The sequence below is a fragment of the Amborella trichopoda genome, chromosome 9 (assembly GCF_054954075.1).
Source record: "Amborella trichopoda isolate Santa Cruz 75 chromosome 9, AtrichopodaSantaCruz75HAP2 v2.0, whole genome shotgun sequence".
Taxonomy (NCBI): Eukaryota; Viridiplantae; Streptophyta; class Magnoliopsida; order Amborellales; family Amborellaceae; genus Amborella; species Amborella trichopoda.
The window spans coordinates 30,630,560-30,774,738 of record NC_142344.1 but is presented as its reverse complement, the minus strand read 5'-3'; the positions used below and the strand labels follow the sequence as shown (position 1 = coordinate 30,774,738).

The 144,179-nt window shown below is 43.0% G+C and overlaps 1 long non-coding RNA gene across 2 annotated transcripts; it reads right to left on the bottom strand.

The window, feature by feature from the left end:
* Positions 1–74,187: 74,187 nt before the first annotated feature.
* LOC110006760 (uncharacterized) lies at positions 74,188–128,312 on the bottom strand. Of its 2 annotated transcripts, XR_002280026.2 has the most exons (3): positions 127,869–128,250; positions 116,614–116,718; positions 74,188–74,422 (listed from the first exon to the last, which is right to left on the bottom strand). It is a non-coding gene; the product is annotated as an uncharacterized LOC110006760 (long non-coding RNA). The 2 variants fall into 2 exon arrangements; XR_016041804.1 differs by lacking the exon at positions 74,188–74,422 and having other exon boundaries at positions 116,415–116,718; positions 127,869–128,312.
* Positions 128,313–144,179: the final 15,867 nt, after the last annotated feature.

Below are 144,179 nucleotides of genomic sequence, written 5' to 3'. Positions count from 1 at the left end.
ATCGACCTCAACTGCAAAGACCCATGACCCTGACATCTTCGCCCCCGATAGAGCTCCATGGTAGATCATAGTTTCTGCATCTTTCCCAAATTGAGGAACAACAGGATCCTTCGTAAACATGGACTACATCTCAGGCTGCAGGAGTTCAATTTGGAGTTTACAGGGCATTTGAGAGTCAATGATTATAGGGCGAGAAGTGTCCTCGTACGAATCACATGGTCTTTACATGGGTACTGCAGCTTTTACGACGCGCTGGATGGTACTTCATAAACTTGTACCATGGGGCAAGCTTCATGAGAGTAGAAGTTTTGCTCTCTTGATTCTCTCAGTCTCTGCTCAAAGTCGGGCTCAATGGGCCACTGGGGTTTCTTTGATATTGACTTTTTGTGCTTCTTTGAAGAAAGTGGCTCTACTTTAGCTTTAGCTGCCAAGGCATCAACAACAGTTAAGAATCCGGCTGCCTAGGCCAGAGTCTTTTTCAACTGCTTTCGTTGCATCCTGCATATGTTTATTCCTTCGAATTCTCTGTCAAGATCCTCGATGTCCGGACATTTCAAGGTCATACCTGCAGGAGATAGAGAAAAGGAAGGGTGAGAAGTAGTAGAAGAAGAAGGATAAATGTAATAATTCTAGAATTTTTTTTTAAAAAAGTAAAAAGTAAAAAATAAAAAATAAAAAATAAAAATAAAAAGGAAGGAAAGAAACTCTTAATAAGTGATGGTCTATATGAGCATGATGGTCCTTACTGACCATCACTATTTTCAAAATCTTTTGGTTAAGTTTCTTTTGTTTGCTCCTGCCTTGCCACATCAAGTGGACGTGGGCTTTAAGCATATAAGGGGTATAGTAACGGTTACACCTCGTTTATGAGGTGTCACTTAATAAAATATTATAATAAGGTGTCGTAAGAGTTTAAATACGAGAGGCGAGGACTCCCACCCTAGAAAACTTCTGAAATCTTTCCCTTTCTGGTCGAAACACAGTGAGCTCCTCTCCCTAGCCGAATTTTTATCGGAAGCTCCCTCTCAAATATTTTAAGTAAGTGACATCGTCTTCCTGAAAAATAGTCTATTTTTAATAAATAGTGATATTTCCGTCCGGGATCTTTATTTTATCAGTTTTATGTGTAAGTGACCTCATTGTCTCGAAAAATAATCCATTCTTTTTAAAAATAAAATGAAATAATTATTTTTGCTTATTATCATGAATTTTAGGTGCGATAAATTTTATGCGCACACGACCTCATTATCTTGAAAAGTAATCTTTTTAATAAAAATTGTGATATTTTATCTATGTTAGAAATTTTAAATGCTGTAAATTCTTAGAAAAATAAATTTATTTATTTTTCTTGGCTATTGTTAGAAAATTTTAGATACTATCAAATTATTAGAAATAAATGTGATATTTCTGCTTTTAGTAAAATTGTGATATTTCTTTCTACTGTTTTGAATATTTAGACATTGTAAAATTCATGTGCAAATGACTGCCTTATTATTGACATTTTTGCAATTGATTATAGTATTGTTGTGAAATGTTTATTTGTGGATTGATATCCCATAAATTGTGATAATTCCGTATTCTTGAATTTCTATAAGAGTTTTTCTATACATATTAAATTGGAAATTATGCTAGAATGCCTTTACAAACTGCTACCTTTCTAAATTTGAGCCCAAAATATTTGATTGGTTATTTTTGAAATGTTATAGAGAGTGATTGTTATTAATGGTTTAAGTGAAATTCATATTAATGATTTCAGTGATATGTTGAGTACAAGATATTGCTGCTTTCGAATGTTTAAAGAGATTTAGAAATAATTTAAGTATGCAAGTGGACTCATTCGGTTCACCGGTGAGGTATAAGTGGACTTATCTGGGATACCGGTAGGGATTAAGTGGACTCATCCGGTACGTCGGTGAGGTATAAGTGGACTTGCAGGGATTAAGTGGACCTATCTGGGACGCCGATAGGGATTAAGTGGACCCATCGGGACGCTGATGGGGTATATAGGTGACCTACTTGGGACGCCAGTAGGGTATTTTGTGAAATCCTTTGAATTATGCACTACCGTTAAAGTGTTATATGCATTTCAATTATTCGGATTATACTTAATTATGCATTTATTGAAAGTGAAACTGTTGATGCATTTCTGTTAATATATCTCCTTTTGGAAAATATTGATATCTTTCAACCATGATTATTTTTAGGATTATGATGATCACTTACTGAGTAGCCAAACTCATCAAACTATGGTAAACATTTTTCAGGATAACTGCGGCTTCATTTTGAGTACTCGTCAAGGGCAACTTTGGAAGATATTGCAGTTGTGTCTAAGCTTTTTTTTTGTTACTTTGTAAGAATTCGTCAGTGTAAATTTGTCCTATCAAGAGATGTATATATGTTTTGACTGTCACATCTCAGGAATATCAGTATTGTAAATTCTTGGGGTGTAACAATAAGGGTCAAAAGGTGGGGGACTTTTAAGGTCGTTCCACTCATTAGATCGATCTGTTCATCTTTTTACATCATCAACAGAGTTCGATGTGAGCAGAGGGTCTTTTAGGTCTTTCCCTTGCTTAGACCGTTGGGGTGTTTGTTTACCGTCGTCACCCTCATTGAACATATGCCCCTCATTGAACATATGCAAGGGGTCTTTTAGGTCTTTCCCTTGCTTAGACTGTTGGGGAGTGCTTTTAACGTTGTCACCCTCAATGGAAAAGCTCTGAAGAGAAGATGACACGGGGACGTCTTCTTGATGGGAAGGAAGGAGGATCATGTCAGGGATAAAGTCTAGCAAAGTCGACAATGGGGAAGGGGCCTAAGAAATTCCTGCTCAATTGGAGGTTGAGCAGCCTTGTTTCTCCGAGGAGCAACTCCTAGTGCTCTTCTTCTGGTTTTATGAGGTGTTGTTTGATTTGTCTCACTAGGCTTGTGAACAGCCCTAGCTTGGCAGACTGCTTCTTGTCTTAAGGACTTGAGTCTGCTTCACCCATGGTGGACTATCCATGGCTGGGAAGTCAAGGGTTCAGCAGAGTGTGAATCATTATTAGGAAGGTCTTATGTTGGGAGATCCTCTTGCACCAGTGGAGCAGTGGATTTGAGATCATTTACTGGGACGTTGTAAAACGCTTGACATTCCCGTATGTTCTTTGCGAATATATCATGAAAACTGGTACGTTCTCACAAGTGGTGGCCCCATATCTAATGGTACGGGCTCCAATAGTCCTTAGGCCCCTGAGCTAGGCATCTAGGCTGCCTTCCCTATTTCGATGTGATTAGACCTTCCTGAAGCATTGTAACAAAGAAGGCGTGACAGATACCAGGGGCTTCATCTTCCTCTTGGACGGTTACTGCATGGGAGGCTTCTGCTACCTCGAATGCATTCATTAAGTCCTCAAGCTTTATCTGACCCTTCTGAATCAGGGCCTCAATGATATTGTTTAGCGTGAAGCAGTCATCTATGGGGTGATTGATCCTTCCTTTTGCCTGAGTATCGAGCCCAGCTAGTTCAGAGAACTTAGCTTCTGGAAGCTCGATCATATTATGTTCCAATATTAACCGGAACAGTGCAGGACCAGTTCCTATGCCCGGTAAAGTAATCATCCCGATTAAGATTCACTGGTGAGGGTACTCGGTTGTACGACTGTTCGTTGCTTAGCTGTATGAGGAGCCGTCCTTACTATGGTTTACCTCTTTGAAGAGGTCCAAAGTTTGGGAGGGAGCCTTCTTCGGATCAGTGACTGCGATGGCTGCACTGATCACTCTTTTTTGCTGACTGCCTCAGTTCTTAGTCTGAGAGCTGCCATTACCCCGGTTGTTCCCAAAGCTTGTAGACGGTTGTCGTGACCCGCCGTGGTGGTGTGATAGACTTTCTATGCGGACTGATTTAGAAATCAGCTCTGACATGGAAGTTGGATTAGAGGTCTTGACGTGTATAGAAATTTCAGGTTGCATGATCCACACACAAGTTTGGACTGCTTCCTTCTGAGGCATGGGATTCGGATGGCGAGCAGCTAAATTTCTCTATCTTGATATGAACTGGTCCACAGGATCATCGGGGTCTTGAGTCAGGGTGAGAAGCTCGATGGTTTGAACCTCTCTCTCGACCTCATAGAAGCTCTAGTGGAACAACTTCTCCATTTCCTCCCAAGTATGCACTGAGTTCGGGGGACGTTGAGCATACCACTGAAAGGCTAAGCCATCAAGGGTTTCAACAAATTGATGGAGAAGGAGTATCCTATCAGCCGTTGTTTCTCAACATTTTTTTTGAAAGTGGGCGATATGCTGATTTGGGGACGTGGTTCCGTTGAATAGGGGAAACTTCCATTTCTTTTAATCTGAGAGAAACAGGACCTAGTCAATGTAGGAAGGGTATGGCCTTTCATAAGGCGTTGCACCCTGTATCCCCGAAATTTGCTTGTTCTTTAAGCTAATGGTCACCATAGCATCTATGTCTACCTGTTAGATGGGGTGGGGGACAAAGTTGTCTGGTGAGGCAGAAGGAAGGGTCAGCCTTGGAGGTGCACCAGCTGAGTGGTGGGAATTGACCTCATGGTAAGCTGATTGTTGTGCAGCATCTATACGATCAATCTTCTCCATCATTGCACGCACCATATCTTCAAACTTGTTCATGCGATCTTCCTGTGTGTCAGGTTCGTCTATAACCATCATACTGACTGTTTCTCCAAGGAGGTCAGCCTTAGTTGTAGTTGAGGACTTGCGAACTTGACTGGTCGCACTCGGTAGATCGGCTAGAATGGGGCCAGCATGACCTGCCTGAACTCGAATTTTGTATACCAATTGCGTGAGGATCGGTTCTCGACGGTCTTCGGACCGTGGCTACTGAGGGCCTGGGTCGTCTTCTACAACGTTAACCACAATGCAGGGCTCATGGAGCTCTTCTTCAGGCTTCGACATCTGAAGATGGTAGAAGGGGTTCAGGCGATAAGAGTCATTAGAGCTGGTTACCCCGACTACCTTGGTCACTAGCTTGGTGAGAATTCGCAGACCACTATTGCGTTTAGTTTTGATGGACCTCGCGCCAAAACTATGATCGGGCCTATGGTTGGTTAGCTCTTCTTACACAAGAGAGAGTTGTCTCCATCAGGTGTGGCAAAGGATGAGGGTCAGGGACTGGAGTCATCTTGGGCCGGGGATGATGAAGGACTTGATCTACTGTAAGGTCTTTGGCCCGAGCTCTCTTGTGGGCTGCAGAGAAGCGACTGAAGTGACGAGGCTGGTTCAGGATGGTGCTCTTGGGGAAGTTCTTCAAGTACCATGGATGAAGGTGCTTGCTCAAAGAAGAAGGGGCAGGCTAGAGCAGAGTTGACCCATGAGAACATCTGTGTTGATGGCAAGGGGCTGTCTAAAATGGCAGCGCATGTGCACCCTTGAAGACGGATCACGGGTGACCTAGGGGTCAACCAGGGCTCGAGCAAGTGGTCTGGCCTTAGGAGGCCGAGAACCGTGAGCAAGTGTTTGCAAGAGAACAGGTGGAGGCCTACCCCTTACAGGGTATGCTTGTGTGTGCTGAGTAGGAGAATGAAAAGATCGTCTCCTGTGCAGTAGGGTTGGTGCATTGATGGCGTTCCCCCGAGCAGTGGGATGCATATGAGTAGCGTTTGTAGAACCTGGCCTTGGGAGGTCTGATCCTGGCCGCTAACTCAAGGTGATGAAAGGGTTGCCCTGAGGTATGATTCGAGTGGGTAGCCCACGAGCATTATGGTATGTGCGAGGGGTGGAGGCCGTAAGGTCTCTGCATCGATGTGTTGAGCTTCTAGGGATAGAGACTTGTGGTGGTGCAGGAAAGTGGTGGGTAGCCTTGCGGTGACCCACCAGAGCAACGAGAACTTGTTTGCCTTTTGTAAAGAGGGACTGGGCAGCCTTTCGGCTTACCTCAGCAATACAACCTACAAGTAGCTTGCCGGTGGCAGGGTAGATGCCGTGCGCGACAACAAATGTGTTGCCGCTGCAAGGCGCCTTGGTGGAAGTTCCACCAGAGCGAGGAGATGGGGAGTTAGGTCCCTCCTCACGCCAATCCAGGTTAAGACCTAGAAGCTAGACCTAGGATCTTTGCTCAAAAAAAGGGTTGGGAACGAAGTTAGAGGAACTTTTTCCCTGGGGTGAATCCCTGATCCGGATGAATGGGTTATAGAACCCAGCAGCCATAAGTGCAGACAGAGAAAATAAAAAGTGAAACTTAGTCAAACAAGTACGATCCAATTAAGGGGGAGTAAGTCCCCAGTGGAGTCACCAAGCTGGTTTGATGTCCCAACTTACCCTCCAGATCAGGATGATAGGGCGGCATGTGTCTAGGGTTTTAAGGAGATCTGGGACTTTGAGATCGCTCTCTCGGGGACCTTGTTCGAGAACAAGGGCAGGTATAACAAACGGATGAGAGAGGAATTTAAGGTGGGCTCGAGAAGTACTCGGGCTGGCTCATGTGGGCGCTCTCTTAGATCACGAAGAAAGCCCCCCAGTAGTAAAACTGGTTCGAAATAGCCTCCCTTGGCTTGTATTTTCCTATTTCTTCAATCACACACATATGAAAAACGTTACAAGACAGGTGGGTCAAGGGACTACACCTTGCCTTCAGGTGAATGTACACAATCGTGCACATTCAAAGGATGAGAAGACTGGGAAAATGAAGATTGGGGTTAGAAGAATTCGATCGAGTGGTGAGACTGACACAATGACCTGACTAGTAGGTAATTGACCTGTCGTGGTAGTAAAAGAGGCATGGTAGCTCAGACCGGCTCATCAAATTTACTATTAGACGACGGTACCAATACCAACAGCTAGACACAATGACTTGTCTGTCGTGACAATAAAGCGGGCACAGTAACTATGACCGGCACAACAACAATACAGTTAAACGACGTGACTATCATTGAAGGCCAATCTCAGCCATTCTTGAACAAAGGAGAGAGTAAAAGAAAGAAGAGAGATCAGAGAGAGAAAGAAAAGAAGAGTGAGATGAGGAGAGAGAAAAGAAGACGATAAAAGAGAAGAAGAACCAGAGTAGGATAGAAAATCATGAGAGAATAAGGAGAGAGAAGGGAAGGAAAGGAGGAGGAGGACACCTATGGAAATGAGAGGAGAGAGAAAACTTAGATGTGAAATAAAGAAAGAGGAGAGAGAAAGCATGCAGGCGGCAAGGGGCTTGTGTTAGCTGTGTCATAAGAAAGAGGAGAGGGAAAGCTCAGTCGGCGATGGCTTCCGCCGGCTGTGAAATAAGAAAAGAAAGAGGGAGAAAACCAATCGGCGATAGGCTTGTGCCGGCTATGACAAAGGAGAAGAAAATGAGAGGACCCATCCAGCACTAGGCTTGCACTAATTGTGACAGATCAAAAGAGAAGAGAAGAAAGAGAGAGAAACCCGACCGGTATTAGGCTTGCGCCAATTGTGAAAGAAGAGAAGAAAGAGAGAAAAAACCCAGTCGGCGCTAGGCTTGCGCCGATTGTGACAGAAGAGAAGAAAGAGAGAGAAAACCCAGCCGATGATAGGCTTGCGTCGGCTGTGCTGAAGGAGAAGAAAAAGAGAGGAACCCAACAGGTGTTAGGCTTTGCCGGTTGTGACAGAACATAAGAAAAGAAAAGAGAGAAAGAAACCCGACCGGTGCTAGGCTTGCCTCGGTTAGGCGAAGGCCTGGCTCATTGTTCATGTCTTAAGAGCAGGAAGGCATCACACCAGGCGATAGGTCCATCCTGCGTGAATGGAGAAAGAGAAGTAGGGAATGAGGGACATGATAAACTAGAGGAGGAAGAGAAAGAAAGAGATAAAGAATAAAATAAGAGAGAGAAAGAAAGATAGAGATTAAAAAGATGAGAGAGAGAAAGATAGAGATGAGAAAGAGGAGAGAGAAAGAGGGGAGGAGAGAGAAAAGTAGAGAGGAGAGAGAAAAGAGGGAAAAGAGGGAAAAGAGGGAAAAGAGGAGGAGAGACAGAATAGGAGGAGAGATAAAATTACCTTGTCGAAGGGTACTGACCCTTTTCTTCTCTCTCCTCTCTCTCTCCGTGACACACCCACGTACTCAAGCAATAAGCGAAATTTGCATGTTTGCAAAGAATTGAGCCCAACATAAGTGGATGCCCAAAAACTACCTAAAATTGAATATAATTACAATCAAATTGAATAAAAATAAATTCTAAAAATGGGTCCAAAATGACTGTTTTCCCTCTGCCTGACAATGTGTGGTGTTTCAAAACAGTCCCTGTTGCTGCCCGAGAACTTTTGTGATCTTCCATGACAAATCTGAGGTTGTTGTGATGTTGTTTAATCAAAATATAACTGTTTTCTTGTAGGGATCGTCATGGCGATCAATTTGATAGCAATTTTGAGCCATGAATCATGTTTTTGAGCCATGATCATGTGACTTGAATTTGGGATGAAACCTGAAAACTTTAAATCAATTATGTTCTCGTTCCATAATGTTTTTCTTCCACTTTTTTATTGAATCACATTGAGCATGCCGTCACGATCACGTTGCAACAAACACGGCTTAATTTCGTGTCCAGATGAAGATTTTGTCGTCTTGAGTTTTTTGCAAGACCCTTGAAATTCGGCAGCTGGAATTTACAATAGATTTGATGCCTCTGTGTGAAATCCAACTGTTGACCATATGCGAGGTTCAGACCAGAGATAGCCTCAAACCTTACGCCCATAATGCAATTGTTTTCGTGTCGATCGTGTAGAGAGGGTCATGATTTGGCCGCTTGAGTGAGGCATGCTGCTGTTGAAGTTTCTGTAATTTTCTTCACGCATCAGCAACTTCTTTCTAGTTTTCCTCCCTGCTCAGGCACCGTCACGGGGTGTACTACTTATCGAAACCCTTGTCTTGATGAGGCAAATATGCACACAAAATTTGAGCGTGATCTGACTTAGAACGAGTGAGATATAGGCCCCGAAAGTCACTGTCTGTGACTATAAAAACATCCACCTTTAATTGTGTTTTGGTGTAGGGTGGACACGTAGGAATAGTGTGCTGCCTACCCCTTTTCGATATTTTGCCCATAACTTTATCCTGGAGTGCCCTATTAAGCTAAAACTTGACCCACATGGGTTTTTTATTGTGCCGGATCTAATGGTGGTGGCCCTATGCTATTTGACTCATTGAAAATAGTTCAGGGTCCATTTCAGAGTAGAGGCCAATTTTTCCAAAATTGTTTCTTTGTGTTCACTGCCTTAGACATATCTAATGTTGTCAAAATTTCCACTGTTTTGTAAGCTTTATTAACCTGCTTTCTCTTTATTTCGCATCAGGCACCAAGGTGCTAAAAAATGCGTTCGAACAGGGGGTCTTTAGTTATTTTTGTAGTGTTTTTATGACCTTGTGGGAGTAGTGTTCTTCCTCATGAAACTTGTCTTGCTTTCTAGGCGAGTTTTTTTTTTTTCGGGTCCTTTTTATAAATGGACTCAGGCTGTCGGAATCTTGCTTGATGTTTGTATTTTTTGACCCTAGTATTGTCACACAAGAACTTTTTTTCTTTGAATGTGGGCAGGCACCTCCTGGTGAGGCGAGTATTGCACCAACCTATTTACTAGTCCAAGCGTCCTTTGCGGATTTTTGTCAAACTTGGGAAGCGGCGCCGTAGAGACGGATTTCACCAACTTTTTTATTTGGGGCTCTTTTACCCATGACCTCACCGTCATGTCTACCCTTTTCATCTGTTTTTTCTCACGGTACCCTTTTGGGAGTTCACCGTGCCCAGGTTTTATTTTCACACAATTCTTTTACTCATGGTTTTGTGACCATGCTCGTCCATCATTTTTACAAACGGAATTCCCTTATCTAGGTATACACCATGGCCGTTATTTTTGTTAAGGCGTGTTTAAGGTCATGCCTTCGGGACATGTGTGAAGCCTTTTAACGTCATACAGTTAGGACGTGCACTATAGTTTAGGGTCATATAGCTAGACCATGGTGGTGATGCATGAGAGTCTGTGGAGGCCATGGAGTGAGTATGGTGGTGGTTTTGACTCACTTTGTAAAGATAACAGGAGGCTACTTAGGAAAGATTGATGATGTATGAATGGTGAGTGAAAAATGATGACCCACTAGCTGATGGCGATTATGGATGGTGGAATAGTTCGCCATTTTGTGAGCATGAGTGAAACTCACTGGGGAAAGATGGATAGTGATAAGATGAATGGATTTACTGGGGAAGCAATAAAGGTGGAGCACTCACACGAGCAGGTCGGTTTGAGAAGGAGTGCGTGAAGATGCACGTAAAGGGCGTGTGCGCATATGAGGGGGCATCTTTAAGGTCATGCCTTCTAGACCTGTGCAAAGCAGTTTAACGTCATTCAACCAGGACATGCTCTATGGTTTAAGGTCATATAGCTTGGATCATGGGTATGCAATTTGAAGTCCTACAGCTAGGACCATGCACTTTAAGGTCGTGCAATTAGACCTCCATTACAGTTTAAGGAAAAATAGATTGGACCATGGATATAAAGTTTAAAGTCTTGCAGCTAGGACCATGCAATTTACGGTCGTGCAACTAGACCGCTGCTACAGTTTGTGGTCGTATAGTTCAGACCATTGTGTGGGTCACCATGTGGAAGAAGCTTCATGGAGGATGGGTCTATGGATGATAATCTGAAAGGCTATACACAAGCAGAGAGCTTTTGATGACGATGGTGGCCCAATGAGGAATGGCAAGCGGAAGCGAACTTCACTGGGGATTAGAAAGGCGAGTGTGACTCCATGGGGATAATGAGTAATGGTATGCATGTACCTCTGCTAAGATTGATGGGCCAGAGCACAGCTGCAACCCCGTTGGGGATTGAAAAGATAAGCATGACCCTAACCCCCTGGGGATCGTAGGTCACAATAGGCTGTGACTCCTACTGGGGATGTTGGTGTGAAAGAGACCCATTGGGGCTGAAAGGTGTAAGCACGACTCCACGGGAATAATGGGCTGCAATATGGATGTGACTCTTATTGGGGATGAGGGACAGTGGCCTGTATGCAGCTCCACTGGAAATTACAATAGGGAGCAGAGTGGTAAGCACAGTGGGGATAGTGACGTCCATTTCTAGCTTAAAGTCATGTGAATGGACTATGTGCATAATAGTTTTATGTTCTTGTGACTCAGACCATTGCCATGCAATTTTAAGTCCTGTTGCTAGGATCATGCAGTTTAAGGTCATGCAACTAGACCTCCGCTATAGTTTAAGGTCATATAGTTTGGACTCTGGAGTTTAGGGTCGTGCATCTAGACCATGGCTGTGCAGTTTATGGTCGTGCGGCACGGACCAGGGCTGTGCAGTTTAACGTCACGCAGCACAGATCATGGCTGTGTAGTCTAAGGTCATGCAGCACAGACCATTGTGTGGTAAGGAAACATGTCTCCATGGGGTGAAGAGCCATCACAGAAGATTGGACTTCTTAAGGAGGCAGAACGATAGTCCAGATGGGAGTGCCATAGCATGCACACATCACTACGTCTTGGATGGCGTTCGCAACATTAGTCTGTTGATGAAGTGCACATGGCGCTAGGTCCTTGGAGCACGTGACGACAGTTCCTCAATGGAGAGCATGGCAACAGTTCCTTGATAAGGTGCACGGTGCTAGTCTCTTGATGGAGCGCACGTCGTTAAGCCCTTGCGAAGCATGCGGTGTTAGTCTCTAGATGGAGCGCAAGACGTTAATCCCTTGTGAAGCGTGTGGTGCTTGCCCCTTTAACGGAGAACGTGACGATAAAGCATGGCATCAGCAACGAGCTCAAGATTCATAGGAACCATTGGGCTCGCATTCGGGTCTCAAGCTTGACCCTCCCCGACCTGGACTTATCATCATCTTGAGCGCAGGATTGGGTTGTCATTTTGAACATGTAAGGGGCATTTCGAGATATTGCTGAGTATAAAATGGGGAAAAAACACCATTTCACTATTTTATCAAAATATAAAAAGGTGAAAAGAGTTTTTAGAGAGAGAGAGAGAGTCGGGGCTTCCACCAAGGGACTTCCAATAAGAGTTTCCCAACCAATATTCGCAGCATTCCGGCCTTCAGGATTGTGCTTGCGAGGTTGATCAGGTCGTGGGGCTTCGCAACGTGCTCGAGAGTGTTTTCAGAGGGTGCCAAGGACTTCTGAGAAGGAAACAGGGGCTACTCAAAGTTTTGCCGAGGCTTTTCTAGTAAAACTGCAAGAGTCGCAGTGGTGCTCCTGCCAAAGTTCTAGTGCTTTCTGGTAGTTCTACGGCTACTGGAGGGCCTTTGTCAATCCTCTGGTTACCAAGAGAGAAGATGGACGAGCAGCGGTTGGCTCACCGAAAACTCAGTGAAATTCTGGTGAGTTGTGATGCTGCAAAAGTGCGAAGAAGGGAGAAGGTAAATTCGCAAGGTCATAGGGGAGCTTTCGTGGGAACTCCAGTTGTATTCCACTAGCTCTGGTTGTGAGTAGAAGGCGCGTAAGGGTTTTCTGGTGAACATGGGTGAGTTCTCGGTGAGAAGAGGAAATTCTGGTAAGAGCCCAAGGCGTCATAGGGGTGAAACTGTCGAGGAGACGAAGGGTTGTGAAAAGGTGGACCAACACAGAGGGGTGACGGTTGGGGAAACGAAAGAGGCACGAGGGTTAATGCCCCCTGAGAATTGGGGACAGTGGGAACCGGAGCACGATTAGGGCCTGCACGACATTAAGTCGCATGCATTGGTTCCTTCGCGTGATGTTCAGTTGCTCGCGGCCACAACCATGCTCGGTAGCATGTCGATCGTGTCAATGGTCGTGCATAGTGTTGGTCTACTCAAGGTGATGGTAGAATGCGAGATTGAGTTGCAGATGGCGATGGTTGCGCACGGCGTTGGTTATGTGCGGCGATGACCAACGACGATGTCTTGTGGGGGGCCAAGAGTGATGGAAAAGAGAAAGCCCGGTCACTGTGGTCTGTTGTAAGCCAAGTCCTCTAACATAACAGTGAAGTCCATGTTGTTTTGGAGGAAGGGAATCCATCATGGGCCAGTTCCTTGCCAGAGAAGTCTGCTTTGTATGTCAGAAGAATTGAAGCTGACTAAGAAATGGTTGGCCTCTTCCTTTTGCCTGTAACCATCCTCTTTGAGAATCCTACAAATGAATTGAAGCAGACCTGCAAGTGGTTTTGCTTCTTCTTCATGATGAGGGTGTTTCTTTTTGGCCTGTAACTGTTCTCTTATCCTCAAATGCAAGAGCTTTGTAACTTCCTTAATAGCAGGCTTTTGATTGTAACTTGTAACTTTTTCTAATGCAATAAAAGAAATGAACTTCCATCGTGACGACTTAGTGATCCTTTTCTCCATTTTTTTCTTTTTCCTGCATGCACCGCATTTTAGGGATATGTCAGGTATAATGCTTTTTTAAATACCGGCCATTGATAGGGTGCATCGCCTCTTCTCCACCAAAGTTTGCTAGTATATAAGCCCCGTTTAGTGTGACCTTCTTGATTATGAATGGACCTTCCCACTTAGGTTCGAACTTTCCTTTGCGATGCCCATGCATGACAATGAGGAATGTTAAGATTAGATCCCCATGAGCGAATGAGCAAACCTCAAAGGCTCTCTTCATTCTTCCTTGATTGAGATCGAGGTTCTGCAGGGCCTTTAGTATTTTTTTGTCAAGGGCATCAAACTCTGGGTAATAGAACTTGACCCTCTCATCTTCAGTCAATCCCTGATGTATAGTGACACAGAGTGAGGGTATTTGAATCTCAAGGGGGAAAACTGCCTCACCTCCATAGACCAGGGAATAAGGAGTAGAGTTTGTAGTATTTTAAATGGTGGTGCGATAGGCCCACAGAGCGTTAGGAAGCTTCTCATGCCAATTCTTCCTTTACGTCAAAACTGACATCCAGAGCGCTCCGCATGGTTTTGTTGAACACCTCAGCTAAACCATTAGCTCAAGGGTATTACATGGTTGAGTATTTCCACTCGAAAATGAACTGCTTGACTAAGCAATCAACATGATGACGTCTTGATTAACGATCAGAATCAGTGATTATTCGGTCTGGAACCCCGAACCGGTATGTGATGTGGTGACGCATGAAGTTGGCCATAGTGGTCCCTGGAACCTCCTTGAGACAGACCACTTCAGCCCATTTGGAAAAGTAATCTGTCACTGATAGAATGAAGGCATGACCAAAGATGGAAGGAGGGTCAATGGGTCCCACAATATCCATACCCCACTGGGAAAAGGGCCATGATGTCACTGTATGATGGAGAGGATTCGGGGGTACATGAATGAGGCTTGAGGGAATTTGACATATTGGCATCTTTAATCATAGTTTTGGGCGTCAGCCACCATTGAAGGCCAATAATAGCCAAGTCTGCGTATGCGCTCATAGAGCTTAGGGCCGGACTGATGTAGCCCTCATATACCTAAATACACTTCTTCAAGTACTTTGCTTGCTTCTTGTGTCTCGACGCATCTGAGGAGAATTCTTTCAAATGATTGGCGAAAAAGAACATCTCCATCGAGAAGGGTGCACTTGGTAGACATGATTCGTATGCCATTGTGTTCTGCCTGATCCTTAGGTAGCCTTCCATGCTTTATGAAGTTCATGATAGGCTCCCTCCAGCCTTCCACTTGTTCAACCTCTGCAAACATCGGGTCAAAGAATTCAGGCTCTTGCTTCTCGTTCCTGGGTTCTTTACCTCCAGTTATTTCCTGCTCTGCCTTAATGACATCCTTAGCTGCAAGGAGTGCTCTGAATGGATAAGACGGGCATTCAGGGAAGATATCTCTCTCATCATATGCATCAACTTTAGTCCTCAAGTTGAAATGTCTCCATTATGTTACCCTGACAGGCGTGGGCCTTGATGAAGACAATTGAATGGTGGCCCCAAGCTTTGAGAGTGCATTGGCATGCGAATTTAGCCTTCTAGGGATATGACTCAAGGAGAAATCATCTAACTGGGCCATATAATATTTGGCCATGTCATGATAAGCCTTCAGAGTATCCCTCCTTATGTCATATATTCCCAAAAGCCATCGGATGACCAGCTCAGAGTTGCCGAAGATGTTTAGCTGCTCCAGGTCTAGCTCCTGGGCTATCTCCAATCCGATTATGAGGGCTTGATATTCAGCCTCATTATGACAAAATGCATGTGCAAGTGAGAAGGATAGATGGATCGTTCCACCGTTGGGAGTTAGGAACACGACTTCGGCACCCCCTTTATCAATAATAAATGCCCACTTGGTCAAGCATCTTGGTAGGCATGGCCGGGTCATAAGGAACTTGACCAAGTTCGTCTTCGAGATTAGCTTGACCTCGTGAGTGAGTAAGTAATGGCAAAGCTTTTGTACTATAAAGATCAAGGCTAGGCACATCTTTTCGATGGGAGGATAATTCTTCTCGGCTCCCTGCATCCTATTGATGAGATAATAGAGCGCTGTTTCTTTCCCCCCATCATTGTTCTACACTAGGAGTGCCCCAAGTGACTCATCAAGAGCAGTCACGTATAGGATGAGAGGCATTCCTAACATTGGTGCAGAGAGCACTGGGGGATTCAACAGGTATAGCTTGATGTCATCGAGTGCATCTTGGCACGAATCATCCCATATAAAGGGAGTATCCTTCTTCAGGATGTGTGAAAAGGGCCTATACCATCTTCAAAGGTTTGAGATGAACCTTCGAATGTAGGCCAGCTATCCTTGGAGAGACCGTAGCTCATGGAGGGTTGTAGGTGGTGGTAAGTCCTAAATTGCCTTAATTTTAATCGGCTTGATCTCAAGCGCACGGTACCTCATGATGAACCTTAAGAATTTCCTGAGCGTACGCCAAAAGCGCATTTTAAGGGATTCATCTTGAGATGGTGGCACCGCAACTGTTCAAATACCTTTTTATGGTCTTGCATGTGGGCGTCTTTTGATTCAAATTTCACCACCACATCATCCACATAGCACTCGACCTCCTTGTGGATCACATCCTTGAAGATGGTCGTCAGGGCTCGCTGGTACGTGGCACCGGCGTTCTTTAACCCGAAAGCATTACAGTGTAGCAAAAGATACCTTTTGGGGACAAGAATGCAGTGGCCTCTTCATCTTCTGGTGCCATCTTGATTTGATTATAACCAGAATACCCATCCATAAAGGAGAAGATTTGGCAGTGAGCTGTGGAGTCAACTAGCATCTCGGTGAATGAAAGAGGGAAGTCATCTTTGGGGTAGGCAGTGTTCAGGTTGCGAAAGTCAATACAGACCCTAATTTGGCCATTTTTCTTCTTGATTGGGACAACATGTGCCGGCCATCTCAAGTATTTGACTTCACGTATGAATCCAGCTTACCTAAGCTTGTTCACTTCAGCATCGATCTGCATCGCGAGGTCGAGTCCAAACCTTGTTGATTTATGTTTTACGAATTTGACGGTTGGATCAATACCAAGACAATAGACAATGATTTGAGGGTCCAAACCGAGCGTCTCATGATAATTCCAAGCGAAGACGTCCCGATTTGCAAGGAGGAGGGAAATATACCTTTCTTTCTCTTCTGAGGACATTTTTGCTGAGATGAAAGTTGGTCTTAGGTCGGCCTCGTCTCCTATGTTTATCTCTTCAAGCTCATCGGTCATGGCCTGACCACTTTCTTCCCATTCGTCCGAAGGTTCTTACAACTATTCGTTAAGGGACTCACAAGGCTTTTCATTAACCTCGAGCGTACATACCCATGATCCTGACATTTCGGCTTCTAGGAGGGTCGTAGTATGGGAGATGATTTTCGACCTCTGACAGGATCGAGAAATGAAAGGGTTTGTCCCGAACGGGGAGTCCATGACCTCGTGACTAGGGTCATTCGGTACTTGCCGCGAGCTGGGTGACTCCTCATGAACTTGATCATGTGACAGGCCTCTTGAAAATAGGAGCTTGGAGATTGCTCGGCCTTGGCTTGGGCTACAAGGGCATCGATGACTGTCAAGAACCCTGCCGCTTGGGCTAGTGTCTTTCTTAGGCTCTTGCTATGACCTACTGAGGTTGGTGCCTCCGAAATCTCTGTTTAGAGTGTCGATGTTTGGGCACTGTCAATCTACACACGTGGAAGAAATAGAAGAGGAGGGAGGTGAAGAAGAGTTAGAATGTTCTGGGTAGCTTTTTACGTCATCGTCAAGATTGGACATGTGAGAGGATATTTTAAGTCTTGCCCCAGCTTTGACCATTGTGCTTTTAGTGTCATCACCCATATTGGACGAATCTCGAGTCGTTGATGGCTCTGGGATGTTAGCTTGTTTGCAGGAAGGGATGAGGTGAGTTGCACCTGGAAGGAAGTCCTGTAAGGTCGGTAGTGGAGGAAGGGACTAGAGAAATTCTTCCTCGACTGGTGGCTGAGGAATACGATTCCTTCAGCGAGCTGACCTGGGTGCTCGTCTCTTTCTGGATCTCCCGGGGGTGCTTGGACAATCCTATCGGGCAGATGAGGAGCCCTAGCTTGGTGCACTGCCTCACGCTTCAGGGACTTGAGCCTGCTGCATTCATGGTAGACTTCTTAGTGCTGTGAAGTCGAGGGTTTTGAAAGGTCCAAGGTATCATTGTAAGGGACCTGCTCTAGAACCTGTGTGATCTTCCATGGATGATCCGAGGTTGCTTTGGTGCCTGTTTCATCGAAAGATGATTGTCTTCTTGTAGGGCTTGGCATGGTGATCAAATTGATACCAACTTCGAGCTACGGATCGTGTTTTTAAGCCACACTCATGCAACTTGAATTTTTTATGGATCTCGTATTCTTCGAATCGATAGTGTGCTCATTCCTTGATGTTTCCCTGTGATTTCTTTGCTAGATCACACTGAGAATGCCGTCATGATCACGTGCCTTCGTGTCGGGATGAGGATTTTGCAACTTTGGAATTTTGGTCATAATCTGGAATTCTGGCACTGAAATTTACAGTCACTTCACCGACTTCGTGTACAAAATCCAACCGTTCATCGAATACGTGGTTCGGGCCAGTGATAACCATGGACCTTACGCACACGATGGAAGGAATTGGTTTCACATTGACTTGGTTCGCGAGCGGTATGATTTGGCCACTCGAGCGAGGCGTGACGCTGCTAATTTTCCTGTAACTTTCTCACGGATCATCAACTTCTCTCTAACGTTACTTCGCACCCGGGCGTCGTCACAGGGCGTGCCACATATCAAAACGTTCGTCATGATGAGACGAACATGCTCACAAAATTTAAGCATGATCTAACGTGATACGGGTGATATATGAGCGTTGAAAGTCACCATTAATGACTGTCCCTTTAATGGAGCTTAGTTGTAGTGTGGCCGCACGGGAATAGTGTGCGGCTCCATTTGTTTTGGTATTTTTTCTATAACTTCTTATTGGGATGTTTGTTTACGCTGAAATTGGACCCCTGGGGGTTTTCACCAGTGTCGGATCTAATGAAGGTGGTCCCACAACAAATTGTGACACCAAAAATATAATTATAGTTATAGGGTCTGTTTCAGGGTGCTAGAGGTTGAATTTACAGAAATTGTTTCTTGATCTGCACTGCCTTAGACAAGTCAGCTTGCGAAGAAACTTAGCAAGTGGCATTTTGAAGTGTTTATGAAGATCTTGACCAGTTCTGGGGTCATTATGAGATTGTCAAAATTTCCACTATATATTAGGCTTTATTGATCGGCTTCTCCCCTTTCTTCTACATCGGGGACCCATGATGATGAAAAATATCTTCCAACACATGGTAACTAGATCAGCACAACATAAATACTACTCGATGAAAGAATAATCATCGGTCGGCCTGCCATAATGGCTAGCCTATCGTGGCAGTAATGTGGGCATGGTAACTAAGACTGGCTCAACGACAATACTGCTAGATGACGAGACTACCATGATAATGTTTGTCTCAGCCTCTCTTAGTCAAACGAGAGAAAGAGAAGGAAGAAGAGAGAGGAAGAGAGACGTGCACAGTACTATCGATGTCCTGCATGTGAGAAGAAGACGAGATGACCAATGTGAGAGAAAAGAAGAAGAGGGAGAGGAAGGAAAGAAGGAAGAGAATGAAAGAGAGAGAGAGAGAGAAGAGAGCGTGGGATCATGGATGGCGATGAAAGAGAAGATAGGAAAGAACATGGACGATGATGAGCTTCCGCCGTCCATGACAGGAGGGTAAGAAGAGAGAGAAGACATGGGTGACGATGAGCTTCCGCCGTCCACGACAGGAGGGTAAGAAGAGAGAGCAGACATGAGCGGTGATGAGCTTCCGCAGTCCGTAACACATATTTAAAAAGAGAGAGAAAACATGGGTGGCAATGAGCTTTTATCATCCATGATAGGGGACTGAGAGAAGAGAGAGAAGATATCGACGATGATGAAGCAAGAAGACATCCTACCAGGTGATAGACTCTGACATGCAAGAATATAGAGGAAGGAGAGGGAACAGAGAGAGTAGGAAAGATAAGAAAGAGAAAAGAAAGACAAAGAAAAAGAAGGAAAGTGGATAAAGAAGATCAGAGACAAAATAGGAAAAAAAGATATAGATGAGAGGAGAGAGACGGAGAGAGAGATGAAGAGAGAGAAAAAGAGAGATGAAAGGTGGAGAGAGAATGAGAGAGACGAGAGGAGCAGAGAGAAAGAGAGATGAGAGGAGGAGAGAGAAAATTACCTTCGTCAAAAGAATACCACACCTTTTTATTCTCTCTCCTCTATCTCTCCAAGACGTGCCCACAATTTGAATGTGAAAACTCCCAAATTTTATTGATGAGTATTAAAAAATCAAGGGTCTTTTAACAATTGTGTTTAAAATGTACTTATAAAATTGGGCCCAGACATGGGTGAATGCCCAAAAACTACCAAAATTGATGATAATTACAATTTAATTGAATTAAAAGAAATTCTAAAATTGGGTGCAAAATGATTGTTTTGCCCCAGCCAAACAATTTATGGAATTCAAAAACAGTCCCTGCTGCTGCCCTAGAACTTGCGTGATTTTTTGTGGGTGATCCGGGGTTGCTTTGATGCCCATTTGTTTGAGAGATGATTGTTTTCTTGTTGATACCAACTTTGAATCATAGATTGAGTTTTTGGGCAACGATCATGCGACTTGAAATTTAGATGAATCTTGAAGAGTTCAAATCGATAGTGTGCTTGTTCCTTGATTTTTTTCATGATAGCATTACTGGATCACACTAAGCATGCTGTTATGATCGTGTTGCAACAAATACAGCTCGATTTTGTGCCCGGACGAAGATTTTGTAAATTTAGAGTTTTGATAGAAATCTGAAATTTCGGTGCCAAAATTTTCAATCACTTTGTTGGTTTTGCGTGTGAAATCTGACCATTCATCATATACAGGGTGCTGACCAGAGATAGCCCTAGACCTTACGCACACGATGGAACTAATCTCATGTTAATTTGATCTGCGAGTGTCGTGATTTGTCTACTCGAGAGAGGCATGTCGCTACTGATTTTCCTGCAACTTTATTCACGGATAAGCAACTTCTCTCTACCTTTTATCTATGCTCGGCCATCATCACAAGGTTTGCCACATATTGAAATTCTCGTCTTGACGAGATGAACATGCTCACAAAATTTGAGTATGATTCGACTAGAGACGAATGAGATATGGCCCCCGAAAGTCACTGCCCAAGACTATACAAATAGTCACCTTTAATGGTGATTTGGTGCAAGGAGGGCGCACGGGAATAGTGTGTGGCCTGCCCCTTCTCGATATTTTACCCATAATTTTGTCCTAGAGTGCCCGATTAAGCCGAAACTTGACCCATAAGGACTTTCGACCATGCCAGATCCAATGGCGGTGATCCCATAGCAATTTGACAATCTGAAAATAGAGTGCTAGTTACGGGGTCCGTTTCAGAGTGCTAGCGGCTGATTTTTCCAAATTGTTTATTTGTCTGCACTGCCTTAAGCATGTCAGATTGTGATAAAATTTGACAAGTGGCCTTTTGAAGTCCAAGAATATTTTCACCCATACTAGGATAGTTTTGAGACTATCGAGAATTTCACTGTGTATTAGGCTTTATTGAACTGCTTTCTCTTTATTCCGCATCAGAGACCAAGGTGCTGAAAAATGTCCTCAAATAGTCTCATTGTCTCTCTTTCTTAATATTTCCTTTCTATCTCTCTTCCTTCCTTATCTCTCTTTCCTAATCTTCTCTCCTGTCTTTCCTAATCTCTTCTTTCTCTATCTCTCTACTTTCTTTCTCTCTCTTCTTTCTTAATCCCTCTCTTGCTTTCTTCATGTTTCTCTCTACTCTCTCCCCACTCTCTTCCTTCTTTCCTTTTCTTCACTCTCCCATATTCTTTTTCTCTCTATTATTTTTTTTCTCTCTCCTCCCTTGTCATGCGTGGTAGTACCCATCGTCGAGCATGACATTCTCCTTCTCTTATGATCTCTTGGAATGAACACAGCGAGTGGTGGGTCAAGCCTCTTTGCCGCATATGACATTTATTCTCTTATCCTCTGACAAAGCCACAGAGCTCGACCGTATCCTAAGTGGAGGGGCGGGTCATGTTTGAGTCTCTTCTAACATGCATGGCGATGCCTATAGCTGAGTGTGTCCATTGTTTTCTCTCTCCTGTCTCTTTCTCCTCTATCATGGGCGGTGGAACCCATTGCCATCCATGTTCTCTCTTACTCTCTCTTTTGTCATGGACGGTGGAACCTATCACCGTCCATGTTTCTTCTCCCCTTCCCTCTTTCTCTCTCCTACCATGAATGGTGAAGCCCATTACCCTCCATGTTTCTTCTCTCCTTCCCCTTTTCTATCCTTTGTCATGGATGGCAGAACCCCATCGTCGTCCATGTCTCTTTTCTCTTATTTTTCATCTCTCTTTCTTTCTTCTCTTTCTTCTCCTTCCTTCTCTCTTCACTGTTCCTTCTTCTCTTCCTCTTCTCTCTATTATGCTTTCCTCTTCCCTTCTTCTTCTCCCTTCTCTCTCTTCTTCCTTCTCTTTTCTCTCTCTTATTTCTTCTCTCTTCTTTATTTTTTCTCTGCTCTTCTTTCTCTCTTCTGTCCTCTCTCTTCTTTTCTCTCTTTCCTCTTCCTTACTCTTATGTTTTCTTCTTCTCTTTCTCTCTCTTTTTTCTTTATTCTTATTTCATTATTTTCTCCTTCTCTCTCTTCTTCTCTCATTTGACCAAGGGATAGGCTACGTCTAGCTCTGTCATGGCGATCTTGTCATTGACCAGTTTAGCCATTGTGCTGATCAGAGTTACCAAGCCCGTCTTGCTTCCACGTTGGATTAGTCATTGTACCAGGCCGGTCGGTATTGATTCTGTCATCGAGTAGTTAAGCCGTCATGCCAATCTATGTCACCATGTCCGTCTTACTACCACGCCAAGTCAGTCACCATACTGGTCTAACCACTGTGTCAGTCTAGCCACTTGGTCAAATTTTTCTTTCTTCTCTTCTCGTTCCTCTATTTTATTTCTTCCTTCTCTTTTTATCTCTCCAATATTCATCTCATTATTCTTCCCTTTGTTCTTTTGAATCTGCACGCATGTGTGCATTCATCCAAAGACAAGGTGGGGTCCCTTGACCCACTTGTCTTGTAAATTAACTATGTGTGTGTGATTGCATAAATAAGAGAGTACATGTTAAGGGAGGTAATTTCAAACCAGTCATAGGACTGAGGGGCTTTCCGTTGTAATCTAAGAGGGTGCTCGTGTGGGTTAGCCCGAGTGAGTCACAGATCCAAGTGACGTGCATCCTGCCTCATATCAAATTCCTCTCTCACCTGTTGGTTACCAACCCTTGTTTCTTAACAAGGTTTCTGAGAGAGCGGTCTTAAATCCCAGGTTTTCCTTGAAACCCACGACACGTGCCACTAGATCATCTAGATCTAGGGGTGAGATCAAGGCATCTAACTGGTTAGGTGCCTCGATCTCTCCCTTCGGATCTGGATGATCAGGCGGCACGCGTCTCGGGTTTCAGGGAGACTTTAGACTTTTGAGATCGCTCTCTTGGGAATCTCGTTTGAAAAAAATGGTAGGTATTACCAATCGATGAGAATCTCACGGGGGTGCCCTCTTGGATCACGAAGAAAGCCCCCCAGTAATAAAATTGGTTTATAATCACCTCCCTTGGCTTGTATTCTCCTGTTTGCTGCAGACCGCACCTTGCCCCTTTCGTGAACGTACACAAGCATGCACATTAAAAAGAAGAAGAGAAGAATGAGAGAAGAAAGATGGGGGAGTGAAGAATTTGACCAGGTGGGGAGATCAACACAGTGACTAAGCTGAGTAATTAGCCTAACGTTGTAATAAAACAGGCTCAATAACTCAGACCAACTCAACAAGATTAATACTAGGCATCAATACCGATACTGACTAGCTATACATGATAGTTAGTCTGTTGTGGCAATAAAGCGAGCACAATAAGTCTGGAACAACAACATTACAGCTAGACGACAAGACTACCATGATAGGCTAATCTCAACCCCTATTTAATAAAACAAAAGAATAATAGAAATAACACATATCATAAAGAAAAAACATAAGAAGAGTAAGAGAAGAGAGGAAGAGAAAAGAAAGAAGGAGTGAAAAGAGATAGAAAGAAAAAAAAGAATATGAGGGAAGCGAGAAAAACACAGACGGAGCTGAGAGTTACAAACTGTGCTAGACAAAGAAGAGAGAGAAGATGCAGTCGACGCTAGGCTTCACCGACTGTGTTGGACAGAGAAGAGATCAACGATGCAGTCGACACTAAGCTTCACCGACTGCGTTCAATGTGAAGAGAGAGAGGGTGTAGTTGGCATTAGGCTTCATTGACTGTGTTAAATGAAGGGCAGAAAGAGAGATAAGATGAGAAGAAAAGAGGGAGATAAAGATGAGAAGAAGAGAGAGAAAGAGAGATAAGGATGAGAGGAAGAGAGAGAAAGAGAGATAGGGATGAGAAGAAGAGAGAGAAAGAGAGATATGGATTAGAAGAAGAGAGAGAAAGAGAGATAAAGATGAGAAGAAGACATAGAGGGATAGGGATGAGAAGAAGAGAGAGAAGGGGAGATAGAGATGAGGAGAAAGAAAGAGAGGAGGAGAGATAGAGATGAGGAGAGAGAAAGAGAGGAGGAGAGAAAACGAGGGGAGTAGAGAGGGGAGAGAGAGATGAGGAGAGAGGAAGAGGAAGAGGAGAGGAGAGAGGAAGAGGGGATGATAGAGAGGGGAGGAGAGAGAAATTTACCTTATCGAAGGGTACCGGCCTTTTTTTTCTCTCTCTTCTCTCTCTTCATGACACACCCATGAGTTCAAGAGGAAATTGAAATTTTATTGATCGTTGTGTGAACCAAAGGTCCTTTACAATTTGGCTTTGCATGCTTATATAGAATTGGGCTAAAACATGGGTGTACGCTCAAAATTACATAAAATTAAGCATAATTACAATTTAATTAAATTAAAAGAAATTTTAAAAATGTGTGCATAAGAAAAGTTTTGCCCCTGCCTAACAATGTTTGGAATTTCATAACAGTCCCTACTGTTGCACTAGAACTTGCGTGATGTTTCATGACTGATCCAGGGTCGTTCTGATGCCCGTTTGATCATAAGATGATTATTTTCTTGTGGGGCTTATGTGGCGATCGATTTGATACCAACTTTGAGCCATGAATCATGTTTTTAAGCCATGATCATGAAACTTGCATTTTAGATGAATCTTGAAAACTTTGGATCGATTGTGCTCGTTCCTTGATGTTTCTTCGTGATTTATTTGTTGAATCACACTGAGCATGCCGTCACGATCACGTTGCAATAAACGCAACTCGATTTCGTGTCTGGACAAAGATTTGGTCGTCTTGAGTTTTTGCCGAAATCTTAAAATTCGGCTGTCGAAATTTAGAGTATCTTTGATACGTCCGTGTGTGAAATCCAACCTTTCATCATACGCGAGGCTCAGATAGAGACGACCATGGACCTTATGCACATAATGCAATTGGTTTCGTGCCGATCAGGTATGTGAGCGTCGTGATTTGGCTGCCAGAGTAGGTCGTGCTGCTGTTGAATTTTCTGGAATTTCTTCACGCATCCAAAATTTCTCTCTAATTTTTCTCTCTGCTCGAGCATCGTCTCGGGGTCTACCACATATCAAATCACTCATCTTGATAAGAGGAACACGCACACCAACTTTGAGTGTGATCCGAGTCAGATCAAGTGAGATATGGGCCCCAAAAGTGACTGCCGTGACTATAAAAACGATCACTTTTAATGGTGTTTTGATGCAGGGTGGCCACATGGGAATAGTGTGCGGCGTACCACTTTTCGGTATTTTACCCCTAACTTTGTCTTGGAGTGCCCAATTAAGCTGAAAATTGACCCATAGCAGTTTTCGAGCATGCCGGGTTCAATGGCGGTGGTTCGATAGTTGTTTGACTCACCCAAAATATAGTTTCAGTTACAATGTCCATTTTAGGGTGCTAGAGGCCAATTTTTCCGAAATTGTTTCTTTGTGTTCACTGCCTTAGACATATCTTGACCAATTCTGGGGCAATTATGAGACTGTTGAAATTTTCACTTATTTTGTAGGCTTTATTGACCTGATTCATTCTTGATTCTGCATCAAGGACCAAGGTGATGAAAAATGCGTTCAAACAGCTTGCCCCATCGAATTTTTTGCTTCAAGACAAGCGAGAAGGACAACATTCAAAAATTTTCCTTCGGCATTATTACTCTTTTCTTCCTAGCCATAGGACCACGTGAACGTCGAGGAGATTCACGCCATGGTGCAACTAGGATGCTCAGACACATGGATGCATTGTTCACGGGTCTGTCCGTGGAGACTTTAGGGGTAGAAGAGACTTTTGTGAGGGATCTTATCAAAGTCACCCTAGTGTGGATTGTTTATGATTCTGAAGCTGAGGATTTTTTACAGACCCCGTCAGTCAAAATCAGGCCTGTTTGGCAATTGAGTGTCATGATGAAGGGCATTGTTGCCATTTGGTATGGGTTTCTTTTTCTTGGATACATGACAAAAGAGCCTTTGATCGGCGTTCGTCTGCGTCGTGCATCAGTTATCCTTGGCAGGTAGGGTACCTCAGTTTATCGAGATAACCAGCTTTGGGTATAACCACCGGTACCCACTGCTTTGCAGCTATAACAATCATCTGATTGCCGCTCCAAAGTCATGGCTGGCTTAGCCTTCTTAAGGCATCTTTGGTTCGTCGGAACAACTTTCTTGTTTGTTTGTTCTGCTGGAGAGCTTTTGGTTAACGCTCGTCTACGTCGTGCACCAGTTGTCCTTGACGGGTAGGGTACCTCAGTTTATTGAGATAACTAGCTTTGGGTATAACCACCCCTACGTACTGCTTTGTAGCTATGACAATCATCTGATTGCCACTCTAAAGTCAGGGTTGACTTAGCCTTCTCGAGGTGTCTCAGACATCTTTGAGTGTATTTATAACCTCTTGGGAATGATGCTCTTCTTTGTGAGACTTGTCTTGCTTTCTTGACGAATCTACTGTCTTTCGAGTACTTTTTACAACTGGACTCCAACTGTCGGAATCTTTTCCTTGAAGCTTGTATTTTTGGAGCCCTGGTATTGTGACATTAGGGATTTTTCTTTTTGAGTGGGGGCTGATGCCACCTATTGAGGTGAATGCTGCATCAACTTATTTATTGATCCAAGATTCCTTTACGGATTTTCACTTGAACTTCGAAAGCTGTGCCGCAGAGATGGTTTTCACCAACTTCCCTTTATTCGGGGCTCTTTTACCTATGAACTTTAGGCCATGTTCACCCTTACTTTTCATTTTTGTTCACCCTTACTTTTCATTTTTACTCATGATGCCCGTTCGGGTGTTCACTGTGTCCCGTTTTTTTATTCACGAAACTCTTTTACTCATGGTTTCATGATCATGCCCGCCCATCATTTTTACTCTTGGCGTTTCCTTGTTCAGGTATATATAATGCACATTATTTTTGTGAAGGCGTGTTAAAGGTCATTCCTTTAAGACTTGTGAGAAGCCTTTTAAAGTCATGCGATCAGAACGTGCACTATAGTTTAAGGTCATACTGCTGGATCGTGATAGAAATGGATGACAGTCTATGGAGGCCATGGAGTGAGTATGGTAGTGGTTTTAGCTCACTTTTGAGGAGATGGCATGAGGCTACCTATGAAATTTGGATGACATATGAAAGGAATGTGAAAAGTGGTGACCCACTAACTTACGACGAGTATAGGTAGCGGGATGGTGCACCATTTTATGAGCATGGCTGAGAATCACTGGGGAATGATGTAGGATGATGAAAGGAATGGACTCACTGAGGAGGTAGTGATGGTGGTGCATGCACACGAACGGGTCAGTTAGGGAAGATGTGCTTGAAGATGCATGTAAAAGTTGTGTGCACGTATGTGAGGGCTGGTTTTAAGATCATACCTCCAGGACCCATGCAAAGAAGTTTATCCTCATACAGCCAGGACATGTACTGTGGTTTAGGGTCATACAACTAGACTATGGTTATGCAATTTAGAGTCATGCAACTAGGACCATGCAGTTTAAGGTCGTACAACTAGACCTCCACTACAGTTTAAGGAAATATAGTTTGGACCATGGTTATGCAGTTTAGAGTCATGCAACTACGACCTTGTAGTTTAAGGTCTTGCAACTAGACCTCCACTACAGTTTAAGGTCATATAGTTTGGACCGTGGTTATGCAGTTTAGAGTCATAGAACTTAGGACCATGCAGTTTAAGGTCATGCAACTAGACCTTCGCTACAGTTTAAGGTCATATAGTTCAGACCATGCAGTTTTGGGTCGGGCATCTAGACCATCGCTACAGTTTATGGTCACATAGTTTGGACCATGCAGTTTAGGGTCGTGCATCGAGACCACCGCTACAGTTTAAGGTCATACAGTTTGGACCATGCAGTTTAGGTTCTGCATCTAGACTATCATTACAGTTAAGGTCATATAGTTTGGACCATTCCGTTTAGGGTCGTGCATCTAGACCACCGCTACAGTTTAAGGTCCTATAGTTTGGATCATACAGTTTAGGGTCGTGTATCTAGACCACTGCTATAACTTAAGGTCATATAGTTTGGATCATGGCTTGGGTCGCCATGTAGGTGAAACTTTATGGGGAATAGGTCTGTGGGTAGCAGTCTTACTCAATGGGGATAAGATAGGTAAGACTATTGAGGGGTCCAGATAGGAAAGTTGACCTTATTGGGGAGGAGGTGACAAATGTGGGCCTTTTGTATCCTTGAGGGCATAATAACTAAGTGTAAAGAAGACCACTAGGGAATATAGCAGTAAAAATTACCCTAACTCCACTGGGGATAATAATATGTGTATGACTCTCTTACTAGGATTGAGAAGTCATGACCTGACTTTAACTGAGTTGGGATCCACGTTGCCGGGGATAATAGGTTAGAGTAAGGGTGCAACTTCCATGAGGATAATAATGATAGGACATACATGGCTTCAGCCTGGAGTAGGTGACAATAGGCTGTTTAAAATACAGTCGGCGCCAGGTGCAGCAACCATTATTTCTTGAGCACTCAGCCGATGCTAAGTCTTCGAAAACACAACTGGTGCTGAAGACGGCAAACACCGCTTCTTAACCAGTCAGCTAGCACTAGATTGTTTAAAACGCAGCCGACACTGAGGATGGCCCATGCCACTGCTTGAACACAACGGCATCGAGTTGCTAGACACACAACCGGCGTTGTGCTATTCTTAAACACAGTCGGCGTTGTGGTTGGTGAAACACAGTCCACGCTAGGTAACTTCGACCGTGTAGTTGGTGTTAGGTATGGATTGATATTTGAGCGATGACCCGAGCCCGACCTTGTCCAGCCCGCTTGTTGGAATTTTATAGGTGGCGATGGGAGTTGCCTCGAGCCTCCAGTCAAAGCCCAAACCGGCCCATCGTCGTTTGGCTTTCCAGGACACGACTGAAATTCCCAATTTGTGAGGGTGTTTGAGGGTAGTGTCGGCTATATAAGGGGGTAAAACCTCATTTTCCTTCACTTTTTCACCGAAGGTACAAACTTAAAATTTTTAACGGTGAGCAGAGGGTGCCTAGTAGAAGGTTTGACAAGAAGTGGGATTCCGACAAGGGTTCAAGTTTATGGCAGGAGATCAAGTGTTCTGACAAGCCACGGAGAAGTTTTTTCCCATGATTGGTGGAGTTGCAAGAGTTTTTTGGTTTTGCACAGGGGGTTTTTCGGGAAGGAGGAGAACTCTGGCCATGGTCTTCAAGGGTAGAAGTGGCGGGAAGTATAGCAGTGGGCATTTTCCTAAGTTTTGGGAAGTTTTCCGGTGATTTAAGTGGTTTCCCAATGTTGTTGGCAATGTTATAAAGGGTTCCCGGCACCGGCAAAGAGTTTCCGGTGAGAAACGGAAGGGCGCAGGGAGGTGGACCATTGCTGAGGTGTGGACCGTCGCAGGGAAGGTGAACGATTGTAGGGATTTTCCGTCAGGCATCGCAGAAGGACGTGGAAATAGTTGTCATTTGCTCTTGTGATGTGGCGGCGGTTGTCAGGCGGCGTAGTAGGGTTCGAGGTGTCACACGTAGAATCCGTAGCATGTGTGAGAGAACTGAACACAGTTGGCGCTAGACGGCAGACACAATCGACGCTAGGCATTGGGAAACGCAACCAGTGCTAAGGTGTGAATGAACAACCGACGCTAATGGTTAGCGGACACAACTAACGCTAAGGGGTTAGCAGACACAGCTAGCACTAAGGGTCAGCGAATGCAGCCGGTGCTAAGGCTTAATGAACACGGCCGGCGTTAAGGGTTAGCGAACACAGCCAGAGCTAATCCAGTGCCTTAAAATTTTTTTATTTGGGAGTAAACCTCTAAGCCATTTATAATGGCTGGTTCTTCTTACCGAGTTCTTGACGTAGGGTAGCTCCCAAGGGATGGAGAGGTCAGTACCGATGATTTTATAGATGAGGATCTATCAAGGGGTGAGCCCATTTGGCTAATAAGGCCAGCATGTGAACCAGAGTGGCCTCTCAGTGTCACTTTTATTATTGACCTTGTTTTGAAGTCCACGAGGGTAACGACCGCAATGTCAGTACTAAGGAAGGGGTGGATATCCTTCATTGTATGCACAAAAACATAGCTTCCAGGGAGAACTTGCCTACCCTAAAAGGCAAAGGGGTTACAAATGTGGTCAGCAAAAAGCCTCCGAATCAGGGGGAGCACCAATACTTGAAGGGATACTCTTCCTGGACCGCCAAGGTGTTGTTGTCGCATAGAAGCACTCTTGAACGTGCTTCTCTATTAGCAGTTGTCCAGTCTTCCGACAGCTACTATGATCGGTGCTCCAATATTGTGAAGGTATTACTAGAGACATGGAGCCATGTTAGCAATACCTGGCTTATTGAGCATGGGGAAGCAGGAATCTCTTTGAGAGATCGTCATTTTCTTGGGGCCTTCCAATAATCGGGGCTATGTAGGACGAGTTTGTGCCTTAGATGCGGAATAAAAGAGAAGCCGATCAATAAAGCCCTGATTTGCCGTGGAATTCCTGACAGTCTCGTAGTAAGCCTAGAATGGGTGAAAAATTTTCTAAGCATTTTAAAAGGCCACCTGTCAAGTTTCGTTGCAATTAGACATGTCTAAGGTAATGCAGAAAAGGAACTAGTTTTGGAAAATTCGGTCTTCAACACCCTAAAATGGATCTTATAACTGGAACCCAATTTTTGTGGCATCAGCAGGCTATGGGACCATCATCATTAGATCTGGCAAGGTCAAAAACCCCTAGGGGTAAAGTTTCAACTTAAACAGATGTTTCAAGATAAAGTTATAGGTAAAAGACTGAAAAAAGAGAGGCCACACGCTATTCCCGTGCGCCCTCCAGCACCAGTCTCCATTAAAGGAGATAGGATTTCACAGTTACGACCAGCAACTTTCGAGAGTCATATCTCCCTCGTTACCAGTCAGATCATGCTCAAATTTTACTAGCGCGTTCGTCTCGTCAAGATGACCATTTTGATATGTGGCACATCCAGTGACGATGTCCGAGCAGGGAGAAAAGCTAGAGAGAAGATGACGATTCATGATCGAGGTTGATAGCACAACCCACTCGAGCGGCCATATCACAGGGCTCGTGTACCCGATCAACATGAGAGCAGTTGCATTGCGAGCGTAAGGTCTAGGCCTATGTCTAGTTAGAGCCCCACGCGTGATGAATGAATAGATTTCATGCATGAAGGCATTAAAGTTGCTACAGATTTCCAACTGCCGAAATCCAAGTTCTGGTTAAAATCCCAAGATGGTAAAATCTTTGTTCAGGCACGAAATCGTGCTGCGTTTGTTGTAACGCGATCATGATGTCATGAGCAGTACAATTCAGTGATGAAACCAAGGAAAACACGATCCGTGGTTCGAAGTTGGTATCAAATCGATCGCCATGCTGAGCCCAACGAGAAAATAATTATATTTTTGCCAAACGAGCACTGGAGCAACCCAGAATCGGTCGAGGAAAATCGCACACATTCCATGAGTGTAATAGGGATTGTTTTGGAATTTCATGTATTGTGGGATAGGGGCAAAACTGTCATTTTGTACCCATTTTTAGATATTTTTTTAATTCAAAGAAATTGTATTTTTCATCAATTAGGGTAGATTTTTGATATCCACCCATATTTTGGGCCCAACCCTATAAATACATGTTAAACCCCACTGTAATGGACCTTCAATTAGATGAATAAAAATTGAGAGTTAAGCTTTGAGATTGAGGGCAACATCTAGAACAGAGAGAGGAGAGAGAAGAAAATTTCGATGCCCCTCGATGAAGGTAGCTTTCTCTCTTCTCCTATTTCTCTCTTTTCTTTCTCCTCTTCTTTATTTCTCTCTCTTCTTTTTCTTTCTTTCTCTCTCTTCTTCTTCTTCTCCCTTTGACTCTTCTCTCTCGACATGCACATCAATGAGCATGGTCGTGCACGTCTCAGTCTTTTTTTTCTACGTCTCTCTCTTCTCTATTTCTTATTTGTCTCTCTCTTCTCTACCTCAAACATGCACAACAGTAAGCATCATTGTGCATGTCTTTCCTTCTCTCTTTCTCTCTCATTTTCTTATTCTCTCTATCTTTCTCCTCTCTACCTCAAGAATGCATGGTAGTAAGCATCGCCGTGCATGTCTCTCTTCCCTTTCTTTCTTCTTTTCTCTTTGCTCTCTTTCCTCTCTCATCCCTTGTCTTTCCTAATCCTTTCTCTCTCTTTCTTAATCTTCTCTTTCTTTAGCTCTCTCTACTTTCCCTACTTTCCTCTCTCTCTTTCCTGATTCGTCTATTTCTTTTCCTTCTCTTTCTATTCTTTCCTTTCTCTCTCTTCCCCAGTCATGACCTACGGTGCCTATTGCCGAGCATGACATTCTCTTCCTCTTAGAACACCCATAGTGAGCCGAGCCTTAACCTGACTGGCAGGTCGGGCCTCTGTTTGAGTTCTATCTCCCCATGTTGTGTATGGTGATGCTCATCACCACGCACAATATTCATTTCCCTATTCTCTGATAAGGACATTGAACTAGGACCTTTCCTAAATGGCGAGCTGGGTCGTGTCTGAGGCCTTTTTGACACGCACAACGATGTCTATCACCACGTGTGTCTTTTCTTTTCTCTCTCTTATCATGAACTGCTAAGCCAATCTCCATCCATGTTCTCTCTTACCCTTTCTCTCCTGTCATGGACGGCAGAACCGTATCGTCGTCCATGTTCTCTCACACTCTGTCATGGACAGTGGGACCCCATCACTGTCCATGTTCTCTCTTACTATCGCTCTCCTCTTATGGATGATGGAACCTATCGTCGTCTATGTTCCTTCTCTCCTTTCCCATTTCTCACTCCCCTATCATGGATAGTGGAACCTCATCGTCGTTAATGCTTCTTTTTCCTTCTCTCTCCTCTGTCATGGATGGCAGAACCTCATTGTTGTCTGTGCTCCTTTATCCTTTCTCTCTCCTATGACATGGACAACAGAACCCCATCGTCGTCCATTCTTTTATCTCTTTCCTCTCTCCTCTATTATGGACAGCAGAACCTCGTCGCCATCCATGTTTCTTATTCTTCATCTCTCTGTTTTCTCTTTTCTGTCTCCACTTTCTCTTCTCTCTTCTCTCTTCTCTCTCTTCTTTCTTCTCTCTTCTCTTTCTTCTTTTTTCTATCTTCTCACTCTCTCTTCTTTTTTGTCTCTTCTTTCTTCTCTCTTCTCTCTCTTCTTTCTTCTCTCTTCTCTATCTTCTTTCTTCTCTTTTCTCTCTTCTTTCTTCTCTCTCTTCTTCTTTCTCTCTTCTCTTTCTTTTCTCCTCTCTCTCACTCTTCTTTTCCTCTTCTTTTCTTCTCTGCCTCTTCTTCTCTCCTCTCCTCTCGTTTCCTCTTCCCCCTTCTCTTCTCTCTCTCCATTCTTCTCTTCTTCTTCCTCTTTTTTCTTCTCTTCTCTTCTCCTTTTCTCTTATCTCTCTTCTCTCCTTTTCATCTCTCTTCTTCTTTCATTTCTTCTCTTCTCTTATCTTATTCTTCTTCTCTATTTCTCTCTCTTCTTCTCTCTTCTCCTCTCTTTTATTCTTCTTCTCTCTCCTCTTCTCTTCTTCTTCTCTCTTCTTTTGTCTCTCTTCTCTTTTCTCTCTTTCTTTCTCTGCACTTCTTCTTTTTCCTCTCTCACTATCTTTCTCTTACTCTTTCATCTCTTCTCTTTTCTCCCTCTCTTTTTTCTTTCTCTTATTTCTTCTTCCTATCTCGTTTGACTAAGGGACATGTTAGGTATAGCACTATCATGGTAGTCTCGTCATTGAGTAGTATTGCCGTCATGCCGGTCTGAGTTACCGTGCCCGTCTTGCTGCCACGTTGGACTCGCCATTGTGCTAGGTTGGTTGGGGTTAGTTTTGTCATCGAGTAGTATTGTCGTCGTGTCGGTCTGAGTTATTGTGCCTATCTTGCTACCCCGCCAGGTCAATCACCGTACTGGTCTAGCCATTGTGTCAGCTAACACTCTCAGCCTGCACCCCGTCATCGACAAGCCACTTACCGGTCGTATTGCCTAGGTATGCTGAAAGGCTACCCAGTCCCTAGCTGCAAAAGGCAAGAAAATTGTTGTTGCTTCTGTGGATCCCCACAAGGCTACCACCAACATTCCTCCATCACCTCGGGTCTCTAGATTTAGAGACTCAACACATCGGGGAGGAGACCCTAAGGCCTCCACCACTCGCAAAAATAGTAAGGCTTGTGGGTCATTCACTAGAGCCACACCTTGGGGCAACCCTCGTACAACCTCAAGTCAATGTCGAGGATCAGGTCTTCTCGGGCCAAGTCCTGTACACATCATGCATGCGCATCCCACCACTTCGGACAATGCCGTTGCTGCGCTAACCTGAGAACATGGGAGCTGATCCCTTCGTCCTCCCTCTCAGCACACACTTGCTCACCCTGTAAGGGACAGGCTCCCACCTGATCCCTTACAGACACCCGCTGATAGTTCTCGGCCTCCAAAGGGCAGACCCACTTGTTTGAGCCCGGGCTGACCCCAAAGTCACCTGTGATCCTTCTTCAAGGGGCACATAAGCGCCGCCTTCACGGATCGCTCCTCTCTCCCGACCCAGGCGCCATCATCCTACCCCCGCTTACCCCTTCTCTTTCGGGCAAGCACCTCAGGCCCTAGTATTCAAAGGTCTTCCACAAGAGTACCCTCTTGAGCCAGCCCCATCAGCTCAATCATGCCTCTGGAGCCCATAAACGAGCTCGGGGCAAACACCCGATGCGAGAACAAGTCCTTCGTCCTCCCCCGCCCAGGTTGACCCCAGTTCCTGGTCCACACCCACTGCTTCATCCGATGGAGAAGGCTCTTTCTTGCGTCAGAAAAGCTGGCCAGCCGCAGTACCGATTGCAGTTCTGGCGTGATGTCCAACAAACCCTTAAACCCAAGAGCGACAGGGGTCTGCAAACCCTAACCAAGGAGGCAACCAGAACTGAAGGGGCAGCCCCTCTTGATAACCTTCTCCATTAGAATCCCTTCTACCCTCTTCAGATGACAGAGCTCAAAGAAGAGGTGCGAGAATCCTGCATAGTTGTCGGCGTCGTAAAAGATGACCCAACCACACAGCAACCACCTCGGTCCATACTGCATGACCCTAAGCTGCTCAGCCTCGATCCATACTGCCTAACCATAAACGCTCTACCTCGGTCCATATTTCTGGACTCAAAACTGCTCGGCCTCGGTCCGTATTGCATGACCCTAAAACCGCTCAGCCTCGATTCCTACTGCATGACTCTAAACTGCTCAGCCACGGTCCATAATTCATCACCCTAAACTGCTAGGCCTCGGTCCATACAGCAAGACTCTAAACTGTTTAGCCACGGTCCAAACTGCATGACCATATACTGCTCAGCCTCGGTGCATACTGCATGACCCAAAACTGCTCAGCCTCGGTATGTACTGCATGTCCCTAAACTGCTCAGCCTCGTTCAATATTGCATGATGCTAAATTGCTCAGCCTTGAACTTTACTGGATGAAGCTAAACTTCTTAGCCACAGTTTGTACTACTTGACTTTAAACTGCTCAGCCTCGGTTTGTACTGCATGACCCTAAACTGCTTAACCTCGGTCCATACTGCATGACACTAAACTTCTCAGCCTCGCTCCATACTACATGACCCAAACTACTAAGCCTCGACACACATTGCATGACCCTAAGCTGCTTATCCACGGTCCATACTGCATGACCCTAAACTGCTTAACATTGTTCCAGACTGTAAGACTCTAACAGCTCAGCCACAGTCTATATTGCATGACCCTCAACTGCTAAGCCTCCATCCATATTGCATGACGTTAAACTACTATGCCTCGTTCCATACAATACGACTCGAAACTGCTCCGCCACGATCCATATATTGAGACCTTAAACAGCTTGACCATTGTCCATACTGCAAGACTCTAAACTGCACAGCCACGACCCCTACCGCATGACACTAAACTGCTCGGCCACCATACATACTGCATGACCCAAAACTACTCAGCCTCGACTCATACTACAAGACCCGAAATTGTTAAGCCTCGATCCCTACTGCATGACCTAAACTGCTCTGCCTTGTTCCATACTATATGACCCTAAACTGCTCAACCTCTATCCATACTACATGACCCTAAACTTTTCAGCCTCGGTCCATAATATATAACCCAAAACTGCTGAGCCTCGGTCCATATTTCATGATCCTGAACTGCTCCTAAACCTCTTAGCCACGGTCCATACTGCATGAACCTAGACAGCTCAGTCTCGGTCCACACTGCATGAACCTAAACTACTCAGCCTCAGTCTGTACTGCATGACCCTAAGCTGCTCCGCCGAGGTCCATACTGCATGGCCCTAAACTGCTCAGTCTCGATCCATATATCATGACCGCAAATTGCTCAGCCTCGGTCCATACTGAACAACCCTAAACCGCTCAGCCTCGATCCATACTGCATGACCCTAAACTGGTCAGCCTCCGTCCGTTATGCATGACTCTAAACTACTCGGCCACGGTCCATACTGCATTACCAAAAACTTCTCAGCGTCGGTCAATACTGCATGACCTTAAAATTCTCATCCTCGGTTTATAATGCATGACACTAAACAGCTCAGCCTCTACCCATACTGCATGACCCTCAACGCTCTGCCTCGATACATACTGCATGGCCTTAAACTTCTCAGCCATGATTTATACTACATGACCCAAAACCGCTCTACTTCGGTCCTTACTGCATGACCCTAAACTGATCAGCCTCGGTCCTTACTGCATGACCCTATCATGCTTAGTCTCGGTTTCTACTGCATGACCCTAAACCGCTCAACCTCGGTCCATACTGTATGACCCTAAACTGCTCAGCCTCGTTCCTTACTGTAAGACCTTAAACTGCTCCGCCACGGTCCTTACTGCGTGATTCTAAACTTTTTCAGCCTCGGTCTATACTGCATGAGCCTTAATTGCTAAGCCTCGGTCCATATTGCATGACACTAAACTGCCCAGCCAAAGTGCATAATGCGAGACCCTAAACTGCTCAGCCTTTGTCCATATTGCATGACTCAAAACTAGTTAGCTTGGGTCCGTAATGCGTGACCACAAACTGCTCAGCCACGGTTCATACTGCATGACCTTAAGCTGCTCAGTCTCGATCCATAGCTCATGACCTTACACTGCTTAACCTTGGTCCATTCGGCATATCCCTAAACTATTAAACCTCGGTCCATACTGCATAACCCTAAACTTCTCAGCCTCGATCCAAACTGCATGACGTTAAACTGCTCAGCCACGGTACATACTGTATGACCAAAAACTTCTCAGCCTCGGTCCATATTGCACGATCCTAAACTGCTCAGCCTCGTTCCATAAGGCATGACCCTAAACCGCTCAACCACGGTCCATACTGCATGACCCTAGACAGCTCAACCTCGGTCTATACTGCATGACCCTAAACTACTCAGCCTCGGTCCATACTGCATGACCCAAAGCTGCTCAGCCGAGCTCCATACTGCATGACCCTAAACTGCTTAGCATGGGTCCTTATTTTAGGACCCTAAACTGCTCAGCTTCTGTGCAGACAACATGACCCTAAAACGGCTCAGCTTCGATCCATATTGCATGACCCTAAACAACTCAGCCTCGGTCCGTATTCCATGACTCTAAACTGCTCAGCCACAGTCCATACTGCATGACCACAAATTGCTCAGCCTCTGTCAATACTGCATGACCCTAAACCTCTCAGCTTTAGTTTACACTGCATGACACTAAACAGCTCAGCCTCGGTCCATACTGCATGACCCGAAACTGCTCATCCTCGATCCATACAGCATGACCCGAAACTACTCAGCCTCGGTCCATACTGCAAGACCTTAAACTGCTTAGCCTAGGTCCATACTGCATGATGCTAAACTGCTCCGCCACGGTCCATACTGCGTTATCCTAAACTATTCAGCCTCGGTCTACCGTAAACTGCCCAGCCAAGGTGCATAATGTAAGACCCTAAACTGCTCAGCCTCGATCCATATTGCATGACCCTAAACTGCTTAGCCTGGGTCCATAATGCATGACCACAAACTACTCAGCCACGGTCCATACTGCATGACCTTAAGCTCCTCAGTTTCGGTTCATAGTGCATGACCCTAAACTACTCAGCCTCGGTTTATAGTGCATGACCCTAAACTGCTCAGCCTTGGTCCATACTGCATGACCTTAAACTGCTTAACCTCTGTCCTTTTAGCATATCGCTAAACTATTCAACCTTGGTCCATACGGCCTAACCCTAAACTTTTCTGCCTCGGTCCATACTGAAGGACGCTAAACTACTCAGCCTCGGTACATACTGCATGAGCCGAAACCCCTCAGCCTCGGTTTATATTGCATAATTCTGGACTGCTCAGCCTTGTTCCATAATTCATGACCCCATACAGCTCAGCCACGATCCATACTGCATGACCCTAGACTACTCAGCCTCGGTCCATACTACATGACCCTAAACCACTCTGCCTCGGTCCATACTACATGACCCAAAGCTGCTCAGCCGAGGTCTATACTACATGACCCTAAACTGCTCAGCATCGATCCATATTTTAGGACCCTAAACTGCTCAGCTTTGGTCATGACTGCATGACCCTAAAACCGCTCAGCCTAGATCCATACTGCACGACCCTAAACTGTTTAGTCTCGATCCGTATTCCATAACTTTAAACTGCTCAGCCACGGTCCATACTACATGACTAGAAACTGCTCAGCCTCGGTATATACTGCATGACCTAAAAATTCTCAGCCTCGATTTATACTGCATCCATACTGCATGACCCGAAACTGCTCAGCTCAGTCCATACTGCATGACCGAAAATTGCTCAACCTCGGTCCATATTGCAAGACCTTAAACTGCTTAGTCTCGGCCAATACTGCATGATGCTAAACTGCTCAGGTTTGGTCCATACTACATGACTAAAAATTGCTAAGCCTCGGTCCATATTGCATGACCCAAAACTACTCAGCCTCCGTGTATACTGCATGCCCCTAAACTACTTAGCCTCGGTCCAAAGTGCGTGACCCTAAACTGCTTAGCAATGATCCATACTGCATGACCCTAGATTTCTCAGCCTCGATCCATACTGTATGACCCTAAACTACTCAGCCTCAGTCCATATTTCATGACCCTAAGCTGTTCAACCTCGATCCATACTGCATGACCATAAACGCTCTGCCTCGGTCCATTCTTCATGACCCAAAATTGCTCAGCCTCGATCCATACTGTATGACTCTAAAACCACTCAGCCTCGATCCATAGTGCATGACCCTAAGCAACTCAGACTCGGTCCATAATGCATGACTCTAAACTACTCAGCCACGGACCATACTGCACGGCCATAAATTGCTCATCCTTGATCCATGCTGCATGACCCTAAACAGCTCTGCCTCTGTTTATATTGCCTGACCTTAAACCTCTCAACCTCAGTCCATACTGCATGACCCTAAACTGCTCAGCCTCGATCCTTAGTGCAAGGCCTTAAACTGCTCTGCCACGGTCGATACTACGTGATCCTAAACTGTTCAGCCTCGGTCTATACTGTGTGACCCTAAATTGCTAAGCCTCGATCGATATTGCATGACCTTAAACTACCTAGCCAAGGTGCGTACTGCAAGACCCTAAATTGCTCAGCCTCAGTCCATATTGCATGACACTAAACTGCTTAGCCTGAGTTTGTAATGCATGACCACAAACTGCTCAGCCACGTTCCATACTGCATGACCTTAGGCTGCTCCATCTCAATCCGCACTGCGGGACCCTAAACTGCTCACCTTCAATTTATACTGCGTGACCCTAAACTGTGAAGCCTCGGTCCAAACTGCATGACCTTAAACAACTTAACGTTGGTCCATTCGACATATCCCTAAACTATTCAACCTCGGTCCATACTGCGTGGCCCTAAACTGCTGAGCCTCGGTCCATACTGCATGACTCTAAACTGCTCAGCCACGGTCCATAATTCATGGCCTTAAACTGCCTGACCATGGTCAATACAGCAAGGGTCTAAACTGCTCAATCACGGTCCACATCACATGACCTTATACTGCTTAGCCTCGGTGCATACTGCATGACCCAAAATTGTTCAGCCTCGGTATGAACTGCATGCCCCTAAACTGCTCACCCTGGTTCAATATCGCATGACGCTAAATTGCTCAGTCTCGATCTGTACGGGATGAACCTAAACTGCTCAGCCACAGTTCATACTACATGACTTTAACTTACTCAGCCTCGGTCTGTACTGCATGACCCTGAACTGCTTAGCCTTGGTCCATACTGCATGACACTAAACTTCTCAACCTCGGCCATTGTCCATACTGCAAGACTCTAAACTGCACAACCACGGCCCCTATCGCATGACCCTAAACTGCTCAGTCTCGGTCAATATTTCAAGACCCGAAATAGTTAAGCCTCGGTCCCTACTGCATAACCCTAAACTGCTCTACCTTGTTCTATACTGTATGACCCTAAACTGCTCATCCTCAGTCCATACTGCATGACCGTAAACTTCTCAACCTAGGTCCATACTGCGTGGCCCAAAACTGCTCAGCCTCGGTCCATATTGCATGATCCTAAACTGTCCACCAGATTCCATAATGCATGACCCTTGACCTCTCTGCCACGGTCCATACTGCATGACCCTAGACAACTCAGCCTCGATCCATACTTCACGAACCTAAACGACTCAGCCTCGATCCGTACTGCATGACCCTAAGCTACTCCGCTGAGGCCCACACTGCATGGCCCTAAACTGCTCAGTCTTGGTCCCTATATCATGACCCTAAACCACTCTGCCCCTGTCCATACTGCATGACCTGAAATCCGCTCAGCCTCGATCCATACTTCATGACCCTAAACTGCTCAGCCTCTGTCCATTATGCATGACTCTAAACTACTCAGCCACAGTCCATACTGCATTATCATAAACTGCTCAGCGTCGGTCAATACTGCATGACCCTAAAATTCTCTGCCTCGGATTATAATGCATGACACTAAACAGCTCAGCCTCGGCCCATACTGCATGACCCCAAACTGCTCAGCCTCGGTACAAATTGCATGACCCTAAACTGCTCAGGCTCAGTCCATAGTGCATGACCCTATTTGCTCAGCCTAAGTCCCTACTGCATGGCACTAAACTGCTCCGCCTCGGTCCATACTGCACGATCCAAAATTGCTTAGCCTCAGTACCTATTGCATGACCCTAAACTGCACAGCCTCAGTCCATAGTGCATGACCCTAACTGCTCAGCAACGGTCCATAATGCATGAACTTAGACTGCTCAGCCTCGGTCCATATTGCATGACCTAAAACTACTCAGCCACGGTCCATACTGCATGACCTTAAGTTGCTCAGCCTCGGTCCATACTGCATGACCCCAAATGCTCAGCCTCGGTCCATATTTCGTGACCCTAAACGCCGCAACCATGGTCCATATTGTATGACCCTAAACCCGCTCAGCCTCGATCCATATTGCATGACCCCAAATTTCTTAGACTTGGTCTGTAATGCATGACTCTAAACTGCTCAACTAAGGTCCATACTGCACGACCATTAACTGCTCAGCCTCGGTCCATACTGCATGGCCCTAAACTGCTCAGCCTCGATTTATACTACATCACCCAAACCCGCTCAACCTCGGTCCATACTGTATGACCCTAAACTGCTCAGCCTCAATCCTTACTACAAGACCTTAAACTACTCTGTCACGGTCCATATTACATGATCCTTAGCTGTTCAACCTCGGTCCATACTGCATGACCCTAAATTTATAAGCCACGTTCCATATTGCATGACCCTAAACTGCCAAAACAAGGTGCGTACTGCAAGTCCCTAAACTCATCTGCCTCTGTCCATATTGCATGACGCTTAACTTCTTAGCCAGGGACAGTAATACATGACCCTAAACTGCTCAGCCACGGTCCATACTGCATGACCTTAACTTCTAAGTCTCGGTCCATACTGCATGACCCTAAATAGCATAGCCTCGGTTTATACTGCCTGACCCAAAACTACTCAGCCTCAGTCCATAGTGCATACCCTAAACTGCTCAGCTTCGGTCCATACGGTTTGTCCCTAAACTGCTCAACCTTGGTCTATATTGCATGACACTAAACTGCTAAGCGTCGGTCCATACAACATGACTCAAAACTGCTCAGCCACGTTCCATAATTCATGACCCAAAACTGCTCGCCCTTGGTCCATACAACAAGACTTTAAACTACTCAGCCACGGTCCACATTGCATGACCTATACTGCTCAGCCCCGGTACATACTGCATCATCGAAAACTGCTCAGCCTCGGTCCGTGATGCATGACTCTAAACATCTCAGCTTAGTTCAATATTGCATGGCGCTAAATTTCTCAGCCTCAGTCTGTACTGCATGAACCTAAACTGCTCAGCCACAGTTCATTCTACATGAATTTAAACTGCTCAGCCTTGATCCATACCGCATGACCCTAAAATGTTGAGCCTCAGTTTATACTGCCTGACCCTAAACTGCTCAACCTCGATCCACACTGCGTGACCCCAAACAGCTCAGCCTCAGTCCATACTGTATAGCCTTAAACTGCTCAGCCACAGTCCATACTGAGAGACCATAAACTACTCAGCCACGATCCATACAATAAGACCCTAAACTACTCAGCCTCGGACCATACTAATGACCCTACACTGCTCAGCCTCTGTCCATACCGCATTACCTGAAACTGCTAAGCCTCGGTCCATATTGCATGACCCTAAACCACTAAGTCAAGGAGCGTACTGCATGACCTTAAACTGCTCAGCCTCGGTCCATATTGCATGACCCTAAACATCTCAACCTCAGTCTATACTTTATGAAACTAACTGCTCAGCCACGGTCCATACTGCATGACCTAAATAGCTCATCGTTGATCCATACTGCATTACTCTAAACTGCTCAGCCATGGTCCATACTGTAAGACCCTAAACTGCTTAGCCATGATCTATACTGCATGATCCTAAACTGCTCAGCCTTGGTCCATACTACATGACCCAAAACTGCTAAACCTCGGTCCATACTGCATGACTCAAAATGACTCTACCACGATCCATAATTCACGACCCTAAACTGCAGTACTTCCAAACTGCAATACTCTAAACTGCTCAGCCATGGTCCACACTGCATGACCCTAAACTACTCAGCCTCGATACATTCTGCATGACCCTAAACTGTTCAGCCTTGGTCCATACTATATGAACATAAACGGCTCAGCCTCGGTCCATATTGCAAGACCCTCAATTTCTCAGCCTCGGTCTATACTGCATGACCTTAAACAGCTCAGCCAGAATCCATACTGCATGACCTTAAACTTCTCATCCTCAGCACATATTGCTTGACCCTAAGCTGTTCAGCGTCAGTTAATACTTCATGACCATAAACTGCTTAGCTTCTGTCCATTCTGCGTGATCCTAAACTGGTCAACCTCGGTCCATACCTCGTGACCTTAAATTGCACCTCCTCGGTCCATATTGCATGACCTTAAACTACTCAGCCACAGTCTATGCCGCAACACCCTAAACTACTCGGCCACTGTCCATACTGCAAGAGCCTAAACTGCTCAGCCTCAGTCCATACTGTCTGACCCAAAATTTCTCAGTTTCCGTCCATACTACATGAACCTAAACTACAAAGCCTATGTCCAAACTGAATGACCCTAAATGTCTAAACCTCGGTCCGTACTACATGACCCTAAACTGCTCAGCCTCGATCCATCCTGCATGATCCTATACTGGTCAGCTTCGGTACGTACGACATGACCCTAAAGTACTCGGCCATTATCCATATTGCAAGACTCTAAACTACTCAGCCATGGTCCCAACCGCATGACACTAAACTGCTATGCCTCTGTACATACTGCCTGACCCTAAACTGTTCAGCCTTGGTCCATATTGTAAGACCCTAAACTGCTCAACCACGGTCTATACTGTGTGACTCTAAAGTGCTAAGCCTTGATCCATACTGCAAGACCCTAAACTACTAAACCTCAATCCATACTGCATGACTCAAAACTGCTCTGCCACGGTTCATATGTCACGGCCCTAAACTGTACGGCCATGGTCCATACTGCAATACTCTGAACTGCTCAGCCTCAGTACATTCTACATGTTAGGGCCACCATCTTCCTCTAAAAGCCCTTGCCCGTGTATAGCCTTAAATATTTTTATCCCCAGGGAGTCATGTCACTACCCACAGACCTATCCCTCATACAGCTTTACCTTCATTGCGACCCACTTACTGGCCCATATTCCATGACATTAAACTGTACCGCCATGGTCCGCATTGCATGACCTTAAACTGCACAGCCATGGTCCACACTTCATGACCTTAAAATGCAAAGTCATGGTCTGTACTACATGATCTTAAACTGCACAGCACAGCCATGGTCCACACTGCATGACCATAAACTGTACAGCCATGGTCCGCACTGCATGACCTTAAACTGCACAGCCAGGGTCCACGCTGCATGACTTTAAACTGCACAGCCATGGTCCAAACTATATGACCTTCAACTATAGTGGAGGTCTAGTTGCATGACCTTAAACTGCATGGTTTTGGGTGCATGACTTCAAAATGGATAACCACGGTCCAAGCTATGTGACCTTAAACCATAGGGCACGTCCTGACTGCATGATGTTAAACTGCTTCGCTCAGGTTCAAGAGGCATGACCTTAAACATGCCCCCACATTTTTACGTGCAACTTCACGCACGTCTTCCCTTACCATCGTGTGCGCACACCACCTTTATTGCCTCCTCAGTGAGCTCACATACGTGCACACCCCCTTTACATGCATCTTCATGCACATTTTCCCTAATCGACCCATTCATGTGCGCACACCATCTTCATTACTTCCCCAGTGAGCGCACGTACATGCACAGGCCCTTTACATGCATCTTCATGCACACCTTCCCTAACTGACCTGTTCATGTGCGCACACCATCAATCATTCCCCAGTGAATCTTACCAATGCTCACAAAATGGTGAACCATTTCACAATCCATATTGGCCGTCAACTATTGGGTCACCACTTCTTACTCACCTTTCACACATCATCCATCCTTTACAGGCCACCTCATGTCATCTTCCTGCAGTGAGTCTAAACCATCGCCATACTCATTTCATGGCCTCCACAGACTGTCATTCATCACAACTATGGTCTTGATGCATGACCCAAAACTATAGTGCACATCCTGGCCACATGATAATAATAGGCTTTGCACAAGTCTCGAAGGCATGACCCTAAACACACCGTCATAGAAAAAATGGGCATGGTGTACATCTGAACAAGGAAACGCCATGAGTAAAAATGACAGCCAGGCATGGTAACAAAACCATGAGTAAAAGAGTTCCGTGGAAAACAAAACCAAGACACAGTGAAAACCCCAAAGGGCATCGTGAGCAACAACAGATGAACACGGTGGACATGACCACGAGGTCATGGGTAAAAGAGCCCCAAAAATAACAGAAGTTGGTGACGGCATGCTCAATGTGATCCAATGATGAAATCATCAAAAAACATCGAGGAACGAGCATACTATCGATCCAAAGTTTCAAGATTCAACAAAAATTCTAGTCACATTAACGTGCACTAAAAACACGATCCATGGCATAAAGTTGGTATCAAATCGATCGCCATGTCGAGCCCTACAAGAAAACAATCATTTTTCGAACAACCGCGCATTAGAACTAACCCGGATCATCCATACAAGATCACTCAAGTTCTAGGGCAACACAAGGACTGTTCTAAAATTTCAAAAATTGTTAGGAAGGGGAAAATCTGTCATTTTCCCCTACTTCTTAATTTATTTTAATTCAATTTAATCTTAATTTTCTGCAATTAGAGTTACTTTTGATCATCCACCCTTGTTTATATATATACCACGTACCATCATTGTACGCAGAGGTCAATACACACACACACACAGAATACATAAAGAGAGTTTTTACTTAATAAAGATTCTCTTTCTTCTCATTGTTGTGTCACGTTTGGAGAGAGAGAGTAAGGTGAGAGAAACTTTTGGACCGGTACCCTTAAGCTTGAGGTAAATCTTCTCTCTCTTATTCATCTTTTCTTCTCTCTCTTCCTCTCTTTTTTCTTCCTCTTCTCCATCTGAGATGCCCTCAGAGGTCATGCATGACAGTGGCAGTGTCGTGCATGCCTCTCCTATGGTTTCACAGGTCGCGCATGGCCATGACAACACCATGCACGAGCCTCCTTCTCCTTCTGTTTGTCTATTTTCATCTCCCAGTGAGGCTTGCAGATGGCACAGCTCATCGTTATCCGCATACACGTCCTCGACTCCTAAGTGAAGAGCGCAGACTACAAAACTCATTACCGCCGATAGGGGTCTTCCCTAGTCGCGTGCTTATCACAGACGGCGATGCCTATTGCCGCCCGCGAGAGGTTTTGGTAATGTCTATCGCCGCCCAGGAGCTTTCTTTGCGTGTGCGGAGCCTATTGTCTTCTGCAAACCTCCTTCATGCGTTTAGTGCTCATCGTCATTCCCCTTACATCCCATGCCTACCTCGGTGCACCTCATGAGAACTATTGTCACGTGCTTCACAAAAGGCTATCGTTGCGCGCTTCACTAGTGGCTATTGCCACTTGTGCAGGGGTGTGCTACCTTCAATGTCTGACGTTGTCCATAGTTCTCTGCTTCCCCTCACGCCGCAAGCTATAGTGTCTAGCTTCTTTTGAGGGCTGTGACATTGCTCCTCCACGGTAGTGGGTGGCGACGCCTAGTGTCGTCAGGACCCTATCTCTCTACCATCTCGTGCCTTCTGTTCATTCTCTCCTCTTCTCACTTGATGAACCTAGCCTAGCACCACCATAACGGCCACGGTCTTGAGTAGTCTTATCGTCGTGCTGGTCTTGAGTACCATGCTCATCTTGCAACCACTCCGAGTCGGTCACTGTCTGGCTATCAAGCTAGTCTCATCCCTTCATCAAGTTTTCTTCTCTTTTTAGCCTTTGTCCGAAGCTTCCACTCCTTCATCCTAACCTCTCACATTCTTAGGCACACGAATGTGCATTTTCCTAAGATATGGGTGGGTCTCTTCAACCTACTTGTCTTGCAAATTAACCACATAAGTGTTGTACAGAAAAACAAGGAAATTACAGGTCAAGGGAGGTGATTCTAAATCAGCTAAAGCTGCTGGGGGGCGCTCTGACGTGATCTAAGAGGGCGCCCACGAGAGCCAACTTGAGTAAGTCTCGAACCCACTTAAATTCCTCTCACATCAGTTGGTATACCTGGCCTTGCTCTTGAGCAAGGTTCTGAGAGAGGGATCTCAAATCCCGAGTTCACAGAAACCCGAGATATGTGCCACCGGATTATCAAGATCTAGAGGACAAGATCGAGGCACTTAACCAAACATATGTAGCTATGATTCACTAACCACCTTTAGATAAGACCCTCTCTCCAATTTTAGTCAATATGCTCTCCTCTTCTTTAATCTTGGCAAGCTTGTCCTTATCCAGTATTAATGACTTCTCTATTTGCCCCTGTATGACAATTCTAGCCTGTATGCTCAAAATTTGGTGGTGTCATTGATAGGGGTGGCAATGGGTTCAGTCGGTGTCCGGCCTGACCCAAAGTCACCAGAGTATATAATTTTTAATTCTTTTTATACAAATTTTATGATTATGAAATTTTGAATGTACCATATTCTCATTAGGGCACACTTACAAAAAATATTAAAAATAATTTTTTGTTAAAATAATGACCAAAATACCCCTTGAATATTTTACTGGTACTTTGGTCATTTTATGTTATTCAGAATATTTGTTTTACTTTTTTATTTTTTATAACTGCGAGTTTAATAGAGGATTGGACGCCCAAAATTTAGTGTCAAAATAATTATATAAAAAAACATAAAATAAAATAGTGTAGAGACATAACATTATGATTGGAGCAATCGTAGCCCTCCATTCATTATGGATGGTTGAATAAGGGGAAGTATATAAGTTTTATGTTATGGGAGAAGTATAGGAGACCTGCCCAAATTGTCTACCTATGCCCTTTATTTACTAAGAATGGTTTCTGTACTTCCCCTACAATGTAGAAGATATATGCTTCCCCTACCATCCAACCAGCCAATTTTGATCAAGAGAGACACTCACCGTTTGATCTAAGATCCAACGCCTCAGACTATTTTTTTTTTAATTTTTTTTACACAAATTGTATTTGGTACGTGCTATGTTATCAATGGGGCACAACTAAAATAAATATTAAAAATAGTTTTTTGATAAAATATATTGATCAAAATACTCTTTGAAGAGAGGATTTGATGCCCAAAATTTGGTATCAAAATATTTTATAAGCTCAAATTTGGACAGGAGCTAGATCTCGATGACACGCTTGTTTTGACATATGACACATGTCATGGCGTGGCTCAAAACAAGAGAATTTCTAGAGAGCAGATGCGTTCCAAACATGAAAATTCAGATTTTAAAATGAAGAACATTCAATTCTTTGAGAGGCAATAGCTCAAGATCCTGATGCCGGATCGTCACAAGTATGGGTCCATTATGATCATGCTTCGGAGTGCTACAATTTGATAAAATTTTTATGAATGATCCGAGGCCGGATGACACCAAATTTTGAGTCGAAGAAGGCATACTTTTCTGGTCGTCAGAATCCCATTTTTTGGCAACTACCCAAAATTGGAACGTGCTCAAACTGAGACCAAAATTGATGAAATTTTACACAAAACGATTGTGATAGTATCCTCTTCAATTTGTGATCAAAATTAAGACTTGAAACTTCATAGATAGTGCCGGATTGGAGGTTAAAGAATCACAAGTTTATGGAATTTGGCCAGATTTTGGGTTCAAAACGTGTTCAATAGTTCAAGGATTGATTCTACAATGTTTGATCACTCTAATTACCACCGTAAGCATCTAGAAAAGCTCTCGAGGCCTAGCAATGGAAAGGGGCCCCTCATGGAGGGATGGTTTTGCCATTTGTTGAAATTGAAGGGTGTTTTTGTCATTTAGTCAAAACTGAGATTAATATTTTAATTCATAAAATGTGTATTTTTTGAAAATTTTGGTTGTCTTTTAACATTTCACCCTTGTTTTGTGGTTGCTCTATGTAAGGAGCTCAAGTCCGTTGTAATAACTCTCTTGGGGACACTTGATCACTCTTGAAAGTGTTGGAAATTAATGTGAAAAGCTTAAGAATTTTAAGGCTTAAGCTTGTTCTTTTGTTTTGCTTTAAAATTCAAGACTCAGGATGGGAAGAGAGAGAAACATTACCTAGAGAGAGAAAATACCCCTAAGAACCCTTTACTCCTAAGAACCTCGAAGTCCCAACTCCCTCAGCCCTCAAGCCCAAGCCCGCACCTAGGGCGGGCCCAGCTTCCCTTCTTCTCTCTTTCTCTCATCTCCCTCTCTCCTCTCTAGCTCAAGCACAGACCCACAACTCAGGCGGGTCCGCCACTCTCTCTCTTTTCCCCCTCTTGCTCTCTCACTCTCTCTCCCACCCTATCTACCCCTCTCTCTCTCTACACTACTCTATCTGGCCCTCTCTCTCGTCACATACCCTATATGTCTATCTCTCTCTCACCCCCTATCCAACCGGCTCTCTCTTTACACAACCTATCTGTCCCTCTCTCTCACACTCATCCGATCTACCCCTCTCTCTACGATTTCCTATCCACCCCACTCTCTCTCACACACCCTATTCGCCCTCTCTCTCACACTCACTCTATCCACCCCAGTCTCATTCTCTCATCCGCCCCTCACTCATTCCCTCATCTGCCCCTCTCTCTTTCATTCTCTCATCTGTTTCTCTTGTCCACTCAAGGCCGGACCCGCACCTTAGGTAGGTCCATTCCATTCTCTCTCCACTCTCTCACCTAAGGCAGCCCGACCTTCGTCCCTCTCTCTTTCTCTTATCTCTCTCACTCCACTCTCACTCAAGCATGGACCCGCACCTCAGGCAGGTCTGCCCCTCTTTTTCTGTTTCCCCTCTCACTCTCTCACCCTAACCACCCTTCTCTCTTCTACACTACTGTAAGGTCCAGGACGTTACGGTCATTGATCCTGTTTGCAACTTGAATCCTTTCCTAGTAATGCTTCTCTCAGATTTCTTTTTCGATTTTCTCAATAACCTTTGTCTGATGTTTTGACTGGTACCGTGTTTTTCTAGGGATCACGAGATTTTCAACGGTATCTACCTTAAGAAAGTCATGATCTGTACTTCGAATATTTTTTTATGCGCATCCCAATGCATAGTGAACAAATCCCAATAAAAACACCCCCATCCCAATGCACTTGATTACATCATGCATGCCCCCCACATAATGATTACACACATGCACTTTCTCTCATTATGCGTAATCACTTGAGTTCCATGTGGCATATGCATGCTCTACCTCGCTCATTATTTGCTCATGTGTTCCTTTCCTCTCCTCATGCATAATTACTTGAATGCCATGTGGCACATGAATGCTTCCACCCCCATCAATGTGTTCTTATACATACCTTCTCTCTCCTCATGGATGATCACTTGAGTGCTATGTGCCACATGTATGCTTCCATCTCCCATGCTTATGTATACCCACCATCCACTCATAAATTAGGTTTAACTCTCTCTCCTCACCCCTCCACTCCCTCACTTACCCCACTTTCCCCGTTGTCATTCGTCTTCTCCCTTAGCCCATTAACCACATAAGTCTTAAACCTTTGAAGTATGAACCCAATCCACTTGAAGCTTGACAATCGAAGTGGAGCTTGTAGAACATTTCATCTTGGGGATTTCGATTAGAGCAATGTAAGTAGATTTCATTTCCACGGTTTCATGCTTATGTTAATGAATTTTTATTTACCTAATTCAAATGTGAAGGTCAAGTGTGTGCGCTCATGTGTGTGTGAGTGTACGTGCATGCATACTAAAATTTTGTTAAAGTGTATTATGATTTCTAGAATTGTGGTCCTTGTTTGAGAGATTGTTATGGTACCTTAAGCCTTTCCTTAGACCATGAAATTTTGTGGGTCATTAGGATGTTGAAAGTATTTCTACATAACACAGCCGGTGCTGAAGTCACTAACAACACTACTAGTGCTGAGTCTTTTAGATAACATAGCTGGCACTAGGTGTGGGCTTGTATTTGGGCTCCGACTTGAGCCTTGGTTGGAATGGGATTTCGTGTGGCAGCAAAACTTGCCTCGGGCCTCAGGTCAAAGCTCGACCCGGCCCATGGTCATTTTCCTTTTAGGACGCGGCTAGAATTCCCAGTTTGCGAGGGGCATTTAGGAATAGTGTTGGTTGCATAAGGGGGGTAAAACCCCATTTTCACTGCTTTTCACTGATGGTAAAAAGCACTTAAGCAAAAAGAAAATTAATGGCTAGAAGTGGGTTCCTGGTGGAAGCTCTAGCAAACAGTGGGTGTTCCGACAAGAGTTAGCAGGAGGTTTGCCAGCAAGCAGAGGAGGTTGTGGTGAAGTTCCATGAGTTTGGAGTGAGTGTAGTGAAGCCTCTAAGGAGTTTTGTCGTGGAAATAATGAGTTTTCAGGGACAATGGGGAGCTTCTAGCCATGATTTTGAAGAGTTCGTCGAGATTCTGGTAGTGATTTGGAGGGTTCTGGCGAAGGGAGGAAAGTTGCAGTGAGAGGCTACTGGATGAACTTCTGCTGGTTTTTAGCAGTTTTCCGGCAGGTGCGCATGGTTTCCCGGTGTTTTGGGGAAGAGTTGCAGAGGTTTTCCGACAGTGGAAGGGGAGTTCCGACGAGAAACTGAAGAGTCTGGGAAACAGATCATCGTTGAAGCTAGACGGTTACAAGGAAGGCAAACTGTTTGCCTCAAAAATCATGCAATCCTCGGGGAGACAAAGCATTTTAGGACTTGAAAACTAGGGGTCTCAAGAATTGAGGAGACGCATTGAAACAAAAATTCACTGAGAGGTGAATAACTGCGGTGGCGAACATAGCCGGCGCGACCTGAATATCATAATTGACGCTAAAGGTTAAGAAACACAGTCGGCGCTAATCATCAAGAAAACCAGCCGGCGTTGGGAGTTGTCAGCGTCATGATGCGCTTGGTGTGGGTCGCATGCGACAGTGAGTCTCGTGTGGGCATTGTTGCACATGACAATGAGCCATGTGCGATGATGTTCTTGCACGACACTGCCTTAGGTCAGCAAAGGGTGATGACCTTTGGTAAGGCTTGGCTTATGATGCCCGTTGGAAGCCAACTCCTCCAGCGCAACAGTGAAGTCCATGTTGTTCGGTGGAAGGGCATCCACTGTGAATAGGGTGTGCTCTCCATCATAGGCCAGTTCCTTGTCAGAGAAGTCTGCTTTGTACATTTGATATACATGTCAGATGAATTAAAGCTGACTAAAAAATGGTTGGATTCTTCTTTTGGCCTGTAACCATCCTCTTTGGTGGCACACGCCAGATGAATTGAAGCTGACTCTCCAAGTGGTTTTGCTTCTTCTTCATGAGGAGGGTGCTTCTTTAGTGGGTTTTCTTCTTCTAGGAGAGCAATTCTTTTATGGGTTTACTTCTTCGTCATGAGGAAAGTGTTTCTTTTGGCCTGTGACTGTCCTCTTATCCTCAGATGCAAGAGCAACACTGCAGGGTTTGGTTTGTAACAGTCCTCTTATCCTTAGATGCAAGAGCAACACTTTTGATGTCAACTGTTCTCTTTTCCTTAGAGACAAGTGACATGTAACCTCCTCAATAATGGGCTTATGTCGGGCTTGTAATTTGTAATTCATTATTACTGCAATAAAAATAGTTAGAATTTTTTTGGATTCTCTTGCATACTTTGCATTGAGTCACTTTCCTTTGCATATGCATCATGAGTAGTATTTCTTTAGGTATCACACATTGATAGGAGGCATTGCCTCCTCTCCATTAAGATGTGCTAATATGTAAGCTCCATTTGGCAAGACTTTTTTTACTATAAAAGGACCTTCCCACTTGGGTTCAAAATTCCCTTTATGACGTCCATGCATAATAATTGACCTCTTGATGGCTAAAACTAAATCCCCACGAGCGAATGAGAGGAATTTGATTGACTTGTCAAAAGCCCTCTTCATTCTCCCTTAGTTGAGTTCGAGGTTCTGTTGAGCATCTAGCCTCTTTTCAATGAGGGCATCAAATTCTTGATACCAACGTTGACTCTCTCATCTTTAGTTACTCTTTGTTGTATAGCGACACATAATGAAGGAATCTGAATTTCAAGAGGTAAAATTGCTTCACCCCCATAGACCAGAGAGTAGGGAGTGGAATCAGTAGCATTTCGTGTCATAGTACGAGAAGCCCCTAGTGCTTCGGGAAACTTCTCATGCTAGTTCTTCTTTACCTTTGATACCGATTTTCGTAAAACATTGCACAGTCTTATTGAAGGCCTCTGCCAAGACTTTTGCCCGAGGGTGGTACATAGTCAAGTATCTCCATTCAAAACCAAACTAGTTAACCAGGCGATCAATATGATGACTTCGAAATTGAGGGCTATTGTTCGAGATAATTCAGTCAGGCACCTCAAACCGATAGATAATGTGATGTTCGACGAAGTTGGCCAATGTTGTCCTAAGAACTTACTTAAGGGGGATCGCCTCAGCCCACTTAGAGAAATAATCTATTGCAGCTAGAATAAAGACATGGCCCATCCTCAAACGAGGGTCAATAGGCCCCACAATGTCCATACCTCATTGTGAGAAGGGCTATGATGCCATTGTACAGTGTAAGGGCTCTGGAGGTTGATGAACAAGGCTTGAATGCATTTGGTATACCTAGCACTTTTTAGCATAGTTTAAGGAATCAGCGATCATGGAAGGCCAATAATACCCCAATCTGCGTGTCCATTCATAGAGCTTAGGACTGGACTGGTGTAGTCCACAAATGCTCGAGTGTACCTCTTTTAACACCTCATTTGCTTCATGCACATCCACACATATAAGAAGAATACCGTCAAATGACCTTCTGAAGAGAGCATCTCTTTCAAGGAGGGTATACTTACACTGTTGCGCTCGGCACGATCTTCCAAGAGTTTACCAAGTTTTGGGAAACTAGTCATGGGCTCTCTCCAATCTTCTACATGTTAAATTTCCATGCATATTGGATCGAAGAACTCGGGTTTGCTGGTTTTGAACCTTATCTCCTTGACTCCATGCCATTTCTTATTCAATCTTAATAACTTCCTTAGTTGATAGAAGTGCTCCAAATGGATAAGGAGGGCGCTCAGGGAAGATATTTCTCTCATCATCAATGTCTACCTCGGTTCTTAGTTCAATGTGTCTCCATTCTGCTACCCAGACAAGTGTGGGTTCTTTTGAGGATAATTGAATTGTAGCCCCTAGTATTGCAAGTGCATCAGTCTGCGAGTTTAGCCTCCTGGGATGTGACTCAAGGATATGTTCTCAAACTGGGCCATACACAATTTTGCAGTATCGTGATAAGGCTTGACTGTGTCTTTCCTCATATCATAGATCCCTTTGAGCTGTCGGATAACCAACTCAAAGTCATCATAGATCTGGAGCTGCTCCAAGTCAAGATCGAAAACTCTCTCTAACTCGAATATAAGAACATGATATTCTGCCTCATTATGAGAACCGACCTTAGCGAGAGAGAAAGAGAGTTGCAATTCTCCTCCTTTCAAAGTCAAGAATACTACTCTAGTGCCTCCTCGGTCTGATTGGAAGGCTCCGTCGAAGTACAATTCCCATGCATGAGCAAGGTCAACCTAGAACACTTCTTCCTTAGGGAGGTGGCCCGACAACGGAGATTTCACGGGCACGGGGTGTGCCGTAAGATAATCAGCCAAGGCCTGGCCCTTAATGGCCTTTTGGGGGACATAGGTGATGTCGAATTCCATCAGCAATAATGCCCATTTAGTAAGGCACCCTGATAAGCATGGACGTGTCATGAGAAACTTTACAGAATTTGCTTTTGATATGAGTTTCACTTCATGATCAAGCAAGTAATCGTGGAGTTTTTGTACTGCGAATATTATGGCCAAGCACAACTTCTCTATTGGGGGATAATTCTTCTCGGCCCCTTGCATCCCACGACTGAGAAAATAAACTATCGTTTCTTTTCCATCGTGATTCGTCCAGAGCAGTCACGTATAGGATGAGAGGTTTTCCTAACACTAGTGTAGAAAGTACTAGACTATGAGAAAATACTACTTGATGTCATCAAAGGCTTCTTAACATGCTTCATCCCAAATGAACAGAATATCCTTCTTTAGCAATTGTGTAAAGGGTTTACATCGGCCTGAGAGATTTGAGATGAACCTGCGGATGCATGTTAGCTATCCTTGAAGAGAACACAATGTAGTTAGTGACAACATTTCTTGGATTGCCTTAATCTTGACCGGCTCAACTTCAAGCCCTTGATGTCAGACAATGAACCCCAAGAACTTTCCCGAACACACACCAAAACCACATTTTAGTGGGTTCATTTTAAGTTGATGAAGACGTAATCATTCGAATACCTTTTCAAGGTCTGTCATGTGAGCGTCTTTCTCCTCGGATTTTACCATCAAGTCACTCCACCTCTTTGTGCATCATGTCCTTAAAGATGGTCATCATTGCTCTATAGTATGTGGCACCAGCATTCTTTAATCCGAAAGGCATCATTGTGTAACAGAAGACCCCTTTTGGAGTCAAGAACGCAGTGGCTTCCTCATCTTCTAGCGTCATCCTTATTTGATTATAACCGGAGCATCCCTCCATGAAGGAGAAGATCTAGCAGTGGACCGTAGAGTCGATGAGCATCTCGGTGAATTGCAGCGGGAAGTCATCTTTGAGACAGGCGGTATTGAGGTCGTAGAAGTCAATGCAAACCCTGATTTGGCCATTCTTCTTCTTGACTGGAACAACATTTGCTAGCATTTCGGGTACTTGAATTCACGAATGAAGCCTACTTGTCTGAGTTTGTTAACTTTGACATCTATCTACATTTCAAGGTCAGCCCTGAACCTCCTTGATTTCTGCTTGACCGGTTTGATAGTCGGATTGATGCCGAGACGGTGAACGGTGACTTGAGGGTCTAAACCAGGCATCTCATGGTAATGCCAAGTAAAGACATCTCGGTTTGCTCACAAGAAAGTAGTGAAATTTTCCTTTTCTTCTGGAGACATATTTGCTGAGATGAAAGTAGGGCTAGAGTCGGCTTCATCCCCTAAATTTATTTCTTCGAGTTTGTCAGTGGTAGCTTGACCGTCTTCTTCCCATTCTTTTGGAGACTCTTACAACTCCTCATCATTGTTTTTAGAGGTCTTTTGATCGACCTCAAGTGCAAAGACCCATGACCATGACATCTCCGCCTCCGATAGAGCTCCAGGGTAGATCATAGTTTTTGCATCTTTCCCAAATTGAGGAACAACAGGATCCTTCGTAAACATGAACTACATCTCAGGCTCCAGGAGTTCAACTTGGAGTTTACAGGGCATTTAAGAGTCAATGATTATAGGGCGAGAAGTGTCTTAGTACGAATCACACGGTCTTTGCATGGGCACCTGCAACTTTTACCATGCGCTGGATGGTACTTCATAAACTTGTACCATGGGGCAAGCTTCCTGAAAGTAGAAGCTTTGCCCTCTTGATTCTCTCAGTCTATGCTCAAATTCGGGCTCAAGGGGCCACCGGGGTTTCTTCGATTTTGACTTTTTGTGCTTCTTTGAAGAAAGTGGCTCTGCTTTAGCTTTAGCAACCAAGGCATCAGCAACAGTTAAGAATCCGGCTACCTAGGCCACGGTCTTTTTCAACCGCTTTCGTTGCATGCTACATATGTTTATTTCTTCGAATTCTCTGTCAAGATCCTCGAAGTCCGGACATTTCAAGGTCATACCTGTAGGAGATAGAGAAGAGGAAGGGTGAGAAGTAGCAAAAGAGGAAGGATAAGGGTCAGAAGGTGGGGGACTTTTAAGGTCGTTCCGCTCATTAGACCGATCTGTTCATCATTTTAGATCATCACCAGAGTTGGACATGTGCAGGGGGTCTTTTAGGTCTTTCCCTTGCTTAAACCGTTGGGGAGTTCCTTTAACGTCGTCACCTTCATTAAACGTATGCAGAGGTCTTTTAGGTCTTTCCCTTGCTTAGACCGTTGGGGAGTGCTTTTGACATTGTCACCCTCATTGGACAAGCTCTGAAGAGAAGATGATACGGGGACGTCTTCTTGATGGGAAGGAAGGAGGATCATGCCAGGGATAAAGTCTAGTAAAGTCGACAGTGGGGAAGGGTCCTAAGAAATTCCTACTCAATTGGAGGTTGAGCAGTCTTGTTTCTTCGAAGAGCAACTCTTAGTGCTCGTCTTCTTCTGGTTTTATGAGGTGTTGTTTGATTTGTCTCACTAGGCTTGTGAACAGCCCTAGCTTGGCAGACTGCTTCTTGTCTTAAGGACTTGAGTCTACTTCGCCCATGGTGGACTATCCATGGCTGGGAAGTTCAGGGTTCAGCAGAGTGTGAATCATTATTAGGAAGGTCTTGTGTTGGGAGATCCTTTTGCACCAATGGAGTAATGGCTTTGAGATCATTTACTAGGACATTGTAAAACACTTGACATTCCCATATTTTCGTTGCGAATATATCATGGAAACTGGTACATTCTCACACGTGGTGGCCCCATATCTAATGGTATGGGCACCAACAGACCTTAGTCCCCTGAGCCAAGCATCGAGGTTGCCTTGCCTATTTCAGTGTGATTAGACGTTCCTGAAGCATTATAAACAAAGAAGGCGTGAAGGATACCAGGGGCTTCATCTTCCTCTCTGACGATTACTGCATGGGAGGCTTCTGCTGCCTCAAGCTTTATCTGACCCTTCTGAATCAAGGCCTCAATGATATCTTTTAGCGTGAAGCAGTCATTTATGAGGTGATTGATCCTTCCTTGATAAGCACAAAAATTTGCCCGAGTATCGAGCCCATCTTGTTCAGGGAACTTAGCTTCTGGAAGCTCGATCATATTATGTTTCAATAATAATCGAAAGAGTGCAAGGACCCATTCTTATGCCAGGTGAAATAATCATCCCGATTAAGAGTCACCGGTGGCGGTACTCGGTTGTAGGACTGTTCGTTGCTTGGCTGTCTGAGGAGTCATCTTTACAGTGGTCACCCCTTTGGAGAGGTCCAAAGTTTGGGAGGGAGCCTTCTTCAGATCAGTGACTGCGATGGCTGCACTGATCACTCCTTTTTGCTGGCTGCCTCAGTTCTTAGTACGAGAGCTGCCATTACCCAGGTTGTTCCCCAAGCTTGCAGATGGTTGTCGTGACTTGCCGTGGTGGTGTGATAGACTTTCTATGCGGACTGATTTAGAATCAGATCTGACATGGAAGTTGGATTAGAGGTCTAGACGTGTATAGAAATTTCAGGTTGCATGATCCACACGCAAGTTTGGACTGCTTCCTTCTCAGGCATGGGATTCGGATGGCGAGCAGCTAAATTTCTCTATCTTGATATGAACTGGTCCACAGGTTCATCGGGGTCTTGAGTCAGGGTGAGAAGCTCGATGGTTTGAACCTCTCTCTCGACCTCATAAAAACTCTCGTGGAACAACTTCTCCATTTCCTCCCAAGTATGCACTGAGTTCGGGGGAAGTTGAGCATTGATGGAGAAGGAGTATCCCATCAATCGTTGTTTCTCAACATTCTTCTTAGAAGTGGGCGATATGCTGATTTGGGGACGTGGTTCGGTTGAATAGGGGAAACTTCCATTTCTTTTAATATGAGGGAAACAGGAACTAGTCAATGTAGGAAGGGTATGGCCTTTCATAAGGCGTTGCACCCTGTATCTCTGAAATATTCCTGTTCTTTAAGTTAATGGTCACCATAGCATTTATGTCTGCCTGTTAGATGGGGTGGGGGACAAAATTGCCTGGTGAGGCAGAAAAAAGGGGCAGCCTTGGAGGTGCACCAGCTGAGTGGTGGGAATTGACCTCATGGCTAGTTGATTGTTGTGCGACCTCGATACGATCAATCTTCTCCATCATTGCACGCACCATATCTTCAAACTTGTTCATTTGGTCTTCCAGTGAGTCAGGTTCGTCTATAACCGTCACACTGACTGTTTCTGTAGGGAGGTCAGCCTTAGTTGTAGTTGAGGGCTTGCGAACTTGACTGGTCGCACGCGACAGATCGACAAGCATGCCCTGCTTGAACTTGACTTTTGTATGCCAATTGCGTGAGGACCGGTTCTCGACGGTCTTCGGATCGTGGCTACTGAGGGCCTAGGTTGTCTTCTACGATGCTAACCACAGTGCAGGTCTCATGGAGCTTTTCCTCAGGCTTCGACATCTGAAGAGGGTAGAAAGGGTTCAGGCGAAGAGAGTCATTAGAGCTGGTTACCCCGACTACCTTGGTCACTTGCTTAGTGAGAATTCGCAGACCACTATTACGTTTACTTTTGAGGTTTTGATGGACCTCGCGCCAAAACTATGATCGGGCCTATGGTTGCTCAGCTCTTCTTGCAGAAGAGAGAGTTGTCTCCATCAGGTGCGGCAAAGGATGAGGGTTAGGGACTGGAGTCATCTTGGGCTGGGGACGATGAAGGACTTGATCTACTATAAGGTCTTTGGCCCGAGCTCTCTTGTGGGCTCCAGAGACGCGACCGAAGTGAAGAGGCTTGTTCAAGATGGTGTTCTTGGGGAAGTTCTTCAAGTACCATGGATGAAGGTGCTTGCTCGAAGAAGAAGGGGCAGGCTAGAGTAGGGTTGACCCATGAGAACATCTGAGTCGATGGCAAGGGGCTGTCTGAAACAGCAGTGCAGGTGCGCCCCTTGAAGAAAGATCATGGGTGACCTGGGAGTCAACCCGGGCTCGAGCAAGTGGTCTGGCCTTAGGAGGCCGAGAACTATGAGTAAGTGTTTGCAAGAGAACAGGTGGACGCCTACCCCTTACAGGGTGTGCTTGTGTGTGTTGAGTAGGAGGATGAAAAGATCGGCTCTTGTGCACTCAGGTTGGTGCACTGATGGCGTTCCCCTGAGTAGTGGGATGCATATGAGCAGCGTTTGTAGAACCTAGCGTTGAGAGGTCTTATCCTGGTCGCTAACTCAAGGTGATGTAAGGGTTGCCCTGAGGTAAAATTCGAGTGGGTGACCCACGAGCATTATGGTGTGTGTGAGGGGTGGAGGCAGTAGGTCTCTACATCGATGTGTTGAGCCTCTAGGGATAGAGACTTATAGTGGTGCAGGAAAGTGGAGGGTAGCCTTGCGGTGACCCACCAGAGCCATGACAACTTGTTTGCCTTTGGCAAAGAGGGACTGGGCAGCCTTTCGACTTACCTAAGCATTACAACAGACAAGTAGCTTACCGGTGGCAGGGTGGATGTTGTGCTCGGCAACAAATGTGTTGCCGATGCAAGGCGCCTTGGTGGAAGTTCCACCAAAGCAAGGAGATGGGGAGTTAGGGACTTTTAGGTCCCTCCTCACGCCAATCCAGGTTAAGAACTAAAAGCTAGACCTAGGGTCTTTGCTCAAAAAATGGTTGGGAATGAAGTTAAAGGAACTTGTTCCCTGAGGACAGTCACGAATGTGGGGATAATAAAATCCCTGATCCGAATGAATGGGTTATAGAACCCAGCAGCCATAAGTGCAGACAGAGAAAATAAAAAGCGAAACTTAGTCAAACAAGTACGATCCAATTAAGGGGTAGTAAGTCCCCAGTGGAGTCACCAAGCTGGTTCGATGCCTCAATCTTACCCTCCAAATCATGATGATCGGGTGGCATGCGTCTTGGGCTTCAGGGAGACCTGGGACTTTGAGATCGCTCTCTCTGAGACCTTGTTCGAGAACAAGGGCAGGTATAACCAACCGATGAGAGAGGAATTTAAGGTGGGTTCAGGACTTACTCGAGCTGGCTCATGTGGGCACCCGCTTAGCTCACGAAGAAAGCCCCTTAGTAGTAAAACTGGTTCGGAATAGCCTCCCTTGACTTGTATTTTCCTATTTCGGTAATCACACACATATGAAAAATGTTACAAGATAGGTAGGTCAAGGGACCACACCTTACCTTCAGGTGAATGTACACAGGCGTGCCCATTCAAAGGATGAGAAGAATGGGAAAATGAAGATTGGGGTAAGAAGAATTCGATCGAGTGGTGAGACTGACACAATGACCTGACTGGTAGGTAATTGATCTGTCGTGGTAGTAAAAGGGGCACGGTAGCTCAAACCGGCTTATCAAATTTACTACTAGACGTACCAATACCAACAGCTAGACACATTGACTTGTCTGTCGTGACAATAAAGCAAGCACAGTAACTATGATTGGCACAACAACATTACAGTTAAACGACATGACTATCATTGAACGCCCAACTCAACCATTCTTGAACAAAGGAGAGAGTAAAAGAAAGAAGAGAGATTAGAGAGAGAAATAGAAGAAGAGAAAGAGATGAGGAGAGAGAAAAGAAGACGATAAAAGAGAAGAAGAACTAGAGTCGAATAGAAAATCATGAGAGAATAAGGAGAGAGAAGGGAAGGAAAGGAGGAGGAAGACACATATGGAAATGAGAGGAGAGAGCAAACTTAGACGACGATGGCTTCTATTGGATGTGAAATAAAAAAAGAGGAGAGAGAAAGCATGCAGGCGGCAAAGGGCTTGTGTCAGCTGTGTCATAAGAAAGAGGAGAGGGAAAGCTCAGTCGATGATGTCTTCCGTCGACAGTGAAAGAAGAAAAGAAAGAGGGAGAAAACCCAACCGACGATAGGCTTGTGCTAGCTATGACAAAGGAGAAGAAAAGGAGAGGAACCCAGCCAGCGTTAGGCTTGCACTGGTTGTGACAGATCAGAAGAGAAGGAAGAAAGAGAGAGAAACCCGACCGGTACCAGGCTTGTGCCAATTGTGACAGAAAAGAAGAAAGAGAGAAAAAACCCAGTCAATGTTAGGCTTGCGTCGATTGTGATAGAAGAGAAGAAAGAGAGAGAAAACCCAACCGATGATAAGCTTATGCCAGTTGTGCCGAAGGAGAAGAAAAAGAGAGGAACCCAGCCGGTGCTAGGCTTGTGCCGGTTGTGACAGAACATAAGAGAAAAAAAGAGAGGGAGAAACCCGACCGGTGTTAGGCTCGCATCGGTTGGGCTAAGGCTTGACTCACTATTCATGTCTTAAGAGCATAAAGGCATCACACCAGGCGATAGGGCAGCCATGCGTGAATGGAGAAAGAGAATCAGAGAATGAGGGACATGATAAACCAGAGGAGGAAGAGAAAGATAGAGATAAAGATTAAAGTAAGAGAGATAAAGAAAGATAGAGATTAAAAAGATGAGAGAGAAAGATAGAGATGATAAAGAGGAGAGAGAAAGAGGGGAGAAGAGAGATAAGAGGAGAGGAGAGAGAAAAGAGGGAAAAGAGGAGGAGAGAGAGAAGAGGAGGGAGAAAATTACCGTACCGAAGGGTACTGACCCTTTTCTTCTCTCTCCTCTCTCTCTCTTCAAGACACACCCACGTACTCAAGCAATAAGCGAAATTTGCATGTTTGCAAAGAATTGAGCTCAACATGAGTGGATGCCCAAAAACTACCTAAAATTGAATATAATTACAATCTAATTGAATAAAAATAAATTCTAAAAATGGGTCCAAAATGACTGTTTTACGCCTGCCTAACAACGTGTGGAGTGCTAAAACAGTCCATGTTGCTGCCCGAGAACTTTTGTGATCTTCCATGATAAATCTGGGGTTGCATCTGGGGTTGCTGTGATGTTGTTTAATCAAAATATAACTATTTTCTTATAGGGATTGCCATGGCGATCGATTTGATACCAATTTCGAGCCATGAATCATGTTTTTAAGCCATGATCATGTGACTTGAATTTGAGATGAATCTTGAAAACTTTAGATCAATTGTGTTCTCGTTCCATGATGTTTTTCTTCCACTCCTTTATTAAATCACATTGATCATGCCGTCACGATCACGTTGCAACAAACACGGCTCGATTTCGTGTCTAGACGAAGATTTTGTCGTCTTGAGTTTTTGGCCAGACCCTTGAAATTCGGTAGCTAGAATTTACGGTAGATTTGATGCCTCTATGTGTGAAATCCAACCGTTCATCGTATGCGAGGTTCAGACTAGAGATAGCCTCAAACCTTATGCACATGATGCAATTGGTTTCGTGTTGATCGGGTACACGAGGGTCATGATTTGACAGCTCGAGTGAGGCATGCTGCTGTTGAAGTTTCTACAATTTCTTCACGGATCATAAACTTCTTTCTAGTTTTTCTCCCTGCTCGGGCATCATCACGGGGTGTACTACTTATCGAAACGCTCGTCTTGATGAGACAAATATACACACAAAATTTGAGCATGATCTGACTTAGAACGAGTGAGATATAGGCCTCGAAAGTCACTATCTGTGACTATAAAAACATCCACCTTTAATGGTGTTTTGGTGTAGGGTGGACACGCAGGAATAGTGTGCTGCCTACCCCTTTTCCGTATTTTGCCCATAACTTTATCCTGGAGTGCTCGATTAAGCCGAAACTTGACCCACAAAGGTTTTCGACCGTGCCGGATCTAATGGTGGTGGTCCTATAACTATTTGACTCACTGAAAATATATTTCTAGTTCAAGGTCCATTTCGGGGTGGGAGAGGCCAATTTTTCCAAAATTGTTTCTTTGTGTTCACCGCCTTAGACATATCTAATCATGATAAAACTTGGCAGGTGGCCTTTTAGATTTCTTATGAATATCTTGACCAATTTTGGGGCCATTATGATATTGTCAAATTTTCCACTATTTGGTAAGCTTTATTAACCTACGTTCTCTTTATTCCGCATCAGGCACCAAGGTGCTGAAAAATGCCTTCAAACAGGGGGTCTTTAGTATTTTTGAAGTGTTTTTATGACCTTGTGGGAGTAGTTTCTTCCTCATGAGACTTGTCTTGCTTTCTAGGTGAGTTTTATGTTTTTCAAGTCTGTTTTATAAATGGGCTCAGGTTGTCGAAATCTTGCTTGATGTTTATATATTTGGACCCTGGTATTGTGACACAAGAACTATTTTTCTTTGAATGTGGGCTGGCGCTGCCTGGTGAGGCGAGTATTGCACCAACCTATGTACTGCTTCAAGCGTCCTTTACGGGTTTTCGTCAAACTTGGGAAGCGGCATCGTAGAGACGGATTTCACCAACTTTTTTATTTGGAGCTCTTTTACCCATGACCTCACCGTCATGTCTACCCTTTTCATCTGTTTTTTCTCACGGTGCTCTTTTGGAGTTTTCACCATGCCCAGGTTTTCTTTTCATGGAATTCTTTTACTCATGGTTTTGTGACCATTGTCGTCCGTTATTTTAACTCATGTCATTCCCTTATCTAGGTATACACCATGCCCATTATTTTTGTGAAGGCGTGTTTAAGGTCATGCCTTCGGGACATGTGAGAAGCCTTTTAACGTCATGCAATTAGGACGTGCACTATAGTTTAGGGTCATATAGCTGGACCGTGGTGGTGATGAATGACAGTTTGTGGAGGCCATGGACTGAGTATGGTGGTGGTTTTGACTCACTTTGAGTCAAAACCACCACCATCACCATACTCAGTCCATGGACTGAGTATGGTGGTAGTTTCTCTCTCTTTGTAGAGTAGGCTGTGACTCCTACTGGGGATGTTGGTGTGAGAGACTCATTGGGGCTGAAAGCGGTAAGCATGAGTCCACGGGAATAATGGGCTGCAATATCTATGTGACTCCTATTGGGGATGAGGGACAGTGGCCTGTATGCAGCTCCACTAGGAATTACGATAGAGAGCAGAGTTTTAAGCACACTGGGGAGAGTGACATCCATTTCGAGCTTAAAGTCATGTGAATGGACTACGTGCATAATAGTTTTAAGGTCTTGTGACTCGGACCATTGCCATGCAATTTTAAGTCCTGTAGCTAGGACCATGAAGTTTAAGGTCATGCAACTAGACCTCCGCTATAGTTTAAGGTCATATAGTTTGGACTCTAGAGTTTAGGGTCGTGCATCTAGACCATGGCTGTGCAGTTTATGGTCATGCAGCACGGACCAAGGCTGTGCAGTTTAAGGTCACGTAGCACAGATCATGGCTATGCAGTTTATGGTCATGCAGCGCAGACCATTGTGTGGTAAGGAAACTTGTCTTCCTGGGGTGAAGAGCCGTCACAAGAGACTGGACTTCTTGAGGAGGCAGAACGATAGTCCAGATGGGAGTGCCATAGCATGCGCACAGTACTAAGTCTTGGATGGCGCTCGCAGCATTAGTCCGTTGATGAAGTACACATGGAGCTAGGTCCTTGGAGGACGTGGTGACAGTTCCTCAATGGAGAGCGTGGAAACAACTCCTTGATAAGGCGCATGGTGCTAGTCTCTTGATGGAGTGCATGTCGTTAAGCCCTTGCGAAGCGTGCGGTGTTAGTCTCAAGATGGAGTGCAAGACGTTAATCCCTTGCAAAGCGTGTGGCGTTTGACCCTTTAACGGAGCACGCGGCGATAGGGCATGGCATTAGCAGCGGGCTCAAGATGCATAGGCAACATTGGGCTTGCATTCGGGTCTCAGGCTTGACCCGCCCCGGCCTAGACCTATCGCCATTTGGAGCTCAGGATTGGGTTGTCATTTTGAACTTGTAAGGGGCATTTCGAGATATTACTGAGTATAAAATGGGAAAAAAACACCATCTCACTGTTTTATCGAAATATAAAAAGGTGAAAGAGAGTTTTTAGAGAGAGAGAGAGTCGGGGCGTCCACCAAGGGACTTTTAGTAAGAGTTTCCCGACCAATCTTCGTAGCATTCAGGCCTTCAAGGTTGTCCTTGCGAGCTTGATCAGGTCGTGGGGCTTCACAACGTGCTCGCGAGTGTTTTCTGAGGGTGTCAAGGTCTTCTGAGAAGGGAATAGGGGCTACTCAAAGTTTTGCCAAGACTTTTCTAGTGAAACTGCAAGAGTCGCATTGGTGCTCCTACCAACGTTCTAGTGCTTTTCCAGTAGTTCTACGGCTACTGGCCGGTTGCAGACGGGTCGGAGGGCCTCCGTCAGTCCTCTAGTTACCAAGAGAGAAGAAGGAGTAGCAGCAGTTGGCTCACCAAAAACTCAGTGAAATTCTGGTGAGTTGTGACGCGTAGAAATGCAAAGAAGGGAGAAGGTAAACCCGCAAGGTCATAGGGGAGCTTTTGTGGGAACTTCAGTAGTATTCCACCAGCTTTGGTCATGAATAGAAGGCGGGGAAGGGTTTTCTGGTGAACAGGGGTGAGTTCCATGTGAGAAGAGGAAATTCTGGTAAGAGCTCGAGGGGTCACAGGCGTGAAACTGTTAGGGAGGCAAAGGGTTATGAGAAGGTGGACCAACACCGAGGGGTGACGGTTGGCAAAACCAAAGAGGCACGAGGGTTAATGCTCCCTTAGAATTTGGGACAGTGGGAACCGGAGCACGATAAGGGCATGCACGACATTAAGTCGCATGCATTGTTGCCTTCGCGTGACGTTCAGCTGCTTGAGGCCACAACCATGCTCGATAGCAAGCCGCTCGCATTAATGATCGCGCGTAGTGTTGGTCTGCTCACGGTGATGGTAGAACGCGAGATTGAGTTGCGGATGGCGATGGTTGCGCACGGCGTTGGGTTATGTGTGGCGTTGACCATGGACGGCGATGTCTCATGGGGGGCCAAGAGTGATGGAAAAGAGAAAGCCCGATCACTGTGGTCTATTGCAAGCCAAGTCCTCTAGCACAACAGTGAAGTCCATGTTGTTTTGGAAGAAGGGAATCCATCATGGGTCAGTTCCTTGCCAGAGAAGTTTGCTTTGTATGTCAAAAGAATTGAAGCTGACTCAGAAATGGTTGGCCTCTTCCTTTTGCCTGTAACCATCCTCTTTGAGAATAACTTACAGATGAGTTGAAGCTGACCTGTAAGTGGTTTTGCTTCTTCTTCATGATGAGGGTGTTTCTTTTTGGCTTGTAACTGTTCTCTTATCCTCAAATGCAAGAGCTTTGTAACTTCCTTAATAACAACCTTTTCATTGTAACTTGTAACTTTTTCTAATGCATTAAAAGAAATGAACTTCCTTTGTGACGACTTAATGATCCTCTTCTCCATTTCTTTCTTTTTCCTGCACTCACCGCATTTTAGGGATATGTCAGGTATAACAATTTTTTTTATACCGGCCATTGATAGGGTGCATCGCCTCTTCTCCATGAAAGTTTGCTAGTATATATGCACTGTTTAGTGTGACCTTCTTGATTATGAATGGACCTTCCCACTTAGGTTCGAACTTTCCTTTGCGTTGCCCAAGCATGACAATGGGGACTGTTAGGACTAGACCCCACGAGCGAATGAGCAAACCTTGATAGACTTATCAAAGGCTCTCTTCATTCTTCCTTGATTGAGATCGAGGTTCTACTGGGCCTTTAGTCTTTTTTTGTCAAGGGCATCAAATTCTAGGTAACGGAGCTTGACCCTCTCATCTTCAGTCAATCCCTGATGTATAGTGACACAGAGTGAGGGTATTTGAGTCTCAAGGGGTAAAACTGCCTCACCTCCATAGACCAAGGAATAAGGAGTAGAGTTTGTAGTATTCCAAATGGTGGTGCGATAGGCCCACAGAGCTTTAGGCTGCTTCTCATGCCAACTCTTCCTTGACGTCAAAACTTACTTCCGGAGCACTCCGCAAGGTTTTGTTGAACACGTCAGCTAAACCATTAGCTCGAGGGTAGTACATGGTCGAGTATTCCCACTCGAAAATGAACTGCTTGACTAGGCAATCAACATGATGACGTCTTAACTAAGGGCTACTATTCGGTCTGGAACTCCGAACTGGTATATGATGTGGTGACGCATGAAGTTGGCCACAGTGGTCCCTGAAACCTGCTTGAGAGGGACCACTTCAGCCCATTTGGAAAAGTAATCTGTCGCTGATAGAATGAAGGCATGACCAAAGATGGAAGGAGGGTCAATGGGTCCCGCAATATTCATACCCCACCGGGAAAAGGGCCATGATGTCGCTGTATGATGGATAGGACTCGGGGGTACATGAATGAGGCTTGAGGGAATTTGACATACCTAGCATCTTTAATCATAGTTTTGGGCGTCAGCCACTATTGAAGGCCAATAATAGCCAAGTTTGCGTATGTGCTCGTAGAGCTTAGGGTCGGACTGATGTAGCCCGAAGATACCTGAATACACTTCTTCGAGTACTTTGCTTGCTTCTTGTGTATCAACGCATCTGAGGAGAATTCTGTCAAATGATCGGTGAAAAGGAACATCTCCATCGACAAGGGTGTACTTGGTAGACATGCGTCGTATGACATTGTGTTCTGCCTGATCCTCAGGCGGCCTTCCATGCTTTATGAAGTTCATGATAGGCTCCCTCCAGCCTTCCACTTGTTCAACCTCTGCACACATCGAGTCAAAGAATTCAGGCTCTTGCTTCTCGGTCCCGCATTCTTTACCTCGGGTCATTTCCTGCTCTGCTTTAATGACATCCTTGGCGGTAAGGAGTGCTCTAAATGGATAAGACGGGCATTCAGGGAAGGCATCTCTCTCATCATTTGCGTCAACTTTAGTACTCAAGTTGAAATGTCTTCATTTTATTACCCAGACAGGCGTGGGCGTTGATGAAGACAATTGAATGGTGGCCCCAAGCTTTGAGAGTGCATCGGCTTGCGAATTTAGCCTTCGTGATGATTGCATGGCCATTGCAGGGACTGATTCAAAATTTCATTAATTGTTGATGCAGGGGGAAAAATCATCATTTTTCCCTTATTTACTTAATTTTATTCAATTCATTTAATTGTTTATTTTCATCAATTAGGTTAAAAATTAATCATCCACTCATATGTAGGCCCCACTTCTATATAATGACATACTCTCGACATATAAAGGACCCTTCTTTAATAAATAAAAACTTCCCATCTTGCTTGAGTTTTGGGCCTCGGCTTGGAGAGAGAGAGAGGAGAGAGAAAATTTTGACAGGTATCCTTAAGCCTTAAAAGAAAATTTCTCTCTCCTCTCTCTTCTCTTTCTCTCTCTTCTCTTTCTCTCTCTTCTCTTTCTCTCTTCACTTTCTCTCTCCTCTCTTTCTCTCTCCTCTCTTTCTTCTCTCTCTTTTTTTTCTGTCTTGTCTTTCTCTCTCCTCTCTTTCTTCTCTTTCTCTCTCGTCTTTCTCTCTTCTCTCTTATTTCTTTTCTCTCTCCTCTTTTCTTTCCATTCTCTCTCCTCTCTTCTTTCCTTTCCCTCTCTTCTTCTTTCTTTCCTCTCTCTTCTTCTTTCCTTTCTTTTTTGTTCTCCTTTCTCTATCTCTCCCTCTTCACAGGGGTAGCAATGTGGGCCTACCCATTTTGACAGGCTTCGATGTAGTCTTTGTATTCTTTCTATCTCTCTCTACTCACAGGGGCAGCGACATGAGCCTACCCTCTTTGGTGGGCCTCTTCACCGCCCCTGCATTCTCTCTCTTCTCTCCCTCTATTTTCTCTCTTTCTTCACAGACAGCAGCTAAGCTGCCATCTGTGTGTCATATTCTCCTTTCTCTCTCTCCCTTCACAGAGAGCAGCTAAGCAACCATCTGTGTTCTCTTCTCTTCCCTCTCTTTTTTCACAGACAACAGTCAAGCCACCGTATGTGTTCTCTCTCTCCCCCCTTCATAGACAGTAGCAAGCTGTCGTCTATGTTCTTTCCCTCTCTTTCATCTTCACAGATGGCAGCAAGATGACATCTGTGTTCTCTCCCTCTCTTCTTTCTTCATAAACGACAGGAAGCCACCGTCTGTGTTCTCTCCCTCTCTTCTTTCTTCACAGATTGCATCAAGTCGTCATCTGTTCTCACTTTCTCTCTTCTTTTTTCACAAACTTCAGCAAGCCATTGTCTGTGTTTTCTCTCTCCCTCTTGTCTCTCTTCACTGATGGTAGTAGGCCGCTGTTTGTGTTCTTTCTCTCTCTCCTCACAAACGGCAACAAGCTGCTATCTGTGTTCACTCACCTTCTTTCTCTCTCTTTATAGACGACAGCAAGCTGCCATCCTTGTTCACTCACCTTCTTTCTCTCTCTTTCTTTCTTTTCTCTATACACAGATGGCAGTCAAGCCTTCATCCGTGTTCATTCACCTTCTTGCTCTCTTTCTTTCTTCTCTCTCTACGCAGATGGTAGTCAAGCCACCTTTCGTGTCCTTCCTTCCTTTTTCTCTCTCTTTTCTCTTTTCTCTCTTAATGTTCTTGTTTCCTTTATTTGAAGGATCTGCGTGAAAAATAGACCAACCTTCTCTATTTTTATTTTCTCTTTGATCATGCCTTTTTTGAAGGACTAGTTGAAAGACATACTAGCCGTCATCCTTTTCCTTTTAACACACATTACTTTTGGAGTACTGGGTAAAAAGTAGACCGGCCTTCAATTTTTTCTTTCTTTATTTCTCTTAAGTACTGGGTGAAAAGTAGACCAACCTTTAGTTTCATGTTTCTTTATTTCCCTGAAGTACTAGGTGAAAAGCAGATCAGCCTTCAATTCCTTCTTTTCTTTATGTCTTTGGAGTGCTGGGTGAAAAGCAGACCAGCCTTCAAACTCCTCTTTCTTTCTTCTTTTCTTCTCTCTCTTTCAATCTCTCGATCTCACCCTTTTTCTCTTTCTTTACTGTAAGATTTATACAAGAGTCCTTTCTCAAGGAAATGCCATAAGGTTGTATTATTGACATGGATTCCATTGTGTTATTTTTCATTTTTCTTTGAGTACACACGCAGGTGTGTGCTCACCCTAAGACAAGCTGGGGTCCTCAGACCCACTTGTCTGTATTCTAATATGTGTGTGTGTTTGCAAGAAGGAAGAAGTAAGCCAAGGGAGATGATTCTGAACCAGCCATAGGTCAGGGGGCCATTCTACGTGATCTAAGAGGGCGCCCATGCGAGTTAGCTTGAGCGTGTCACAGACCCACATGAGTTAAGTCCCGCTCATGACTCAATTCCTATATCACTGGTTGGTATTCCTGCTCGTGTCCTCCCTATGTGGCTCACGAGAAAGCGGTCTTAGGTCCCGGGTCCATCTCGAACCCGGAGCTATGCCACCAAGTCATCCCGACCTGAGGGAAGATCGAGGCATCTAACCACTCCATTCCCTCAGTCTTTCCTAATGGCCAACCCAATGTAAATTCTCAAGTTATCTCCCCGGCGGTTACCTAGAAAGACAAACATGATCAATCAAAGCATTCAGGGCATACAACTCATAAAGACCTGTGAAAATGCTCACTATAAGAAGCCTTACCCACCCTTCATTGACCAAGTTCCTTTTCCCCTAGGTTACCAAAAAGAAAGACTGCATATCTTTGATGGTACTGGCTCAACCCATCAACATGTGGCACACTTCGTGTCAACATGTCCAGAGTTAGCTTCCGGTCCCAGACTGCTTCTTCGATAGTTTGTGAAGACACTAGCCGGGCCTGCCTTTAAATGGTATGCACAATTTCCTCCGGATTCTTTTCCCTCTTGGGAAGAAATGGAACAGTTGTTATATAAATGCTTTTACAAAGTCGAATGAGAAGTTCAAGCTGTAGTCACTATGACTCAAAGGGTAAATGAACCAATAAATGAATACATTCAGAGATGGAGGGACATTGCAGTGTATCAGAGTAACCCATGCTTAAGATTGATGTTGTGCAAATCTGTATTAGAAACATGAAGAAAGAAATATCCCTTTAAGTTGAAGCATCTAATCCCACTACTTTCTCATCCAAATTCAATTGGGAATAGGGTTATTGCTTCTTTGTATGAGAGAACCTAGATTTCATGGTATATCCTATCCATGGGTTACCATTGCAATGAAGATAAGAACATGATCCAATAAAATTAAATAATATTATCAAAGAATTTCAAATTACCAATGAAAAAGCACATTGTCTTGAGTTGGAATATCTTTTTCTTGAGTTGGAATAGAGTTAAAAAGGTAACATTTTGAATAGTTCATGTCCTAGAGGATATTTTAATAAATTTTCCTTTTTATAACTCAATGTTACGTCTAGTGTGGTCATGATTTCAAAGATAACAAGATTGAAAGCATACTTAAGCACCATGGTGGAACTCAGTTTCGGAACTCAGGGGGAGGTCAAAGCCAAAATTTCACTACTAACATGTTTAACTCTTTAACTAGTTAGCAAAGAGACACAGTCAGTGCAGTGGTTACCGCCACACCCATTCTTCCCAAAACTCCTACTGCCTATGAACCTTTTAATACATTGGATACTTTGCAGGGAATAATACCATTCAGGGGTCTAGGGGAACCCCAGGACTGGTAGTTCCAACCTCAGGCTTATAACAGGGTACCTCTACCACCAAAGTTGTACCAGCTTAATCAATTTGAGCAAATGTTGAACAAGCAGTATAACTTTAGCAAAACTTGGGTACCAGTCTTGTTAAAAATGATGTTGGAACAAGGTACAATAGTTCTTCATGAGCCAAACAGACCAGATCATGTGGGACTTACTAATCACATGAATTAGTGTGCCTAACATCGGATGCTGAGTCATCTTGTGCAAGACTGCTTCCATTTTAAGGACCACATTGAAGCCTTGATTCAGAGAGCAAAAATTCATTTAGACTGTAGATGAAAATATTTTGAGACTGCGGAAGCTTCACATGTGGTCACCGTTGAAGAAGAACGAGTGCGGGCCTTGCAACCAGAAGAAGTACCACCTGACCTTATACCCGACCATTTCGCTATGATGGCGTTACAAGGGTTGATTACCCTGCTCTCATCAAGACAACCCAAACATTTTGTTTAGGGAATTGAAAATGTCTGGTGTCTATTCCACCAAGTGTGGGGCCATGAGATATCTCTGTGTTGTCATTTCAAGACATTTATACAAGAGTTCACAGTTAAAGGTCGAATTATTGTCAATGTACCAGTCTCAACTCGTGAACCACCTAATCCAGTGAACCTTAAAAATGCCACCAAGGCACCTCTTACTTCTTGCAGTACGAAGGAAGACGAGAAAGTTCAATCAAATGAGTCCAAAAAGGCAGGTGAAACAATGGAGGCATCGCACATGATCATAGTTCAAGAGGAATAGCCTCAGAGCATCCCTATGGATGAACTGTCCCTTGACAAGTTTCCCATCATTTTTTATATAGTTGTATAGTAGGAGATGAAACCTTGCTTGCCTAAGAAGCCAAAATACTTGAAGGAGGAGTGTAAGGATGTTTTGTGCTAATATCTTCAGATGAAGGGACATAACCTATTCCATTGTTGGTGATTCCGAGTCATCTTAGATGATATTATAAGAAATGGTGAAGTGTTCATAGATAACAAACCACCTCCACCTCAAAACGTTTCTCAAGAATTCGAAGCCCTGTTGCATAAGATAGTTGAGCAAGTGCATGCTCTTACTCATGAAACCCCGAAAACTCATGTTCCCTAGGCTCCCAATGTTGTACGTCATTTTTGAAGTACTTACATCTCTCAAGTGAACAAGGAGAAAGCCGAAGTTGTGCCGTAAAATAAAGCTTTGAATCTTATGACCTAGGTACCGTGCCATCACATTAAGGAAGGACCTTTCAACTTTATCCTTATGCTAGCAACTTCAAAACTATGCCAGACCACTGCCATTGCATTCGGAATGTCGAAAAACCCTCGGGGACCAAATTTGGGCTCAATCGGACCACCTCAAGGGAGTCTACACCCACACTGCCTCGCAGCAGGCGGGTTTCACATTAGCATGGTGCGGCTAACCGAACCAATCCCAACCATGAAGACTGCGACATCGTGTTTCAGGAGCAGCTTCAAGAACCTATGTTGCCTTCCACTAAAACCAGGAAGGACCCAGATTCAGATATGTTCTAAATCATGCTAGCCTCGTCATTTTGACCTAAGGCATCCATTGTGGCGCGACCTGGAGTTAAACTTCTTCCGAAAAGAACGTGCTTGCAAAACCAAAAAACCAGGGTTTAAGAAGAAGAAGAAGCCTTGAATTCAGTGAAGCACAACTCAACATCCAAGCATCGGATCACAGAGGGGATGAGTTCAATGCAACCACCTCGCAAAGAGCTACAGACTGGTATTACTCTTGCATTTAATCTAAGGTCCGATGAATGTAAGTCCCCAGGTCACAAAAGAAGTACCAGGTCATAGAAGAAGTAAACCTGCCTAGTTGACGGAATCCCTCTTTCCGGTGACTTTCCAAATTAGGAAAAAATCAAACCAAAAGAGAATCAGCCTAAACTTGGTGCAAAATGATTGAAACTGCCTCCTCTCTGTCACGACCCCACTCCCTGACCCTTGCCAGAGGGCGACAGAGCGTGGGATCACGACTGGAGGTTATGAATGTCACTCAGGTGGGAGTGGCTCAACACATAAAAACATGGAATCGAGAGCAAACCACAAAAGAATACTAGAATAAATCCATTCATTAAACAAGAATCAAACCAAAGGTACAACCATTTCATTCATTCATTATCAAAAGTCTTTACAATTTCTTAGAGGCACTACTGGCCCAAAATACACAAAATGAAGTATCATGCTGCTGAAATCACCAAAACATACTGTGAACATCTTCGGAAGATGGCTTCTTAAACTTCTTAATTTTGGGCGTCAAGCCCTCAAATTGCCACCCACCTTTGGTACTGCTGCCGCTACCCTTCACTCTACAGTTATGAGATTAAGATGGAATGAGCTAAAAGCCCAGTAACCAGATCACTACCCTTGCGTTCCCGACTAACAGTATATATATACATGATAACATGCCCATAGTTCATCCGAAATTGCATTTGTCTTACAGAGTGTTGTCACATATCAGATTACATATGAATGCTATATAATGAGAGTAAGAATCAGTTAACGGAGCATTACTCATCCTCAAAATGACATCTACTAGTTACCATCAGATAGCTTTACAGAATACAGAATACAAAAATCAGATAAGCATAATAGATTAATTTACACTCAAAGTAAAAGCCACATTGATCAGGCTAAGCCAATCCTGTAACTTGAGACTTCTACTCTCATTCAAGAGGGAGGATAATGACAAGTGGGTGCCCCACTTCATAATATCCTCACTCACGCACACATCCCCAACGTGCTTTGGGGTTTTCGATAGGCCAAGGCCTTGCAAGACCCGACCATCAATTGTGCCTTAGGCGAGAGGGCGTTACACTACCATTGAAGGACCTAATGCATAGTGCACATGAAAATTCGTGGGGCGTGAGCCTCCCAGTTATTTACAGTTACATCTTGACTGCATTCCTATCATAGGAATCTAGGTACAAAATACCTGACTACCATTGGAGGACCCATTGTGTAGCGGTCATAAAGTCAGTATATCCATTACCAATGGAGGACCCATTGCGTAGTGGTCGAAAATCACATATAACAGAATTCATGTAACAGAATCAGAATATCCACTACCAATGGAGGACCCATTATGTAGTGGCCGGAAATCACAGAATATCAGTTCTCATATAACAAGATCAGAATATTCGCTACCAATGGAGGACCCAATGCGTAGCGGTCAAGGCATATAACAACATCAACATGACAGAATCACAGTTTCCACTACCAATGGAGAACCCATTTCATAGTGGTCAGAAATCCGTATTCATATAGTAGAATCAGACCGTATCAGTATCACATTACTCAAATCCATATTATATCAGTATCAACATTAAATGATCACATTATCAGAGTCATGGAATATTAGTGTCGTTATCACATTTCTTGCAATTTAGCCCAAGACATCTGGTCAAAACATGTTCATAACTTTGGAAGTTAAAGACCGTTCTAGAACTAATTTTTGCACTAGAAACTCCTACCTTTCAAATGGGAGTGGTTCGAAGACAAATGGGCCCCGTTTGACCTCTTAAAGGTTCCAAGAGGTTAGGGCTAACTAGCTGCACCTTGCGATGTATAGTGGACAGCAAGGTACCCTGCTTCATATCACTATAACTTTCAAAACGTGAGGTAACTTGTGATAGTTTCAAAATCAAAGTCTACGCCAAGATGTATAGCTTTCTAATAAGGTTAATTTGAAAGAATTTGGATTCCATTTAGTGGTTCAAAAGTTCATACCAAATAGGGTGATCTTTCTGAATTTTATCAATACTGCCCACAGTGACATACCTTCATAAGTTGAAGAATAACTTTCAACCTATAAAGAATTTAAAAATATTTTCTCATGAAAATTGTAGCCCATTCAATGATGTTTCAAATGGCTATGGTTTGGCCAAAAATGGACTTCGTTTGGTTAGTTAAAACCAGTGCCAACAGCAGCATCAATCGAAAATCCAGCAAAACAGTCAATAGTGATATACTCTCTCATTTTGAAACACAACTTCATTTTCATAAAGAATTTCAACAATAAGCAAAAAAAAACATTTTACTAGACTCCTATATCTTTCTCACGGGGTGGTTTGAGGTCAATCGAACCCCATTTTATAGTTCAAAAGCCTCATTCAAGCACACACATAATTCTGGAATTTCACAGTGGCATATAACATGACTCAAGAATACATTCCATAACCCTCATTTCATGGTGAGTAATATGATAACAACCATTCTCTCACAATGTTAACACACATAACATGCATTTCTTACACAATCTAAGAATCAAACATTCATTCTCAACATCTATCATTATCATAAAACAAAAGCCCGAACTTCTAGTGAAAAAGACGTAAGGATTTCTCCAACACAAACACTTTTATTGCCCATTTCACATGCATAAATTCCCATGCATCCTTATGATTACAATGCAACGGTGATGGATCTACTTACTTGAATAACAATGGGGCCTTCTCCAAACCTCTGTTCGCTCTCACCCGCTCAACAATGGTTGTCCTCCACCAATCACTTCTTCAAACTTTGGGTCTTAAAGAGGGGAGAAATGATGGAAGAGTGAGTGCATGGATGAGAGGAGAGGCTTACGGACTCTTATATTTGGCGGGGTGGTCCAAGTGTCATCAAAAGACTTAAAATCCGAACAAGTGGCACTCACATCAGCATGCATCTAACAAGTGGCACTCATAATCCATGCATATCAGTACCGCAACCGGTGCTGTTCTCCAGCACACAACACAGTGGGCGTTGGTCTCCTGCACACAACACAGCCGACATTGGTATTTCTTCTCCTACATAGCCGGAGCTGGCCTTTTCTCACAACACAGCCGGTGCTGGCACTTCTTCTCTTCATAGCCGGCGCTGCTCACAACTCAACCGGTGCTGACACTTCTTCTCTTCACAGCCGGTGCTACTCAAAACTCAGTCGGCGCTGTCACTTCTTCTCTTAACAGTCCGAGCTACTCACAACTCAGTCTACGTTGGTACTTCTTCTCTTCACACCCGGCGCTACTCACAACTCAGCCGGCGCTGGCACTTCTTCTCTTCAGAGTCGGTGCTACTCACAACTCAGCCAACGCTGACACTTCTTCTCTTCACATCCGACGCTACTCACAACTCAGCCGGCGCTGACACTTCTTCCTTCCTCCCTATCCCTCCATGCATTCTAATTGACCGGGAAATGTTTTGGTCATCATAGCTCTCTCACTTGCAAGCAAGGGAAAAAAATGCTTAGAGTCGCAAGGACGTTGAAGATGTGCTCAGGAATCATCTGAACCATGGCCACAAGATGAAAAAATCTTCCAAGATCTGGCCATGGCGGAACAACCTGCATGCAAGGATGGCTTCATCTTTAGCGGAAAAGATCTCATGGACATTTTGGTCATTGCACTTAATTTCAGGATTAATTCCAAATTTATTAAATTGTAATTAAGCTTTGTTTTTTAGCATTCACCCCTATTTGGTGAATCGTCTATAAAAGCAAGCTTAAGTCATTTGTAAAGGAGGCTAGAAAAATCCTTTGGGCAAGGTACTTACCAAATATAAAAAGGGGGCATTACATTTATCGTCTGCTTTTGAGTCCTTAGATCCGTCGAGAGGAGAGAGAAAACTTTGAAAGAGAGGAAAAAAACCTTGAGCATGTGGACTTTTCCTTTCTCTCTCCTAAACAGAGCCGTGCCCTAACCCCTCTCTCTCTCTCTCTCTTCCCCCTTTACCCTACACAAATTGTCTGCCCCGCACAACTACCCGCATCACCAATAGACACGTGGATACGAGTGCACCCACGAGCACAACACCTTGGGTTCTCTCACACCCCTCGATCGGCCAACCAGCCCCCTCGAGGCCATAGTCCTAAGGAGGGACGATCGGATCCCATTCTGGTCCCAAGCAACAAGGATAGAAAGAGTAGGGAGGTCGCGAACCTAAAGAGAGTCTTTATCAAAACCATACTGACGCACAGCAGGAGGGTTTCGTACCTCTACTAAGAGGGATGACCACATGGACATGTCCCCTGAACCCCAAGCGGCGAGGTTAGCACTATAAAGCACCCCCATCATCGAAAACCTCTCTCATTTTTGGTGCCTATCCACCCACAAGAGCACCACGCGCCCATGTGCAGCACTCATTGGTGTGCACCCTCATATGCTCATGTGAGCCCTCATATCCTCATGTGAGCAACCCCACTGTTGTCTGAGAGAGGGATTTCGGCTTGACCCGCCGAGAACCAGGTCCGACGAATTGACGACTCCACTGGGGACACATCACCTTGTCGTTGGCTTGGATTATTTTCCAGTACCAACCTCTCTTTCTTCTTTCGCTAAAGTTGTTATGAGATCCCACTGTCCCTCCTTAGTCTAGATTAGGGATTTCTACATCCTCATATCTACGACCTTACCTACAATGAGCAGACCATCTGGTCTTGCCTCTCCCACGTTCTACTCGAGCGGCCTGGCTGGTCCTACTATCCTAGTCCTGCTTAGAAAAACTCGGGGAATGGGCGCTCATACTCCCTGCCCTTCCTCTTTCGGCATCAAGGGGACATCCCCTGATATCAACTGCAAGGGCGGCACTATGACTGCCCCCTCACACAAGCACCCTCTCACTGAAGGGCACCCCGCCAGTCACGTACCTCAACGTAGTTCATGTGCCACTACTCCTATGCACCTGGTAGGTCGTAGCAGGACCACTACCTCTACGGGTAACTAAAAAGTGACCACATCCATGTCTCATAGGGGCACTGCCAGCGTTGGCGCCCCCATGCACCCACCTCACGCTGGCGGCTTCTATGCCAATCCGTGCGGCCACTGCGCACCCATACACATATGTTATTGCTGACGATCCAATCGTCACAATAATGAATCGGGACAGGCAACAGCCCACCCTACTCGCTCCAACTATTTGTGTCCTTCCTACCCAGACGCAGTGTGGGTGGTCCCAAGACCACCCACATCATGCATACTATCCCTCTAATTTAGGGCAACCCAAAGACTGAGGCTCGACAAACACGTGACTTTTGAGACAATCGAAAACTCCCATAAATTGGTGCACATGTATGTTAAAGGCCATATGGCTACACCGACTAAACGGGAGGGTACCACGAGTGTGTTTGAAGTCATTTTCCATTACTTGTATCCCCAGTGTGAATAAAGAGAGAGCAGTTCGTGACCTGGGTCTGTAGGTACCAAAATGCATGTGACTATGGAAGATCTAGAAGTAAAATTTTCAACAGTATAAAAATGGCCCAAGAAGGTTCAAGATCGTGTCTAAGAGTTTCCTAAGAGTATCTTCCACGTTTTGTCGCAATCTGATGAGTTTATCGTAGTGCAAACGACAAAACAATTTCGAGAAATTTTTCCTCCATCATGCTGAAAATAGGATCTGAACTACAACACCATTATCCGAGTGTCAAATGGTCTCCATACCATCTCCATTGGATTCAAAATGTTCGAAATGCCCGGGGGCAAGCTTTTGTTGGTCATATCTCCCTCATCACGGGTCAGATCAAGCCCAAATTTTGAGATCATGTTCTTCTCGTCGACCCGATCAATTTGATATGTAGCATGCATGATAACATGGCTCGAGTCGAGAGAAATGGAGGAGAGAATTTTTTCGAAAAACTTCCAGAGTAGCAGGAAATTTCCAATAGCACATCTCCTCGATCAACTAGCCATATCGCGACGCTTACGCATCGGATCAACCTCAAACCAGACCCATTACGAGCATAAGGTCATAGGCTTATGTTTGAACATATTTTTCAACACCTTGGGTTCCCGATGCGGAATAAAAGAGAAGCCAATCAATAAAGCCCTGATTTGCAGTGGAATTCCTGACAGTCTTGTAATAAGCTTAGAATGGGTGAAAAATTTCCTAAGCATTTTAAAAGACCACCTGTAGTGTTTCGTTGCAATTAGACATGTCTAAGGTAGTGCAGACAACGAACTAGTTTTGGAAAATTTGGTCTTCCACACCCTAAAATGGATCCTATAACTGGAACCCAGTTTTTAGACCATCAGCAGGCTATGGGACCACCTTCATTAGATCTGGCACAGTAAAAAACCCCTAGGGATAAAGTTTCAACTTAAACGGATGTTTCAAGATAACGTTATAGGAAAAAGACTGAAAAAAGAGAGGCCACATGCTATTCCCTTGCGCCCTCCCGCACCAGTCTTCATTAAAGGAGGCTAGATTTCATAGTCATGACCAGTAACTTTTGAGAGTCATATCTCCCTCGCTACGAGTCAGATCGTGCTCAAATTTTACAAGCACGTTCGTCTGGTCAAGATGAGCAAGATGAGCATTTTGATATTTGGCATGTCCTGTGACGATGTCCGAACAGAGAGAAAAGCTAGAGAGAAAATGACGATTCATGCCACGGATCGTTCTTTAGGGCCACGATTATGTGACTTGAAAATTGTATGAATCTTGAAAACTTCTGATCCATAGCCTGCTTATTTCTTGGTGTAATTCCTCGGTTTCATCATTGAATTATACTGATCATGACATCACGATCAAACGCAGCACGATTTCGTGCCTGAACGAAGATTTTACCATCTTGGGATTTTAGCCAATAATTGGATTCTGACAACTGGAAATCTGTAGCAACTTTAATGCCTTCATGCATGAAATCTATTCGTTCATCACACGTGGGGCTCTAACCAGACATAGGCCTGGACCTTACGCATGTAATGCAGCTGCTAAATCGATCATCACGTCGATCCCAACAAGAAAATAATTATATTTTTGCCAAACGAGCACCGGAGCAACCCAGAATCGGCCTAAGAAAATCACACACATTCCATGGGTGTAATAGGAACTGTTTTGGAATTTCATGTATTGTGGGATAGGGGCAAAACTGTCATTTTGTACCCATTTTTAGATATTATTTTAATTCAAAGAAATTGAATTTTTGATCAATTAGAGTAGATTTTAGACATGCACCCATGTTTTGGGCCCAACCCTATAAATACATGTTAAACCCCGTTGTAGTGGACCTTGAATTGAAAGAAGAAAAATAGAGAGTTAAGCTTTGAGATTGAGGGCCACATCTAGAAGAGAGAGAGGAGAGAGAAGAAAATTTCGGTGCCCCTCAATGAAGGTAGCTTTCTCTCTTCTCTTATTTCTTTCTTTTCTTTCTCCTCTTCTTTATTTCGCTCTCTTCATCTTCTTTCTTTCTCTCTCTTCTTCTTCTTCTCCTTTCACTCATCTCTCTCGACATGCACATCAGTGAGCATAGTCGTGCCGTCTCAGTCTCTTTTTCTCTACATCTCTCTATTCTTTGTTTCTTCTCTATCTCTCTCTTCTCTACCTCAAACATGCACAATAGTAAGCATCGTTGTGCATGTTTTTATTTCTCTCTTTCTCTCTCATTTTCTTCTTCTCTTTATCTCTCTCCCATCTACCTCAAACATGCATGGTAGTAAGCATCACCGTGCATGTCTCTCTTCCCTTTCTTTCTTCTTTTCTCTCTGCTCTCTTTCCTCTCTCATCCATTGTCTTTCCTAATCCTTTCTCTCTCTTAATCTTCTCTCTCTTTATCTCTCTCTACTTTCCCTACTTTCCTCTCTATCTTTCTTGATCCATCTGTGTCTTTCCCATCACTTTCTATTCTTTCCTTTCTCTCTCCTCCCTCAATCATGACCTGCGATGCCTATTGCCAAGCATGATATTCTTTTTCTCTTGGAACACCCATAGTGAGCCGAGCCGTAACCTGAGTGGCGGGTCGGGCCTCTGTCAGAGTTCTATCTCTCCATGTTGTGCATGGTGATGCTCATCACCGCACACAATTTTCATTTCCCTATTCTTTGACAAGGACATTGAACTAGGCCTTTTCCTAAATGGCGAGCTGGGCCGTGTCTGAGGCCCTTTTGACACGCACAACGATGTCTATCACCACGTGTGTCGTTTCTTTTCTCTCTCTTATCATGAACGGTTAAGCCAATGTCCATCTATGTTCTCTCTTACCCTTTCTCTCCTATCATGGACGGCAAAACCCGATCGTCGTCCATGTTCTCTAACACTCTGTCATAGATGGTGGGACCCCATCACCGTCCATGTTCTCTCTTACTATCTCTCTCCTCTTATGGATGATATAACATATTGTCGTTTATGTTCCTTCTCTCTTTTCCCATTTCTCATTCCCCTATCATAGATAGTGGAACCTCATCATCGTTAATGCTTATTTTCCCTTTCTCTCTCCTCTGTCATGGATGGCAGAACCTCATTATTGTCAATGCTCCTTTATCCTTTCTCTCTCCTATGACATGGACGACAGAACCCCATCACCGTCCATACTTCTATCCCTTTCCTCTCTCTTTTATTATTGACAACGGAACCTCATCGCCATCCATGTTTCTTATTCTTCGTCTCTCTTTTTTCTCTTTTCTGTCTCCACTCTCTCTTCTCTCTTCTCTCTTCTCTCTTTCTTTCTTCTCTCTTCTCTTTCTTCTTTTTTCTCTCTTCTCACTCTCTCTTCTTTTTTCTCTCTTCTCTCTTCTCTCTTCTCTCTCTTCTTTCTTCTCTCTTCTATCTCTTCTTTCTACTCTTTTCTCTCTTCTTTCTTCTCTCTCTTCTTCTTTCTCTCTTCTCTTTCTTCTCTCCTCTCTATCACTCTTCTTTTTCTCTTCATTTCTTCTCTGCCCCTTCTTCTCTCCTCTCTTCTCCTTTCCTCTTCTCCCTTCTCTAGTCTCTCTCCATTCTTGCCTTCTTCCTCCTCTTTTTTCTTCTCTTCTCTTCTCCTTTTCTCTTATCTCTCTTCTCTCCTTTTCGTCTCTCTTCTTCTTTCATTTCTTCTCTTCTCTTATCTTATTCTTCTTCTCTATTTCTCTCTCTTCTTCTCTCTTCTCTTCTCTTTTATTCTTCTTCTCTCTCATTTTCTCTTATTCTTCTCTCTTCTTTTGTCTCTCTTCTCTTTTCTCTCTTTCTTTCTCTGCATTTCTTCTTTTTCCTCTCTCACTATCCTTCTCTTACTCTTTCATCTTTTCTCTTTTCTCCTTCTCTTTTTTCTCTCTTCTTTCTTCTTCCTGTCTCGTTTGACCAAGAGACATGTTAAGTATAGCACTATCATGGTAGTCTGGTCATTGAGCAGTATTGTCGTCGTGTCGGTCTGAGTTATCGTGCCCGTCTTGCTACCACATTAAACTTGTCACCGTGCCTGGCTAGTTGGGGTTGGTTGTCATTGAGTAGTATTATCGCCATGTCAGTCTTAGTTACCGTGCCCATCTTTCTACCGCGCCAAGTCAATCACCATATTAATCTAGCCATTGTGTCAGGCTAGCCACTCTAACAAATGACTTTTTCTTCTCTTCTCTTTCCTCTATTCTATTTCTCCCTTCTCCATTTATCACCCAATCATCAATCTGATTTCTTTCATTTCTTCTTTTAAATGTGCACACCTGTGTGCATTCGCTAAAAGACAAGGTAAATTAACCATGTGTGTGTGATCAAAGAAACATAAGAGTACAGGTCAAGCAAGGTGATTTCGAATCAGTTGTAGGACTGGGGGGCTTTATGTCATGATCTAAGAGGATGCCCACGTGAGTCAGCCCAAGTGATTGACCAACTTAGGTGAGGTGTGTCCTGCCTCACATTAAATTCCTCTCTCACCGGTTGGTGTACCTGCCTTTATTTCTGAGCAAGGTTTTCGAGAGAGTGGTCCCAAGTCCTGGCTTCTCCTTGAATCCTGAGACACTAGCCACATGGTCATCCCGACCAGAAGGGTAAGATCCAGGCAGCTAACCAGCTTGGCGACATCATTGGGGACACATTACCCCATCGTCAGATCTTCCTTGGTTGGCTAGTCTCTGCATTGTTTTTCTGTACTGCACACACTTGACTTCATGGTTTTTTCCCATTCATCTGGTTTGGTGCTTTTCTCATTCCTACATTCATGAGCTTCCCAGGGAACAAGTTCCTCGAACTTTGTTCCCAACTTTCCTTCTGAGAAAAGACTCAGTGTCTAGCTCCCAGGTCTTGATATGGATAACTGTCAGAATGGACTTAAAGGTCCCTAACTCCCCATCTCCTAGCTCGGGTGGAACCCCCATGAAATCTCCTTGCATTTGTAGCACATTTGCTACCACTCACAGCCTGCACCCCATCACCGACAAGCCACTTACCAGTCGTATTGCCTAAGTATGCTGAAAGGCTACCCAGTCCCTAGCTGCAAAAGCAATGAAAATTACCGTTGCTCCTGTGGATCTCCAAAGGGCGACCCCCAACATTCCTCCATCACCTCGGGCTCTAGATTTAGAGACTCAACACATCGAGGAGGAGACCCTAAGGCCTCCACCACTCGCAAACATATTAAGGCTTGTGGGTCGTCCACTCGAGCCACACCTTGGGACAACCCTCGTACTGCCTCAAGTCAGTGTCCAGGATCAGGTCTCCTTGGGCCAAGTCCTGTACACATCATGCATGTGCATCCCACCACTCGGGACAATGCCGTTGCTACGCCAACCTGAGAACATGGGAGTTGACCCCTTCGTCCTCCCTCTCAGCATACACTAGCTCACCCTGTAAGGAACAGGCTCCCACCTGTTCCCGTAAAGACACCTGCATGCAGTTCTCAGCCTCCTAAGGCCAGACCACTTATTTGAGCCCGGGCTGACCCCAAAGTCACTTGTGATCCTTCTTCAAGGGGCGCACAAGCGCCGCCTTCACGGACCGCTCCTCTCTCCCTACTAAGGCACCATCATCCTACCCCCGCTTACCCCTTCTCTTTCAAGCAACCACCTCAGGCGCTGGTATTCAAAGGTCTTCCACAAGAGTACCATCTTGAGCTTGCCTCGTCAGCTCGGTCATGCCTCTGGAGCCCATAAAAGAGCTCGAGGAAAACACCCGATGGGAGATCAAGTCCTTCGTCCTCCCCTACCCAGGTTGACCCCAGTTCTTGGTCCACACCCATTGCTTCATTTGATGGAGACGACTCTTTCTTGCATCAGAAAAGCTGGCCAGCCTTAGTACCGATTGCAGTTCTGGCGTGATGTCCATCGAAGCCTCAAAGCCAAGAGCGACAGGGTCTGTAAATCCTAACCAGGAAGGCAACTAGGACTGTCGGGGCAGCCCCTACCGAGAACTTTCTCCACAAGAATCCCTTCTACCCTCTTCAGATGACAAAGCTCAAAGAAGAGGTGCAAGAATCCTACACAGTTGTCTGCGTCATAGAAGATGACCCAACCACACATCAACCACGGTCCCGACAGTCGAGAACCAGTCCTTGCTGACCGATCTGCCGCGCACGCCTGGCCAAGCTCAAAAGACTTCAACAGCACCCAAGGTTGATCTCCCTGAAGAAATCGTTAGCGTTATGGTGTAAACGAACTTTGCAACTCCCAAGAAGAGCGCATGGATAGGTTCGAACACATGGTGCATGCCGCGATGAAGAAGACTGACCGCATGGAAAGTATGTGACCTACAGCTAATTCACCCCACCATGAGGCAAATTCCTATCCCCTGGAAGTCACAGCTCTAAAGCAGACTTCCCTACCGGCCTTGAAAGACAGCTCTGCCCTCGAATGTTTTCACAGACAGACATCAACGCCATGGTAACGCACAGCTTGAAGAACAGACAAATCCCGGGAATGCAGGGGACAACGCTATACCAAAAGTTGTACCCTTCCTATATTTATCAGGTTCCGTTTCCCTCGGATTACCCAAAGGGGAAGCTTCCCCTATTCACTAGTACAACATCCCCGCACCAGCATATCACGCATTTCCAAGCGACATGTCGAGAGATAATGGCTGATGGGTGACTCCTCCTCCGTCAGTTCGTTGAAACTCCTAATGGCTCGACCTTTCAATGGTATGCTCGGCTTCCCCCAAATTCAGTACATACTTGGGAGGAAATGGAGCGACTGTTCTACCAGTGCTTCTATGAAGTTGAGAGAGAGGTCCAAACCATTGAGCTGCTCACCTTGACCCAAAAGCTAGATGAGCCTGTGGACTAGTTCATAGCGAGATGGAGAGATTTGGCTGCTTACCTTTCTGATCCCATGTCTGAGAAGGAAGCAGTCCAGACTTGCATACGAAACATGCGACTTGAGATTTCCCAACATGTTGAGTCCTCCAATCCAACCTCCATGTCAGAGCTAATCTCAAAGTCAGTCCGTATAAAGAGCCTGTCACGCCACCATGGCGGGGTCACGGCAACAATCTTCATGCTCAGGAAATAACTGGGGCAATGGTAATTTTCAGACCACCTGGGGCAATCAGCAAAAAGGGGTAATCAGTGCAACCGTCACTGTTAGCGATTCAAAGAAGACTACCTCTCAAACTTTGGATCTCTCCAAAGGGGTAGGCACAACAAAGATGCAGACTGCACCTCAGGGAGGCAAACAACAGCAGTCATACAATTAGTTTCCACCACCTGCAAACCTTAATCGAGATGATTATTGGGCCAGGCATAAGAATAAGGTCTATCCTTTTGAAAAGGAATGGGTTCCCGCACTACTCCAACTATTGCTGGAGCAGTATATGTTTGAGCTACCTGAGAGCAAGTTCCCTGATCGAGTTTGACTCAACACCCACACAAACTACTGTGCTTATCATCGGAGGATAAGCCACCCCCCAGAGGAATGCTACACACTCAAAGACTTTATCAAGTCTCTAATCCAGAAGGGTCAGATAAAGCTTGAAGAACTTAAGAAAGCATTCGGGGAAACTGAAACTGCCCACGTGGTGACAGTACAAGAAGAAAGCGAAGGCACGCACTCTTTTGATGAGTTGTCATTAGATCTCCTTCAGTCTTTCTTTGGTATGATGCTTCAACAGGGACTCGTCACACCAAACCGGTAAGGTAGCCCAGGCATCTTGCTCAGGGAACTGAGAATCACTGGTGCCCGTACCATCTGATATGGGGCCACAAGCTGAGTGAATGCTATGGGTTCGAGGCCATAGTCGTAAAGAAGTTGCGGAGAGGTCTTACGTCATCGTAGAAGAACACCCACATGTTAGTGTCCCTATCCAAGAGAATGCTTTAGTGCAAGATTCTCGTATTGATTATTCGGATCCTACTGAACCCTCGACTTTGCAGCCATGGAGAGTCTATCATGGGTGGAGCAGGCTCAAGTCTTTGAAATGAGAGGCAATTCATCAAGCTAACGTTGTTCACAAACCTAGCAAAACAGATCAAGAACTTCCCAAGGCAACCAGAACAAGGTCAAGTGTACTAAGGGCCAAGGGCTGATCGTCGAAAGAACAAGGTTCCTCAACCACCCGTCGAGCAAGAATTTCTGAAGCTAATTCCTCCATTGCCGACCTTACAGGACTTCATCCTTAGCGCGATCATCCTTACTCCCTCATCTCATCAGTATGACATCCATGTGCCATCTTCTACTATGGGCACGTCCACTAAGGGTGACGACATTAAAAGTACCCCTCAATGGTCTAAGCAGGGGAAAGACCCAAAAGACCCCCTGCACACGTCCAACTCCAGTGATGACGTAAAAGCTGCCAAAATTAGTCTGATGAGGGGGATGACCTTAAAGGTCCCTCACCTACTAACCTCTCTTCTTCCTATTCCTCTTCTTCTTCTTCTTCTCCCTCCCCCTCTTCTATGTCTAGATTTCTAGGCCCTCAATAAAGAACTCGAAGAAACCAATATAAGTAACACACACCAGAGGCGACTGAGAAAGATGCTAGCCCAGGCGGGTGGATTCTTGACAGTCGCTGATGCTCTGGCTGCTCGAGCTAAGTCAGAGCCATCTTCTTTCACAAAGAAGTGTAGGAAGTCATAGCTAAAGAAACACTAGTGACCTCCTGAGCCCGACTTGGAGCAAAGGCTGAGAGAATCAAGAGGGCAGAGCATCTATTCTCAGGAAGCCTGACACATGGTACAAATCTCAGTAGCATCACTCAGCACGGGGCAAATGAGCCTGAGATCAGGGAAAACACTGCAACCTCTACCTCAGAGGTCAAGTGTACTAAAGTTTCCTAGTTTGCCACTTCTTCCTCAAACAAATACCTCAGACAAACCACCCATCCTCAAATTCCATGAGATGCCTATGATCCAATACATCCAACCACCTCTTAAGCCTCAAACTCAAAACTCCACTCCCCTAAAACAAATCCCCGTCACCCAATCCACCCAGACCACCCAAACCAAGCTGGCTGCGCAACGAAGTCAGCTAAACCTAATCCTCAACTTACCACATTACCTAAACCCATGGTGGACACAAGGGAACATCAAGAAGGTCCTCATGAGGCACTGGTTGTCTGCAAAATTACCAAGTCGTAACCATCCCAAGTACCTCAGAGTGAATTCCCTCAATTGAATACATCGGCTCTGCTCGAAGTTGATCCTTTCATCGACAAACAAGATGAGGATACAAGAGTCATGTTCCATAGTAACGCCTGGGTAGAAGAAACCAATGATGAGGAGTTGCTGGAGGCCCCAGAAGAATGGGAAGAAGCCAGTCAAGCCACATTCGATGAACTCGAGGAGATAAATCGAGGAGATGAGGCTGACCCTAGGCCCATATTCATCTCGGCAAATATGTTGCCAAGGGAGAAAGAGAATTTCATTGACTTCTTGCGAGGAAACCGGGACGTCTTTGCCTGGCATTACCATGAGATGTCTGGCTTAAATCCTCAAGTCTCAATCCACCGTCTTGGTATTGCTCTAGCCGTCAAGCCTGTTAGGCAGAAATCAAGGAGGTTCAAGCCCGATCTTGAAATGCAGATCGATGCTGAGGTGAAGAAGCTCAGGCAAGTGGGTTTCATTAACGAAGTCAACTACCCAAAGTGGCTGGCAAATGTTGTCCTAATCAAGAAGAAAAACCGTCAAATTGGGGCTTGCATTGACTTCCACGACCAGAACACTGCTTGCTTGAAGGATGACTTCTCGTTCTCATTTATGGAGATGCTCATCGAGTCAAGAGCTCACTTTCAGATCTTCTCCTTCATGGATGGATACTCTAGGTACAATCATATATGGATGGTGTAAGAAGATGAGGAAGCCACCGCAATCTTGACTCCAAAAGGGGTCTTCTACTACATGATGATGCCTTTTGGGTTGAAGAATGCCAGTTCCACATATCAGAGAGCAATGACGACCATCTTCAAAGACATGATGCACAAGGAGGTGGAATGTTACGTGGATGACTTGGTGGTGAAGTCCAAAGAGAAAGATGCTCATATGCTAGACCTTGAAAAGTTGTTCAAATGGTTACGCCTTCATCATCTCAAAATGAACCCACTAAAATGCGCTTTTTGTGTGCATTTAGGAAAGTTCTTGGGGTTCATTGTTAGACATCGAGGGCTAGAAATTGAGCCAATCAAGATCAAGGCAATCCAGGACATACTGCCACCAACTACATTGTGAGAGCTGCAGTCCCTTCAAGGGCAGCTGGCTTATATCCGCAGGTTCATCTCGAACCTCTCAGGTCGCTGTAAGCCTTTTACGCTCTTCTTAAAGAAGGATACCCCATTCATCAGAGATGAAGCATCCCAGGCAGCGCTTGATGGGATCAAGCAGTATTTACTCAATCCTCCAATGCTCTCTACACCAGTGTTGGGAAAACCTCTCATCCTGTATGTGACCATTCTGAACGAGTCACTAAGGGCACTATTGACACAAAACAATGACAAAGGGAAAGAGACCGCACTATACTATCTCAGCCCCATGGTGCAAGGGGCTGAGAAGAATTATCTCCTATCGAGAAGATGTTCCTGACTTTGATCTTTGCAATACAAAATCTTTGTCATTACTTGCTAGGTCATGAAGTAAAGCTTATATCTAAAGCAGACTCTGGAAAGTTTCTCATGACATGCCCATGCTTGCCGTGATGCCTTGTTAAGTGGGCATTATTGCTGATAGAATTCAACAGCACATATGTACCACAAAAAACCGTCAAAGGTCAAGATTTGACTGATTTCTTGGCAGCACATCCAGTACCGGTAGAATCTCGTTTATCAAGCGACCTCCCTGATGAAGAAGTATTATGTGCAAAACATGCCCACGTGTGGGAGATGTACTTTGATGGAACCTTCCAATCTGATTGAGGAGGCACTGGAGTGGTATTCATGACTTCGAAAGGAAGGGTACTTCCTCTATCCTTCTCTCTCACCGAAGCCGGTTCCCATAATGAGACAGAGTATCAAGCCCTTATAATTGGGTTGGAGATAACCTTCGATCTAGACTTAGAGTAGCTCAATATCTACGGTGATTCTGAGTTGGTTATTCGACAGCTTAACGGGATCTATAACTTGAGAAAGGACACTCTCAAGCCTTACCATGATATTGCAAAATCAAATATGACTCAATTTGATGATGTATCCTTGAGTCACATCCCCAGGCCGTTAAACTCACAGACTGATGCACTCGCAGAGCTCAAGGCTACAATTATATTCACCTCACCAGGGCTTACGCCCGTCTGGGTCGCAGAGTGGACACACATTGAATTGAGAACAGAAGTGGTCGCAGATGATGAGAGAATCCTCATTCTCGAGTGCTCCCCTTAGCCATTTGGGGCACTTCTATCAGCCAAAGAAGTTATTAAGGCCAAGCAGGAAATGGCACAGAGTCAAGGAGTTGAATATCAAAAACAGGAACTGAAGTTCTTTGATCTAATATGTACGGAAATTGAGCAGGTAGAAGATTAGAGAGAGCCCATCATTAACTTTATAAAGCACGGTAGACTGCTTGAAGATCGTGCTGAGCGCAATAATGTGCGTAGAATGTCTACCAAGTATACCCTCCTTGATGGAGATGTTCTCTTCAGACGGTCTTTCGACAGTATTCTTCTCAGATGTGTAGACACACAAGAGGCAAGTAAGGTGTTGGAAGAAGTACACTCAGGCATCTGTTAATTGTATCAGTCTGACCCAAAGCTCTATGAACAGATACGCAAATTAGGAAATTATTGGCCAATCCCTTAAACTATGCCAAGAGGTGCTAAGTATGTCAAATGCACTCGAGTCTTATTCATTAGCCTCTAGAGCCCCTACACCCTACAATGGAATCATGGCCCTTTTCACAATGGGGTATGGACATTGTAGGACGTATCGACCCTTCTTTTGTAATGGGTCACGTCTTTATTCTAGCCGCAATGGACTATTTCTTTAAGTCGGGTGAACTCATTCCCCTCAAGCAAGTTCTTGGGGCTACAGTGGCCAACTTCGTGAGGCATCACATCATATACCAATTTGGGGTGCCAGACAGGATTATGTCTGATATTGGGCCTCAATTCAGAAGTCATCACATTGATTTCTTGGTTAACTAGTTCGGTTTTAAGTGGAAGTATTCAACTACGTACCGCCCTCAGGCGAACAGCTTAGCAGAGGCTTTCAATAAAACCCTGTGCAGTGTTTTAAGGAAGACAGTATCAAAGACAAAAAAGAACAGGCATGAGAAGCTTCATGAAGCGCTGTGGGCCTATCGAACCACCACACGAAATGCCACTAATTCTACTCCTTATTCCTTTGTCTATAGGGGTGAAGCAGTTTTGCCCCTTAAGATTCAACTAACCTGGCTACGTGTCACCATACATCAAGGACTGATTGAAGACGAGAGAGTCAAGCTTCGTTATCAATAATTGGATGCACTTGACGAAAAGCGTCTCGAAGCCCAATAGAATCTCCAACTCAACCAGGGGAGAATGAAGATGGCCTTTGACAAGTCAGTGAAAGTCCTCTCATCCACTCTTGGGGATCTAGTTATGACCATCAAAAGGCTGATCATTATGCATGGGTGACGCAAAGGGATGTTTGAGCCTAAGTGGGAAGGCCCCTTCATAGTCAAGAAAGTCTAATGAAATGGGGCTTACATACTGCACATTCCGATGGAGAGGAGGCGATGCCCCCCATCAATGGGAGATACCTAAAGTACTATCCTTGACATGCTCTCAAAAGACGCAATATGCAGTAAAAAGGAAGTAAGAACAAAAGAAGGGAAAAAGAAAAGGGAGAAAAGAAAAGAAGCAAGACAATTCAAACTAAGTTTAATTCTTTTTATTGCATTAGAAGGAATTACAAGCCAAAAGCCCATTATTAGGGAGGTTGCTTGCAGTATTGCTCTCGCATCAAGGAAAAAGAGTAGCTGCGTTGGAGTGTTGCTCCTGCATAAGAAGAAAAGAGAGTAGTTGTGTTGGAGTGTCTCTCTTGCATCTGAGGAAAAGAGGAAGGTCACAGGCCAAAGAGTTGGGAGTCAGATTGCCATCCACAGACCTATTCCCCATGGAATTTCATTTACATGGTAAGCCACACAAAGGTCTAAATGCCCGACCCTGAACTGCATTATCCAAATTATACGACCTCAAACTATAGCGAAGGTCGAGTTGCCCGACCTTAAACTGTATGGTTCATGTTGCATGACACTAAACTGCACAGCCAAGGTCTAGACCCACGATCATAAACTGCGTGGTCCAATTTATATGACCTTAAACTGTAGCGAAGGTTGAGTTGCATGACCTTAAATTGCATGGTCTGTGCTGCTGACCCTAAATTGCACAACCAAGGTCTAAATGCATGACCATAAACTGTGTGGTCCAAAATATACGACCTTAAAACTCTAACGATGATCTAGTTGCATAGTCTTAGCTGCATGACCTTAAACTGCATAGCCATGGTCACATTGCATGATCCTAAACTGCATAGTCCAAACTATAAGACTTTAACTGTAGCGAAGGTCTAGTTGCACGACCGTACACTGCATGGTCCTAGCTGCATGACTTTAAATTGCATAGCCACGGTCCAAGCTATATGACCCTAATCTATAGTGCACGTCCTGGCCACATGATGTTAAACTGCTTTGCCCAGGTTCCAAAGGCATGAACTTAAACACACCCCGAGACATATGCACACGCCATTTACATGAGTCACACACGTCATCCTTAACCGACCCGTCCATATGCGCACACCACCTTCATCAACTCCTCAGTGAACCCGTTCACTTCATTACCCTTCATCATCCCTCAGTGCGTCACACCCACATTCACAAAACAAACGATGAGCCATCTCATCATCCATACTCTCCGACAACTAATGGGTCAACACTATCCACCTTCTGAACCAACACCATCCATCTTTCACATGCAGTCTCGTGCCATCACCCAAAAGTGAGTCAAACCACCACCATACTTCATGGCCTCCACAGACTGCCATCCATCTCCACCTTGGTCCAGCTATATGACCCCAAACTATAGTGCATGTCCTGGCTACATGACGATAAAAGGCTTTGCACAGGTCTCGAAGGCATGACCCTAAACATGCCTTCACAAAAAAAAAAGAACAAAAGAATAAAGAATAATGGGCATGGTGTATACCTAAACAAGGGAGCGCCAAGAGTAAAAATGACGGACGGGCATGGTCATGAAACCATAAGAGAGTTTCGTGAAAAAAAAAATACAGGTATGGTGAAAACCCAAAAGGGCACCATGAGTAAAAATGGAAGAATAAGGGTGGACATGGTCGTGAAGTCATGGGTTTTAGAGCCCCAAATAAAAAGGAGGTTGGTGAAAACCATCTCTACGACACCACTTCCCCAGTCCAAGTGAAAACCCGTAAAGGGCAATTGGACCAATAAGTAGGTTGATGCAGCACACGCCTAATTGGCGGCTTTAGTCGTCATTCAAAAGAAAAATCCCTGGTGTCAGAATGCCTTGATATCAAGATAAAAAAATACGAGCTTCAAGAAGAATCTGACAGTTTGAGTCTGATCATGAAAGGAACCAGGAGCCAGAATAATTGCCAAGATGGTAGGTCAGGATCCCATGCTAAAAGGACTGCATTCCGAGGAAGTCAAACCAGGCCTATAGATTACATAGGGTCCTAAATACAACATTACGTGGACATTTCCTTGACGTTCATAGGGTCTTGTGGCTAGGAAGAAAAAAGTAATAAAGTCGAAGGAAATTTTCCAAGTGTTGTTCTTCTCGCTTCTCTTGAAGCACAACATTCGGCAGGGAAAGCTGTTTGAACACTTTTTTCAGAACTTTAGGTCCCCATGCGGAATAAAAGAGAAGCCGATCAATAAAGCCCTGATTTACAGTCTCAGATCCTAAGAACATCAAAAGGCCACCTACCAAGTTTCGTCGCAATCCGATATGTCTAAGGCAATGCAAACAAGGAAATAGTTTCAAAAAATTCTGTCTCTAACACCCTGAAACCGAACCTCTAATGGGTACCCTATTTTTGAAGCGTCAGATGGTTGTAAGACCACCGCCATTAGATCTGACACTAACGAAAACCGATAGGGGTCAATGTTTAGCTTAAACAGACGTTCTAAGAAAACATTATGAGAAAAAGACTAAAAAAGCAGAGGACACACGCTATTCCCGTGCACCCTCCCTGCACCAGTCTCCATTAAAGGAGACTGGATTTCACAGTCATGATAGGTAACTTTTGGGATTCATATCTCCCTTGTTACAAGTCGGATCGTGCTCAAATTTTACGAGCGCATTCGTCTCGTAAAGATGAGCGTTTTGATATGTGGCATGTCCCTTGATGATGTCCAAGTGGGGAGAAAAACTAGAGAGAATATGACATTTCGTGATCAAGGTTATAAGAAATGAGCAGTAGCAAGACCCACTCAAGAGGGCATATCATGGTGCTAGCATACCAGATCGACCGGAGACCAGTTGCATTGTGTGACCGGAGACCAGTTGCATTGTGTGCATAAGGTCTAGAGCGATGTATGGTCAGAGCCCCACGCGTGATGAACGGATGATTTCATGCACGAACATGTCAAATTTGGTACAGATTTTCGGCCTCTAGAATCCAAGTTCTGGCAAAAAACTCAAGATGGTAAAATCTTTGTTTGGGCATGAAATCGAGCTGCATTCATTGCAATGCGATCGTGAAAGCATGTTCAGTGCAATTCAGTGGAGAAACCAAAGAAATACACTAAGAAACAAGTGAACTATCGATCGAAAGGTTTCAAGTTTTGTAAAATTTTCAAGTCGCATGATCGTGGCCTAAAAACACGATTCGTGGTTTGAAGTTGGTACCAAATCGATCATCACGTCAAGCCCAACAAGAAAGTAATTATCATTTTTCTCAACGAGGGCCAGAGCAACCACAAACGAGCTTAGGAAAATCGTACACATTTCGTGGGTCCAGATGGGGCTGTTTTGAAATTTTATGTATTATTGAGAAGGATCAAAACCGTCATTTTGCACCCATGTTTATATATTATTTGAATTCAAATAAATTATATTTTTCATCAATTAGAGTATATTTTGGGCATCCACCCATGTTTCAGGCCTAGCCCTATAAATACATGTTAAACCTCATTATAGTGGACCTTCAATTAGATGAATAAAAATTGAGAGTTAAGCTTTAAGATTAAGGGCCACGTCTAAGAGAGAGAGAAGAGAGAAAAAAAGTCTATTATCACTCGATAAAGGTAGCTTTCTCTCTCCTCCTCTCTTCTTTACCCTTCTTTCTATCTTTCTCTTCTTTCTCTTCATCTTCTACTTTCTTTCTCTCTCTTCTTCTTCTTCTTCTTCTCCCTTTCTCTCTCCTCTCTCTCGACATGCACGACAGTGAGCATGTTCAGGCATGTCTCAGTCTCTTTTTCTTTTTGTCTCTCTGTTCTCTAGTTTTTCTCTATCTCTCTCATCTCTACCTCAAAAATGCATGGCAATAAGCATCGTCGTGCATGTCTTTCCTTCTCTCTTTCTCTCATATTGTTCTTCTCTCTGTCTCTCTCCTCTCTGCCTTAAACATGCATGACAGTAAGCATTGTCGTGCACATCTCTCTTCCCCTTCTTTCTTCTTTTCTCTCTGCTCTCTTTCCTCTCTCACCCCTTCTCTTTCCTAATCGTTTTTCTCTCTTTCCTAATATTCTCTTTCTTTCTCTCTTTACTTTCCCTTCTTTCTTCACTCTCTTTCCTGGTCCTTCTCTGTCTTTCCCTTCTCTCTCTATTCTTTCCTTTCTCTCTCCTTCGTTAATCATGCACGGTGGTGCTTATCACCGAGCATGACGTTCTCTTCCTCCTAGAACACGCACATTGAGCCGAGCCTTAACCCGAGTGACGGGTCGGGCCTCTATTTGACTTCCTTCTTCCCATGTTGTGCAAACGATGCTCATCACCACGCACAACATTCCTTTCCCTATTCTCTAACAAGGACATTGAACTGGGCCCTTTCTCAAGTGGCGGGCTTGGCAATGTCTGAGGCCCTTCTGACACGCATAGTGATGTCTATCGCTGCACATGTCTTTTCCTTTCTCTCTCTTATCATGAACGACAAAGCTTATCGTCATCCATAATCTCTCTTACCTTCTCTCTTGTGATGGACGGCGGAACCCTATCGCTGTCCATGTTCTCTCATACTGTCATTAACGGTGGGACCCCATCGTCGTTCATGTTCTCTCTTACTCTCTCTCCTCTCGTGGACAACACAACCTATCGGTTTCCTTGTCCCTTCTCTCTCTCTCCCTTTCTCTCTCCCCTGTCATGGATGGCGGAACCTCATCGCCGTCCATGCTTCTTTTCCTATTCTCTCCTCTGTCATGGATGGAAGAACCTCATTATTGTTCATGCTCCTTTACCCTTTCTCTCTCTTATGACATGGACAGCAGAACCCCATCGCTGTTCATGCTTCTCTCCCTTTTTTCTCTCCTTTGTTATTGACGGCGGAACCTCATCGCCATCCATGTTTCTTATTCTTCATCTCTCTTTTTTCTCTCTTTTCTCTCTACTCTCTTCTCTCTTCTCTCTCTTCTCTCTCTTCTTTCTTCTCTCTTCTCTCTCTTCTTTCTTCTCTCTTCTCTCTCTTCTTTCTTCTCTCTTCTCTCTCTTCTTTCTTCTCTCTTCTCTCTCTTCTTTCTTCTCTCTTCTCTCTTCTTTTTTCTCTTTTCTCACTCTCTCTTCTTTTTCTCTCTTCCCTCTCTTCTTTCTTTCTTCCTTTTTCTCTCTTCTCTCTTCTTTCTTCACTTTTCTCTCTCTTATTTCTTCTCTCTTCCTATTTCTTTCTTCTCTTTCTTCTCTCTTCTCTCTCACTCTTCTTTCTTCTCTTTTTTCTTTCTTCTTCTCTCTCCTCTTCTTTTCTTCTCTGTCTCTTTTTCTCTCCTTTCTTCTCCTTTCCTCATCTCCCTTCTCTTCTCTTCTCCTTCCTCTCTTTTCTTCTCTTCTCTTCTCTTCTTCTCCTTCCTCTCTTTTGTTCTCTTCTCTTCTCTTCTTCTCCTTCCTCTCTTTTCTTCTCTTCTCTTCTCTTCTTCTCTTTTTCTGTTATCTCTCTTCTCTCCTTTTCGTCCCTCTTCTTCTTTCAACTCTTCTCTTCTCTTCTTCTTCTTTTCTATTTCTCTCTCTTGTTTTCTCTTCTCTTCTCTTTTATTCTTCTTCTTCTATTCTTCTTCTCTCTTCTTTTCTCTCTCTTCTCTTCTCTTTTCTCTCTTTCTTTCTCTGTTTTTATTCTTTCTTCTCTCTCACTATTCTTCTCTTACTATTTCCTCTCTTCTCTTTTCTCCTTGTCTTTCTTCTCTCGTCTTCGTCTTCCTCTCTCGTTTGACCAAGGGACAGGTTAAGTCTAGCACTATCAGGGTAGTCCTGTCATCGAGCAGTATTGCCGCTATGCCAGTTTGAGTTACCATCCCCGTCTTGCTGCCACGTCAAACTTGCCATCGTGCCTGACTGTTTAGGGTTGGTTCGGTAATCGAGTAGCATTGTAGTCGTGCCGATCTGAGTTATCGTGTCAGTCTTGCTACCACGCCAAGTCAATCACCATACTAGTTTAGCCACTGTGTCAGGCTAGCTACCTGGTCAAATGAGTTTTTCTTCTCTTCTCTTTCATCTATTCTATTTCTCCCTTCTTCTTTTATCAACCTAATCTTCGTCTCATTTCTTCCCTTTCTTCTTTTTAATGTGCACATCTGTGTGCATTCATCTAAAGACAAGGTGGGGTCTCTTGGCCCACTTGTCATGTAAATTAACCTTGTGTTTGTGATCGCAGACACAAGAGAGTACAGGTCAAGGGAGTTGATTTCGAACCAGTTCTAAGACTAGGGGCTTTCTATCGTGATCTAAGAGGGTGCCCACACGAGTCAGCCCGAGTGAGTCACGGCAGGTGAGGTGTGTCCCTCCTCACATTAAATTCTTCTCTCACCGGTTGGTGTACCTGCTCTTGTTTCTTAAAGAGGTCCTCGAGAAAGCGGTCTGAAGTCCTAGGTTCTCGTTGAAACCCGTGACACATGCCAACAGGTCATCACGACCAGGGGTGAGATCTAGGCATCTAACCAGCTTCATCTGAGCCGAACCTCACTCGTGATGGATGGTCAGATTCGACAGTCTGAAGTAGCTATAATACTGGCCATCAGAATCCAAACTCCGACCAAAGTTTCCCAATTTAGAAAACCATCATCTAGGCAGCAAATAGGAGAAGAGAGAGAAGAGAGAATGAAGATAGAGGAAGAAGATATAGAAAGAAGAGAGAAGAGAGAGAAAAGAGGAAGAAGAGATCTGTGTAATGGCCATGCACCCATCTTTAAATTATTTAGTTGTTATTTTCTATCAATTAGTTTAAGTTTTAACCATCCACCCATATTTGGGCCCCACTTCTATATAAGAACACACCATCTACATGTAAAAGACCCTTTTATGATCAATAAGGAAATCCTTTTTGTGAGATGTTTTGGGTCATGTCTTGGAGAGAGAGAGGAGAGATAAAACTTTGATGGGTACCTTTAGGTAACTTTCTTTCCCCTCTCTCTTCTTTCTCTCTCTTCTCTATCTCTTCTTTCTCTCTCTTCTTTCTCTTCTCTATCTCTTCTTTCTCTCTTCTTTCTCTCTTCTTTCTCTCTTCTCTCTCTTCTTTCTCTCTTCTTCCACTTTTTACTCTCTTATCTCTTATTTCTCTCTCTTCTTTCTCTATCTTCTTCCTCTATCTTCATTCTCTCTTCTCTCTATTATGTCCCTCTCTTATTTCCTTTTTTTATCGTGCATGGCAGTGAATACTGCCGAGCATGACTTTCTCTATCATCTTCTACTTCTTTCATTTCTCTCTTTCTTTCCTTCTTCTATTTCTTCTTCTTTCCTTTCTCTCTCTTCTTCTTTCCTTTCTCCCTCTTTTCCTTTCCTTTTCTCTCTCTTCTCGTACTTTCTTCTGTCGTGCAAAGTAATGAATACTACCGAGCATGACTTTCTCTGTCTTTCCTCTCAGTCTCGCATGACAATGAGCACTGTCGAGCGTGACCTTCTCTCTCTTCTCTTTTCTCTCTGTCTTGCATGGCAGTGAACACTATAGAGCATGACCCTGTCTCTTCTCTTTCCTCTCTATCTCGCATGGCAGTGAATGCTGTCGAGCAAGACCCTCTCATTCTTCTCTCTCCTTTCTATCGCGCACAGTAGTGAATGCTGTCGAGCGGGACCTTTCTTTCTTCCTTCTTTCTATCTTGTGTGGCAGCACACACTGTCGGGCACGATCTTTCTCTCTCTTTCTTTTATGTCTTGCACAATAGTTCATGTCACCGAGCATGATTTCTCATTTTTCCACTTTCTTTAATTTGCTCGTTTGTGGTTAGATGCCTCGATCTCGCCCTCGGGTTGGGATGACCTAGTGGCACGTGTCTCGGGTTTCAAGGAGAACCCAAGACTTGAGACCGCTCTCTCGAGAACCTTGTTAAGAAACAAGGGTAGGTACATCAATCGGTAAGAGAGGAATTTGATGTGCAGCAGAACACACCTTATTTGAGTCCGTGACTCACTCGGACTAACTTGCAAGTCCTACAACTGGTTCAAAATTGCTTCCCTTGACCTGTACTCTTCTACTTCTACAGTCACACACAAATGGTTAATTTACAAGACAAGTGGGCCAATGGACCCCACCTTGTCTTTCGGTTAATGCATACAAGCATGCACATTCAAAAGAAGAAAGGGAAGAACAAGGAGATGAAGATTGGGGTGATAAAAGGAGAAGGGGGAAATAAAATAGAGGAATGAGAAAAGAAGAAAGAGAAATTTGACCAATGGCTAGACTAACACAGTGGCTAGACCAATTTAATGACTGATTTTGCATGGTAGTAAGACGGACACAGTAACTCAAACTGGCACGGCAGCTTTGCTACTCAACGATAAACCAACACCAACCAGCCTAGCACGATGGCTAGTCTGACGTGGCAGCAAAATGGACACGGTAACTTGGATCGGCATGGCGGCTAAATTACTTGATGAGAAGACTACCATGATAGTGCTAGACTTAACTTGTCCTTAAGTCAAATGAGAGGAGGTGAGAGAGAGGGAGAAAAGAATGAAAGAGAGAAAAGAGAAGACAGGAAGGAGTGAGAGAAGAATAGAGAGATACGAAGGAAGAAAAGCAGAGAGAGAAAGAGATAGACGAGAAGAGATATCGAAGAGAAGAGAAGAGAGAGAAGAGAGATAAGAGAGAAGAAAGAGAGGAGAGAAGAAAGACGAGAGGAAAAAGAAGAGTGAGAAAGAAGAGTGAGAAAGAAGAAAGAAGAGAGAGAAGGAAGAAGAAAAGAAGAAGAGAAAAGAAGATAGAAGAAGAAGAGGAGAAGAAAAGAGAATAAAAGAGATAAGAGACGATGAAGAAGAGAGGAGAGAAGAGAAGAGATAAGAGAAGAAGGAAAAGAAAAGGAGAGCAGAGAAGAGAATAATAGAGAGAAGAAGAAGAGAATAAGAGAAGAGAAGAGAAGAGATGAAAGAGGAAGAAGATGAGAAGAGGAGAAGAGAAGAGAAGAGATGAGAGAACAAGAAGAGAACAAGAGAAGAGAAGAGAGAAGAAGAAGAAGAGGAGAGGAGATGAGAAGAGAGAGGAAGAAGAAGAGAAGAGAAGAGATGAGGAAGAAGGAGAAGAGAAGTAGGGAAGAGGAGAGAGAAGAAGAAGAGTAAAGAAGAAGAGAAAAGGAGAGAAGAAGGAAGAAGATAAGGAGCGAAGAAAGAAGAGAGAGAAGAGAAGAAAGAGGAGAAAGAAGGGAGAGAAATAAAGAAGAAGATGAAAAAGAAGAGAAAAAAAAAGAGAAGAATAAGAAGAAAAGAGGAGAATAAATGAGAGAAGAGAATAGGCTAAGAGAAGAGAGAAGAGAGAAGGAGAAGAGAAGAGGAGAAGAGAAGAGAGAAGAGAAGAGAAGAGGAGAAGAGAAGAGAGAAGCAGAAGAGAATAAGAGAAGAGAGAAGAAGAAGAGAAAAAGAAGGGAATAAGAGAAGAAAAGAGATAAGAGAGAAGAAGAAGAGAATGAGAGAAGAGAAGAGAAGAAAAGAGAGGAAGAGAAGAGAAGATAGAAGAAGAAGAAGAGAAGAAGAGAAGAGAAGAGAGAAGAAGAAGATGAGAAGAGGAGAAGAGGAGAAGAGAAGAGAGAATAAGAGGTAAGCTTGAAGAGAGGGGAGGGGACAAAAAGTATGAGAGAGAAAGAGAAGAGCAGGGGAAGAAGAGAAAGAGACAGGAAGAAAAAAGAAGATGAGAAGAGAAAGAAAAGGGAGAAGAAAGAGGGAAGATCAGGGGAGAGATGAGAGATGTGTCATGGACAATCATGGTCATTGTCGTTCTTGACATGAGGGGCAGCACAAAGGTATCATGAATGACGATGGGTTCTGCCATCCATGACAGAGGAGAGGGAAAAAAGAAAGGAATGTAGACGGTGATGGGCTCCTCCATCCATGATAGAGGAGAGAGAAAGGTGGGAGAGAGAAGAAACATGGACGGTGATGGGCTCCACTGCCCATGGGAAGAGGGAGGATGAGAGAAGGAACAAGAAACATGGATGCCAATGGGTTCTACAATCCATGATAGAAGAGAGAGTGTAAGAGAGAACATGGACAGTGATAGATTCCACCATCCATGACAAAAGGGAGAGAGATAGGAGAGAAAAGAAAATACACGAGTGCAATAGGCATCACCGTGCGTGTCAGAAGAGACTCAAACACGACCTGACCTGCCACTTAGGAAAGGGCCCTGCTCAATGTCCTTGTCAAATAATAGGGAAGAAATGTTGTGCGCTGCGATGAGCATCACCGTGCACAACATGGGGAAAGAGAAACTCAAACAAAGGCTCGGCTCACCACTTGGGTTAAGGCTTGGCTCATTGTGCATATTCTGAGAGAAGGAAGAGGTCATGCTCAGTGAAGGGCCGTGCATGACTGGGGAGGAGAGAGAAATGAAAGAATAGAAAGAGAGAAAAGGAAAGACAAAGAGGGAAAAGGAGAGAGAGAAGAGAGAAAGAGGGAAGAGAGAAAAGTGCAAAAAGAAATCAGTAAAGAGAGCAGAGAAAGAAGAGGGGAAAGTAGAGAGAGAGAAGGAAAGTGAAGATTAAGAAAAAGAGAAAAGATTAGGAAAGAGGGGGGAATGAGAGAGGAAAGAGAGTAAAGAGAAAAGATGAAATAAGGGAAAGAGAGACGTGCACGGTAGTGCCTACTGTCGTGCATGTTGAGAGAGAAGAGAGAGGAAAAAAGAGGAAGAGAGAGAAAGAAAAAAAAAGAGAGAAAAAGTGGGAGAGAGACATGCACGACAATGCTTATTATCGTGCATGATTGAGGTAGAGAAGAGAGAGATAAAAAGAAGAAGATGAAGAGAGAGAAAGAAAGAAGAAGAAAAAGAAAGAAAGAAGAAGAGAGAGAAAGAAAGAGAGTAAGACATGCACGATGATGCTTACTGTCGTGCATGTTTGAGGTAAAGAAGAGAGAGATAAAGAGAAGAAGAAGAGGAGAGAGAAACAGGGAGAAGAGGAAAAGAGAGAAGAGAAGAAGAGGAGAGAAAGAGAGAAGAAGAGAGAAAGAAAGAAGAGAGAGAAAGGGAGAAGGATAAGAAGAGAGAGAAAGAAAGAAGAGGGTGTTTTAAGACATTTTTCAGCATCTTGAGTCCCCAATGCAGAATAAAGGAGAAGCTGGTCATTAAAGCCCCGATGTATGGAATTTTCGACAATCTCATAATTTCCCTAGAACTAGTAAAAATCTCTCTAAGCACCCCAAAAGCCCACCTGCCAAGTTTCATCGCATTTTAGCATGTTTAAGACAGTGCAAACAAATAAACAGTTTCAGAAAAATCAACCTCTAGCACCCTGAAATGAACCCTATAACTAGAACCTTATTAAGAAAGTATCAAATGGCTATAGGACCACAGTCATTGTATTCGGCACGGTCGGGGGTCAAGTTTTGACTGAATGGAGTGCTCCAAGACAAAGTCATAGGTAAATATTAAAAAGGTGTAAGCTGCACACTCTTCCCGTGTGCCCTCCTTGCACCAAATCACTAGTGAATTCTAGGAGCCATATTTCCCTCGTTTCAAGTCGGATCATGCTCGAATTTTGTGAGCATGTTTGTCTCGCCAAGACAAGTGTTTCGATATGTGGTACACCCCGTGAAAGTTTTGTGAGCGTGTTTGTCTTGCTAAAACTCAAGGATTGCCAAATCTTCATCCAGGCACAAAATCAAGCTGCGTTTATTGCAATGAGATTGTGATGGAATGCTTAGTGCATTACAGTGAAGAATCACAAAAATATTTCAAGACATGGGAAAACCATCGAGCAGATGTTTGCAAGATTCATCCAAAGTTCGAGTCATATGATCGTGGCCTAAAAACACAGTCCGAGGCTTAAGGTTGGTATCAAATCGATTGTCAAGCCGAGCCCAACAAGAAAGCAATCATCTTTGGCAAAATGGGCACTAGATCAATCCCAGATCATCCATGGAAGATCACACACATTCTAGGGCAGCAGCAGGGATTGTTTTGGAATTTTATATATTGTTGAGTAGGGGCAAAAACGTCATTTTTCACCCATTCTTAGATATTTTTTTAATTCAAATAAAATATAATTATCATCAATTAGTGTAGATTTTGAGCATCCACTCATGTTTTGGGCTCAATTATATAAATACGTGCTAAACCTAATTTTAAAAGGACCTTCATTCTGATTAATGAGAATTGGGATTTAACTTTGATGTGGGTCACGTCGAAGAGAGAGAGAGGAGAGAGAAAAAAATTCAGGTACCCTTTGGTAAGGTAACTTTATCTCTCCTCCTCTCATCTCTCCTCTTTCTCGCTCATCTTTTTCTCTCTCTTTCTCTTTCTCTCTCCACCTCTTTCTCTCTTCACCTCTTTCTTTCTCCTCTTATTTCTCTCTCCTCTTATTTCTCTCTCCTCCTCTTTCTCTCTCCTTATCTTCCTCTCATCTTTCTCTTTCTCTCTATTCCTCTTTCTCTCTTCTCTCCTCTTTTTTTCTTTTCTCTTCCTCTCTCCTCCTCTTTCTCTCTCTTCTCTCCTCTTCTTTCTTTCTCTCTCCCCCTCTTTCTCTTTCCTCCTCTTTTCTCTCTCCTCTTTCTTTATTTTTCTCTCCTCTTCTTTCTTTCTCTATCCTCTTGATTCTCTCTTTTCTCTATCTTTCCTTTTCTCTCTCTAATCTTTCCCTTCTCTCTCCTCCTTAATCATGCACAGCGGTACCCATCACCACGCATGACATTCTCTTTCCTTTCTTGTCTCCTAAAACATGAACAGTGAGTCGGGTCTCAACTCGAGTGGTGGGTGGAGTCTCTGTCCAAGTCCCTCTCCCTATTGTCATGGACGACAAAACCTATTGTCGTTCGTGCTCTTTCCAAGTTCCTCTCTCCCTTGACATGGACGACGGAACCTTATCACCGTCCATGTTCTTTCTTTCCCTTCCTCCTGACATAAAAAATGAAACCTATCACTGTCCATGTTCTCCTCTTTTCCTCTCTCCTATCATGAACAGTAATGATCATGTTCACGACTTATCTCTCATCTATCTCTCTCTCCCATGTTATGGACAGCAGAAGCCATCGTCGTCAATGTTCTTTCTCTTTTATCTCTCTCATGTCATGGACGGCAGAAGCCCATCTCCAACCATTTTTCTCACTCTTTTCTTTCCCTTGTCATGGATGGTGGAAGCCCATTGCTGTTCATGTTTTTTCTTTTTCTTTCTCCTCAGTCATGAACGATAGAAGCCCAACGCTATCCATGTTTCTCTCTTTTTCTCTCTCCTCAGTCATGGACAGCAGAAGCCCATCACTGTTCATGCTTCTTTCTCTTCTCTCTCCTTAGTCATGGGCAGCGAGATCTCATCACCGTCGATGTTTCTTCTCTTCTTCCGTTCTTTCTCTCTCTTCCTTCAACTCTCTTCTTCCCTTCTCTCGTCTTTCTATCTCATCCTTCAACTCTCTTCTTCCCTTCTCTTTCTTCTTTCTTCTCCCTTCTCATTTTTCTCTCTGTCCTTCCCTCTCCTTTCTCTTTTATCCTTTCTTCCTCTTCGCTCGTCTACCTTTTTTCTCTTCTCTTTCCTTCTGTTCTCCTTTCTTCTCTTCTCTTCCATGTTTCTTTCTTTTATCTTCTCCTCTCTTTTATTCTCTTCTCCTTCTCTTCTTCTTCTCTCTTTTTAATCTCTCATCTTTTTCTCTCTCTTCTTTTCTCTTCTTCTTTTTTCTCTTCTTTCTCTTTATTTCTTCTCTTATCTCTCTTTCTTTTCTCTTCTCTTTCCTCCTTCTTTCTTTCCCTCTCGTTTGACCAAGGGAGGTTAAGTCTAGCACAACCATGGTAGTGTTGTCGTCGAGCAGTATTGCCACCGTTCCGGTCTGAGTTACCGTGCCCATCTTACTACCACGTCAAGCTAGCCATCGTGTCAGGTTTGTTAGTGTTCATTATGTCGTTGAGTAGTATCGTTGTTGTGCCGGTCTGAGTTACCGTGCCCTTCTTGCTACCTCGTCGGGTCAATCACTTACTGGTCCAACCACTATGTAAGTCTAACCACTTGGTCAAATTCTTCTCTTCCCTCTCCTTTATTTTATCTCTTTTCTTTTTTTTTTCTTTTTATCACCCCAATCTCTATCCTCTTATCCTTTTGTTCTTCCCTTGGATGTACACACTTGTGTTCATTTGCCCAATGACAAGGTGGGGTCCCCTGTCCCACTTATCCTATAAATTAACCATGTGTCTGTGATCACAGAAACGGGAGAGTACAGGACAAGGGAGGCAATCTCGAACCAGTTGTATGACTAGGGAGCTTTTTGTCATGATCTAAGAGGGAGCCCACGCGAGTTAGCCCGAGTGAGTCACGGACCCAAGTGAGGTATGTCTCGCCTCACATCAAATTCCTCTCTCATCTGTTGGCCTACCTGCCCTCGTTTTTTAGCAAGGTTCCCAAAAGAGCGGTCTCAAGTCTCGGTTCTCCTGAAACCCGCGACATGTGCCACCAGGACATCTCGATCAGGATGGAGAGATCGAGGCACCTAACCAGCTTGGCGACTCCACTGGGGACTTACTACCCCTTTGTTGAATCATCCTTGTTTGACTACTCTCTCCTTTTGTTTTCTGTATTCCATGCACATGTCTTCTGTGTTCCTTAAGCCATTTGTCCAAATCGGGGATTTTCTTATCCTTGCATTCGCGAGCTTTCCCAAGGAACAATTTCCTCGAACTTTGTTCCCAACTTTCCTCTTGAGCAAAGACCCAATGTCTAGCTCTCTAGTCTTAACTTGGATAAGTGTGAGGAGGTACATAAAGGTCTCTAACTCCCCATCTCTAGCTCTAGTGGAACCTCCACCAAAGCACTCTGCATCGGCAGCACTTCAATTCCCATTCACAGCATGCACCCCTTCACCGGCAAGTCGCTTGCTTGTCGTATTGCCGAGGTACGCAGAAAGGCTACCCAGTCCCTAGCTGCGAAAGGCAAACAAGTTGTCATTTCTCCTATGGGTCGCCGCAAGGCCACCCCCTACATTCTTCCACCATCTCAAGTCTCTATGTCTAGAGACACAACCATCGAGGAGGAGACCCTAGGGCCTCCACATCATGCACACACCCTAAGGCTCGTGGGTCGTCCACTCGACCCACACCTTAGGGAAACCTTCTTGTTACCTTGAGTACGTGTTCAGGATAAGGCCTCCTCGGGCCGACACCAGTGCGCATGCATCTGCATCCCACCACTAAGGGCAACGCCATTGCCGTGCCGATCTGAGTACCTGAAAGACAACCCCCTCGTCCTTCCTCTCAGCACACACTAGTGCACCCAGTAAGGGGCCGGCCCTCACCTCTTCCTTGGCAGACCCATGCTCACAGTTCTCAGCCTCCTAAGGCCAGACCAGTTGTTCGAGCTCGAGTAGACCCCCTAGTCACCTGGAATGCTACTTCTAGAGGCGCACACACGCCACTTCGCATACCGCTTCTTCCTCTCAAAACTCAGACATCATCGGGAGCCGGTTCCCTCTTCCTCCGTCCTTTCGCCTCTCGACAAATACCTCAAGACCTGGTACTCGGAGGCTTTCCCTAAGAGTACGATCCTCAGTCAGCCCCATCAGGTCAGCTATGCCTCTAGATCCCACAAAGGAGCAAAACAGTCCTTTTGCACCCATTTTTAGAATTTAGTATGCAACATAGTCCAAACAAATTCTAACTCTTTTTATTGCAGTAAAAACAAGTTACATGTTACAAGTTAAGAAGCCCATTATTAGGGAGGTTACAAATCTCTTGCATCTAATGGTAAGAGGACGGTTTCAAACAAAAAATCGTCTAAGGAATGCTGCCATAAGAGGACGGTTACAGGCCAAAAGATGAAGCGAAACCACTCGGAAGAAGTTAGCTTCAGTTCATCTGACGTGTATATCAAACATAAAAGCAAGAGATCTCATCTGACGTGTATATCAAACATACAAGGAAGAATTCAGCCGACGTGTGTATCAAACATACAAAGCAAGCTGCTCTGGCATGGAACTAGCCTATGATAGAGAGCATACCCTGTTCACAATGGATGGCCTTCCACAGAACAACATGGACTTCACTGTTGTGCTGGAGGACTTGACTTCCAATAGGTATTACAAGCCATGTCTTACCATCATTCACCACCCTTTGCCGACCCATGACAGTGTCATGCATGAACATGCCAAGCGCCACGATTCCCGCATGTAACTTACTGCCACATTCGAGCAGCACTGTGCATGTCACAATGTGCCACATGTGCTGAGGAGCACAGTCTGAAGCTAACGCCGGCACTATCTCCCAAAGGCCAGCGCTGGCTGTGCTCCCAACTCTTAGTGTCGGCTACCTTTCTTGAGGATCAACGCCGACCGTATCATAGCCTGTTATGCTTATAACCATCAGCACCGGTTGTGTCAGCACTGGTTGTGTCAGCGCCGGCTGTGTCAGTGTCGGTCATGCTTCTGCCAGCGTCGGCTCTATCGTGACTGTTCGCCTCTTGAAACTCCTCATTTTCAAGACTGAAATCCCGTCGCTTCCCAAAAATGGGTGCATGATTTCCAATCGCAAACCGTCCACCTCCTGCGACGGTCCACCTTTAGCGACTGCTCCATTTCCCTTGACCCTTCGGTGTCTCGTTGGGACTTCTCCTACATGGTCAGAAACACACTGAGAGAAGTTTCCCTGCTTGCGTCTTGGTCGGGAGGTCAACAAAACCCCATTAGAAACCCTCTGCAACTTTCCCTAAGTCACCGGGAAACCCCTAAGCTCCCACAAAATTCCCAAAACCTACGAAAATGCAACTTGCTGCACTTCCCGCCTCTTTTACCCTTGAAGATCACAATCGGAGTTCTTCTGCTTCTCGAAAATCTTCTTGTGCTAAACGGAGAAACTCCTGCAACTCTTCCTTTTCAGACAATCCCTTGGCAATCTTGACGAAACCTTCCTTGTAAGGCTGGCTGAAACACTTCATCTCTTGTCAGACTCCCTTTGCTTGCCGAAGCTTTCATTTTAAAAATCCTCTGCTCACTTTTAAAAAATTTGTTTAGGTTTTTAATCTTCAGTGAAAAGTGAAGGAAATGGGGTCTTACCCCTTATATAGCCAACACAACCCTCAAATGCCCCTCAGAAACTAAGAATCCCACTAGCATCCAAGGAAAGCCAAACAACGATGAGCTGAGTCGGGCTTTGACCCGAGGCTCGAGGCAACTCTCATCGCCGCCTATAAAATCCCAACAAACGGGCTAGATCGGGTCGAGTTTTGAACTGAGGCCTGAGAAAAGTTTCATTTACGCCCTCATTAAGGCCGGGTCGGGCTTTCTACGGCCCAAGTACCAATCCACACCCAACTCCAACTATGCGGTCGAAGTGACATAGCACCAGCTGGGTTTCAACAGCCCTAGTGTTGGTCGTGTGCTCGATAACCTAGCGTCGACGTGTTCAAATGATACCACGGGCCACCCTCAGCACTGGCTATGGTTTTAATAACCCAGCACTAGCCATGCGATCGAAGTGACTTAGCGCTAGCTGTGTTTCAACAAACCTAGTGTGAGTTGTGTGCTCGGCAACTTAGTGCCAGTTGTGGCACATGTCGTCTTCAGCACCCATTGTATTTTTAACAACCTAGCACCGGCTGAGTGGTTAAGAGTCGGTGTTGGCCGACTTTAGTGCCGAGTGTGTTTTCAAAGACTTAGCACTAACTGAGTGCTCAACAAATAATGGTTGCTGCATCTGGCGCCGGTTGTATTTTAAGCAACCAATGCCAAAGCTGTGCATGACCTATCATCCCCAATGGAGTCAGAAGCAACTCACTATCGCTCATCCCCAGTGCGGGTCACACCCGTACTGCAGCCCATTATCTCCATTAGAGTTAGGGTCATTCTTATCTCTTCAATCCCCAGTGGGTCTGTTTCACACCAAGTCACTACTCCTTTGATATCTTATCCTCAAGGAGTCGACCTACCTATTCTTCATGAAGTCTCATCTTTCAACTCCGGGGAGTAATACTCGCACCCTAATCCCCAATGAAGTCTGCCTTCGTTTTCCATCCCTCCTCGAGCCACTATCTTCATCTAAACCCTTTGCTTGTGTATGGCATTAACCACTTTATCCCTAGGGAGTCAGATTGTCATCCACAGACCTATTCCCTATGGAATCTCACCTACATGGTGACCTAAACCTTGGTCCGTCCAGCATGACCTTAAACTGCACAGCCTGGGTCTATCTGAATAACCCTAAACTACATGGCCCAAACTATATGACCTCAAATTATAGTGGAGGTCTGGTTGCGCGACCTTAAACTGCACGGTCCTAATTGCATGACCCTAAACTGCACAACCATTGTCTAAACTGTATGATCTTAAACTGTAGCGGAGGTCTTATCGCATGACCTTAAACTGCATGGTCCAGTTGCATGACTCTAAACTGCATAACCATGGTCCAAACTACATGACCTTAAACTGCAGCAGAGGTCTTGTTGCACGGCCTTAAACTGCACGGTACTAGTTGCATGACTCTGAACTACATAACCATGGTCCAAACTATACGACCTTAAACTGTAGCGGAGGTCTAGTCACACGACCTTAAACTGCATGGTCCTAGTTGCATGACTCTAAACTGCAGAACCACGGTCCAAGCTATACGACCATAAGACGATAGTATACGTCCTGGTCGTATGACAATAAACTACTTTGCACAGGTCCAGGAGGCATGGCCATAAACTCAGCCCCACATACGCGCACCACTATTACTAACTCCCCAGTGAGTACATTCATTTCATCATCCTACATCATTCCTCAGTGAGTCTCACCCACACTCATAAAATTGCAAACCATCCCTCCAGCTATACTCATCATAAGCTAGTGGGTCACAACTTTCCTCCTTTCTTTCATACATCATCCATCTTTCACAAGTAGCCTCGAGCCATCTCCCCAACAGTGAGCTAAACCACTACCATACTCACTTCATGACCCCTACAGACTACTATCCATCCCCATTATGGTTCAGCTGTATGACCTTAAACTATAGTGCACATCCTTGCCGCATGATGTTAAAAGGTTGCGCACATGTCCAGAGGGCATGACCTTAAACACGCGTTCACAGAAAAAAAAATGATGATATAACGGGCATTGTGTATAACTTAATAAGGGAACAACATGAGTAAAAATGATGGACTGACAGGGTCACGAAACAATAATAAAAATAGTTTCGTGAATAAAAATCGAGCACGCTGAATACCCAAACGGGCATCGTGAGTAAAAATGGATGAAAAGGGTGGACATGGCGGAAAGGTCATGGTTAAGAGAGCCCCAAATAAAATGAAGTTTGTGAAAACCATCTCTACGGCACCGCTTCCCAAGTTCAAGTGAAAATCCAAAAAGGATGCTTGGACTAATAAACAGGTTGATGCAGCACTCACCTCAATAGACGGCTTCAAACCTCACTAAAAAAGAAAACAAATCCTTGGTGACACATACTGGGGTCCAAAAATACGAGCTTCAAGGAAAAGATTTCGACAGCTTGAGTCCATTCATCAGAAAGGACTCAAAGGACAGAAGATTTGCCAAGAAGGCAAGACAAGTCTCATGACAAAGAGCATCATTCTCACAAGGTCACCAACATATTTCCAAGATGTTGAAGATGCCTCAAGGAACCTAAGTCAACCATGACTTTGGAGCGGCAATCAAATGATTGTCATAGCTGCAAAGCAGTGGGTAGGAGTGGTTGTACCCAAAGTTGGTCACCTCAATAAACTGAGGTACCCTACTCGTCAAGGAATAACTGGTTAGCCATGAGTTTGGAGCAGCAATCAGATGATTGTCGCAGCTGCAAAGCAGTGGGTAGGGGTGGTTGTACCCAGAGCTGGTCACCTCGATAAACTGAGGTACCCTACTCGCCAAGGAATGACTGATGCATGAAGTAGACAGTGCCGGTGCAAGGCCTTTCAGCATATCATTTACGTAATCCTCGAAAGGTGGCTCAACACTAGAGGATATACACAAACCCAAACCAAATGGGAATAATGCCCTTCGACATGGCACTCAATTGCCAAACGAGCCTTATTCTGACTGACGTGGTCCAAACAAAATCCTCAGCTTCAGAATCACAAATAGTCCGTATGAGGGTGAGATCTTCGATAAGATCCCTAAAAAAAATTCTCTTTTCCCCCTAATTTCTCCACAAACAGACCCACGAAAAATGCATCCCTACGTTTGAGCATCCTAGTTGCACCATTGCGTGAATCTCCTTGGTGTTCATGTGGTCCTATGACTAGGAAGAAAAAAAGTAGAAGACGAAGGACATTTTTTGATTGTTGTCCTTCTCGCTTCTCTCGAAGTGCAACATTGGGCGAGGCAAGCTATTTGAATGAATTTTTTAGCACCTTGGTCCCTGATGTGGAATAAAGAGGAAGCAGGTCAACAAAGCCTACAAAATAATAGAAATTTCGACAATCTCAGAGTGGCTCTAGAAATGGTCAATATCTTCATCAGTACTCCAAAAATCCATTTTTCCAAGTTTCATCATGATCAGACATGTCTACGGCAATGAACACAAAGAAACAATTTCAGAAAAATTGGCCTCTAATACCTTGAAGTGGACCCCATAACTAGAACTATAATTTTGGTGCATTAAATTGTTTTGGGACCACTACCATTGGATATGGCACGGTGAAAAACCCCTATGAGTCAAGTTTCTACTTAATCGAGCACTCCAAGACAAAGTTATGGGTAAAATACCGAAAAGGGGTGGGCCGCAAACTATTCCCGTGTGGTCACCTTACACCACAACACCATTAAAAGTGGCTGTTTTTACAGTCATGGACAGTAACTTTCGAGGCTCAGATCTCACACATTTAAAGTCAGACAGTGATCAAAATTTGTGAGTGTGTTCGTCTCATCAAAACGAGTGATTCAATATGTGGTACGCCCCATGACGATGCCTCAGTAGGGAGAAAAACTAGAGGAAAGTTATTGATCCGTGAAGAAAAGTTGCAAAAAATTCAGCAGCAGCGTGCCGCACTTTGGCAGCCAATTCACGACACTCACTTACCCAATCGACATGAAACCAATTGCATTATGTGCGTGAGGTCTGTGGCTATCTCTGGTCCAAACCTCATGTACGATGAATAGTTGGATTTCACATACGGAGGCATCAGAGCTGCGATAAATTCCAGCCACTGAATTTCAAGATTCCGGCAAAACACTCAAGACAACAAAATCTTCATCCGAACACGAAATCGAGTCGCGCTTGTTTCAACGTGATCGTGATGGCATGTTTAGTGTGATTCACTGAAGAAATAGACTAAAAACATCAAGGAATGAGCACATTATCGATCCGAAGTTTTCAAGATTCAAACAAGTTTCAAGTCTCATGATAGTGGCTTAAAGACATGATTCATGGCTCAAAATTGGTATCAAATCGATCGCCAAGCTGAGCCCTACAAGAAAATAATCATCTTTCGATCAAATGGGCATCAGAACAACCTCGAATCAATCATGAAAGATCATGCAAGTTCTCGAGCAACAGTAGGGACTGTTCTAGAATTCCACAAGTTATTAGGCAGGGGCAAAACAGTCCTTTTGCACCCATTTTTAGAATTTATTTCAATTTAATTAAATTGTAATTATCTTCAATTCTAGGTAGTTTTTGGTGTCCACCCATGTTTGGGCCCTATTCTATATAAGAATGCAAAGCCAAATTGTAAAACAGCCTTGGGTTCATTCTTAAGGATTTAATCAAGAGTTCGTTTTTGCTTAAGCTCGTGGTGCGTCTCTGAGAGAGAGAGGAGAGAGAAGAAAAGGATCGATACCCTCTGTAAGGTAATTTTCTCTCTCCTCCTCTCTTTCCTCATTTCTCTCTCTTCTTCTCATCTCTATCTCCCCCTTTCTCTCTCATCTTGCTCTTATTTATCTCTCCCTTTCTCTCTCCTCCAACTCACTCTATCTCACTTTCTCTCTGCTCTTTTTCATCTCTATCCCTCTTTCGCTTTCCTCTTTCTCATCTCTATCTCTCATTCTCTCCTCTTTCTCATCTCTATCTCTCTCTTCTTTTGGTACAATCAACGAAGCCTAATGCCCACTGTATCTTCTCTCTCTTCCCTGTCTAATATAGTCGGGAAAGCCTAGCACTGACTGCTTTTTCTCTCTTTTTTTGTCTAATACAATTGATGAAACTGAACACCAATTTTATCTTCTCTCTCTTCTCTATCTAATAAAGTCAGTGAAGCCTAGCATCGACTGCACCTTTCTCTCTTTTCTCATTTCAACCCAATCGGCGATGTCCAACACCGACCGTGTCTTTATAATAAAAAAGGTCTGTTTTGCAATACCAACCTGTTTTATTTGGAGCTATTGACTTTATTTCGTGTCTGAAAGACCATATAAATGATATTTTCTAACAAAGAAATTTTGTTTTCATGCCAAAATATCATTTTACTAAAATAAAATGCTTTGATAGGACCATAGCCCTATCAACTTAAGTAAAGCCTCACCTCAAAACTCTTCAAAAATTGCAGTTATCATGTTGAAAAAAAATTAAAATCCATAATTTCGACCTTGACCATTATGGCTGTGAAAAAATTAGGATTTCAAGCCAAAAAATAGTGTATATTGTAACACATTATTTAGATCATCCCTTTTTCTCTAAAAATAAGCATTCACAAATTCGTAAGATCTGTACCATTTTTTGAGCCCCTAATTTTATAATCGGTATTGAAAATTGATTTTAGAGCCATTGTGGAGATTTCCTATGCCCTATGGACAAGGATTCGAGATGAGGCTTTACTTTGTTTTCTTAAAGCCTAGGCCTCATAGAAAATGCATCATTTACTTAAAAATGCCATTTACTTAAAAATGACCATGCTTTTTTGATGTTACAAACCTAGTAGACGGGCATTCGAACATTTTTAACAAAATTTTTAGGGAGTTGTGGATCAATTATTTAAAAGATATTTTCCCCCAAATCAATGTTAAGTAAAAATTCGGGCATCTCCAAAATGCATTAAGAAAAACAGACAAAGTTTGAATGTCCTAACATAAATAAGTAGAATAGCTAGACTATTTTAGTAAACAATCAATGTTATTATGAGAAAAATATCACATATGTCAAGAATGCATCGGTTAGGAATGAGGATTAGTACAAATCGAAAGATAATGCTATTTTCAGTAAGAACTCACTTATGTCCCAATGCATTTAGAGAGACTATACAAAGTTTGGTGTTATAATAGTTGTAAGTCAACACTACTAAAATTTGACAATAAAATTTGGCAATAAAATTTGACAATGTAGAGTTAGTTTCTTCCATAGTGGCAAATTACTAAATTACAATGACGGCATTAATACTGGATAAAGACAAGCATGCCAAGATTAAACAAAAGGAGGGCATAAATACTAAAAAAAAGAGATGGGTGTGCCAAGAATAAACCAGGATCTTATCCAAAAGTAATTAATGAATGACAATGTTAGTTAACCATGGTCAACCAAATCGGTGGGTTAAGTAACCCATCATCCAACATTTTAAATAGAGAATGCCATCTCTCTCTCATACGACTTGCGGTCTTCTATCTCACATCCAAAGGCTTTAGCTTTTCATTGATTTCTCTCCCAATGCTTATTTTTAGTGAGTTATTTCCCATCCTTTTTATTCCTTCTTTGTAAGGAGAAAAATCCCAAATCCCATCAGTCCACCCTTTTCCTTTTCCATTCTTTTGCTCAGGACTGGGCACATCATGTAGAGATCTATATCAATAGAATGTTTCTGCCAAAATCCCTAGTGGTCCAAAGTTTTTAATTTTTCTTAAGAGAACAATCCATGCTTGGTTAGGTCTTGGATCAAATTGATCCTATTAGTTCGCTAACAAGAGTAGAAGACGAGAATTTTGTCAATTCTTCTAATGGTGAATGAAGATGAGATTGAAGATCTGAACTTTGATCTTTTGATCCTAGAGGATTTGGTGGTATTTTTGATGTTGAAATGGGGCAAGCACACCGAAGTAATATGGAAATGAGAAATATCACAACTGAACAACAAGGAAATGAGAACAACCCAACCTACATGAAGATGAGATGTGAAGGTATGTAATGCTATGTGAACGGTTGAGCTTCTTGCACATGTGAAGATGATTAGGAAAGATGTGAGGACTGGTCAAGCCTAATAACATGCTGGGTAATGAATTGTTTAAATCTGACAATATATTGGGCAAATTTCATAGTTGTTTGTGGGTGTGATAAATTGATAATAAATTTGCATGCCAACATGCACGTATCTGTAATCATGGTTTTATATGCGTGTTAGTAAGCTTATTTGTTATGCAAGGATAAATATTACTATATTAGAATGATCATCTCTCTATCGTGTGTAAAACAAGAAAACACCTAAAGGCTTCAGCATTTCATTGATTCATCTCCCATTGGGTTTTTTTTTCACTTCTTATGATGGCCAACGAGGATGAGATTGAAGATTTGGACTTCAATCAATTGATCCAAGAGAATTTAGTGGTATTTTCGATGTTGAAATGGGGCAAATCACACCTAAGCAATATGGAAATGAGAAAAATCACAACTGGACAGCATGGAAAGAAGAAAAACCCAACCTACATGAAGTGGAGATGTAAATGTTTAGTGTGCTATATGAATGATTGAGCTTCATGCAGATGTGAAGATAATGAGGGAAGATGCAAGGATTATTTAAACCTAATAACATGCTGGGCAAAGAACCGTCCAAGCCAAACAATATATTGGATAAATTTCATAACTATTTTGTGGTGTGATCAATTGATAATAAATTTGCATGTCAGTACGCACATATATGTAGTCATAGTTTTATATCCATGTCAGTAACCTTGTTTGTTACATGCTGATTACTTTTGCTAAAGCCCGACAAACAAATAGGAAATTTTGCTGTCTCTTTAAGAGGAAATACCCATTTAGTTGTTGAAAGCAGTTGAAAGGATGTGCAATTTCCCATTTCGGTTGCTTCGTGTCTTCAGCTTTTGCTGGTGTCTCCTTCCAAACAATATCTTTTTTGCTATCAGAAAATAAAAAATAAACCAAGAAAGATAGAAATCCATCAATCCAACTTCACCACACTCACTAAAACTTGTCGGTTAAGGTGTTGTAAATAGTGATACTACATTCGAAGTTCGAATTCTGCCACTTATATATATATATATATATATATATATATAGATATAGATATATATATATTGAGAGAGAGAGAGAGAGGGAGAGAGAGAGAGAGAACTTTTTAAAGGAGGAAATATAATCTAGTTGAAAACTAAAAAGAAAACATGTGTACACAGGTATTCTAAATGTAATTCAGTATCTTATGTCTCTTGAAAGAATAATGATTTCTTGAATACAGATCGTTTAGCATTCAATCTAATGCCAACACTATATACGGTTCTACATTCTTGAAAATATGTTGGTTTCAAGATCTTTTGGTTGAATTTATGTCTGCATAAGGACCCAATGGTCTACCCTTATGTAGAAGAACCATCAACAAATTAGTAGAGAGAGAGAGATTGTACCTAGGAGTAGCTTCATATTTTATATTTTGATGTCGATAATAACGCCTAAAGATAACCATTATTAAACCAATAATGGAGTCCTGATCTGAAATTAGGTGAGCACCCATACCATCTACAATGCACCAAACTTGCTTGAGCAAAAATCAGTTTGGACTCAAGAATTTAGCAAACTATTTGCCAAGATGACAAGGTGGCATGGATCATGTCCTTCTTGCTTACCCCACATATGGAATCTAGGGAGATACATGTAGGAACTAATGTTTGAGACTTTTGTTAGACATTGGTTGGGAAAGGATCTCAAAGTGGCGATTATTGACACATATGGAAAACCGGTTTCTTGTTACTAGAAGGCACACTTTGCTAGGGCTTATATATTTCATAATACATAACTAGGTTGGACGTGATCCGACAACTATTTTTTGGGAAACTCATGCTGGTATGGTCTAAATTTCAAATCATGTGTACCAGAGGAGCAATATAGTCTTGAATGCCTGGCCAAGTATGGCATCCCAATAAAACACGGATAGGACCAGTGCTAATTTTACAAGGAATTTCTATGGGAAGAACATGATGGGCTAAACTTGTATAGGTTTTGAGTCATTGGTGTAGTGTCTAGTTTAGGCAATTTAGGTCAGACAATAGCAATTCTTCATTAGGAGGCTCTTAGTTTTTATGACATATTTACTTTCCTTAATAGTGTATTATTTTGTGTTGACACATCAAAAAACAAATATGGCCGAGATCCTGAGCTTTCACGTACTCCACCACCAAAAACCTAGAAATGGAACTTATTTATCCTTGCTACCAAGAAGCCACAACAATTATAGAACAAAGCCTGCGAAATTTTAAAGATACAGAGAAAGAGAGAAAAAATATTTAATAAGAGTCATATATTAATTGGGAAATTTTACATTCAATGGTCACTCAAAGGGTCAGGCAAAAGAAATTATCTGAAACATAAAATTCACATTGCATTTCTAATCCACCAGGCAACAGTAGAGTAAAGGGTTGTCAGCTTTTGGTAATAGCACATTGTATCCCTCACAAAATTGTCCTTTATGCTCTGCCATCTTATAAATTAGTAACCCTTCTTATTCAGCAACATATGCTGAAAAGAAAACGCAATATCCTCTTATAAAGTAAGTTATACAGCTCTATACTACTCACTACCCATAACAATAGTTCGTCATTAATCAATAGGAAACTCTTGATTCAAGGTATCCCCACCCATTTCTTTTTTTTTTTTTTTATTTTACTGTTATATAAAACTGTATCTCCATCCATTGTATTAATCAACTCTCAATCCAGTATTTGAGTAATCACTACTAAAAAAATACAATGAGAAAAATATATACAAAATAATAACGGGAAAGAAAAGCTGACAATTTCTTTTTGATTTGGAAAGCATAAAATTGGAACCTATGCTTCTATTTTCTTCTCAAAATTGCCAGTGCACAGTAAATCAGCAAACAATGACTGGAAATATTTCATAGGATAGACAATCATATTAACAATGGTGATCGTGATGATGCTTAACCATAAAAGCTACCTAGAGAACACCTACTATTTGTCCATGGAACAAAGAGTAACACCTAGAACTAGACATTTATAAATCCCAAAAGTTGTTTCTTCCTTGAAAGCAGCACAAAGTCTCCCAACAAAATTTCCAATTGGCAAATGACAAAATCAACTGTTGATTGCAGCTCCATGATTAACGATGTAAAACTGACACAAAATAGCAAAAGTAAAACATGGTACACGAGAATGCAAGTGCACATTGATTGCAAAATCGCCCAATCCAACCGCTAACCACTCGGTTAGATCGGAACCAACTACTGCCTGGTTCCAATTTTGGGCGGTTAGGGTGATCACCGGTATTTTAAAAAATATATATTAAAAAAAATGCATATAAATTCTCAAAAATAAAAATTTTGATTTGTAATGCATTTTTAAATATTCTTTACATTATGGTAAAGAGTAAAAATTGTTTTGGTCATTAATACTTACTTCTATATTTTCCCATCTGTTTTGGAAAATTTTTAAAATAGACCTTGGAAAATATAAAATGGGTTAAAATCCAAATTTTCATTAATTTTCAACTTCATTTTAATGTGTTTTGTTTAAGTTATTCTTTATATATTTTTCATATTTTAGTAGATTTTTTTTTGTACTTTTTTATTTTTTTCCAACACTTTTTTTACCTCCTGGGACTTGCATAGTTAGAGTGGTTGAATTTGCCGGTTTACCGGTTAGGCTGGTGAAACTGCTCTCACGCCCATATTTGGTTCACCGTTCCAATTCGATTTTGGAAACACTGCATGTGCATCACTGCATGTGACTATCAATGTGCTTAAAATATTATCTGTAGATATAAATCGATATAAAGGTACCTGAGCAAGAGTTCATTTATTACTGCTACTCTTGAAACTTTGAATGCAATGGAGGGTATTTTTTGCATGATGAAATGCATGGTGTGAAACCCAATTGCTTCACTTAGTTATCTTGTCAATGGATAGAGTAAAGGAGGATCTGAAATAAATGCATGATATTGAGATAGTTGGGTAATTTTGGGTTATTTAGGATAACCCACTTTTCATCGACATCTTTAGTGCATATGGAAGCACTGAAGATTTGGAATTGATGAAGATGTTTTTAGTGATGAAGAAAAGCAACGCAAACCCTATAATGTAACATTTTCCAACTATTGTTCAAACTCACACCAGAAAAAGTATGGGCTGCTCGTGAATGTGAGGTGAAGATGAAATGAGGCAAATGGAAAAGCATAACTCAAGTAGTTAATTTAACTTTCTTTTTTGGTATCTAACAACTTTATGTATATCATTACTTTTCACAATTGTTTGTGAGAAATACCACCTCCTCATGAAATCCATTACTAACATCATTTTCTGATGCATAGTACCTCTATCATAAGACTTGATTAAAAATTAAGAGTCTAAATCATAGTGACCATGAACAAAAACGTGAAAAGTTCCAAGATTGGTAACAAGAGTACGGAGTTAGCCTAGCTCGAAGTTCCCTGGGCAGCAAAGCAAGCTCCGTACATGGCCTAGGGATGGGAGTGAGTTTCCTGACTTATAGGGAGCAGAGCACATTGCTATCTGGACGAGAGCGAGTTTCCTACCAAAAGGGATCACATTGTACCTTTCTTAGGATCGAGGCTTCTGGAGTCCACTATTTTCGTATATTGATAACTGGGAGCGAGTTCCATTGGATGTACTGTTTAACATTTTGTAAATCCACGATTCCAAGGTATCAATGTAATAAAAAATCATGGCATTGAGATTGTCTTTGAAATTTTGATGTTATTGGAGCATGACTTAATACCAAATTCAGCAGACATCAGTATTATGGTGCATTGGAACATGATTTCATACCTAATTTAGTAAAAACCTTATTATGATGCATTGGAGCATGATTTCACATCAAATTTAGTAAACAACATTCTTGTGGTATACCGTGCACAACTACCCCTTAATTATACAATACCTTCTCTAAATTGGCACACAATGCTGGGCAAGATTTACCCTTCTCAAGTCTATACTATTGACACTCAATGATGGGCAAGATTCCCATTTCGACTAAGTTTGTAATCGACGATTGAGCACATGTATTGTGCACCTTCACAAACATATTGTATTTTCCTCCTTCAGTCAAAAGACTCAAAACACCACACTAGGTTGATTGCTTTATGTTAACATTCTGGGAACCATATAGCAATTGCTAGATGATATGAGGAAACCTAATACTATAAACAAATAAAATAAACTTTGTAGGAGTAGCTCACTCCCATGTATAGGATACTTGGCTCCTTATGATGGAATCATGGTTCCAAATGATATTAGAGCCATGATCTTGGGCATGTGGATTTGGTTCCCACTTGCTAGGGAACTCGACCCCAAATAATAAGAATCCAGATCCCATAGCACTGGGTACGAGATCCAAGTATGCAAGTAAGCATCTAGAATCGAGATTCGGTCACTCAGTGTGTGGGATCGTGATTCGGGGGTAGAAACTGACCCCCACATGGGCGCTCCTGGTAACTATGGTCTGAATGAATGGCTCGACACCAATATAATGAAATTCATCATACTAGTTTTACATTTCTTCATCGGCCATAGTTACCGCAAGCCCAGATAAGACAATTTATAGTGTAATGATCTTGTACGCAGTAAGAGACTTTTCCATGATTTTTACATACTGCCTTGACATATGCATCAATTATACAATTGTAAGTAACAATGTTAAGTGCAACCATATAGTAAAGCATTTCCTCAAAGACCCCACTGATAAGATTAGATTAGGACAGTTTAAAGTAATAGCTGATGAGAACTACATACATGTGTTCATTTCATGAATTACAAAAATGCTTCGTCAGTACAATCACCAAGGACATAAGCAGCCAAAAGTGGTGTCAACATTAACTGTTGGTTTGAGACCTTCAACAAGCATGCTCAGGTCGTTTACATGTGCCAAGAATTTAAAAAAGTTGTACATGATATTTGGATAATACAAAAGTTGCCACAAGGAGTAATTCAAAAATCTGCAAATATGCGTAATAAAATAATATCCTAATCAGTGAGGTGAACTTCACATGCAGGTAATCGCCTGATTTACATCATATCAAAGTTTATTCAAGTATCAAAGATCATAAAATGTTCCCTGACTATGTATTACCAATATTAACAAGACCATTTGTTCACACGAACATTAAATGTACAAGATATATTTAAGATTACAAAGCTATGAGACGTAGTCTGGAATTTAAATCGTATCCATAAGGAGTATAGTATCTATATTGGGAAATTAATTATGAATATTTCTTCCTTCTACCATGATTATTATATCATAGATAAGAACCATGTAGCTCACTCTAACACAATGCGAATATTTGTAAGAATGGTCTTGTCACCTTTAAAAGCATTTCTTCTAATAGGGAAACCTTCTTTCTAATAGATCTAGTCCAATTCAGTATATTAAAAGCCAGCCACAATGATCGACTAGGCTGGGGAATCCTAGGCAACTCACCATACGCAGTGGACCCTTAGGCTAGACTAGTCAGCCTAAGTGCCTCCAAGCACCAAGCGCTCACCCCCAAGCCCCTATCGGAGGGCACAAACATGCATTAGGCTGGGGGAAAAATTCCTTTTCCTAGGGATGGGCTCAAGGCTTGGTGATCAAGGTGGTGGGTTGGCACAACATGACGTCTTCAGTTCTATTCCTACAACGCGGTAGGGAACTAATCCCCATTGAATTACCCAAAAAAAAAACAAGGCTTCTTCCCCATCAAAAAGGGTTATGGGGTTGGCATGAGGACCATTTGAGAAACTTCTATAAATCTCTAGGTTTTTATGTTTTTATTTTAATCAAAAAAAATTTTGGGTTTGAAACAAATATTTAAAACTTGAAGTCTTAAATTTCCAAGTTTGTGAGACCTAAAGAGTTAAAGAGTTTTGGCATCAAAACTCATTAATTCAGTGAATCTGCAATTAGGGTGAAAGAGGTTGTCTTCTTTTTTTTTTTCTTATTGTTTTATTTTTTGGGGTTAAGGAAGGAGGGAGAAAGTACAAAAGAGAGCAAAGAAATTGAAGGAGGGAGAAATTATGAGAGAGAAAGAAGTGATGAGTGAGAAAGCACCAAAAAAAGCAAGGAAATCATGAGAAATGAATCAAAGATAGAGTAAGGTTATGATGGGGAGAGAGAGAGCACCAGAGTGAAAAAATATGAGGAGATAACAATGAGAACAAAAAGTACCAAAGCTCTTTAACTACAATAGTAGAGTTAGGGAGCCTACACTTTGTTTGATAACTCTTATACCCCTACAACTTACATAGTTGTTTCATCTATGGTTTTCTCCTTTAAAGCATGCTCCACTATTTCAGAAACCTCTTCCTATGAAGAATTCAGAGGAAATGGCGAGCACCCCAAATACAGACCACATAAAGTATGAAGAGTCATAGTGGTGACCTCGATTGCCAGCTCCACACCACGACACAGATAAAGAGGGAGTGAGTGGTTCTAGAGAGAGAGAATGAGAGAGCTCAATATTAGAGAAACAAAGGAAGATCTCAAATTTTCCTTTTTTAGAGAGAGACGTGGTTTTTTCTACATACCTCATTTTAAAGAAATGATAGATCAACTTTCTATTGTGGTTTGGGGGGAGAGAGAGAGTGTGTGGCATTAGAGAGAGGGTGAAAGATAATGGGAGAGCTCAACCAGCCCTATCTTGGTGAGAGGAAAAATAATGGGAGAGCTCAACCAGCCCTATCTTGGTGAGAGGAAAGATAATGGGAGAGCTCAACCAGCCCTATCTTGGTGAGAGGAAGGGGCACAAAATCCACCCTATTTTACAAAGAGAAATTGAGAGCTCAGCTTTCTATTATATGCATAGTTTAAAGACAAGCTGCCCAATGCCTAGGCGCCCAAAGGATCTTAGGCCGCGCACCTAGTTTTGGGCTGGTTTGGAGAGGGGGTCAGCTCAATAGGCCTTTGCATTTGAGACAGAGGCTCCTGTATCATAGAGATAATAGGAGAGCTCAATCAGCCCTATCTTGGAGAGAGGAAGAGAAGTAAAATCTACCCGATTTTAGAGAGAGAAAGGGAGAGCTTTGCTTTCTATCATGTCAATTTTTTAAAATTGGTCGCCAAGCACCTAGGTACTCAAGTGCCCTAGGTCGCACCCCTAGGCCTAGGGGGCCATCCTTGGGTGCCAGTATCGAGGTGCATGCTCCGATGGCCTAGGTGATTGCATAGAGCTTGGGCCCATTTTTTTTGCATGTAAAGAAGGTCCTAAGGGCAGTTTGGGTCATTTTTTCTCAAAAAATATACTAGAAAGGGTGTTTGGGGTATTCTAAATGTCCTAAGTGAAATAAAAAATTAAATTTGAACCCCACAAACATTCTAAATTGATTCATTTTACAAATTTGTTTGAATTGAAGACCCTATATATATATATATATATATATATATATATATATATATATATATATATATATATATATATATATATATATATATATATATTTATTTATTTATTTATTTATTTATATATATATATATATATATATATCCAAAAGCTTATCCTTTATTCATGGAATTTTTTTAAGGTCCTAGGGAAGGTATTAGAAGATTTTTGTCGGGAGTTCTAGCTCAACCGACATCAAAAACACTGAAGAACATTGATCGTGTGTAATTGTTTATCATGAATGGATGTTACTATGGAGTACAGATTGGAAAGTTGGAGACTAGTACACTATCGACTTGTTTATGCTTTTTCACTAAATTTTCAATGATTTGAAGTTTCGAATGTGCTTTAACATTCCTGCTTATATATTTATATGAAACAAGATAGTTGGAAGACAAATAAATGCAAATAAAATACAAAATAAACGTAAATATCTACATATATGTGCGTTCATATAGCCTGTATATGCAATTCCTAAGACATTTTCACCTCAAGATGCCAGATGTTCTAGGCTCCGGCCTAGGTGCTGAGCCTGCCAACTAGCATTTTCTGAAACATTGGTCATGTCCCTAAGGTTCCCAAAATGAGAAACGATAGATACTATTCCAATGAACCCTTAGACTGACCAAATGTTTTGCCTATCATTATTCTACTATATCTATACATGATTGGTGGTTGAAATTTTCTTATTGAGATGGCAGCTTGCCTACATATATGTTCTATTTGGGAACCACATAGGTTGTTCATGCAAAGAGCAAAAAATATTTCTCCATGAAGAAATGAGTACCTTATCTTGAGATATGTGACATTATTTTTCATTAAGCAATAATAACGTTGTGAAGTTGCACTAGTGTTGTTGATAGAAGGACTCGTCAGATCTAGCCAGAGTATATAGTAAATTTTTTCTTTCTTTTTCAATTTTTTTCTTTCCTTCATGACCTAATCACTCACAAGTAGTCCTTTTAAGATATAATAACTTCAAAAAAAAATACAATAGGATGTCAAGAACTTTAAGCCATTTCAGGCCTATCTTTCAATAATAAAGAAAAGACACGACCAATGCTTGGGAATAAATAAAACAATAAGTAAATAAGTAGAAAACAAAAGAGGGTGCCAGAGATTACCTCAACTGGGCTTTTTACACCCCACACCAAGTCACCACGTTTAGGTGAGATAAGAGATAGAAGAGATGAGAGAACCACCATAAGAGAAATCTCAAAGATGAGAGAGTGGGGTGTGCCCCTTTTTCGTTATCTTGAGGGAGAGAGAAGGTTTCCAAAGAGAGAGAGGCATTTTCCTTATGGGGTGTGCCCTCTACTTTGGTAAAGAGAGAGAGAGAGAGAATCACAAGAGATGGGGCATTCCCCTCTTTTTTCTATGGGAGAGAGAAGAGAGATTTTAGGTGTAAGAAATATAGTGCAGAGAATATTGGGTAGGGTGCATCCCTTTTTATAGTACTTGAACAAATCTAGGGTTTCTTAGGTTTTTCCTTAACTTGACACTCTTAGGAGATTGAATATGTACCATTGATCTTGGGTGATTTGTGGGGTGAGAGATATGAGCTCTTCATTCCATAGATAGGCCATCAACATCCTATGAAAGGTGCTAGAACCACCCATATGAGAATGAATATGCACCATTGATCTTGGGTGACTTGTGGGATGAGAGACATGAGCTATTCATTCTAGAGATGGGCCATCAACGTCCTATAGAAGGAGCTAGAACCATTATATCTCACTTCCTAGACTATTTTCCCATCAATTAATTCAAATAAGAAATAAATACATGATAATATTATCCTTTCTTATTTTATGCGTAAGCCTTCTCATATGTACCAAAACTTCATTCAAAATTTCCTCAAGGCTTAAGCTTTCTTAAAACAACACAAACTTATCTGTCAAACTTTAGAGTTTTATCTCACAAAATAGAAACTATCCTAGGTGGGGCCTAATTGGCCCCACCTAATTTGCTATGGTGGGCCCAAAAGTCCTATTGGGCCTCGCATGATAATTACTTTTTATTTTTAGAAAAACATAAAATCATTATTTGAATATTTATTATCAAATCTATATCTCTATTTTTATAAATCTGAATTTGATAAATAAAATATTTAGAGATTTAAAAAAATTCAACTAGCAATTCTGAAAATATTATATTATTAAAATAGACAAAATTAAATACTTTGATTAGAAAATGATCTATATGGTCTAGGGATCAATATGCACTATCACACTTCATCTCCTACTGTGGATTACGGACCACACATGTTTTATCAAACCGACCCAGCATTGCCCATGACCAGCAGTCCATGCAGGGGATCATTAGTAGGTTACCAGAGTCTAGACAATGGGTAGGAATCGCAGTCCCAGTATACGGATTTCAAGTCATTCTGGAGATAAAACCTAGGTTATCCTGACCTTATGCAATCTACTGCTCCATAGTGGACAAGTGGTATCTCTCGCACATGAGCACGCTTCACCTTGAAAGGTGGCTCGCTTTCCCAAAAACAGCTATCAATGCGCATACTATGCGATGGTACAAATAATAGGCTTTGGCCCTGTCTCTAAAGGCCTCTATCACACACAAGGGTTACACAATCCCTCGGCTCTCATTCGGACATACTCCAACCTCATTAAGGGCTAACCCACTAAACCCTCATCGGTTATATTTCTATGCCTAGATACCTTGGGTTTTCCCATTTAAACTGACCTAGCACATTAACCACATTAACAAAAGTTGTAGAATAAAAAATAAAAAAATAAAAAAGAATAAAAAAAGAAAGAAGAAGAAGAAAAATCTTTATTTATACAATAATCAAATCATCCCTCATACTTGAGGGCCCAATTTTTAATGTTTACTCAGTGTATTCTAATTTAACCCCCACAAAATACCAACAGTGTATTTATATTTCTTCTTACAATGAGAGGCTCAATATTTGTTAACCTGACCTTCTCTTAATAGTTCAGTACAAGCATTCGAGCATTTGCTATCATATTGGAACCTACTTTCAACAACTTCCTAGTTAACGTGAAGAACGTCAAATTTACAGCATAAAACATTTTCTTAAAACCTTTTTATCTTTTGATAGAGCACAAGAGTTAATCAAAGAATATGGCTTTGAATCTCTCTGTAACAATAAATTTTTGAGAATATATCATTTACACCTACGGAAAAAATACGTGGGTTAAAACTTGCGAATCCGGTTTTCCTGCTAATATATATAAAAGTGAATATTACATAAGATTTCTAGGCGAGCAAGGATGACTCAGGCGCAGACTGATAATTGTTTCGGCCAGTAAGCCCAGTCCGAGCCTAGCTTGTTGGTGGCAGGCACGCCTTAATTGGTAGTCCTAATCCTGACCATGGGGTTTATCACTTTCAAATAAATGGGATAGATTAACAATTTATATAATTTCAATTGTTCATTTAATTATGGTGTGAGATAGACTTAAGTGCTTCTATTATGGTTCAACTTAGGCAATGGAGTTGTGATGACTGATTATATTATACCACCAATATAAAAGCTAAAATAGTGACAAGGAAAAACCCCATTTTCCTGAGAGAAGGGGAAATAACACATACACACACCTATAAATACCCATTTTAGCAAATTAAAAGCAGATAGGGGAAGACTAAGAAAATGTAAGAAAGAAAACCCTAACTCACCTGCATTGTCATGGCCATGAAAAAACGAGAGGATCTCCTTACAAAATATCTTCACTGCACTCGTATAACGAAAAAAGATTCAGCACATGAATTTTCGAAAATAGTTATAAGAACACGCCCGTTACATAGAAAGTCCATGGATTGAAAGCGAATCCCCAATGTGCAGGCGCCCTTCAAAGAAGAAGCGGCGAGTGGCTAAATTAGCAGCCATGGAGGATGTTGGGGGGCACATCAGCAATTTGTGTTGAAACAAAAGTTATTTAAATCAAAAGAATCGGTTGAGGAAGTTAGGGCCACTTGCTTGAGAGGTAAACCCTAAATGCCTTTAGGGAAGATGTAGGGTTATTGTGTAGTTAAAAAAAAGGGTTTGAATAAAGAAAGCTCGAGTGAATAGAGAGAGAGAGAGATTGTGTGCCTTGAGTCTATAGATCATGTACATAATTTTTGTCCTTATCTCTAGAGGGAAAATATGGTTAAGCTGTCTCTCACGATAGCATACTCCAAATCCACTAAAAAACCAAAGGGATTGTGGGCCTTGACGCTATTTATCATTATTACAAGATTATTACCAGTTGTGACAATTCACTTGTACCCATTAGGTGTCAAATTAGATGGCTTGAATTTGGCATAAAGTTAAAAAAAAAAAAAATAGGCATGTAGAAAGTTAGAGTTAATTTTTTATTTTTTCTTTGAGGTAGGTCACAGGGCTCTAGAGATTACATCCCCAAATTTGGTGATCCAAAAGATTTTCTTGTATATTTTTTGCTCTAGAGAGTAGATGGACAATATATTTCCCCAGGTGTATGAAATATTTTGGCATAACAAATTTGACATCTCTAACCAACTTGAAGCTATATCTCAAGAAAGATAATCGCACCAAGAAAATTTTGCCATGTAATAAATTTGGAAAAATAATATAAAAAAGTAAATCCAAACTTACAACTCTCTACGGGCCATATCCCAAAACCACAACACACAAAATTCATGTGGTTTACCTTAATCTGCCTTGTGGGCTATACTTGGGGAGGATGTGATTTTATTAATATGGGATAAAAATATTAACAAAATGACAATCAAGATTTTTGGTGAACAAAAATTACTACTTCATCCAGAGAGAATATTTTTCAAATCCCTTAGTATAAAATTAGTTTTTCATTAAAAATAAAATTAATAGGGAGAAAATTCAAACAATTAAGAAGTTGCATAGGCTTATTTTGTTATTTATAAAAGTAATTTAATCCTAGTCCTATACGCATGTAAATCTTAATTATGATAATATAAGGAGATATCCCTACCAATCACTTATTGCTATAAAATATTCTTTAAATGGTTAAATTTTGAAATCCAAAAAAATCATTTGAAAAGTTAATTTTTATCTTTTACGTGCAAACAAAACTTATCTATTAGTAACTATGACGTTAATGTAAATTATTTTTCAAATACCTTAAATTTAAATAAAAACAAATTAAATTATTTCAAAAATTAAGTCATGACCTTTCATTTCAACCCCTACGATTAAATAAATGAAATGAAAAAAGAAAATCCCATGAGTGACTTAAATTACAAATCATTATTGCACTTATTATACAACGTAGAATTCTTGGTTTCTAGAATTCATAAATTACAAATCTAGTTTTGTTTTCTATTAGAAGTAGAATTATTTGTTTCTAGAATATAAATTCTACCCGGTGTTATAAATAGAGAGTTGCAGGCCATATTTGCGAACAACATAAATTGAAGTTTGCCATTTGCTTTGAGGTGTTCTCTTCTTGCTTCTTACTGATTATTTCGTTAAATGTGGCACATAAAACTTAGATGCTTTTGTGAAACACAGATAAATTCTTCACAAAAGAAGAAGCATTCTCAAAAAGGGGAAAAGAAGAAGAAGTCTAGTTTCAGTGGACTGAAAATTTTTAAAATCTTTCTATAAGTAAATTGTGCTTTTCTAGAAAGGGAAGCGAAGAAGAGAGAGGAGAAGACGAAAATATGGTTATATGGAGAAAGAGAATTCTTATTGGTCAGTGCTGTTGGATTTTTGAAGGGTACCGAAGATGGAGAAATCAATTCACAGTTTCTCCTACTTCTTCGACGTAGGCTTTGAAGACTTTTGCAGAGGGGGCCTCAGGGCTTTAATATAGGATTTGAGCTATCCATCAAAAACATTAAAGAGTAATTATTTTAGGGATTATGATTTTAAAAAAAAAACGTTTCATTGTAATAAAATGACACAATATGGATTGTTCCTTGCACCTTAGATCCGTTAATTTCTACTTTGTATCAAATCATTTGGTCTTCTTGTTTTTAACCTTTATTTCTTATCGCACTATTGACTAGCATTGTGCCAATTACAGTAGAATGACAATGGAACTAGGACTATATTTGAAGTGTGAAAGCAAGCAATTGCTTGTTTGCAAGCATAAAAAACAAGGAAATTCATAGCTACACATTAAACTTCATGAATTAACAATTAGTGGCTGTCTGGATCCATAGAAAGAGATTATTGGAAAAATCTATTTGGATTACAGTCCCCTACCCATTTTCGAAATAGTCAATTTTTTTAATGGGTTAGTGAGAATGGAGGTCATAACCTTTAACTAAGGCTCAAGAGGTACTGTACCTATGAGCCCAATCCTATTCTCAAAAGTAAAAAAAAAATGCAAGGCATCTTTGGTTTATCAAATATGAATTTAAAGTAAGAATTTTCAAATAATTGAATGTTCTTCGCTTTAAAATATGAATTTTCATGTTTCGAACGCATCTTCTCTCTAGAAATTTCCTCGTTTCGGGCCACACCATGATGCGGATCATATGTCAAAACGAGCGTATCATCGAGATCTAGCTCGTGTCTGAATTTGAGCTTATAAAATATTTTGACACCAAATTTTGGACGTCAAATCCTCTCTTAAACTCCCACTTTTAAAAAATATAAAAAAAATATTATCAATAAAATAAAATAACCAAAATACACCTGAAAGATTCATGGGGTATTTTGATCAATATATTTTATCGAAAAACTAATTTTAATATTTATTTTAGTTGTGCCCCAATGATAACATAACACATACCAAATACAATTTGTGTTAAAAAAATTTAAAATAAAATATTCTAAGGCATTAGATCTTAGATCAAATGGTGAGTGTCACTCTTGATCAAAATTGCCTGGTTGGATGGTAGGGGAAACAAATATCTTCTTTGTTGTAGGGGAAGTATAGATAGGGGAAATATAGAAACCATTCCCAGTAAGTAAAGGGAACGGGTAGACAATTTGGGTAGGTTTCCTACACTTCCCCTTATCCAACTATCCATTCTGAATGGAGGGCTACGATTGCTCCAACCACAATGTTATGCCTCTACATTATTTTATTTTTAGTTTTTTATATAAATTATATTGACACCAAATTTTGGGCATCCAATCCTCTATTAAACTCGTACTTGTTAAAAATATAAAAAAATATTATGAATAAAATAAAATAACCAAAATACCCCAAAAATATTCAAAGGGTGTTTTGGTCCTTATTTTAACATAAAATTATTTTTAATATTTTTTAGTAGGTGTACCCCAATGAGAATATGGTACATACCAAATTTCATAAACATAAAACCTGTATAAAAATAATTAAAAATTAAATGCTCTGTGCCATCGAGTCTAAGATCAAACGGCGAGTGACTCACTTGATCAAATTGGAAGGCTAGATGGTAGAGGAACCATAAATCTTCTATGTTATAGGAGAAGTAGAGAAACCTTTCCCAAACAATTTTAGCAAAGAAATCAATGCCTTTATGAACAAGCACTTAAAAAGGAAAATCAATGTTGTTTTAAGTAAAGGCTGACATGTCCCAATGCCTTAGAATACAATGTACAAAATTTGGCTATATTTTAATTGTATGTCAATGAGTAGGGTTGGCAATGGAACTGGACCTGACTAGGATCTAGATATTTGGACCCGGTGTGTCAGGATCAGGTCCAAACCTTGGACCCGAACACTATTCGGGTCCGGATCTAGGTCCAGGGACGATCAAGATTGTATCCAACTGCCAATTTCTAGTCTCACATTATATTTTTGGGTCCCAGTTTATGAAATATATTTAAATATATAGACGTTTTAATTTTTTGGTCGGGTCAGGTCTGGGTCTGGGACTGAGTCCCACATTACATTTTTGGGTTTGGGCCTAAGTCTGGTGACTTTGGGTGTTGCCGGACACAGACCAGACCCATTGCCACCCCTATCAATGAGACCACCAAATTTTGAGCATACAGACTGGATTTGTCATATAGGGGCAAATAGAGAAGGCATTAATAATGGATAAGGACAAGCTTGCCAAGATTAAAGAAAAGGAGAGAATAAATGCTAAAAATGAAGAGAGCATCTAATCCAAAGGTGGTTAGTGAATCATAGCTACCTACGGTTGGTCATTTGTTAGGTAAAGTAAACCAAGTTTCACTAATATAAATACAAAAGGGCATGTTTGTCCCATACCCAATCCCTATCAACTATCTCCCTCACATCTCAAGGCTTCTACAGTTTTAACCACATCCTGTTTTTTTTTTTTTTAGTAGTACTTTCTCATCCCCGTAGTTCCTTCTTTTTTGAATTAAAACAAATCCAGCCAAAGTCCAAAGGTTGTTGCTTGATTGACATAACTTTTCCCTGTATCCTACCAGTTTGATGTCCAGTAGTCTTTTGCTCAGTCAAGGGCGCATCATGTATAAATCAATATCAATAGAATATTTCTACTAAAAGCCCAAGTCATCCATAGGTTTTCCTTACTACTAAAAGACAACCCAGAGTATGGTTTTGGAGAGAAAATTATTGAACTAGTACTTGTTTTTTTAGGTGTCTCTAGTAAAAATAGTTTTTGATTAATTCGTTAACGAGAGAAGACTAGAATATTTTTCTTTTCTTCTATAGGCTGACGAGGATGAGATTGAAGATCCGAACATCAATTCTTCAAGCATGGAGAGTGTGATAGAATTTGTGATATTGGAATAGAGAAAGTCACACCCAAATAGTATGGAAATGAGAAAATCCCACCTAAATGGTGTGAAGATGTGTATATAATGGAGTGGTATGTTAAGAATCAGGCTTGGGATTGAGTGGTTAGCAGTTGACATAAGCAACGCTACCTTTCAAGTACTATTCGTACCACTGAACTAATAATGCAATAGGACCTCGAAAAATAAAATCCGATTTGCAACAAGCAAAGTGACCAATAAACAAGATTAGTGAAGTTTTGAGGATTGTTTCAAGCTAATTATTTTCAGGGGCAAATAATTATAATGTGCATTCACCACTCAGAGAGAAGTTGAAGTGAACCATCCTCCAAATGCAATGAGGACTATGCAACGTAAATAATTGTTCAAGCCAAACAATATATGTGACAAACTTATAAATATTACGTGGGTGACAATAAATTTACGTGTATGCGTGCATGCATCTATGGGCATGGTTTTATTTACATGCGAGTAAGTTCATCAATATTCTAGAAAACGTAATACTATATTATTCTAATAACATCGCTCTGTGTATGTGAAAGAAGAAAACAATGCATGTCTTAAATCAGTAGTGATATGATACGATTTAATTTTACTAAAGCTTGACAAAAAGAAGAAAATTTGGTAACCTATGTTATTGTAATAGGAAATACCCAGTTATGTTTTGAAAACAATTACAATGATGTGCACTTTTACAATGCCATAACTTCTTTTCCTCAACTTTTACCGGTGTCTCATTGTATCCAACATTTTTTTCTTGCCACACAATGAAAAAAAGAAAATTTTAAAAAAAAAGACCGATAATCATCAATCCATCTTCACCACAATCAAACGTGTAAAAATTCAAGAAATTAAATGATATATTTTCTTGAATAAAGGTGGAACCAGTCTTGGGCTTCACTGTTTAGTGGTTGACGATTGCATTACTACCATCCACAGTTCGAATACTACATCCGAGTTCGTATGCTGTCGGTAAACAACAGCCAAAATGAAGAAGAAAAATGATGATCAAGCTCAACGTTCTACAACAAACCCAATATTACAAAGGCATTTTCAAAGAACTTCACTTACATGTCTCTTCTTATAACAATGGTTTTCCTAGATACAGATCAATTAGAAAAAAATGTATTGCCAAAAATACATATGGTTTTACATTCTAGAAGTTATTTAGGTTTCAAGCTCATTCAGCTGGATCTATGGTTGTGGAAAGGGCCCTATAATGGATCCTATTGTAGAAGAATCAGAGATCGGTAGAGATCCTAGACTATGAAGTAGCTTCACATTTTATATTTTACTCTGATAATTATGCTTGAAGATTACCATTAAATAGTCATGGATATAGAAAGTATTGGCATATAGCCGTGATTATCAAAAACTATGGAGAATAAAGTTTTGATACTATTTTATTCCATTTTTAACCACTGGAACCGTATTTTCCCTAGCATGAAAATAATTCATAATTAACCATAGGAATTGTCCTTTGCCTATTTGACTACCTATTGGAATCTTAAGGTGCACATTGATTGCACTTTTATAGTTCTATTAAAAAAGCACAGTCTATAAGGACTACAATTTTCTCTCAGTCCAAGTATGCGCACGGCGATGAAGGGTCAAACAGAGGCCTAGCACCGTTTGAAGCATCGCCGCGCTTGTATAAGAGCTTAGCGCCGTCTGTGACCCTACGTCGTTTGTGAAATGAAGAAGAGAGAGAGAGAACCAGCATCGCATGAAAAGTCAGCACCGCGGGTGAAGATAAGGATGAGCATCACCACCTGTGGAAGAGGCCTAATGCCAGCTGTGAAGAGAGAGAAGGAAGAGCAATGCCGCGTGCAAAAAGGCATCGCCGCAAGTGAAAATTTGCTCATCACCTCGAGTGTAGCGCCATTTGGAGCATCGTCGTGTGTGAACTGGAGTATTGTCGTGCGTGTAAGTAGAGAAGAGGGAAAGTTGTGACTGCTGCCAGCGCCACACTTGTCTGTGCTATACGTGTGAAGCCACATCTATCAGAGCCGAACACAGCTACAGTGACCTTCACCTACCCTGAGTACTTAAGCCCTCTCCCCTCCCCTATTAACAACGGTTCCCCTCACTTTTCCCTTGCACTTTCTCTCTCTAAAACCAGTGGGAGTAACGCCTTGGAGAAGCCATTGCTAGGAGCTCGAGGTGGCCTGCGAGTGGGAGATTTGAAGACATGGTGAACACCAGGTAAGTGGGTTTAGTGTCGTGCATCATTTCACTTCATAAGATCTAAATTTAAGTTGCTATGAAAAGCAAGATTATAGAATGAGGTATATAAAAATAAAGGAATATAAAGGGAATGAGTGATTGAGCATTGAGTAATGAACTTGATAAATTTATAGAGTAGTTTTTTTGTAAAACTTGCTTAAATTGCTTGACATGAATACGGCTTTTGCTGGGTTTTGTTTTTGGCTTGTGAAATGGTGTGTATCATGTGGATAGCTTGTTAAATCGTGGGATAAGGGATTTTTCCAGCAACTGTGAGGGTCTTTTCCATGGGATTTTCAGCGACCAAACGACACCCATATATGTCCAAATAGGTCTTGAAGGAAAGATTTGTATGTCTATTTTAAGTTTGCCTCATTTACTATTTAAAATTTTATATGGCTCAAAAGATATGCCCCAAAATAATGGGGCATATCACTGCCCACAGTTGCAGTTAATTCCAGCAGTTGTGACCCTTTTTGTGCCGCACGTTGGCCTATCAAATGGTGTCCAAACACCTTCAAACTTCTACCTTTTAAAAGATCAGTGAATAAGCTTGAAGTTGCATGTTTTGATAATTTTTAGATTTCTCGTAAAATTCAAGTTACGCCCTGAAATGTGTGGATACGTCACTACCCACTGTTGCAGTAAAATTCTAGCAACTTTCAATCGTTTTGAGCTGAGTTTTTGACCTATTAGAATTTTTTTAAATTCCTTCAACTCACTGCCATTTTAAAGCCCTGGGTATGAACTTAATGTTGCATGTTTAAAGTTTTTCGAAAATCCCCCTAGATTGGGGAATTACCCCCTCGAGTAGAGGGGTATGTCACAGTTGCACCTCACAAAATTTGTGTTATGCTCGTTTTCTGCCACCTCTCGGAATTAATCCTTATGCTATTCAAGTAGCTATGTAACGTCTTTGATAAGTGATAAATGTGAGTAGTATGCGATGTTTTCATGCCAATTCCATAGTGTTATGTGGATGGTGCTATGCAAATATGTGTTATGTAATACATGGATAAGTGCAAAACTAATGTGATTATTCTATGATGAATGTTACATGATAAGTGTCGAATCACTATTGTTAACGTCTAAGCGTAAATGCCTTGTGATAGCTCTTGCAATGGATGCTCCATGTTATAATGTTTTCTGAATGCTGGATGTTTCTTAGTAAGACTTTGTTCTTGCATGATGAAACTTTGATTTATCTATTTTAATGTACTGATTTAGCATGAATGAAATTAAATGCTTGAGCATGATAAGAGGCCATAATAATGACCACTACGCAATGGGACAGCCATCGGTAGTGGGCCCTGTTCTATGGTAATACTGTGATACTGACCATTATTTCACTGGTACTGGTCGCTACATGATGGAGCATCCATCGGTAGTGGATACTGTTACTGGTACTGCTCGCTACATGATGGGGCACTCATCGGTAGTGAGGGTTGCTATATTGAGGAAAGTGACGCCGGTTTTGCTGAATGATAGGATGCAGTTAGGAGAAAGTGAAATGGGAGGGTCACACCCCTCGAGATTACTGAGATGAGACTAACAACTAACGCCTTGCAAGCTAAGTGCCTATCAAAAGCCCAATGCGTGCTGGGGACCGTGTGTGTGAGTACAAGGGCATTACGAAGTGGATTCACCCACTTATCATTGCCCTCCCTCCTGTGAGATGGTAGAGGTCCTAAGCAATGAGATTGGCTTAGCCTGATGGATAGGGCCTCTACTTTAGAAGTAGGTGAACTAAGGAGTGAGTGGGTAATATTTGGATAGTGATTGTGAATGTTGATGATTGTAATGATTGAATGATACCTGACATTTGGATATGATGTCGTAATTTATATATTGATCTGATTTCTAAGATACATGACTATTGCTTGATGACCTCTTATAATTGGAAGAATTGATTATGATATATGAATGGACTCATTAATGATGCATAACACCTAGATCTACTTACTGGACTTTCTAGCTCATCCCCCTGCATCTCCCCACTTTTAGATTGATAGCGTCAAGTCGAGGGCCAAAAGTTCGTGTGTTGCAGTTGGGAGCTGAAATCCTTCTGCTTAAAAGGAAGTCCAGATCTTGTATGTAATAGGGCAGTTAGCCCTGTATTTTGTTTATTTCGGAATGTATGTACTTTTGGGCTCTGGTGCCCCAGACTCAAGTGTAATATTTTTGGAAGAACTTTCTATAATGTTCTTTTAATGATGTATGGATTCTCCAAGTTTGAAATGTTCATTTGTACTTAGAATTATTGATTTAGTTATTTTCCATGGTTTGCTCCGTTTACAGCATTATTAAAGCATTGAGTTCACTCCGACCTGAGTGATGTACGCTACATAGAGATCATGAATCTGCACCCGGTCAACCTCCACCGAGTACGGAATGGGGTTCGAGGGCAGGGTTGTGACATATATGGTATCAGAGCCGTCAGGATAGGATTCTTGGCCTAGGGGGTTTTAGAAGAGTCCCTGGAATAGTTTTAGGATTGATTAGTGATTGGGTGCTCCTGTGCTATGTTGAAGATGCCGAGGGCTCGTGCCAACAATGCGAGCTTCCGCAATGAGAACACCGAGATGCTCGATGAGTTTTATAGAGCTCTAGGGGCAATGACCCAAATGATGAAAGAGTCAATGCCAGCTCAGTCTACCTCTACCTCGTAGCAGAATGTCAGTAGCCTGATAGAGAGGTTTAGAAGGCCGACGCCCCTAACCTTTTCGAGGCAAGGAGGAGTAGAAAAAGCTGAGAGGTAGAAGAAACAGATAGAAATGATCCTCGGATGAGCAGAAAGTCAGATTAGGAGCCTTCTTGTTGGAAGGAGAGGCAGAACATTGATGGGACTCAGTTATGAAATCCTGGAGGGAGTCAGGAACCGAAGCCACATGGGAAAGCTTCTTGGTAGTGTTTGATAAGAAATACTTCCCAGACTCCATCAGGGAGAGGAAAGAAGTAGTTTCCAGCAAGGGAGTGTGAGAGTTGAACAATATGCCTCTAAATTTGTGGAACTGTCTAGGTATGTGCCTCACATTATTAACACCGAGGCCCAAAAGGAAGCCAAATTTGAGAGGGGCCTTTGGACGGATATTAGAGGAAGAGTATTGTCGCTCAACCTGAAGGCTTATGCCTCATTAATAGACCTTGCCTTAAAGATTGAAAGGGACTGCGAGGACCATAGATCGAGGAAGGAATGAAAAATGAAGGTTGTGTCGCCGGGGAGGTTTTGAAAGAGGCCTCAACAATTTCTGAGGAGGGATATTAGAGGAAGGCCCTACTAGCTTAATCAGAGGGCCCAAAAGAATCACCCAGGTAATATGGAAAGTGATCGACGCCCGATATGCTCTCATTGTGGAAAAGACAACCACACTACCGCGAATGCTATAGGAAGCGAAACGTGTGCCTCATATGTGGCAAGCCCGGCCATTGAGCTAAGGATTGCCCTATGATAAAGACAAAGGACAGACCGGAGGCACAAGGACGAGTGTTTTCCTTCACCAAACAAGAAGCTAAGGCGTCCACCTCGGTGATCAGAAGTAAGCTCTCTATTTGTGTTGTTAAAGCTAGAGCCTTAATTAACCATTTCTCTCAGTCTTTTATTGCACCCAATTTTGCTTGTTATCTAAATGTTGAGCCTGCTTGTCTTGATTATACTCTAGGAGTATGCACTCCTATGAGGGATTCTATGGAAACTCATAGTGTATAGGCAGTGCGGAGTCACAATTGATGGGTGTTACCTGCCTGTGGACTTGATCGTTTTAGATATTCAAGATTTTGATGTTATTCTGGTCATGGATTGGTTGTATACACACCATGCACCAGTCAATTTCCTTGAAAAGACGGTGACCTTTAAACTCTCTGACCCAAATAAACTACACACTAAGGGCACTAGGGATACTCCACCTCTATACTTTATTTCTACTCTTCAGGCCTCTCGTGTCCTGGCTAAGAGATGTGAGGGATATCTAGCCTATGTAGTAGAGAATAGGGATATTCAGTCCCAGCTAGAAGGGATACCAGTAGTAAGAGTATATCCTGAGGGATGGATAGGGCTACAGAGTGGGGTTGTGTTGGTAGATTTGGTTATGCTCTCTTGTTTATGTGGATCTGTTGAAATCTGATATATTGCTTCTGTAGATGATATCTTACATCTTATATTGTTCCTGCTCTACCATGAAAAGCATCATCCTATAATTGTGATGTAATTGTGTTGCATGACTCCTGTTTTATGAGCATGGCTTAAAACCTTGATTTGTGATGTGTGATAATATTCCTAGGTAGGGAAGCATGATATTGTGATCTACTTACTGGGATTTCTGGCTCATTCTTTTACTTCCACCCTTGTAGATTAGTAGCTATAGGATGAAGATAGGCGGGCAGTGATCGTGTTTGGTGGACTGAAGGCCTACGCTAGACTAGAAGATCTCCTAGTTTTTGTAGGTGTCAGCTGGGCGTCGGCTGTACTGTGTTGTTTGTGAAGCTTTAAAATTTTGTTAATAGGATTTGGTGCCTTGGATGAATTGTAATATTCTGGATATTGTAGTTATGAATTTTGGAGAATGCATCTAGATATGAATGGTTTGAATTTATCTTGATTTTGTTGTTGTTTCTTGTGGGGGATTGTGCTTTTTCTTGTGGTTTCTTTGATTCCGCAATTAAGACTCGTGTTGATGCCACTCCCACTTGAGTGACGTATGTGACCTCCGGTCGCGATCCTGCACTCTGTCGCCCAACCGTTTAGGATGGTGGTAGGTCAAGGGGAGGGATCATGAACCCAAGGGCTGCTCACCGAAGGAATAAGATCCCCCAATCGCCTGTCGAGCAAGTATTCCTCAGGTCACTTCCCCCGTTGCCGACCATATAGGGCTTCATCCCCGGCACAATTATCCTTACTCCTTCACTTCACCAAGAGGAGAACCCTGGGCCATATTCTAGCTGGGGCACATCCAATGAGGGTGACAACATTAAAAGCACCCCCCAACAAACTAAGCAAGAAATAGATCAAAAAGTCCCCCTGCACACGTCCAATTCTGGTGATGACGTAAAAAGCTGCCCAAATCCGTCCGATGAGGGGAATGACCTTAAAGGTCCCTCAACTACTAACCCCTCTTCTTCCTCTTGTTCTTATTCTTTCCCTTCTATATCTCTTGCAGGTACAATCTTGAAATGTCCAGACTTAGAGGCTCTTGACAAAGAACTTAAAGGAATCAATTTAAGTAGGACGCACAGGAGAGCTGATAAAGACACTAGCCCAAGCAGCTGGATTCTTGACAGTCGATGAAGCCCTAGCGGCTCAAGCCAAGTCAACGCCATCTTCTTCTACAAAGAATCGCAGGAAGTCCAAGCCAAAGAAATCGCAGTGGCCTCTTGAGCCTGATTTTGAGCAAAGGCTGAGAGAATCAAAAGGGCAGACCTTCTATCCTCAAAAATCTTGCCACATGGTACAAGTTTATGAAGCATCAACGAGCATAGGGTAAACACTACGGATACCCATGCAAAGACCGAGTTATTCTTGTGAGGGTGCCTCTGGCCCCACAAATGCATAATCTCAACCTCCCTGTAACTTTAAAATCAAACTCCTGTAACTTGATATGTTTTCCATGTTTGAGGTTGACCCTTTTGTTTCTCTATTCGAGAAAAGTGCAAAAATCATGTCTTACACTGGAGCTCTATTGGAAGTAGAGATGTCAACATCATGAGTCTCTCCATTTGAGGTTAACGAGAAGACCTTTGAAGTCAATGATGAGGAGTTGCAGGAGGCCTCAGAAGAATGGGAAGAAGTTGGCCAAGCCACGGTTGATGAACTAGAGGAGATAAATTTAGGGGATGAAACCAACCCCAGACCCACTTTCTTCTTGGAAAATATGTCGCCAAAGGAGAAAGATAATTTTATTTCCTTCTTGCGAGAAAACTAAGATGTCTTTGCCTAGCATTACCATGAGATACCTGATTTAGATCCTCAAGTCGCAGTCCACCATCTTCGCATCGACCCATCTTTCAAGTCTACCAAGCACAAATCAAAAAGGTTCAAGCCTGATCTCGAAATGCAGATAGATGCTGAAGTGACTAAGCTCAGGCAAGCAGGCTTCATTCGTGAGGTCAAGTACCCAAAATTCTTAGCAAACATTGTACCAGTCAAGAAGAAAAATGGCCAAATCAGGGTCTGCATTGACCTTCCTGACCTGAATGCCGCTTGCTCATTGACTCCACGGCTCATGGTCAGATCTTGTCCTTCATAGATGGATACTCTGGGAACAATCAAATACAAATGGCACCAGAAGATGAGGACGCAACTGCTTTGTTGACTCCGAAAGTGATCTTCTGCTACACAATGATGCCTTGCGAATTGAAGAATGTCGGTGCCACGTATCAGAGAGCGATGACGCCCATCTTTCAGGATATGATGCACAAGGAGGTCGAATGTTATGTCGATGACTTGGTGGTGAAATCTGAAAAGAAAGAAGCTCACATGGGAGACCTTGGGAAGGTGGTCGAAAGATTATGCCTTCATCAGCTCAAGATGAACCGGTTGAAATGCGCTTTTCGTGTGCGCTAAGGAAAATTCTTGGGGTTCATTGTCAGACACCGAGGGCTATAAGTTGATCCAGTCAAGATCAAGGTTATCTAGGAAATGCCGCCACCAACTACATTGCGAGAGCTACGGTCCCTTTAAGGGCTGCTGGCTTATATCCGTAGGTTCATCTCGAACCTCTCAAGTCGATGTACACCCTTAACGCACCTGTTAAAGAAGGATACTCCATTCATCTGGGATGAAGCATGCCAAGCAGCACTTGATGACATCAAGCGATATTTACTCAATCCTCTAGTGCTCTCTACACCGGTGCTGGGAAAACCCCTCATCCTGTATGTGGCAACTCTGGACGAGTCACTCGGGGCACTATTGGTGCAAAACAATGACGAGGGGAAAGAAACTGTCTATATTATCTCAGCCGCAGAATGCAAGGGGCTAAGAAGAATTACCCCATATCGAGAAAATGTGCCTAGCTCTAATCTTTGAGATACAAAAGCTTCGCCATTACTTGCTCTGCCATGAAGTAAAGCTTATATCGAAAGCAGACCCTATAAAGTTTCTCATGACACACCCGTGCTTGTCGGGACGCATTGCTAAGTGGGCATTTTTGCTGATGGAATTCAACATCACATATGTACCACAAACGGCTGTCAAGGGTCAAGCCCTAGCTGATTTTTTAGCGACACATCTTTTACTAACAGAATCTCCTTTATCAAGTGACCTCCTTGATGAAGAAGTATTATGTGCAGATCTTGCTCATGCTTGAGAGATGTACTTCAACAGAGGTTTTTAATCTGATCGAGGAGGTGCCAGAGTGGTATTCATGACTCCGAAAGGAGGGATGCGTCCTTTATCCTTTTCACTCACCGAAGCCAGTTCCCATAACAAGGCAGAATATCAGGCCCTTATAATTGGATTGGAGATATCCTTTGATTTAGACTTGGAAATGGTTAATGCCTTCGATGACTCTGAGTTGGTTATTCGACAGCTTAAGGGGGTCTATGAGGTGAGAAAAGACACCCTCAAGCCTTGAGGATGTTTGTTTAAGTCACATCCCCAGGAGGTTGAATTTGCAAGTTGATGCACTCACAAAGCTTGGAGCTACCATTAAACTGTCCTGACCAGGGCCCACTCCCGTTTGGGTGGTAGAGTGGAGACATATTGAACTGAGAATCGAAGTGGACGCAGATGATGTAAGGACACCAATTCTTTTGGACTAATGATGCTCATGATAATAGAGATAAGTGAAGGAAACACACGCTCGACACAAACGAAGAAGGCATACTGCCGCGAGTGTAAGGGGTAACGTCGTGCACGAACAGAAGGAAGCATCGTGCATTAAAGAGAGGAAACGTCATGCGCATAAGAGAATCGTTGCGAGGGTAGCGTCGTCTAGAGCATCACCACGAGTGTAGCACCATCTAGAGCATCGCCGCGGGTGTAGGGCCGTTTGGGGCATCGCCGCGAGTATAGCATTGTCTGGAGCATCACCGTGAGGGTAGTTCCATCTGGAGCATCACCACAAGGGTAGCACCGCATGGAGCATAGCCATCAGGGTAGCACTGTCTGGAGCTTCACCGTGAGTGTAGTGCTGTCTGGAGCATCGTCGTAAGGTAGCGCAGTATGAAGCATCGTCGCAAGCGTAGCGCCATCTGGAGCATCACCATGGGTGTAGCGCCGTTAAGAGCATCGCCACGAGCGTAGCACCATCTAGAGCTTCGCCACACATGAAGCAAGCATAGTGCCATGAGTGAAAAGCGATGAGGTGACTGCTACCGTATGTTGGAAGATATTTTACATCATCATGGGGCTCCCGCTCAATAAAGCCTAGCAAACAATGGAAATCTCGGCAATCTCAAAATAGCCCCAGAACAAGCCAAGATCTTCATGAGAACTCTCAAAAGTATCCTACCAAGTTTTGTCGCATTCTGACATGTCTAATGCAGTTCAGACTGAGAAACAGTTCTGGCAAAATCACCTCTTGCACCCTGAAACGGACCCTATAACTAGAGCTACATTTTCGGTGCCTCAATTTATTGTGGGACCACAACCATTGAATCCGACAGGGTTGAAAACCCGTAGGGTCAAATTTTAGCTTGAACGGACACTCCAAAAAGAAGTTATAGGCAAAACAGTGAAAGAGGAGGAGTCACACGCTATTCTCGTGTGGCCAACCTGCAACTCTACACCATTGAATGGGCATCAAGAACAGTGAATTTTGATGCTCATATCTCATTCGTCTAAGGTCGGATCTACCCCAAATTTTGTGAGCGTATTCCTCTCATCTAGACGAGCGTTTCGATATGTGGCACGCCCCGTGTTGACACTCGAGTTGAAGAAAAGCTAGAGAGAAGTTGCTGATCCGTGAAGAAAGTGCAGAAAATTCAACAGCGTCGTGTCTCGGTCGAGTGGAAAAATCACGTTGCTCGCTATTTCGATCGGTGAGAGACCAATTCCATCACATGCGTAAGGTCTCGAGCTATCTCTGACCCGAACCTCGTACCTGATGAATGGTCGGATTCCGCACACGTAGCCAACGAAGTGACTGCAAATTCCATCG